Source organism: Falco peregrinus, chromosome 8 (assembly GCF_023634155.1).
Source record: "Falco peregrinus isolate bFalPer1 chromosome 8, bFalPer1.pri, whole genome shotgun sequence".
Lineage (NCBI taxonomy): Eukaryota > Metazoa > Chordata > Aves > Falconiformes > Falconidae > Falco > Falco peregrinus.
In genome coordinates, this window is record NC_073728.1 from 52732533 (window position 1) to 52876711 (window position 144179).

Sequence of the window (144179 nt, forward strand, 5' to 3'; positions counted from 1 at the left end):
CGAAACAGATATTAGTCTCTTTTGCAATAGCAAACTCTAAAGGTTTCTGAATAGCCAGATGAGAGCACAAGGGAAAATTTCCCCAATGTGCAGCAATGAGAATGCTTCTCATGTGAAAGATTCAGAGAAACAAAAGACAGCTGTGCAAAAAGCCCCCGCCAGGCATAGATACTGGGCTGGATGTGTATATTTGCAGTTTACCGAGCAAACCTTTTCTAACTAAGGAGCTTACAATACAGTGAGTCTACAGTTTGCCTTACTGCACCTTACCCTAACCTGGCATCCCTGTCTCTCTGTGTTTGCTTTTTCTCTGGGATGTGGGTGGAGATGGCTTAGCACACAGCTGTGCTGATTGCCACCCGGGTTGTGTCTGCTGTGGAAGTCACTTTGCTCAAGCAGAGTCACTGATGCTTAATTTATGTTTGGGGGGCTTGTTGCAGTCTGTTATTACACTACTGGGTTTAGACCGACTGTTTGGGGCCTAATAAGAAAATGAGTAACTGGGCCCATAATTCTTTAATGCTCTTAAAATCCTTGAAGATGGACATTTCCCCACCATGGAGAGATGTTCAGAATTGTAGAACCTAGGTTGCTGTTGCTTCCTCTGGTTACTGGCCTTGAGTGTTTTTATAGATAAGACAGAGTCCTCAGATGGAGAATATGCTGTCTACCAAGAAGCAGAGGTGAGTGGAGACATATGACATGTCAAACGGATGTGTAGCGTACGCGTCTTTTCATTTCCTTGTCTGGATTTTCTTTTCTGATAACCAGGCAGTGGAAAGAATGGAGATGTAGTTTTCTAGAGCTAAGGAAAGAGGTTTGTCTGAAACATTTTTAATTTTACTTTTACTTTTCTTTATGAATTATCCTTTCTTCTATGAACAAAAAAAGAATTTAACGCTTGCCTGTATGTAAGAACTTACATGGAGGTTGTTTCCAAAGGCCAGTGGTATAAGCATATACTTTTGTTTGCATTGTATACAGTTTTGTTTCAGCCAATGTATGCTCATGTGGCATAGAAAATTTTTTAATATTTAAAGTGAACTGTAAGTATGAATAAGAGTTCCTATATTATGGCTCTTATATTTCCTGGATAAGAGTAATAAAGGCCTGATTTCTGAAAACATCTGTATTTAGGACAGTACCTTCATGTGCATCCTCAAAACCACATATGTGCCAAGATATGTAGCTATTTCTTACAATGACCACTCTCACTTCTGCACTGGCCTGAAGCCTGCAGTCTTATGTCTGGAGCTATGTTTACCTGTCTGAAAAGACAGATGCACATAAACCATTTTTAAGATACATGGTGAAATTCACTGTCCATGTCTGGGCACTATATTGTAAGAGAAAGCTCAAGAACACCTCACTCAAAGTCATGAAAACCACAGATCTGGCTGCCCTTTCAGTCTGGTGTCTCCAAGTAGCACCTTGCCGTTTTGGATTTTGTAAAAGCTCTGTGCAAGTACCTCTTCCCAGTGTCTCCTCAGCTGATGGTGTGAACAGGACAAATGTAATTACTGTGCTGGAAGGTGGTAAAGATGCAGAAGCTACCTCTGCGTACGCTCGTGTAAAGTATAGTGGGCCCAAAAGTAGTAAGAATAAATCCCTGTAGTATTTGGGCATTCTGGCAGCAGTGATACTCATTGTAGCTAGCCAGATAATTTTAGTCTAGCTCTTTATTTAACTGAGCATGTAACATGGGAGACCTGAGCAAGCTCCTCATTCACAGAATGAAGCTCAACACAGCATCCAGAGCTGCTGTTTGCAAGTTGGAAACTTCCTTCTTGAATAATATCTGATAATCATCCTTGTCTGTATGACCTGTATGTCAGCATACGCTGAGAGCACATCTATTTTGAAACCAGTCTTAATAACAGCTGCAGCCCTGCAGAAGATTGTGCTGTCTGAACATGCCTCTGCACTGCTCAAGCTAAAGGAAAGTTCTGCACTGAAATCTAGTCTGTCCTCAGGAAAGAGTCTTATAATTAACCTATTATTGCAAGATTTTTGGATTTATTCCCCAAGGAAAGAGAATCTAGTCAAGACATGAAAAACATGTCAATCTAATATAATAATAGAATAGTGAATCCCTGTGGTCTAATGATGCATTAAATTTATGAAAAGCTCTTTTCTGTTTATCCAACACAAACCTGCACTCAAAAACATTATGTAGTTGTTAATCCATAATATATTTCTCTTGTCAGTTAAATGACAAGTCTGCAATGACCAGCTTTTTTTGAATGCAGCAGTTCTTTGGAGCTCTTTTTTTTTTCATTTCTAGCAACTTCTTTTCTTACTGCAAGTACTATTTCTCTACTATAAAGTGTTACAGTATACTTTTAGTCTGTGGTCTGTATCCTGCTAATCAATGTAATTGCCTGCCTTATTCTTCCCAATCTCCTTTCCCTTTTCCATTAGTCTTAACCACAAAATATTTTCTCTGAACTGATATGACTGAGGAGGAATTTCTATACAGTATCACCTAAGAATGAAAGAGCTTCCTAGCGTATAATTGCAAAGCAGATAAAGAAGTTTGTAGCTGAAATTTCTATAATACTCAGCTCAGTAATGTTTATCTCCCCAGCCAAACCTTCCCCAGAACAGCTCCTTCAAATGGATGCCACATCATCCATACAGGGCATCAAGAAGAAAAATTGCTGCAGCTTTCAGTTAGAAAATACAATAAGAGTTAAGGGATAATGGAGTGAAGTATTAGAGAAGGCTTGTGTTATTTAATGTCTTCTTGCCTTACAGGCAATGTAGAAATTAAAATATCAGGTGAAAACTTGGAAAGACATTTTCTTAGTTGTAGTACTTAGTAATGTCCACATCTGCATTGAAGTGCCACCACTGCCTTTTCTCACAGTCCTGACTTTCAGAAATAAGCTCCACCCTGTCTGAAATTTTGCCCTGAAGTCAAATTTTCAGAATTATCCAACCAGCTTTTGAAAATGAAGTATAGACCTTCTCTTTCTCTGATAGCTCTGAAAGTTGCTGCTTTGTATTGCCAGCTTTTAAAGTTGTTTTTACATATGCCTATGAGCAGGATTATTTTTCTTTTAATGTGGATCTATCATCTCCTTTAATGAACAGCACATGAGGCATGATTTTGTAAAAGTTTTTGTGCATATGCAGGAGAAACAAAATTCCTTCTGCAGCTCCTGAAGTCTGGGGCGCAGATCTGTAGCTGAGCCTGGCACTTGGCAGGAATGAGGCAACCTCAAAAGAGAAAAAGTTGTTTTCTTATTGCTGGCTTTCTGATCAACTTTCTTTTACAGTCACCAATATTTATTTTTTTTTTTTTTAATACAAGAATCTTCAAAAAAGACAGCATTTAAAAAGAATACTCATAAAGTAAGTGTCACAAATAATCCTTCCTTGTTAACAGCATTGGCAGGACTCTCTAATCCAGTCTGTCTCTACCATATAAAGTTTTCTTTAGTATTGGATGAGATTGAGCAATCACAGGGAAGATGCTGATCACATAGGCTACCTATGAAAATTCAAGAGGCCTTTCCCATTGTCAACATAAAGTGCAAGAGGAAAACACTTACCATCAGTGGGCTGTTGCAGCATCCCTTTTCCAATAAAAGGAAACATTTCCCAAATACTTTTTCTGGCTTAAAATTGAAGTACTTATGAAGAGAAGATAAGCTGAAAACAATTAGGAATAAAAATGCCAAACTCTACCAGCTGCATGCTGGGTTTTATAGTGTTATCTTCCCTTTGGTTTGTTTCTTGTTTAAGATATGTCTCAACAGGAAAGTTCACTTCTTGTATAAGAATGCCTACATAGTCCCACTATAGTATGATATATATAAAATAACAAAAAAATAAGCATAGGCCTGCCTGAGAGGGCTTGAGACAAGTACACGGTAGTTTATCTCTGATGTGCTGAACCATCCGAACATGTGGAAATCTGCACTTGGAAAGGGCCCTGTATCATTCCTTCTGTCTCTGCTGACCCAATATGCCTTTCAGCTCTTTTCCCAACAGAAGGAATATTTACTATCTGTTTCTCTCTAGTTTCCAAACATGTTCACCGTATCCACTGGATAACTTACGTTATGGATGCAGGCAAGAGCTACCTGTGAAAGCTTACCACAGTGTAGGCTAAATCATGAGCACACTGACTTTGCAGATGTTAAGGGCAGAAATGTAGCACTAGTCTTAAAAATGGTGACATTTTAATTCACTGATTAAATGCAGCAAGAAGAAAATAAATGAGGCTTTCAAAACATGAATGGTGGCCTTAGGTTTTAGGAGATATAATTGATGGCTGCTTGTTGTAATAAATACATCCCTGTTGTGTTCATTGCAGATGCAGAATCCTTATTCTGAGACAGGGTGGTCAATAGCTTTTCACAAACCGAGTATTTTTCAGGGTACGATAACAAAACCATTAAGTAGAATGTGTATCTTGTCCAAGAGTACCATGATGCACTCTTTTTAGTTAATAGGAGTTGGATATTTTAATCCATATGCAAATGGAAAAGAAAAAATTGTTTGGTGACTTTGTGCCTCACAATTGCTTGATGATGCAAGTTATCAAATTGCACCCCACACTCTACAGAAAGAGCATGTCAGTACTCCTTTTGTTGCAGAGAAATGTTTCAAGACCTTCCTGATGACAGTGTGAGTGACACCATTTTAATTTACAGCATCTTGTTCATTTCACTCATTCGTCAAACATCAGAAATATTTAAAACTTTCTCGGACATGCATTCTTCCATAACTTTATGGGAGAAGTGCAAAGGTTTTCACGCTTCAGTTATTGCTTCGCATTTCAGAAATTTTCATGCAGGCTTGTGAAATAATGTGACTACTGCACCTAACCTCCTGTGCTAACACCAGCTTACACATTTCTCATCTCACATCTTGGCGTAACTGGGTGTCTAGCTGACACGTTTCTGTATAGCTAAGTTACCTTTGCTATAAATAGGTAATAGTTTAGTCACATATATGTTGCTTGTCTTATTTTTTTTCCAAATGCAGAAGTTCAGGAATTGAGATACCTAGACGTGTTTTACCTTTTTTCCTGCTCCTGAGACCATAGTAGCTCCACTGGAAGGTCAAAGAGTGACAGAAGTTTGGACTGTGCAGAAGAGTGCCATTCCTAAAAGGAAGGACAGGATAGGTAAGGATTCATTTTCATTTCATTTAATGAATATATGTCTTTGGTTGTGGAAACCTTGAGGGGCATCTACACAAGGAGGCAGGGGACTTGTCCTAGGCTAGATTTTCCGATGTCTTCTCCCTGGAAAACCATGTGGGAGGTATAGATGTGAAAAAATGTGTCTGCCTATTGAGAGCTGCCCACAGTACATCCATCAATAATGAAACAGAAAGACAGAAGGAAAACAGTTTCTGGAAACTGAGGCTTTTTAGTTTGTTGATTAAGACTTCATGGGAATGATGGTAATAGCATTAATTGACTGCAACTTCACAAAAGACTGGAGGATGAGACACTAAAAGCTTATTCTGCCGTGACTATATAGCAATAGAGGGAAATTGTCACGGATATTTCTCTGGATGACTTACCTGAATAACTTCTCCAGGCTCCCTGGCACTTATTAGGTTTTATGGTTTTAAGGACATAGAGGGGCTCTGTTTGTCCCCTAGTTTGCAAGCGTGACAAGTGCTGAGCTGGGGCACAGCCACGTGCTTTCCTCGTATTTCTCCTCAGGTTGCACCTCGAGCAGTTACAGGGTAACTGAGCATAATCCAAATTTCCGCAGCCATAGCTGGTGCCTCTCTGGCATTTTTGACCTTATCCTGTGGAAAGTCTCAAAATCCCAGTCAGAAATAAAGCAGACCACTATAACTTGCTGAATGCTTTTAAAAGCAAGCATTTCTGAAGTGGCTTGCAAAGGGTAGCTTGGGCAATAGTTCTAATGTGCCGGCACTGGAATTAGCACTTGTAATCTGTATGCTGAAGTGGAATAGTTGGTAAATCCCAAACATAATGGTGTTGGAAATGTCTGCACCACCTTGCTCTTTCCCGTTCAGGATATATATATTGCAGTACTAAAGCTTCACTAGCTAGATGGAAGAAAACCAGTCATTTCAGTAAACATATGTTGAAAAAAATCCACACTTTGTGGGTTCTTTCAATGATATGTCTGTAAAAACATAAATCAAATGGGTGTGCACACATAAAATATTCTAGAATCACAGAAAAGGGATTTTATGAAGCTCTTTTAGAAAAAGTTGAGACAGATGTGTTAGATATATTGCCAGAGGAATGCACTATTTTTTATGGATTTTCTACCATACAGAAAGCACCTGGCATAACCCACCGAACTGTTAGTAAATTGGAACATTCTTGTAAGTAGTTGGCTGAATTATAGAAAACTGTCATTTTACAGAAGGACATATCTCTGAGTTCTTTCTTCTTTCCTGCTAGGTCATGTCCTAACACTGATGACAAGTTTAGGCTCCTTTTTATTCTTACTGAACTGAAATAATAACTGCTGTTTGCTTCTGCTATCTTTTCATTGGCAGCACTGAAATTCATATGTCAAGAAAGCCATTAGCTTGCTGCTTTGATTATACATCCAGCTGTAATTTCCCCCCCACCCCCCATATAACAGGTCCTTAGTTTTGCATGGTTTATGTTATGAAGTCTCTACACCTCCTGCAACACATTTAATTGCATGGTAGCACCAATCGGCCCCTCTCTTCATGGATATGGCACTGTTTATGACCACTGCCTTTCAAAGAAAGCCATGAGGAGAGGCTTGATCTCCAAACTAAATAAAACTAAGTCATTCTTTCATTGATTTTTACGCTTAGTTAGAGATGGGGTGGAGAGACAATGTCTTGAATGTCAAGCAGACTTGCCTAATTGTGATTTGTGAACTGCAGAAAGTTTCCTAGGGGAAGTTGTGGAAGACCTGCTACTATTTATGTGTAAAGCTGCCTTTAGTAATTTTATCTGCATTTATTTTTAGTAATATACCTGAAACTATTGCTTTCTCCCATTTGTAATGTCTAAGGAATTTCAGCCTACCTTGATGTATCTCAGATACAGAAAGAATTTGGCGCTCTGGTAGGTTGTATGTAACTCATGTATGTAGCTTTGTTACGTGCAATTTATATATATGTTACGTGGTTAAAGACATATGTAGTAGAGTGTGTCTCTGAGCCACCAAAGACTGCCACTCTTCCATCTTCTGTTCATATCTTAATTTATGATGTAGCTGACATCAGCTGGGAGCTTAACACCCAGAACAAGGTGGCAAAAGTGTCCAGACTTTAACTAGCAAACATGAGCTGCATCATTTCACTATAGCATTTTCATTGAGTGATCACTGTGCCTTTTTGGCAACTACCAACAGCTGAATTTCTGCCATTTTATTGTGAAATCTTTCAGCACCACAGATTAAAAATTATACTGTAAGGAAGTTCTGGTTATAAGATAGTTCAGGTTAAATACCATTTTCATTTCAGTCAAAGTACTCAATCATTTGGGCATTGCGGAGTGGTTAGTATGGATTACAGAGAGTCCTGTCTATGGATTAAACTACAAGTTTACTCAGTTCCGTGTGAAGTCATCCAGAGCTTTAGCTTGTGCGTGTTAATGTAGCACCTTCAAATTATTGATTTTCCTTAGTAAACAAGCACCAAGAGTGCTAAAATCCAGACACAAGGAAGCCTGTTTTCATGTCTGCTGTGCTTCCAGTCCTCTCTCATGTTAGTAGTTTAAGTCAGGTAACTTGTGGAGAAAAGGTTCCTGAGATCCAAATTGTCTAAAATCATTGGCTGTTATAGCTTGGAAGCTATAGAAGGCTTTCTTTCAGTTTCCCAAGCCACACTCCATACTTCTTATTGTGTCTAGGTGACTGTTTTTCCTAGCTGCTCAAACACAGTAAACCAGAATAAACTAAATGACACTACATCGACCTAAGAGACAGCTGCTTCCTGGCATCTTGACCCCAGGTCCTAAATGAAGCATTAATTTTCCTCTCCTGCCTATCAGCACAGTGCTCACAGTTCTTGAGGACCACCCAGGAACACAGCATAAAAGCAGAGTAAAGGAGAAGCTGATGCTCAGGTTTAGGTTCACCATATGTTCATCAGATCTCTATCCCTTTCCCATGCAGACCATCTTAGACTTACTGCATGTTGCCTACAGTTCATCTGCAGCCCAGGGTCCTGCTGCTTTCATTGATGTGCTGCTTTCATTGACGCTCAGCAAGCTCTGGAGATCGTGTTTTAAGTACACATGAAACCATTCTCACAACGGCAGCTGCTTTTTACGGCATTTCATCTTTCAATAGATGAATAGTTACTGCAAACGCAGTGAAGGCATCTAAAATTCAGGTATAAATGCTGGAATTCCATTCTGTGAGGCACAGCACAAGTAATGACAAGTTCTGTTAAAAACTCCTTTCACTTGCTTGTTGTGATATTTACCTTCCCTTGCATTTTCCCAGCAATTCATAGTTCCAAGATTCCTTACCAGGGCAACATGACATTAAGTCTAGATTCATTAGGTTTTGGGACTTAAGTTTGTATCAACAAAGCCAGTATTTCCAAGTTCCTGACAGGCACAAATTAGCCATTCTCAACATTGTAGAGGATTCCCAGGCACTGCTGAGCAACCTGAACTCTGAATTAAAGTGTTTTGAGCAGCTAGTGAGTAATAGTGCATGAACAACACTTACTGTTTGTTGCAGAAACAATGCACTGCAAATGTCTTAGTGAAATTCAGCACAGTATATTTTTCCCCTCCCAAGATGCAAACATGCACATATTTTTAAATATTATTAAGTTTTTTTTTTCCAAAGGAAGTCATTGCTTCCAGAAAAAGGTAGGCTTTTGGAAGAGGAAGATGAAAAGCAGAAACAAAGGACTCGCTGGCAATAAAGGTATAACTCATTTCAAAGGTTTAATGTATTTGAAATGTGATTATTAGACATGTGCAAACACCTACAGATATTCTCTATCTGCTTCAAATACAGCTGCTATTAAAGTTTAAACCAATTCTTCAGTGAATTAATCTAAATAACCATTGCATTTTATGTAATTTTTCTGTCTTTGCATTTCCCACAGTCTGAGTGAGGTGGGTTCAGTTCACATGTGTTGTTTAGTGAAACCCTGAAGCTGCACAAGGCCAGTGCCTTTTTCTTGTTTGTTTTTTTCACATCTCATGCCTCACCATTGGCAGGCAGCTTCCAGTCCTCAAACTCCTGCTGTCGGATTGAGATTTTACTGTGTTTACATTGAGCATAACAGCATATATGCCTGAGCTGCTGGAGCCCGAGTGTCCTGGGTGCTGGATTGCAATTGCAGTTGCAGATGCGTGAACAAGGCAGAAGACAAGTGTTCAATAATAGGATTAGTATTCGGAGATTTAATTCCTTTATCTCTCTAACCAATAAAACATCCATTGTTTTATTGCTGGCTGACATTTTCCATTCAAATCAAATTTCTAGGGAGACTTTGGAAAACTGTTACGGGAGTGTAAATGAGATTAAGCTGATGCTGCAGTTCTTTATTATCTGAGCTATTAAGATTCAACACCTGAACTGGTCCCTTTGTAAGTAAGTGTGAATAGAAAAAGTATTGTAAGAAAGTCAGGCATTTGAAGAAAAATGCCTGAATAGATTTGGTGGTGGGTTTTGACTGAGGAAAATGATACAGAATTTGTGATGGAAAAAAGCCATTGTTCACCTCTGTTAAATTGGCTTTATCTATATTTGCTGTTATAACACACAGAAAATAGATTTGGGATTTCCGCCCCCCCCCTGCCCCCCCGAGATAGAAATAGCTTTTTTCCATGTTGAAGATTTTGTTGTTATCTTTTATTCTATGCATTCTCTGCAGAAAGTGCTGAGTTCAAAGACTGAAGCTGCAATGGACTGAACAGGAGTATTGTTTGCTGCTTTATACCTCTGATAGCAAGACATGAAGTGAATTTTCTACCAGAATGGAATTGGTTTTCAATCCTTGTCATGCATTTATCTTTCAGCCTGACATCCCTGCTGCAAATGGCTTTGTCTGTGGACTCTGCTTTGTATCGTTGGCAGCGACTGGGAACTGAAAGTCCCTCCCAGACTCTACCAGAAACAACACCACTGCTGTCTTCTCTCAGTGACAAACCAAAACTCAACTTAAACAGATGGAGGATTGTGTTTCCTGACAATGGGAGACAGAGGAAAGACTGGAAACAAGCTTCTGTGTTCTATTCTGGAAACAAGATACAGACCACAAAATACACATGGGTCACTTTTTTGCCCCAAAATCTTTTTGAGCAGTTTCACAGGTAAAAAAAAAATTATTCAATGATACATGAGATATAAGAACTCTCTCTGAAACAGTGGTATCTGAGGGTGATGGAGAAGGACTGCTTCTGTAGTTGCCACATTAATAAAATTTAGGTGATGATTATTTGTAACCACATGTCACTCGATTCACACTGAAATGGAAATTTAAAGCAAGTAAACACTAAGTGTGCTTAACTGATGCTCTCTTGTTTGAATGCTGAAACAGTTTTCTATGTAAAAGTTTTTCTTTAAAAATTCCTCTGTTTCTGTGTTGTTTTAAGAATTTTGAAAGACATTCATTGGATATGTTGAGAGACCTATGAAAGTCTGCAGATTTCAGAGATTTATAGATTAATTTTGATACATTTTTAATGGCATGTAAGTGACTTTGTCTACTGACGTTAACAGTATACATGTATATGTAAGTGCTAGGTCAGGTTTCTTTCCAAGTGCTGGTTTGAAATTATGTACGCACCGAGCACAATGAATCATGTTGACAAGATGCCCAGGGAAATACCATTATGATAAAGGTAAATGAAATTTGTATATCCATCTCTAACTTTGAAATTTTCATTCTGTATATTGGATTTACACATTCATAATTTGACCTTCCGCCTGTGGAATCCTTCCTGGATTCCTGACAGGGACATTTCTATAATTCTGAACACGTGGTTTCTTACACCCATTCTGCTACATTGGTTTGTTTATTTAAGGTAATTTGGGGGGGTTGTTTGATTTTGTGCTTATTTTCAAGACTGAGGCAGTGGGGGATCATTAAAGAAGTTCTAACTCCTTAGAGATAAAGTATTTGTGGTATGTGGAAAAATGAAGGTAGCTGTAATATTATGAAAATATATCTCACAGGCTTTTCCAAAGAAAAAAATGGCATCTCAGTTAAGGAACTGATTAATTCATTCTGGGAAAGCAAGAGAAGGTTAGAGGAGTGACATGATTAATTTTCCTTTGATACAAAATGGATGTTCATTAAGAAAAAGACACATTCTGATTTCTGACTACTTATAATTTGTTTTCTACCTTTTCAGGCTGGGTAATCTCTATTTCTTCTTTCTGGTGGTTCTGAACTGGTTCCCACAAGTGGAAACCTTCCACAGGGAGATTACTATGCTGCCTCTGGTTGTGGTGCTGCTTGCCAGTATGATTAAGGATGCTATTGAAGACTATAGAAAATACCAATTTGACAAGACAATAAACTTCTCTAAAACTAGGGTATATGACAAGTAAGTAAACTAAAATAGTTTTTTTTTTCCCTGCATTTGATGTGGTAGGAACTGCTCATCTGATTTTGCAGTCCCTCACTGACACTTTGGAGTACAGTAAGTCTGGAAAACTGTTATAAAAGAGTTTTGTTCTGCCTTTAAAAATGCCTCAGTTATCTCACGTATGTTATCCTGATACCACTGAAATTTCATTTCATACCACAGCAGTGTATGCTGATATACAGGTTTTCATTCTAAGTTTCCAAACCAGCTTGCCAACACATGCAACACCCTCTCCAGGTAGCAGAAGGATCTGGAGGAAAAATGAAAGATATCCAAGTCTGGAAAGGATTACTGGGGCTCTTTAGCAACTGGAGCAATGTCTTTCAGATGTTTCACACTAAAACCATTAACACAAGAATTAATAATCTACTACATTCAAGTTGAAGCATAACCAGGAAATAAATTTTATAGGACCTCCAGTAAACACAAGTGATCAATAGAGCATGGTTTCACTTTGGAGATGGTACAACACCTGCAGTAAGCTGTGATGTTTGCTCAGTACTGACTCAGAAGGAAGAAATATTTTCACGTGCAACTCTTATTACGACATTTTGATTTCATCAGAGTTTCTTGTCCAAGTACTAACATGACTTGAGACTACTCAGCTTGTCACTGTGTAATGCAATAGATAGGAGTTTTCATTTTTAAAAGTTTAAATGTTTGGGTGTCTCTGTTTTCTCACCTGTCCTTAAGCCCAGGCCATAGAGAAAAAATTAGTATGGTTTGTACACATGTCATTAGCTCTCTTGGAAATTAGCCCTCATCTGTGCTGATGTGTCAGCAGCACAGAGACCAACGGGGAGGAAGAAATGAGAGGCTGGAAGAAGGGGTTCCTGGGTGAGAGAGGGTTGCTGCTGGTGTCCAGAAGCAGGGGGCCTGCCAGAGAAGGATAAGGCTGAGGGGCAATCGAGGTAAACTGCCCTGCAACCGCCGATATCTAATGCTCGCACCTAACCAGTCTAGGTTGGCTTGGTTTGGGGAAGTTGGGGTTGGTTGGTCATTTAATAATCCATGTTATGGTCATGAAAACAAATAGTATATAGAGGAAGTAAAACAGAGAAATACCATCTGTACTGAAGCTTACAGCAATCTTCTGCTGACTTCTGGGACACGGGGCTCTGCCCATTACCTTTGAACTTCTGGCAACGCCCAAGCTTACAAAGTGATTCTGAAACTTACAGAGTGAACCGTGAAAATCGAGCGGATGTTCTTAGCTTTGTTTCTGCTCTGCGTTAAAGCAGAGATATTTTGTGTGAGCGCAGTCGATGCCAGGGAAACACTCTGAATGGGGCCTCCAGGCATATGCTAACAGGAATAACAAACCATTCAGGATGCTTTTGTCATAGTGAGGTGCAGCCTCCCCAGCAGGCTCTAGGACCTGGTGCAGCTGAGTCAGGGTGATACCTGTTCCTAGCCAGGTGAAGACTGGCGTCGGAAGGAGAGGCAGCCCTGGGCTTCAGACGGCTTGACTCTTCTCTCTGCCACTTGGGAGTTTCTTTGGATTATTGAACTCTTCTAATTTTTTTGGTTTTCAACTTGAGGCTACTTTTTGAGAGGAAAACAAGATGTCAAGGAAAAGTGTTCCAGGCTGCTTCTCTAGGATGATATGGAAAAAACATTTTTTCAAGGAAACTTGCTGCCAATGTGGGACTCCAGATACTGAAATCCAAAATTACGAGCTAGAGAAGAGAGGAAAAGTAAAGAAAAGAAAGAAGAAAAATGAAAATAAACGAGTGATCATCTCAAATTTGCCCTTTGGAAATAAGAAGTCAAGGGAAAACCCAAACAGATACTATGACTCCAATAAAATTAAGACCACAAAGTATACCATCTTGACTTTCCTTCCTAAAAATATATATGAGCAGTTTCACCGCTTCGCCAATATTTATTTTGTGGCCATTACTCTGCTGAATTTTGTGCCAGTGGTGAATGCTTTCAAACCAGAAGTTTCTGTGATCCCAATTTGTGTTATAATGGCCATTACAGCCATTAAAGATGCTTGGGAGGACTTTCGGCGGTATAAATTAGACAAAGAAATCAATCATATGAGATGTTGCATTTACAGCAGGTGAGTTTCATACAGCTTTTCTTTTATTATCAAAAAAAGTTGGCTTGAGATCTTCTATCAATGGTAAGGCTTTTTGTTTTTAAAAAATAATAAATTACTGCTGGAAAATCACAGTGATTAAGTGAAACAGGAAAAAGTCATAGTGACTATATGTCACCTGGTATTTGCTCTGACAAAGGGAAAGGTATTTCTTTTTCTGTTTAAACCTGATTTTCAGACTGGAAAGGTAAGTTTGAGTGTCGTGGTATTGGTGTGGCTACCAGCCTCTTAAATGTGGACTGTAGTGAAAACAGGTGCTTAAACAGCTATGAGCACCTGGGCTCCTTAGGAATTTTCAGGAGGGCTTAATTCTATCAATATAAGGTAGCAGACAGCGAGATCTGTCATGGGACCTATTTACATTCTTAGATGCCAAGAAACCTCTTTAAAATGCAGCCCTTTGAACTGCAATTAGTTTTATATTCTACACCGTGGACTAGCTTTCAGCTGTATATTTTTTTACTTGGTCGTAGGTAAAATAGAACTGTAAAAATGCAGTTTAAAAATGGGAGACAGTAATATACGCCTCTGTTCAGTCATATCTAAATGAATTAAGTACACATGTCTATGCTCGCTTCTTCAAAACGTTTCATGACCTCTTGCTTTTAGGACTTCCAGAAGTTTGAAAATTTAGTTTTATGGTATCAAAACTGTTCTTTCAGAAAAGTAGAAAATTACTTCTCCCTGTTCAAATATCTCATCTGGGAGTCAGAAGTACAAAACTTTCCATCTCTGTGAATGTTGCCTGCCATCCCTCAAACTAATCAACAGTGGTTTAAATAATGTACGCTTTCACAGGCAAGATCTTGCAGAATTCTGGCTTTTATCACACAGTGCTTGTTTCTCTTGCATGTGTTTGTCAGGTTTTTACTTTTATATCCTGCTGGTTAAACAGGAAAACAATGGATTTGCTTGTCTGGGGGCTAAACTTACCCCCACATATCAATAATGACTTGTCAGAAACAAAATTGTACGGTTCCCCTTGCCAGCTTGTCTGAAAAACAGACATTTTACAAGTTTCTAAATACTGTTCATTTAAGATTTCTTCTCTTCCACCACCGTAAAGACTGTCAATAATTGTAGCTCTTTGGGTAGGGTGGCAAAATTGCCTTTTCTGCCTAGCTTCGAGATTGCAGTCTAGTTGGATTTTTCAGTGTTGCATTAGCCCATGAGGCAATGGGTTATTTGTTAACACCTGTTAAAACCACTGTGAAAGAGAGTAGGTGGTGCAGTAGGTACTAATGAATGAATCCACACAGGAATCTTATTTATTTCCTATTTATATAAATCAACCCTGTTAATTTATATCTGAAAGCTTTTTACTATGGGAATGTGAGAAGTTGAGAATACAACAAAACTTGTTTTGTGTAAAAGGAAAATGTCCATCATGGAATTACAGCATGTGTACAGATCCAGATTAAAGTTACAGCCTTGAGTACTTTCTTATGCAGAAACATGGCATGGGCCTGCCCTAAAATTGGTTATCCCATCCCATAAAAAATACTTTGGTCTATGAATAAATCTTTCCTAGAATCATGTCTTTCACCAAAGTCTTATGGCCCAAAAAGGTGATGTAAGGGAAAGGAAAATGAGACCTTCAGACTATGGCATTCATCCTGTCTGAAAAAACTGTGGGTAATTACAATTGCCATCAGATCAGTAGCTACAGCTTATATTATCATGAATAATTTTAATCAGGCTTCTGTAGTGCTTTGGGAAGCTGATATTTCTCGTTCTTCTTGCTAGCTGCAAAGACATCATTGAAGAGCATGATGTCTTCTAATTTTCTTCCTTATGAATCATCTGCTCTAGGTAATTTTTTAACATAGGTGAAAGTCTTTTTTAAGACACTGAAAACTGTGTTAATCTTGTGCAGAAAAAAAATCTTTTTTAAAGGAGTAATTGATCTTCCATCCTGAGATGAAAGTTTACTTAGATTTTAAGAGTTAATCTTGAAGAGTATATTGTCTTTATTTCAGATTTTAGTAACAGAACTCTGGTTCCTATTCCAAAAGAAGTATGAAGGCAGAACAATCATTTCCAAATGCTGAATTTCTCCAAAACTTTCTTGAATACTAGGGGAAATGCAGTAACTTGCCTTCTTTCAACATAGAGCAAGGGAAATTGAATTTCAATAGGCTGCCCTGTAAACACGTTTCTTCTAATTTTCTTTTCACAGAGATCAGCTGGAATGGGAAATCTAGTCTGCTAGTCAAATGAAGGAAAAGGCACTTCAAGCAGTGTATTTAAAGAACGTTTATTTGAGAAAATGGGAGAGAATTAATAGGCATGAAAGTGCCTTGGGGAGCTGCAATAACTTAGATCTAGTATTTGATTGTTGAGATTTTAATTTTTGAACCAAAACTTGGAATCATAATAATTGTATACAAGCTGTTGTGCTGTCAGAACAAACTGCACAACACTAAACGAAGAGAACAGAAAATTCAGTTGCAGATGGTACAGACCTTGTTAAATTTCCTCCTTTCTCTTGGTATTCCTTAACATATACTTCGTCTGATTTTAAATTTTCTAAGCAAGGGGGCTTTCATTACTAAAAAAAGTAATTCTCGAAGCATTTTCTGTGGTACTATGGTTTATTATCCCTTTTTAATTGCATTTAAATTCCTCAAGTCACCTGTTACCTGGTATCATGCAACCCTAGTTATTCTTTGTTCATAACATTTAATTACAAACGTCAAATACGTGTGATTTTTATCATGTTCATTTTGCTATGCCCAGACACCTTTTAGCTGAGAACTGTATATAGATTACTCATTCCACCTTTCGTATCAGTTAGTCCCTCCAAACCTACTGTGGCTACTTTTCTCTGAGCTCTCTCCAGTTTGTCATTAACTTACAAGAGGGGCCAGCACTGAATGTAACATACAAACTTCTACGTGAATGTCAACCCAACGGTTGTTAAAAGCTATTATTTGATTTTCTTGAAGTTCTACAAAGTTCAAGGAATTATTATATATGTAGTTAATATATGGCCTGGATCTGATATACCCCTAGGATTAAGCTATAATGGTCTGTAAATACTGCATAGCATCCAGACAGTTTTTTACATCAATTTTACACTTCTGGAAGATTTAACCTAATTTTTTCTCAGTGTTTCAATAGGTAGAAATGCAAGGACTATGCACAGTTCAAGATGGCACAGCAACACACTTGAACTGAATGCATGTGTCAAACAGCAGCAGTCATAAAACCACTAACGTGATTTCAGTTATTCACATTGCTTTAATTGTAAGCACCTAAACTTGGATATCATAGATGGTGACTCAGAGAAGCCTAGTTTATATGCTTTGAATCATCCTGTGGAGCTGTTGGATAACTAGGTAAGTCAGCAGGCATCCTAAATGAGATAGCCTGGTTATTTTTTCCACAGAAAGTTCCTCTGTGTTGCTTTCAGGACCTGAGGTTTTCAAGTAGTTCCTACAGCATCAATCTCCTCTTCCTCTGTAGGTCTGCTGATGGCTGTGATACAAAAAAATCAGGCTGGTCTTAGCTATGACTCTTTATCTGCTTAGTGTAAGGTTTTAGAAATTTTTATAAGATTTCTGCATCGGCACTAGCTCTGGGTTAGTCCTAGAGCAGTGATGTGGAAATAGGGAGAAAAGAAAGAACTCCTCTCTGTGTTGCACAAAGTCAGAATTGCCAACAGCTGAAAAGCTGGAAGCAGCTTAAGCTAGAATCACTGGTTTGAAAGAGAAAATATTTCAGTCGACTGAAGCTTTGTAACTTAGTATTGTAATTTCTCTCTATGACAGCAATGGAGATCATCTTGCCTACAGGTTACTGTATATATAGTATATATTTTCTTAAAATTAGGGAAGCTGGGTAATGAATGTGAAGGCGGTCTTTCTGTTTCAACCTCTTTCATACGCTCTGATCAGCTGGACCTTCTGAAGGGAGGAGAGATTGCACCTGCCCTGGATGCTCCCAATGTCTGGGAGAGCAGCTGGGGCTGGCCAGGGGCACAATGACCAAACGGAGGTCAGTGGCATCTGGAATTGAGCAGAGAAGGGTAGGGAGCGTGCTTGAAAGTAGGAATTGACCTATTGTCAAATCTCAGAAATGAAAGAAAAAAGACAGCTTTTCTCTGGACACCAGAAACATCATATGCTGCTCATTCAACCCAGGGTGAACCTGAAAGTTTGTAAAGTAGAAAGCGGGACGAGAGGAAAACACCATCCTACCAAGGGTGCAGTAAACAAGAAGAGATTCGTTGCCAATGCTTTCATTTAGAGTCTTGCTCAGCAGCACTGAGTTTTCACTTGTTGAAGAGCCTTTTTTTTCTGCTTTATTATTTTTGTTTCCTAACAAAGCATAACTTTAAAGACTGGGAGGCTGACGGAAGTTTTAGTGGGTTCATTTGAGGCACCAAAAAAGAGAGTCTAAAGCCTGTGGCCTGCTTGAAGTCCCACCACACTCTCTCAGGCTAAATTGCATTCAGTATTCTTGGGCATAGCAATATCAAGGCTTCTACACCTCAGCAGTGCCTTCTCTGAACGGTGTCTGAATTTCATCAGGTGGAGGCTGAAGAGGATCTCCTGGAGAAAGGGCTGCATATGGCTGAAGGTGCATTCCTGTGACAGCCACAAAGCATGAACTTTGATCAATTGAAATATGAATTCTTTCTTCTAAAAGTAGCAAGAATATATTACAATGACTGAAGGATTATTACGTGCTATGATATTATTGCAACACCCTATCCATCAGGAAAGATCTGCTGTAGCTCCCTTGCTTAATGTCAGACATGGTTGCATTGTTCTCTGCCTGGGACTGTCACCAACAGTGGGCATCCTCTGCTTGGCTGCTTTGTCATCCATAGAACTTTTGTGTGGGTTTCAGGTCCCATGGAATTTTTGTACTCCCTTTAGCTATGGATACCTGAATTATCAAGGGGTTTTGCTGAAAGCACAAACAGTACCTTCTGGTTGTGTGAGCCAGGGCATTCTTCAAACATCCAGTGAGCGGAGAAAATGGCCTTAACCAACAGTGCACTCAGGGTCACCTCACCACACACCTGCCTGAAACGAGTGCTACCAACATTGTGAAGAAATAATTAAAATGTGAGATCATCTTATGGTGAGCATGCTGATTGTGTGGCCAAGAAACATTGATGTGCTGAACTGACTAAATGCAAAAGAAAAATGTCAAGTTCCAATGCTCAGCTGGTCCAGGCAGCAGCACTTGCAAGTCAAAGAGCAGCAAGCTGGCAGGGCCTGTCAGTCGGTGCGCACGCTGCGCTGAGGATCCTTGGTCTCCATGGAAGAAAATCCATAAATACATTACTAATGCTACTACCGGTTTGTGTATTGCTTTATCAGAGTTTTCTTCAAGATCTATTACCTGCCAAGGCATTTAAAGCTGCTTCACAGAAGTGATGCAGTGGTTTAGCAGGCAGCAGCCGAAGCTAACGACTAAAGACAAAGGGCAAATAAATGAGAACCTATGGGTTTGGCTCAGAGACCTGCAGCATCGTGACCTCATGGCATTAAGTTCCATTCTAACTGGCTGAATTTTTAAAATGCCATTAAAACCCAGAGAGAAGCAGGTTTCTGCCATGTGATCTCAAGAGCTACACCATCATCTAAGGAGATGACTGTAGCAAAAAAAAAAGCTGATCTAGGCTGTGGCTTCCAGAAACTTGAGGAGATAATGGGAACCCTTAGAAACTAATGCTAATGATTAGCAGTGGCTAAGTAACTGGCCTTGGAGTTACCGGTTCACTTCAGCCGATGCCAGGCAGAATCATAGCAATCGCATTTTGTTGAAGGAAGTGTTAAAAATAAAAATCAGATTTTTTCTAAATGTAATAATCCGTAACTTACAAAACAAACCTAGTAAAGTCTAAGCAAATGTGTTCTCAAAATACTTTTTTATTTTATTTTATTTCTTCATTTGGTACAGGTTCTTATAAAATCGAGACAGAGATTTAAAAAGGCAAGTTGAAATCCAAAACCTTGTATATGGACGTAAAATAAATGTATAAAGTTCTGGTACTTACTTAAAGTTCATGTAAACTTGAATTGATTACAGAAACTGAATATAGGCTCCTTGTGTCATTGAGAGAATAACTTCCTTGTTAGGATGCTATAGCACATAAAAAGGTAGGGTCTGTTGCTGGCATTAAGGAATTTAGAAGGCCAAAATGGTATAATTAAAGATGTATTTTATCAGACCTGAGAAAAATTGCACTCTTGTTATTTTTAAAAGAAGCTCTTTGTTGTCTTAAAGTAGTATTCAAATGCTGAGAGAGTTTGGCTCTGTGGGGAGAGGCTAGAGCTGCCTGCCAGTGTGGGCTTGTCACAGGACTGGCCACTGCTAAATGAAATCATTGATGCCGCTGGGCTGATGTCCACATCACAAAACCAACCTTCCCGACTGCAACAGCACTGTAGCAAGGGTAACGTGGCAGAAGCAAGCGGTGGATTGGCAGGACCACACAGTACCTTCTCGTGCTTAGATAGTATCTCTAGCTCAGGAACACCGTCAGCAAGTTGTGCTGTACTCTGGCCCATGGCCAGTTTCAGAATCCGTTCCTTTCCAGTCTAGTGCCTTCCTCAAGTCCTAAATTTCCTCCTTTGTTGTCAGGTTTTCCAAGTTTGATGGCAATAGCTCCTAACTAGGACATCATGGCCATAAAGTGATCTTTGAAAACTTCTTGTGAGGTTTTTCCATATAAAAGCTGGGGCAATCTTTCATAGCATAAAAATGTGTGGGATTTCTATTTGTAAAACTAGATTGTAAAGGGTAAGTAGCTGTGTGGTTCTACCTGTTGCCTGTGTAGAACTGAGACTCTCAGAACATTAGCATTTTTTATAACGTAGGTGGTGCTTGAGGGGGGGCATTTTCGAATGTAACGTTCTAGCAAATTTACATATCATAAAGTACAAACATTTGGGTTTGTCTATTCGTAACACTGATATTTTACTTTTTTTAGTGTTATAACCTAGTGGCAATTGAGGGGGTGAAAGTCAGAGCAAACAACATCTTTACTTCAAGCTGCAAAGGATCCTGAGATGGAGCTTGCAGTAAATCAAGGCAATAAGACTCACTGAAATAATTGGTTGGTACGATACTTCTGGGTGATAAAGATTTCTGAAGATCTTTCCCTAAGACAATCTAGGACTCATAGACATGCTGTGGAGTGCATATGAAAAATGACTTTTATTTAATCCCCTCAGGGGAGCAGAACAATAATTTTTATTTGCTCCCCTTCACCATCCATTTTGACCCGGTTTCCCTTTGAGATTTATCTTTATTGAATCCAAGAATGTGAAATGAAATCCCTGACACAAAGTCAATAATTTATTCATGTTCCCCCACAATCTCCAACCACAGCAGGATTTTTTTTATGATCCTTTCTTCCCAGAAATGACTTCATAAAGCCTATTTAGTTCAGGCCTTCTGGTCAGATATGATGAGTCCAATAAGAAATTCTGGCAGACTTCAACTGTTCAAAGCTCAGCTGCCTCTTTTTGTCAGCACTGTTCTCTGATGGGCACTATCATGGTACCTATTACCCCAGGACAGCAAGGGAATACTTTTTAAGCATGCTGTTGATAAATTGACTGGTAAAGGAGAGAAGGTATTGAGAAACTTTTATCTTAGATCACATCTTTGACATGCCACAGCCCTGACGCCACATGCTCTGAGAATCAGATTTCCAGTTTTTCACCTACTGAAAATCACCACGTCTCATTTATTTTATTAGATAAACACATTTGCCCTTTTTGTATGTTTCTCATCACACCATCTTAGGTTTATGAAGCTCCTCTGTTTATTTAGCAACTGAAGCTTTTGCTATGAACCTTTACCACTGAAAAGAAAATGGGCAGTGTTCCCAGTTACAGGAGTTGCTAAAAGGAAGTTGCTTGAGTTGAAAAATCTCGTTAAGCAACTGGGCCAGCGCTGCTGTGGGGTGCACCAGGTTTCTTGTGAAGTACTTTTCTTCCTTTCATCCATTGGTAATTCTCTACAAAGTTGTAGAAAACCTTTGTACTGTAGGAAATTGTTCATTTTACAGCTGCAGCTGAACAGTTCTTTTAGGAAAAGAAAATGTGTTTCTTTGCCAAGTTCCATGCTCATTGGGAGAAAGGGGCAGTCTGTCCATCCAAACGCAGGTTTGGGCTCCTAGCAATTCCTGAACTGTAGTCCCTGGGCTAAGTAAGCCTTTTCCTCTGATCTGAAAGAGGTCATTTAGCTTTTCTGACTCACCATCCCCTCTGTAATTAGTGAATGGAAAGAACCTGAAGCTTTGTAATGTATGTTTTGTAGGGAAATATTGAAAAGCTATTACAACTCTGTGATTTCTGTGGCTTACTTTTGCTCACCTGGTTTCTTCAGGCTGATGTGGAAGACAGCCAGCTGGGCAAGGCACCTTCTATAGCATTTTACAAGCAAAAAAAGTCAGAAGTGTCTATAAACTTCAGAATTCTACAAGAACTGACATACAGAGAGGTAGGATTGCCCTGCAGAAGTCATACCAAACATTATATTTAAATTATACACAGCATCCAAATGTCTAGGAGAGCAAGACAAGCTACCTACTTGTTCTAATCTGCTTCTGTGCTCTCAATTTTATGTTTTAAACAAAGGAAGTTCTACCTAGAAAGTGTTTGACACGGGGAAGATTCACAGTTACTTAGTAGATTATCTGTGCTAACATTAATATTTACTTTGTAGAGCTATAAAAACTCAACATGCACCTGCTTAAGTATTTTTCAAAGAGAAATTTATGAGGATTTTTTTGAAATGCATAGCAACATCAAATTAACTTACAAAAAAACTCTGTCCTCTGTTGCTGAACAAAAGAAAAGAGGACATAGAGACAACTGGAGTCAGACAGAAAGAAGAATGAAAAATTCAAGAAGGAAAACGTAATGTAAGAAGGAAAACATTGCTACGATACCATTATTTAGTAAAAGCCTCACATCTAATGTTAAAGGGATTTAAATAGGTTGTGGGCTTTTCGTTTGAATAAAAGAATGGATACCACTGGGAAGTGAACAGAATTTAACTGGGTGCATGACCTTTGCAGGAAGGTGTTATTCCATGTTGGTTTACAGATAAGGCTATCAGCCCAGCACAAGGGCTCGCCCAGCAGCACCGTGGCACTGGGCTGTGCAGAGGGCTGGGAGCAGGCGAGCAGGGAGCTGCCTTTGCCTTGGCTCTGAAGCAGCGCTTGGCTGTGTACTCTGTACTGCAGTAAGACACTTTATTTGCCATACAGCTCCTCCCCTTCTCCTGATATTAACGCTTAATCAAAAGACAATATTCTTCAGGCAATAGATGAGGATGATTAAAAACTTAAGCAAAAATGAGTCTGAGTCATTACAAAAACCCTTTTTCTGTCTGTCTGGTAAAGTATCACAAGTATTTTCCCTCTTACAGAGCAAGGCATAGGATGATTCAATTATTCGTACTGAAAAGTTAATTTCCCCTTAAAGAGGTAGAGGAACCAGGCCATTGTTGCCCATGCAGTTTTTCCATTAACTAATTTTAAAGCTTATTGTGCAGTTTTCAGTTTGTTTAGATGATTAAGAGCAGTTGAAGGATCACATACTGAATATGTAATGTCAAAAAAAGTTTGCCATTTCCTGAAGCAATGAGCACTGGTTCGTTGATGAAATGGTAATTTATTTCCTCGCACACTATAGGCTCTTTTTCCTCTTGGTTTTTTTTTTTTTTCTTATTTAGAAACTCTTTGTTTCTTAGCCTAATTTTTCCATTAAACTTGGCCTCTAGTTGCATCTTTTCTGTTCTACCTTTTGAAGTTCTTTCAGTGTGCTAAGCTAAAGATTTGTAATAACCTTTTGAGAGTTACAAACTGGAAAGAACTGGAGCAAGTGTGGCTGAGATATCAGTTTGCTTATTTCAGGGTCTATATGCTCTTGCGGGAAAGTATCTGAGAAATAGTCACATAGTCAAAAACCAATATATTTTTTTTTATGAAATCCCTAAATTTCTTTAAAACACCCCTGTTAACCAGAACAGCTTTCTATATTTTGCGGTGGAGATTATAGGGTTAATGCTAGAATGAAAGAGAACTTTTATTTGTAGTTTCTTTTTACCCTACATGAAGTTTTTATTTGAATGTGATATACGGTGAAGTTGATACTATGAAAGCGTCTAAATCCTAAATTTCTAGTTGTTGCTCTGTGTCTTAAAAAAATACAGCAATGTGCCATCACCCTTCTGGTTTCCTTTTTTTTTGAAGCCACACTAAGCAGGAGGCCTGCCTTTCTAATGTCACTCCTCAGCCATGACATGTTTTTAATGCAACAGGGAAGAACACACTTATGTCGAGAAATGCTGGAAAGATGTCCGTGTGGGGGATTTTGTGCAGCTGCAGTGTAACGAGACCATCCCAGCTGACATCCTGCTGCTGTACTCCTCCGATCAGAACGGGATCTGTCACTTGGAAACTGCCAACCTCGACGGGGAGACCAACCTTAAACAACGACAGGTCGTGATGGGGTTCTCCAGCCAGGTAGGTCTGGCGGGAATGGAGCCCGCTGCTGGTCTGCGCCCGTTGGGACACAGCTCTAGCCATGAAGTGCACCAGTTCGGATGGGCTGATACAGCTATGAAAGCGTTTTGCTGTTGGAGCTACCACCCTGTACGGAAAGCAGCAGTTTGTCTGTAGAAGAATGAAGCTGAGTTAATTATCATTGATAATATACAGCTGTGGGTTGGCTTCAGGGCGGTGGGTTGGCTGATGTAGATAAGGTGCAGCTGTGGCTGGTTCTGTTAAGGGGTTGAGAGCCAATGAAGAGAGGCAGCCGAGGGAGAAGCAGAGAGTGCCCTGGATGAGGTAAGACGGCAGCAAAGGGACTGGTATGAAGAGTGTGTTGGTACGAGATGGTAAAGGACCTTGCTGCAGCTTGATAGTTTGGAGAGTGCTGCAACAATTGGATGTTAATTAACCCAGCTTCATTCTTCTACATTTGTCCTGAAGTATTTTTGTTATTCTGGCTCAGGGATGGCTGTATAAAAAGGAAGATTAGGTCAGACAGTAGCTGTTTGCAGCAAAGTGCATCAGCAGATGCTTCACCAGCACCACACAGTACCACCATTCAGGACAGCAGCAGGTTTGTCCTATGTGTAAGTCATCTGTACCCCACAGGTGATCACAGCACACAGCGCATCCCACAGCAAAGTCACTACTACTGAGTGAATTACTCCGGCACGGAAACTGGAAGAGAGCTCATGGCCCTCCTTCCAAAGTGGCCGCAGGCTTCCTTATGGATTTTGCTTCTCTGTTGCAGCTCAGGTGCCACTGCTGGTTCTCTAGGCAGATGGATGTATGGCAGTTCAGCTAGGAACTGCTCGAAGGCATGCTAAGTTGTAATGAAATAAGAAAATCTTTTATAGGAGTATAATAAGCAAGTGAATAGGAACTCAATGTACATTAAAATATGAAAAGTTCAATAAAAATAATGTTTAACATCAGCTTGATTGTCAGCAGAGGTTCAGTTTGAATGCTTAAAATCACTATTTTTTCCCCATAGGCTGTATCATTCCCTTTTTACAAATGCTTTACTGGTATATTCTGGTGACTCATGTTTGATAAGCATGAAGTAAACGAGAAAATATGGTTTAGGGAGAGTTGTACTTGTTACATTTTGAAATGTAACTTTTCAAATACATGAGGGCAGTTTTTCAAATAGCACAGAACAACTTTCAGGAGTTGCAGCATGTGACGAGGAACATTTTGTTCCATTGGAATCACTCCAGCAGCCAGGAAATCAAAAAACCTGGCAGACAGTTCTAGGAATCACATCCATTTATTTAGCCATCAGTAGCAGTGCCATTAGGAAAACCTTTTGGGGTTATTGGTGGGTGGGTTACAGTTGCCCGCAGGCAACCAGATTTATTAAATAAAAGAACATCGTTTCCATAGCCAGCTGTGGTCAGGTACTGTACCCAGAGTCACTTGCTCTTTGTCCAAATGGAAATCACTTTGCAAGCAGAATTAAGGGCTTTCTCATGTGTATGCCATACTATAAAACATAACTTTTCCAGTGCTTTCCAATGATGATTAGGAAAAGGGGCTTTCCCTGAAAATTTCTTAATATGTAGAGATTTAGCAAAAAAAAAATAAACTGGCTGCTTAAAAAGAAAAAATAAAAATACTGCATTTGTGTCCCACAGTCACAGTTTACACATTAGGTTTTGTATATTTGCTGTCAGAGGAAGACGGAGTGCTTTGCTATCACACAAAATGCAAACTTTTGCCTCAGTTGTTTATAATATGCAGAAGTCTTGCTTTAAATCAGAAAATCCCGACGTGCTGAATTATGCTCCAGACTGCCTATTCGTGGGGTTTTTTTCTTTAGACTTTGAGTTGTTATTTAAATAAACTATGCCTAGAAGTGTTTATACTTACGAAGTCTTGTTACACTGGCAGAGTGCAGTGCAGTTCTGACCGTGGTGATGGCCGTGCTCAGGAAGGTCAGAGCTTGAAGAGTCACCTATATTACCCTGTTATTTTAAGGTATTAGTGTCAACAGTTTGTTGGCTAAAAAAACCCAGTGTGCCAACTTCTTCCTTGTTCTTTGACCTTTGTTTAGTCCTGTGATTTATATGCTGCATAAAACTGATTCAGATTTAATTGTGTCTATAAAGTGCGACTCTTCAAGGAGGGAGGAAAATATGTATGAACTGGCCTTAGTTCTTTGGTTTAGGACGCGCTTAGGAATACCGAATTCACCTACCTGTAAAAGACTGAGAGGAATCAATATTATTTTTTTTTCCTTTTATGCCATTTTCTGACTTGAATTTTCAAATGTGAAATTCTTGTCATCAAAAGAAAAAAATTTTGAGAGAAGAATCATCCTTCTCTACTCCTTTCCAGCTAGAAGCCTATTAGTCATCTTTGTTTAGTAACGAGCCCTCCAAGTGCCTTTTGCATCTTCCTGTTCTCCTGTTGTACAAGTATTTCTAGCACAACCAAATACGTGCCGATTTTTCTGTTCAGTCCATGGAGTTGAACAAGATTCAGTGGAGATAAATGATATCTCTTAAAAGAGATTCTGAAAATATTCAGCCATGTGATTCAGAAGGTATACAAAATGCCCTTATATTCATCAAGCTTTTATATTTTCTCCAATATTTTTTTTTTAGATCAGACTTCCTACTTGCTTGTACCTAGATTATATTTATGTATTTTTTGTTCATTTCGGGGTGAGTTTTGTTTTGTTTGCTGTTAGTCTTGGGTTTAGTCTTATTTGAATGTGATGCATTTATTCAAATGTGTGGGCTCTTATTTTATGGTTATACCATCCTGGCCAGTGACATAACTCCCCTAACATATTTCAAAATCCTGATAAATCCTGAAATCATTTTCATTTGAGCTTGCTTTTGGTTGAAGGCTGTTTTTCTTTCATAAATAATTTGAACTATTTGTTACATTCACTTTAAATAAAGACATATGTTTTCACTAATTTGTATCTGTGATGTCTTGTCCAGTACACAGCATTTTCTTCATTTAATTTAACCAGTTGTTAATCCAAGAGAGGAAAATCTCAGATCTTCACTCGGCCCCTCTGAAGCTTTGCTTCAGGCTGAATGAGCTAAACTCCTTCTGCCTCTCCTTGGAGGGCAAGAGCTTCAGCCCCCTACTATCCTGGTAGCCTATATTGAGTTGCTCTTAGTGTTCAGCATGTTAAATACTCATTGGGTTTACCACTCATTCTCAATGTGTTTCCTCTTGCAGAATACTTTCTTCGAACCTGAATCTTTCCAAAACACCATCATCTGTGAAATGCCTAACAATGATCTCAATAAATTCAAAGGGTACATGTAAGTATCTGTTATCCATAAATGCATTTTGTAGCTGAACTTGAATATTTCTCTTGGAGAAAGTGGATGGAAGGAGCATATTTTGCAGAAATTGCTGGATGTCACTATTCCTGGATTCAGAAGTCAATGTAAAATGTAGACTGGAACCTGTGTTTTGATGCAAGGCAAAACCAAGGCTTGACATTGAATTTGTGGTTGTTTAATACAAATGGTTCTCAAAAGGCTTCAGCTCTTTTCAGAATTCAGACAAACTCATTTATGTTTGACCTGAGGGTTAGGCTAGGCTAGATTGTAAATCTAAATCCTTCCTAATGTTTAGAGATATTCAGCTGCATGGCTCTAGATTCTTCATATTTACGGCTACAGGGAAAAGGTAACCAGGATCTAATAAACAAATCAGATTTTCTTCTTACAGCTAGAAAAAGCAAGCAAGCCAGCAAAAATCATACCGAACCAATGTATTAGACTACTATAAAAAAGTGTTTGGTGATTTTTTTATCAGTGTAAACCTATGTATGTAAGGAAAAAGCCACATCCTCTGCTTTTTATGTTCTTTCTCCAATCGTATAATTCTGGCACAGGCATAACAGGGAAATCTATACTAGCAAATTCACCAGATCTAAGTCCATTCCCTTGCTATAAGGCAAATTTGTATAGCATGGCTCATGTCTGAAAATTCTCTTACACTCCAGTACAGGGCAGCTGTTTCCCAAGATCTCTTCATATTTCACTGGTCCATGCTGATTCCCATCCCACACCAGAGAATGGCGGGGAATACCTGCTGCCCCACACTGAATGCATGCCCCACGTTATACAAATAATCTAACTGTACGCATGCGCCAGCATCCCTGCCCATGCCCCAGCTCTGTTAACTTTATTAGTAGCTAAACTAGGAGTTAGCATCTCTGCAAGAACGCAGTGAGAGTGTTGTAGCTGGAGTAGCTGCAAGTGCCCAGATCCTCTGCCATGAGTAAACAGAGAGTTCTTGCCCATTAGCACTTATTGTGCTTAATCTGATTTTGAGAATTTCTGCCCTGTAAGAGTGATGCCTCTAATAGCAGTGCCATTTCCCCTCTACTGTGATATCTTAAAAGGGAAAATCACTGATCACTGGCTGTGGTTTCTGGCTTTGAGGACCACTGGGTATAATCTAAATTGGAGCAATCCTGCCAATTAGCCTGCTGTAATATGGCAGAAGAGCACTGAGATTATAGAAATGTAGGTGATATGTCACAAGAAAACATACACAAAAACACACCCTTAGGACCCAGGACTGAATCAAAATCTTAAAACGCCTACTGAAAGTCTCTAACAGAAATGCCTATTATCTCACCTGCTTGGTGGAATATGGAATTAGCTGCCTTTCTCTCCCTGCTTCAGGAGTAGATGCAAGATTTTGCCATTGAAAATTACCTACTACCAATGGAGTTTCTGTCTTTGGTCTGCTGGTTTTTGAGCTGTTTCGTAAACATGAAATACTTGAAGCATGTTACATTTTTTTCAAAGATCCCTTAATGAATTATTGAGGCTCTGTTGCCTTGCTGTAAAAGAGTAGCAGTGCTCTCTCTGCTAAGAAAGAACTTTATGACATCCATCTGACATGCCTGACCACAGAAGATTCTGCTCCAAGGGACGCAAGAAGGCTTCTGTTAAATAAGTTCACCAAGGCTGAATCTATATTCCCAGAAAAAAACAGGTTTCTGGCATTACTTTTTACAACTACCAGCTGTAGGTTGTTGGCACCTAAACCTTTGCACTTGCGTAGTTTGATGTCATGTAATCATGTGCAGCTGCACATAGACCAGGACTGTGCCTGGCCCTGAGATAGCACCTAACCTTGCCCTCCATTTAAGTGATACTGCAGTTTACTGGTGAATGAAATGCTAAATAGAAATTAGCAAAAGCTACATATTCTAGAAAAAAAAAGGTTTCTGATGCTGATATTTACATAACAGAACCAGATGGAGTGACAAGTGAAAAATCTCAGCTTTGGTAAAGATCTCGGGAGGAACCTACCAGAGTATATAATAAAAACTGTGAGCAAAAGTAGTTTTATGCTTTCATTTTCAGAGGCAACTAATGAATTGCCTGCCTCATGGAACACTGAGCTAATAATTTCCATTAAGTTTTCATTGGTCTGTTCTGCTGTGCGATGGGACGTCTTCAGCCAGAATGAAGTGTCTTCTATCCAGTGTGAGTGAGGAAACTGTTCGAGTGAACTGAAGTGTGCAGAGACAAGAAGCCCTTTGGTGGCTTGACAGAGAGACAGGCTCCTGCAGGGTGCAGGTGTATTCATCTGAACCTCTACCAGCAGGCAAACCCTGCTTAGCTTTCTAAAATAATTTCATCTGAACGAAGTCGCATAATGTATCTTGGCTTCTGAATCTGCCAGAGAAGGTGCCAAGTGAAAGCCAAACTTGCTTTTTACTGACATCATGAAACACACACCATGCAAGCGGTCGTTAAAAGAGATTCTTGAACTTCTCTGTAGCTTCTTACTGGAGTCTTTATTGAAGCTGAGGGAAATACAAGGAAAACAGGGTTTTCACAGTTGCTTGATTTTAACTTGAAAGAGACATGCACACAAAAATTTATTTTAATGCTGTATTAGAACAGCAAAAGGCATTATTTATTTTCTTTCTTCTAGGGAGCAGCCAAATCATGAACGGGTTGGTTTTAACATTGAAAGCCTCTTGCTTCGTGGATGTACAATCAGAAACACTGAGGCTGCAATAGGAATTGTTATATATGCAGGTAAGATGTACTTTCTATATCTAGGTAAACAAAGAATTTCTCTGTAAATATCTTTAAGTGTAGTCTAATATTGCACCACAATTTCACACTTTTTTTTAAGAACTTTTTTTTTAAGAACTGGTAGTGCATGGGAAAATGACATAACTTTTTTAAAGTAAAGGTATTACTTATCCATCTCCAAAACCAGTAAGTCCTGTGCTGGGTCTCTGGAAAGTGACACTATCCTTGTGTATGTCAAGTGTCGTGTTGTCTTTGTAATATCTTGCAAAAATATCCAGACAAGTGAAAAATTGCGAAGGTGAGTTTAACTCTCAGCTCTGCAGTTCTGATTGTAGTACTAATTCCATCTGGCATAAAATCTACATGGCTGCCCTTAGGGAGGTCTCGCGGGCTCCTCGGGGTAGAAACTGGTGCAGCTGAAGATATAACAAGCAAAAAAAAAATGAAAAAATATAAATCACAAAGCCAAGCTCTGCCAGTGCCAGCACACAGGAGGCAGTGAGAACAGCAGCTGGAGGTGACAGAAGGGGCAGCCGCAGCGCAGGTTTGTGCTGACATAGACATAGTGTGTCCATGCAACCGTGAATTTCATGCAGCAGAGGCATGAACTAAGCAAGACAGTGTCAGTGCCCAGATCAAATGCAGCAGTGCCAGGTTCAGCAGTGGGTCAGTTCAGCTTTATCTCAGCATCTTTTACTGTTGGAGTGCTACCACTGTTTCTGCTCAGTGAGAAAGATTTATCAATGGCTTTTCCAGCTTTGCCCTCTTTTGCTTCAGCTAGAGTGTATCAGCCAGCCTTTTTATTTGTAGATTAAATAAAAGTAAATTTAAATACAACAATTAATCCTGTTATTGGTTATTCTTATCTTTCCTGTAGAGTCATGTCACCTGTTTTATGTCTAATCAGCAGCAAGGGGTTCAGGGCTGATCCACCCAAAAGAAAAGAGAAGTCACCATCTTTGCAAAAGTCATTTAGTTTAGATTAATCTCCACAATCCAGGTTATTATACCTGACAACTGACTGGTTTATGTCACTACCGCAGAAGTAGACTCTAAATGTCTGTAGCTCCATATGTTTCCAAAGTAGCTTTCGCTTGGTGGGTCTTTCGTTGCCTGTCCCTCTGAATACCCCATGTAAGGATGGTGCACACTAGCCAGAGGAGAGCCAGAGCCAAACTCATCACTCATTTTTTTGAAGTAACTACTATATAAAAATCTCTGTAGGGATCATTCCCTGTGGAATTGGAGTAACTTGTCTTCCCTTCTCCTATTTTTTATTGGGAGATTTTTTAGGATTAGGATTCCTATTTTTCTTCTCTTTAGTCAGTATTTCCCAGTACGTTCCTTTGCCCACCAGCACAGATCCTAATGTGGATCTCTGTAATGCTGCTTAAGCTGCTAGTAGCAAAGGTTGGAGTTTTAAAGTTGTTCTCCAGATATGGTGTCTTCAATCTGAGTAAGTCTTCAACTCAGTTTCAAACTGACAACTTATTGTTAATGTCAGCATAAAAGTTCATTTTTTTATTCTAAAATTAGACTCACTTGAGATGGTATCAGCTTAAATTCTATGGTTCTTTGAAACTGATTATAGTCTGGCTTTTAATTACGGTCTGTGACCTTTTCTGAACAATAAAGATCAGTCACATAGTAAGATGGCACACTGTCCATTTTTGTAACTTTGTTACTCCTTGAACTTTGTAATGGAAGCCTTTGTCAGGAGTACAGCCATCACTTAATGGGATTGTTAGCCTGTGCAGGTCTCGTTTGACCCAAATATGATTATACTTTTCATGGCTACCCAAAAGTTTCTGCACAAAGCAATAGCACTAATGCACAAAAACCTCCTTCCCGAGCAACAGCCAGTGTAGTTTCCTCATGGTGACAGAGACAGCAGCAAGAATTAAATGCTTATATTAAAGTACCGGAATAAAGTTCTAGAGAAGTCCATCAGCATCTAGAAATAGAGAGACTGGTAGTAGTGGGGTGGTAGATGAGGTGCTGTGTTGCATAGTTTATTCCTCTTATTTCTGATATTCTATTTCTTGCGAGGGGATCTCTGTATGACAGATGCGTCCTTTTCCTGTTGGTCAGCTGAAGGGAATGATAGGCTGATATTTGGAAAGAAACCTCTTCCCATTTTCTTCCTGAAATAAATTCATCAACATTTCTTTAAGGGTTTTCTGGGAGGGATTAAAGGCCTTTTGTCTTGTTTTGTTTTCAACACAAAACATTCCATTAACCCTGACATGAAAGAAAAGTGAGGAACAAGGCTCCCACAGCTGCTGGAGGACCAAGCGTGGGCAGCAGTGCCCTCCTCTGCTGTGTAGCTCGGCCGTTAGAGCGTTTGTCCACCAAAGGGAAGGCATGGGGTTTGTTCTCAGTTCTGCCTGTATGGAGCAAACATACATCTCCTGCTTCACAAGTTGTACCCTGAGTACCTGACTCTGTGGAACGAGTGAGTACTTACATAGACATGAGTTGGAAAGGAAGGAGCGCTGGTAGTATAAACTGGTCCCACTGACATAGCTCCAGGTTGTGTAAATAATTACATATTCACTGGAATAGGAAGTCAGGAGTCCCAGCTCTTGGGTGAATGTCCTGAACATAAGGCTGGAGAGTAATTTTCTCTCTTGCTTTCCTCCTCAATTAATAACCTTTGATGTAAACCTGGAATGAATCCAGCAGGCATGATTGAATCACACCTAACTTTCAGCTTTTGGTTCAAATCACTCCCCTAGAGGAACCCAAAATGTAGCTTGGAAAACAGTCCCTCTCACACTCATCACGCACATACAAATGAAAACTAAATACAAGTCTGCAGGGTTTGTATTTTCAGGGAAAAGGACTGTAGAAATAAACAAAAGATTCCATTTCATATAGCAACAGATGGTACCCAGATATCCCAATTGTGGAGCCACAGTTTAGATAACATTAATAGAACAGAAAACCAATTTCTGCTTCTTGGCTTTTTACAGCACTTCTCTTTTTCCATCACAAATATACCAGCTCAATTCTAATTCAGCAAGTTTTAAGGGTTGGGGTTTCTTTATTTCTTGTCCTACCGTTTTCTTAGCACTTTACAACCACATAGCAAAAAACTTAGTAACATTACCGTCTTTCACTGCTGGATCTGACATGTTGGAGTTTATTTAAGTTAATACATGAAATGTGTTTAGTGGCTTTTAAATAGCTGCTGAAAAATACTCAAATGTAGGTTTCACAAATCTGTATAGCACCTAATCAAGTTGCTTGTAAAATACAGAAGTAAAATATTATTGTTCTTTTTCTTTTTATTCTCACATATTCAACAGATTTGGCTGTTCAATATTTATATAAACCTTTTGATCCTCCTGAATCTGCTGTCTTTGGGAGAGTAAAATGTATATGACAGCTGCAATCTGTAACGTACTAGAGGTCTGTAAACCTCTAGATTTAGTCTCTGATCTATTCTGCTATTCAATGAAATGAGAAGATGGGCAACAACATTACTAAATTAATCTAGAGTTAAAGTAACATTAGTCATGAGCATCCTGCTCTCATTTTTTGAGAGAAATACTTTAAATTAAAAAATCAAACTACAGAATATTACATAAACATGATGATATTTGTTTGTGTTTTGCAGGTCATGAAACTAAAGCCATGCTAAATAACAATGGTCCTCGTTACAAGCGCAGCAAGATAGAGCGACAGATGAATATGGATATTTTCTTATGTGTGGGCCTCCTGTTTGTGATGTGTCTTGTTGGAGCCGTAGGTATGAATCACCAACAAAAATCTTTTTCTGTTTCATTGCTTTTTTCTAAATGGTTGTTACAACTGATTTTATAGACATGAGTGAGATCAGATCTAGAGCTGAATGCTCTTGGGGTCTTTAGGCTCCTCAGCCTTTCCAATAGACAAGTTAAAATGGCAAATCTGAGCAATTCAATTGGAAGAAAACTCATCCATGGCCATAAATATTTCAGTTAAGATCCATCTCCACTGTCGTAAAATATGTGTAAAGCAAGCAAGTGAAAGCCATAGGGTTAATGCATCATAGGGATCGGTACTTGCCAACTGAAGTCTGCTTCCTGAGTAGATGTTTGCTCCTTGTGTCTAACAACAAAGGTAAAATGATGAAGCTTTACCTTCATTTCAGTAACACCTTCCCCTAATATGTTCAGGAGCATATGTTCAGAGCTAGCCAATCTACAACCCATTAGCTGCACATGGCTAATTCATCCAGTTTACAGCCTCCACAGCTATCTTCCTTCTGAAAAGCCCCTTTACAGCAGGCTGTGAGATGGATTAATTGTTTAGGTAGGAATAGCCTGCATTTTTCTGGGATCCTTGCGAGGAAGCACACTTGAATATAGTTAACTGGGGTTAGCGGATCGATTGCTAATCTCAAAAACATCATCTTCACTGCATGTAGGCACCTGCTTGCCTTCCAGCTCTGATTGCAATCTGTCCCAGGAAGGACAGGATTAATAGGATCTCATAATCCTGAGGAAAGGGCCAAATTTTAAGCCTGCTGACTTTTGAACGGGTCACGGCTTTAAAGAGATAACAGAGGCTCCCATAAGCGCTTTGTGTTCAAAGCCCCTTTTCTTTTTAATCGGTTCCATATTGGTAATAACTTGCTTAGTGCTACTGCTCTGATTTAGTTTTGTAGTGACAAAGTCAAACCCTGTGGCCCTGTCAAGTTTTCCTGAACCCGCTCTGGAGGCATACGTTGTGACACACCAGACAGCCATCAGTGTAATACCATTAGAAATCAGGTTCATCCAGAAAAGATGAACAGTTGAACGGACTTGATTGCTTTTTTAATTTTACTGCTTCATGTTGCAGTGGGCTTTTTTGGCATAGAAACAGGATTTCAGCTTGACAGCTGAGCTCTGTGTGATGGAGAGAGGGACTTTATTTTCATTGTTCCCTGGCTGCTGTCATGTAGATTTAGAGACTTGTCTTTGTCTGGTGTGTAGGGACCCTTGAGTAATAAAGTCCTTTAATTTTAGTTTAAAGTGGTCTCAAATGAAAAAAAATCAGCACTTAAAAAACAGTTTATCTGCTCAGGTTTAAAAAATATAAAATGTTTGTTGTCTTAAGTGAAACATAAACCAGTAACTAGCCTATTAGCTCAAAGTGTCCTGTAGCTCTACCATGAGCTACCATTTTTGCCTTGCAACCTTGCCTGAATGTAGAGTTCTAGGAAGAAATATCACTGCTGGATTGGTTATCAGGATTTTTCTTGCACCCAGTGAAAAACAGGAGTAAGAAGTGGCTTGTGGAGCATAGATGTCCTTACTCAGATGTGATTGTGGTCTCTAGCAGCCAGAAGATATTGCTGAAATAATTTGAATTCCTTTGGCAGTATTTTAGTAGGCTGGTGTTGCAAAACAACTGCTTGCTTAACTGATGCTAATAGAAGTTTTATCAGAGCTGGACACACAGAGTGGAATAAGAGAAGGTTTTGCATCTGGAGCGATGGTGCTGTGAGGGCGGCTGAATGGTTTGTCCTAGCTGTGCGTGAAGTTTCTGATGCTGTAAATCTAGTAACGTCCTTGAGCAAAGTTTGTTTCGGTAAGGGCTGTATGAAAGGTGGTAAAGTAATCATGATGGGATGTTGTTAAGTCCTGAGGCTTTATTGTAGCAGTGCAATGATATCTACTGATACATAAGACACGGGGGAAAAAGCAGTTCGGGGGTATGACTTAATTGAAGGGATTGTAAAAATGAGCTGCCCAGGCTGAATTATAGGGGGTTTGTCAACCCTAACAAAGACAGATTGAAATCAGGAATCGTCAGGAAGGATAAGAAAGATTTCAGTTTGTCTATATAAAAGTTATAAGGTTTCTCTCTAATAGAAAGAGGAAAGGGAGTCTTCATCACTGAGGATTTTTAAAGACAGGTCATAGAGATGGAGTCCTCCAGCAGCAAGACATGGAATGAGGAAAGGTCTACGCAGACCCCAGAGCCCTGGGGGACACCTGCTGAAGGGGAGGTGAATAAAAATATCCATGACCACTTGTTTTTTACTAGCATATCAATTACATGCACGTGCTATAGAGCTCTGCATATACTTTGCAATCTTCAATAGTTTTACAGCATTGCTTGAGGACTGTTGCTTTGGAAATGTTCTTGCTTTTTAATTATCATAGCAGTCCGTATCTGCACATTTCAGAAGCTTTGTTGATTACCTTACTGCTCAACGTATTTCAATATCATATGTCATTCCTACAGGGCATGGCATTTGGACTGGAAACTTTTCAGAGCATCCGCCTTATGATGTCCCAGATGAGAACGGCAATTTTCTGTCTCCCATTCTTGGTGGTTTCTACATGTTCTTGACAATGATAATCCTGTTGCAGGTAAAAGACAAAAACCTCTATTACCTCCAAGGAAGAAGCTATTCAAAACTGAGCATAATCGCTAATGGACAATTAATATCAACTAATAGCTGTGCAGTACCTTCTTAATCCTGTTTGAAAATATTGTTAGGAGTGTGTCAAATCATCCAAGTATGAAATAATGTATCTTCTCTTTCTTTTTTTTACCCCTTTCTAACTGCAGATTTTTCTTTCGTGCTGTTGAAACCCCACAAGGATATAGATAGGAAGGACATGTATCTTTAAATAACTCCAGAATCTCTAGCATATGCAACAAAGAGGATGTTTATATCCAAATGTCAGCTTTTTTTTTCCCTGCCTATGTCCAGAATTCCAAAATAAGAATGCCTCTTAACATCCCAGAAAAACAGTGAAACAGAAACTGTCATATTTGCCAGTGGGGAATAATAACTAGGTATGGTTCAGCTGGTTTAGGAAAGAAGCTAAATTAGAAGTAGGATGCTTGTATATCTGTGTCTGATTAAGCCTAATGGGGAGAGAATATTTTATGGGATGAGGGGAAAAAAATCACATTTACTTTTCAGATTTCTTGATGTAACTGCTGAGATTTAAGTGGACAGAATTTCTTTAATATGAATGAAACATAAAGATAACTTTCAGAGCTGCTCAGAGATTCCTTGGGGGATTATTCTTCATTACTGAAACAGAATATTTGTGCATCTTAAGAATTCATTATTATTTCAGGGCAGGGAAGCTAGTGGGTGGGAAGAGTTGCGTGCAAAGTAATTGATTGTGAAACTTTTTTACGTCAAGAGTTAGTCTGTGCTAGTGCAATCTTTCAGTTTCAGGAGGGTAAGAGCCAGCATGCTTCTTAGTTCAGAAAATATGCCTTGTATGAGCATCCTCTGAAAGACCCATCTTTGCATTTCATATTCCAGGGATTCTGTATTAAATTTGTCACTTGTTGTCTCTGTTTATCCTTTGCCATTGTGTGCAGGATTTTTTTTTCTCTCTTGAACCATTATTATTCAATCCTGCAATATGTCTCTAGGAAGGACCGTTTCTCTGGAGATCGTTAGGATACCTGTGCTAGGACGTTGCTGACAGAAGGCATTAAGGCTTGTTTCACTCCTCAATGAGAATTTAAACTCTCTTTCAGGTTTTAATCCCCATTTCTCTTTATGTGTCCATTGAGTTAGTCAAGTTGGGCCAAGTCTTCTTAATTCACAACGACATTGACCTGTATGATGAAGTGGCAGATTTGCCCATACAGTGCCGTGCTCTAAATATTACTGAAGATCTTGGACAAATCCAGTATATCTTCTCAGACAAAACTGGGACACTAACAGAAAACAAAATGGTATTCCGGCGCTGTACTGTTGATGGAATTGAGTTTTCTCATCAAGAAAATGGTGAGAGACCCTTTTCTACACTTGCTTTTCTCTCTGAGCAATTAGATGTTAATTTAAATATTACTGTTTAAATCTACCGAGCCCTCTGACTGAACGCAGAGCTTTGTGGGTTTGTCTCCACTTTGTGGGGGACTCCTGTTCCAGAGATTCAGAAAAGTGAAGGTGTTTCAAATGATTCAGAAGTCAGATGGGAAAGGTTTTCCAGTTCCCTCTGCAGGTATCTCAGGCTTTGCCCTGCGTTCAATACCCACTGAAGCGTGCAGAGAACATTTTCTCTTTTATTTCTAAATGAATGCCAGCCAACCATTTATAAGATCACAGACTGAGTTTAGATAGTAATTAAACACAGTGGGTCCAAAAGTAATTACCATAGTCTTCTGTGTGATATGAAAGGTAGAGCTACAGGTTTCTGTGAGCTGACCTGAGCTGCAGTCTCTCAGCACGGGGTGCTCCGAACCTGGTGGGCTGACTCAGGCCCATTCTTGGTCGCTACTTTCTCTCTCCACATAGTGCAAAGGATTTCATTAAGCTGGCAAGCAGCTTCTAAAAAGACGTTTGTGCTGTGTGACAGAAAGCATTAGCAAATTTGTGAATTACCATATTTCACTCCCCTGTTCCGGTCAACTGCAAAATGCAGCTAAAGAGACCGGCCATTACCAGAATTCCATAAAAGTGACTGATTGCTTTGAAAACACGTTTTTGTTTTCTTGCAATAATAAACATTGGAGAGTTGGAGTTGCCAGAAACTGAAGCGAATAGTGAAGTTTTTCTGGTGCTGGCTTTTGAGATGTTTTGGCTTTGGTTTGTTTCCATTTTTTAACCACCAAGGAATTCCTCCTGTGCAATGCAAAAACCAGACTAAGAGGTAAGGTTCCATGTTCTCCTTTCACAGCCAGGCGCCTGGAAACCCACAAAGAGTTGGATTTAGATGATGAGGACTTTGCAAAACTTCAACACTTCACTCTTCCTCCCATGAATATTGAGAGATCAGCCACCTATAAGCAGAGGACCATGAGACCTTTAAGGAGGTGCCAGAGTGCCAGGGCTCATTTTCAGGGGCATACAAGGAACAGATCTTTTGGCCGTCGTGACAGCAACCAGTCCCAAGTGGCATTCAGCAGCACCATTGTGAGTACGAACAGGCTGAGCTAGCACGTTTTAAGTTCTTCTTTCTGTTTTATTTTGTGATGGGAAGGCAAGAGGTGGACAGCAGAAATCCAAGCCCTGGTGAAGCTGAGAGAGAGAAGGGGGAGATGGAGCACTGGGGTCCTTGCTTGGGTGTGGGCTGCATTCGGGGGCTGCTGGGGAGGGTTTGGGGACCTGGCACCTCGAGTCAGACGGCAGCAGAAGGAGGGGGGCGGGGCACAACAGTGAGTTTTTGTGATGGTTGCTTGATAGGAGGAAAAGGCAATTTTGAATTTGGGGTCCAAGCATGTGTCAAAAGACAAATATTGCATTTTTCAAGGCGGGGGGGGAAGCAGGACTTCTCACAGAGATAATAGAAATTAAGCTAAAAGGGCTTATCAGGTTAAGGTGTTAAATCCTGAAAGATGCTGAAGAACTTTGTCTTCCTTCAGTAGCTGGGTGGCCTCTGCATCACCTGGAGTGCTGACTTGGAGGTACATGTTCACTTCTTTGCAGTTCAAGGAAAATCTTAGACTGCTGAATTTTAGAACTGAAACTTCCCAAAATCTGACATGACCTAATTGAAGTCAGACTGTTCTTTTCTTGAAAGTTTTTCAAGAGGTATTTCAGACAAGGCTTTTATGGACTCTAGGATAAGTCGAACATTTTCAAAATTAGAATTCTGATTGAAATTAAATGCCTGAAAAACCTTACCAAATCTTGATTTAAATATATATATATATATATAAAATAAATACAGAGTTCTCTGAACTTTATTTTCTGCAGTTTTTCTTCTTGGCACAATTTTTGACTTGCTCACATTTTTTTGGAGGATGTAAATTTAAGTTTGTTATAAGGCCCTACTTGCTTCATTCAGTTCCTCTGTCAAGTAGTGGTATCTGTCAGTACTGCTTCTGCTCTTGGAATATGTGGGTTTGGTCAGTTGTTATCCTAGTATTTTCCAGCCCAGACCTCATGGGATGTTGAGAACCTCTCCGTGGGTTCTTGAGAACCCATGGGTCATGAATTTTGAGAACGTCTTACGGGTCGTGACTTTTGAAGTGTGGAAAAGGAATTTCTTGCCAGTACATTTCCCCAGTTATGTTTTTTACTGCCAGGCCTCTTCATTTTCTTCTATAAATAAACTGCCGTGTTTGTGGGTTTTTTTCCCCCACCGTAAAAGCAACATCAAACATCTCCTTTGTAGAGGAAAATTAAGCTGCCTTAGCTGCTAATAGGTATCACTCTATCTGGATAAGTTGTTTAACCTGTATGACAAATATGAAGATGTAGTAAAAATGGAGACACCTAGATATTGCCCAGAGCCTGTCCGGTATGTTGATATCCTTCAAATGATGCATAGTAGTATCTTTCTTTACCAGCTAAGCCAATTCCCTATTAATAAAACTTTCTGTGTCTCTATGGCTCCCGCCCCTGGGAACTTCCATCACTTCGGATGCATTTGTACTCTGCTACAAATCTGGACCATCTTGAGTATTCCAGTCATGCAGATAGTATCATGGGCCTGAATGTGTCTCAATAGTCAAAGTTCCTTAAGAAAAATCTATCTTTGAACAATGTGTGAGAAAAGACACAATGACTGCTATCTAACTTAATTAGTTTAAGACTTGCGGGGCACTTCTAGATGAATGGCTGTGCTAAAATAGAAGCATTGAGGTATTCAGTGGCAGGCAATAATTGTTGAGCACAGTATTCTCCACAAAATTGTGAGACTACACTTCTTCAGATCAACAAAATGCAAGAGGAAGAAAAAAAACAACCTGCTTTATGTAAATGTAAAGTCCAAAGGCCAGTACCTGGCATTGTACAATTTGTTGTTATTGGCTTTTTTCTTAGTAAGAGTCACTTTTCCAAGGGTTGATGTGCCAGCCGCATGAAAACTATTTGTGAAAACTGGTAGCCTGAGGTAACAGTAAAATTGAAGAACTTTGCACTGCTGAGAAGACACAGTGGTTTTTGGGTAAGGGTTAGCACAGCATCTGCTATGAGCACCTGCATGTCGGAACTGTTGCCAAGAAAAGCATTTTAAAGTAAGGGGTTAACTTAATAGTATCCTACAAAATGTAGAGTTTAATTGGAAAGTAACTGTGCCAAACAAAAGAGAACCATTTACAAACGTCAAATTTATATGTGAATAGCTTTTAAAGGGAAATTATCTATGCAGTGATCACAAAATTTACTTGCTCTCACTCAGTCTTGCAGGAATCCATGATAAGCAGGTTGCATATGGTATTTTAAGTGCATTTCTACAGTGGTAACTGATTGTGCCTGTGAATCAGCATGTTTGAACTTTGTCTCAGTATTCTGAGCAGATCTGCAATTAGGAAGCTCTGCAGCTATAGAATGTATTTCAGCCCGCCTGTTAGGGAGAGTGTTCTCTGCTTGACAAGTTTTGATGTTTTGCTGAAATCCAAGAAGCTCTTATCAATTAACATGTTCATTTCAGTGTGTCTCTGAGATAGAGATGAGGATGATGGGGTTTTCATGGCATTTGATAAAGTTAATTAAACCGGAGCCTGCAGATCCTAGAAGAATAACTACATTTATTCCTTGCCTTTTCTGAAGTAAAAGTAAAACGGGTATGACGCAGAGCCCGACTCCTGTGGTTTTGCTCTTTCCAGTATTTTTGTCTACAGTCTTCACGGTCCATGGCAGTTTGTGGAGCCTCGTTACATACAATTTATGCACTTCATCAGAAATGATGCATCCTATGTCCACTTGCAGCTTCAAAAAAAGCAATGGCAAGGTCCATCCAGTGGGAAGGAACTTGACAAAGTCTTAAACAACTGAAAAGTAAATTCCTAGCTTATTGTCAGCAACCACACTTATTGCTGCTCTTACTAAACATAAACACAAAGCGACAGAGATCTACCTGTTAACAGTTACACTTGCAAAATTAGAGACTGAGCTGAACAGAACTGTCTGACCACAAATTCAAGCTATTCTGAAAACTTACAGTTGAGAATTGCTGCCAAGTCTACAAGTGTTTATATTGATACCATAAAAACGTGCAATGTCTGTGTACACCTTAGGGTTTATGTGGAATGGAAAGGAAAGGAGAATGGTGTAGTCATTGCTTCAGAAATCTCCTAGGATGTCTGAGAGAGAGAAACACAGTGACTGATGTATTCATTTCATAAACATTTATGAGAAATCTGGAGGTAGACAGACATCCCAGAATTACAGAAAGGTTGAGAGGGAAAGGGACCTCCAGAGGTCACCTGGTCCAACCGCCCTGCTCACCAGCAGCCAGTTGCCCAGGATCAGGTTCAGATGATTTTTTAATATCTCCAAGGATGGAAGCTTCATAGCCTCTCTGGGCAACCTGGGCCAGTGCTCGGCCACTCTCGCAGTAAGAGTTTCCTGATGTTCAGATGGAACTTCCTGTGTTTCAGTTTGTGCCTGTTGTCGCTTGTCCTGTCACTGGGCACCACTGAAAGAGCCTGGTCCATCCTTTTAGCATGTCCCTTCAGGTACTTATATAAATTTATGACATTCTCCTTCAACCTTCTCTTCTCTGAGCTGAACAGTTGTGGCGCCCTCAGCCTTCCCTCATATGAGAGATGCTCCAGTACCTTGATCATATTTGTGACCCTTTTTTGGACTCCTCCTTTGGTACCGGGAAGACCAGAACTGAGCGCAGTACTGCAGGTGTGGTCTCACCAGTGCTGAGTAGAGGGGTAGGTTCACCTCCCTTGACCTTCTGGCAATGCTTTGTCTAATGCAGCCCAAGGATACCATTAGCCCTCAGCTGCAAGGGCACGCTGCTGGCTCATGTTCAACTCAGTGTCCACCAGGACCCCCAGGTCCTTTTCTACCAAGCTGCTTTCAAGCTGGGTAGTCCTCAGCATGTATCGGTGTTTGGAGTTATTCTTCCCCGGTGCAGGACTTTGTACTTCTCCTTGTCGAACTTCATAAGGTTTCTGTCAGCCCATTTCTCCAGCTTGTTGAGGTCCCTCTGGACAGCGCCAACCCTCTGATGTGTCAGGCACTCCTCTAATGTTAAACAGGACTGGACCCAGTACTGATACTTGGGTTACACCACTTGTCACTGGCCTCCAACTAGACTTTGTGCTGCCGATCACCACCCCCTGGGTCTGGCCATTCAGCCAGTTTTCAGTCCACCTCACTGCCTGCTTACCCAGCCCGAACATCAACAGCTTGGTTATGAGGGTCTTATCGGGACACTTTCAAAGCCCATACTGAAGTCCAGGTAGAAAATATCCACTGGTCATGGACATGTCCATATCTAAAGTATCTAATGCAACTGGAAAAAGAATGGAGTTACCTGTTCTGTCACAGCTTCTGTGGAAACAGAAACTGATTTTCATCCTGCCTGTCTTGCTCTCCAGAGAGACAGCCTTAGCCCAGCTAGAGGACACAATCTCATTTTAGAACCTCAAAGGTGTCATTGGCCAACTCACTGGTTTCTTTGTCTAACTCAGAAGGAGCCAATGCCAGTATACTTTATTATTCTGCTTCCTTATGGCTGCTGCAGCTTCTCAGAGGGAAAAATAAAATCATGTATTATAAAAAAACAGAGCTATGGTTGACAGAAGGACTTAAGGGAAATCAAAATGAGTATGAAAAATATGATAAGCAAATTTGGAACAAGACAGAGAATAAACATTTACTTTGTCTATCTTTAAGAGTTCTTATCATGACAGCACATTTCCTTCTGGATTTAATAATTCCAATAGCACTTTTCTATTATAATTTTGTGAAGATTTCAGTTATCCTACTGTCATTAGGTTTTAGTGCCATCAAGAAGAAATGCTATCAAATTAATGAAGAAATCTTAAAAACTGAATGACACTAACCATTTTATAACATCAGCATTTTCACTAACAACATTGCTAACATTGAAAAGGTGGTAAATTTAACTGATCATCATCATTAGTGCTGTTTAATTTTCTTTTTGTTTGGTTTTGTATATGTTCAGGTTGCTCAATGAGCAGACTTGTTTCTCTGAATTTTTTTGATCTCCTGAAATTCCATAAAACGTGAAAAAGTGAGAAAAAACTTTTCTGATAAATATGGATTTTTTTATTCTTTTGTTTTTAAAACTTGTCTCTGAGGCCACAATTGACGTGACAATTTTCTGTTTTTTCAGAGGAAACTTTTGAGTCCAGAAAGTTTCTGCTGCAGTGGAATATCCATTAGTGCATTGTCATTTTTGTCATGAACTAGTGTCAGATGATCTTAAAGGTCTTTTCCAACTTAAACAATTCTCTTATTCTGTGGAAAGAAATTGGGTAGGATGATGATGGATAGGAGAGGCTGAGATCCGTGTGTAATAATTTGTGGTTCATGGGATTCATTCTAATTGTGCCGGTGCATGAGGAAATTATATCAATAGTTGGGCAAATGGTGAGTGTCTAATCTTTCGTGTTTTGGCTTTATCATAATTCCCAACATAACTGTTTTGACAACTGTGTGTGCACATGTGTTCCTCGTCAGAACTGTCCAGTTGAGCTGTTTGGGATTGTTACACGTACAAAGCACAGTACTGGCAGCAGACACCGGTACCCACAGGAACTGTCTGCTGCAGTGCAATATTGTGAAAGCATTTCTAAAGAACGACAGCTTTAACTTTTCAGCCTCTGAGTTTAAGAGACCTGAGAAGATAAGCAGAAAATCCAGCTTATTCTCAGTATGTATCAGTTTGCTAAAGAGAGGACTGCACCTATACTTCAAACATTTCCCCATACGTGAAATAAAAAGGCATGAAAAGGCTGAACCAGAGAAGCCAGAGCCTCGACAGCAGAGAAACTGCAAAACCTTGTTCTGTCTTCGGACTGCTGAAAAATGAGCAGTAGATTTATTTGCAATTATGAGGATGATTTAAGTACTGCTATTCACTTTAGCAAGCAGGAGTTACAATGCAACATATTCAGCTCAGCACAACAGAGCCGTGAAGGTGGATGCTTGACTTCTGCTGCATATTTAGGGAACTTAGGAGAACTGTGCCAGGTTGGAGGAGGAGAGGGCAATAGCTGAGATGAACTAGAAAGCAGCTAAATCACTCTTACAGTGCCATAAAGAAGGTATTGAAATGTGTTGGCTCACAGGAAGGTGTCTTTTAAATTTGAGAGTTCTTATTAAATATCGCCCTGAATTAAATCCAAACCAGGCTTTCCTAACAAGAAATTTCCATTAAAAGTAATACTCCCATAGCCCTACATCAAATTAAACTGTAGGTAAGTGACATCGTTAAGTAGTTTGGCTTGCAAATTTAGGCTTGATTAGAAAGAGTGTGGTAGTAAAATTACAATAACATTTCAGGAACAAATGAGGTATGTATGTATTTATTTATTTATTGTAAAAACTGAGGAAGAATAGTTTGAGACAGCTTCTCTTTCTGAGTGCAGAGCAGAATGACTCGGGGAAAAAAACATGATACTGCTGTAACTAAGCCTTAAGTACAATACATTCTCTGTTGAAATAACCATCAGCTCCCACACTGAAATGGGAGAGCCCAAATCCAGTTCCATCTAAAATGCCCTTTAATTCAGTAGTCAGCAGTTTCAAAGTTGGGGGACAGAGTATAGATTATTCTTGATTTCTGGTAGATCTCCAAAGAAATATAATTCTGAAATCATCTTCTGTTTCAAGATGCATCTCTTTCTAATTATCTAGTCAGGCAGCTTTTAGAAATTTCTCTTTTTTCCCTCGATTTTAAGTACAAAAGGTATTTACCTTACATAATTCTAGGTGTAAATTCAGCAAAAGGCAAGAAGTTGCTAACAAGTTGAGAGTTCTTCCTTGAGGACAAGGGTAAATGGGAATAATGCTCATGAAGTCATTTCTTTTCCAGGAAAAGGATGTGACTCCCGATAGCAGGCTGCTAAGACGAGTGAGAGAAGCTGCACTCCAGACTGAAAACCTTTCTCCGTTTATACATATGAAGACTTCCACGTCCTTTACTGACTTTTTTCTCGCCCTTGCCATCTGCAACACGGTCCTGGTCTCCACAGCTACCGAGCCAAGACAAAGGGTAATCTAAGTCTATGAGGAAAACTGATTATGCTTCCACTTAGCAACATAGAGCAGCGTTTGGTGAAACCTGAAATGGTGAAAAATAGTTTGTTTGGGAGTTCTCCTCTAGCTCTTTTACCTTTTGTGCAATATCTGCTGTTTTCCTGTCTGTGTATATCCTTTTTAAGGATATTCTAAGCTATTCTGAGAATAGCTATGGCTACCACAGTGTTTACATTTTTTTCTTTTCGAGTTTATATATACTGTAAGAAATATGTTGAACAAACTGTGTTTTCTCTGACCTCCCAGGCCATTGACGGAACTACAAGAGGCTTGTTTCCATCTCTGGTTCAGAGGTAGAGATACAAATCAGCATCAAATTTGGGTGCCAACTTACCTATGACTCCTGTACTGAATTCCCCTACCACAGTCAAACAGGGAAAAATAAAAAATTGCTTTTCTAGTTATATTCATTTAGATACAGAAAAACACACTGAAATTTTGAAAAGTAGCTAGTAGCTCACATTTATTTATTTTTAACCATGGGTTTTCTCATATTTCCAGGTCACAATCCCACTACCAATAAAACAGTCGGGAATCACCCTGGAGAAGATTCATCAGATATTTCAACGGCTAAAATTAGCAAGCCTTAGTCAGTCTTTTTCATCATCTCAGTCTAGTTCAGACCTAGGCGCTAGCTTCAGTGCGAAGAACGCTGAGGAACATCTGGCTGCCTTGGGTTGCTGTGACAATGATGACAACTGCTGTGCCAGCGGCAGAGGCAGCGAGCTACAGGGCAAAGGCAGCACAGATACTGGGAGCGCTTCCTTGGATGAGGTTTTTCAATCTATGACTAGCAGTTCTTTGCCGACAGACTTTTGTTATGAGGCTGAGAGCCCAGACGAGGCAGCGCTTGTCTACGCTGCCCAGGCATATAGTTTTACTTTAGTGTCCCGAACTCCCGAACAGGTGACCGTACGATTGCCACAAGGCACGCTCCTGACTTTCGATATTCTCTACACTTTGGGATTTGATTCAGTGAGGAAAAGGATGTCTGTAGTGGTGAGACACCCTCTAACCAAGGAGATTGTTGTCTACACAAAAGGAGCTGACTCTGTTATAATGGACTTGCTGGAAGACTCTGCCAAAGGTAGTTAGTCATTGAGCTATTTCTGATATGTCTCCTGCAAAGAAGCGCAAGAAGTTTGCGGTGGTCTTTTCTGCACGAAATAGCATATCTAGGCATTAGAAGTATAAAAAGGAGAGTGAGTTTTCTCTAGTGTTACCCTTGCAGATCAGAACTAAGGTATTTATTTAACCTGGGTAGTGTTTAGAATACGGAATGGGCTTATTAAAATTCACTGACAGCACTAATCCATGTGGATTGTGTACCCTGCAATAATACTGTCATAAAGGCTGGACCACAGTATTTCAGCTTGTCAGCAAGAGTACTATAACTTTAACAAACAAACAAAAAAAAAAAAACTCCAAGTAATGTTAACTTAAAGGAAACAAGGACTTTTAACAAGCTTTCAGTTTATGCACAGCCTTTGAACTTTTAAAGGAATTTTTATTATACAGGAATCCAGTTTTATCTAATGCCCACTCTTTTTTTAACCTTAGACCATTAGGTCTGCAATGATCTGTGCTTAAAATACAGAATCTTTTCCCTGCATTTCACAGATGACATTTATGCAGAGAAGAGAATGAAAAGAATAAAAGAAAAAACACAGAAGCATCTGGACTGCTATGCCCGTGATGGCCTAAGAACTCTGTGCATAGCTAAGAAGGTAGGAGGGCATTAGCCTAATATTGTTTACAGCTGTGCTCTGTACATGTCAATAGATTTATTAGAAACATGTAATGGTTATAATTCTTTCTGCCTCAGAGAACAAGCCAGACAGAGCACATCTTTTTGTCCCTCTATTTGATTACTCTGCAGTCTCTTTTCCCCTTCTTTTCCTCAGTGCGAGCAGATGATGGATTTTTGTTCAGCCTCAAAACATTCATTTCTGTTTCTCTTATGGTAACTCTAGCTGACCTTCTCTAGAGTGATTCCATGCAAGAAATAAAAAAAACACACAGAGGAGCCAACCTTCTTCTGTTTTGCTTGGCATTCAGCTTTCAAAAATCTTGTCCTCAGCCTGGTTTAGTACATCTTAGCATGATACTTTAATACAGAAGTTGTCTATGGGCAACAAATAGATCATATTGAAGCTCTGGAGAAATGCAGAGCAACCTTCAGGAATGGCGTGTTTGAAGTCAGAGTCCCAGCTAAGGGCTGTGTGGTCAAGAGTTTCTCTAGGTCGTGGTTTTAAGTTCAGCTACAGGCCATTTATACAAACAGGAAGGCACGTCTATTTTTCTCATTATTACTAGTTGTTGCAGTCTTCTCTTGGAAAAGTTTGTGTTACTTTAAAATGACACACTACTTTACTAGCCTGGATAGGAGTTAAGTCTCTGTGATCCAGAATGTTAGGATTCTTCTCTTATTTAAATTTAAAAATGAGCTCTGTTTAAACTGTGTTATGCAGGTCTTGAATGAAGATGAGTTTCAAAAATGGGCCAATTTTCGTCGGGAGGCAGAAGCTGCAATTGACAACAGAGATGAGCTGTTAATGGAGACAACGCAGCATCTGGAGACCAAACTCACCTTGCTGGGTAGCTAAAAATAAGAATTGTCATTGCATGAAGTATCACTTGCTCTCCTGTGATATTCTTGGCAATCAGACAACAGCTTATACTAATTTATATCAAAAGTCTTCCTTTGAGGTTTGGAAATCTCAGGGCTAGGGTATACAGTCCAATGACAGTGTTTAAGCAAGTTCTCATGCATTTTGAATAGCAGTAACTTTAAAAAAGTAAAAGTAAAAAAAAAAAAAAGTAAAAAGTAACTTTTAAAAAAGTGTGCTGAAACTGTCATGTGGCCGGAGCAAAGAATGTGTACCTCAGCTGTTACTGTGGCTCAGCTAACATGGTCGATAATGACGTTCCCATAATTCCATCATGTGTCTGTGTCCTTAGACAGACCTATAAAATACTGTAAATTAACGTCACATTTGAGCACAAATTCCAAGGGCATTTTGTTAATTAAACTGTATTATAAAAAATGGTAACTTGAACACACAAGCACTTTTGCTAGTGAATTCCTGCTCTTGTTGTATTGTCATGTTTGCTTGCTGCACTTTGTTAAAGGATATTTCACGTTAAAAGTTCCGTGCATTGGCACTTGTGCATCATCCATCACTGTCATATCTAGCAACACTATTCTGTTAAACTATGGAACACTGCAGAGCTTTCTTTTCTATCTTGTTTCCAAACATTTTGTTCCTTAGGAATTTGATTTTCAGAGTTGTCTCAGTCTCATCTTTCTGTGAATAAAATCTATGCCCATACTTCGTTATCCTGAATTTCTGTGATTGCAAACTATTAGCATTATGGCTTCTCATAATCTCTGCACTGATTTAAAAATTAGAGTAATAACAGTATATGCCATAAGCAGAACCACATAAAAGGTAATGTAGATCTGTCAAAATCTGTTATCTTTGCCAGCTCTTAAGGGTCTGTGTGCTTTCATACTTTATTTCACAAAAAGTGTTCTTTTAGCTTAAATCAATACCTATTTTTAATGTATCACAGCTACAGCATCTTCAAGCTGACCTCTAGTGGAAGAGGTAAGGAGCATTGCAACGTTCAGAGGGTGATTTACCATCAGGATGAGTGTTGGCATCTGCTTCAAAGTTTGCACATTTTCAAAAAGAAAACTTGCTGTACCCTTTCTTCTCCCTTTGATGGGTGAAGTGTCTAACTTGACAACAGGGATAGCATTCATTAAATAGTCACAGTCCATCTTTTCTGGTTGTTTTAAAGGGTCTTAATGCAGTATTTTAAAAATGCGTATGGTATAATTCCTCTGCCAGTACATTGCAATTTTGGATTATTAAGAAGCAATGTAAGGTATCGTTCTAGCTATGAGTAAAATGAAGAGCTAGAACTTGATTGCTGACATATTCAGATCTTAATCCTAATGCAGATCTTGTGCCTGTGTGTTTATTTGCTGGGCAATGCCTTGGCTCAGCTCTTGATAAGTTCAGGGTCACAACTGGGAGTCAAAATTCTGAAAAAAGAAAATAGCAACATGACTTCCAAAAGGAAAGAAAACTCATGCGCTACTCCTTTTCCTGTTTCCCCAGGAGCAACAGGGATTGAAGATCGCCTGCAGGATGGAGTGCCTGACACTATTGCTGCACTTCGAGAAGCCGGGATACAAGTCTGGGTGCTGACAGGAGACAAGCAGGAAACAGCAGTTAACATTGCATATTCCTGTAAACTCCTGAACCAGAGAGACACCGTCTTCACCATTAACACCGAAAATAAGGTGAGTACAGAGAGAAGCACAGAATTTGCAATTTCTCCTTTCTTCGTGTCTTGCAGCTTGACATTGTTTTGCTTTAGGCTGCGTTCAACACAAAACAACCAACGAAAAACCCACGTAGCAACGTTAGGCCAGGAACTCTTTAGACCACATATATCAGGATGAATTAAAACACAAGACAGTTATATAGAGTTTTGTTCAATTAAAATACAATGATTTTTCCAAATGAAAATATTCTTTCAAAAAATTACCTGAATAGTGAGCTTTAGAAAGAAGGTAATATGCAGTTTAAGTGCCTGATTCCTTAATAATATTGATATCTAGCTTTTCACCTTGCAATGGAAATTTCAGTTAGAATGAGATTTTAAACCTAGTTGATATCTGTAGAAAGACATTTGGAAAGTGCTGTATGAGTCCGTCTGGAAAAATTATGCAGGTGTAGATTTAATTGAATTAAGAACTTCCTAGTTGCATGTCCCCTAATAGGATTAGACTTAATTATTTATTAGTGAACAATTTAATCCAGTATCTTTTTGTGTAAGCAGCATTTTACCTTCTTGGAAACCTAAATATAGTTCTTGTGAGCCAGTTAAAAACGCAGTCACTTTCTTGACATTCCGTGGTGGTGCACGTAGTTGTGGATGTGTACAGATATTCCCTGAATTTCCGTGGGCAATAGAAGGTCAGGCAGTAGGCAAAGCAAACTTACTCCAAAATGAGGATAATCACTTCAAGGGCGTGTCTGTCAGCTCCTGTGACTCACTAAAATACAGGGAACAATCTGTGGTGCAATCTATGGCTATTCCTGAAACCATCTGTACAGAGAGAAAATAGAGTCCTACCTTTCAAAGAGGGTAAGTGCCATTAAGGATGGTGAAAATAAAAGGCTTCAGAAAAGCAACCTTGGCTTTTGCAGGTTGTGAAGCAACATAAGCAGGGTACCAGGAAAACCACGCCTCGCTTTCAGGACACAGAATGGCCACCACTGTGCACAGCCTAGGATTTGCCCCTCCGGGCATCCTGGTGGGACAGATGGCTTTCTGAGGTGGATTTAGGGAAAAGCAAGTTCAGGCATCATGGTGAAACCAGACCTGTTTGCTAAGGAGAAGTCAGCCCTGATCATTTCTAAAGCCCAGAAGTAGGGTCCAAAATGCCAGCTGTGATGCCCTTTGTCATTTTCTTGCTAGTGAGCTCTTCCTTCCTGAGCAGCCCTGGATGCCCCCGCGGTGCCCCAGGCTGCAGCCACTGCCCCTTCCCAGCGTGCTGCCCTGTCCCTTTCATCAGGCGTACGCTGGTGACCCCTGCTCAGCCATACCAGCAGTTATCATGAGACAAGCCCTGCCCGGGATGGACAGGAGGATGAGGTGGGGATGCAGGTTCTTCCTGTGAGTGGGCAAGGCACTGATCTCAGTTGCCTCGGTTTTTCTCCCCATAGAAGAGGGTTTACTGATACAAGCTTGCCTTTCCCTATAAAGCTATCGTGAGGATTAATTAAGCATAGTTAAAGTACAGACTGTTTTTCTTGTGATAGGCAATTTGTATAGAGCAGTTAGATGGCCTACTTTCTAGCTGCTTTTGTCTGCAGTTAGTAGTTCTCCAAACAAGAATAAAATCCTATGCAAATGTCTGTCTCTTTTAATGTCATGGAAATAGGGAAACACGCAAAGATGATATGGAATTTGGCATGGAATACATTCCTTGCTTCAATGTGTAATTTCATTTGATACGCATATCTGCTTTAACGGAAGGCAGAATGAATACATTTAGGATGGAAATTAGAAGACGGTTTCTGTCAGAGAAGTGATGCTGCAGGCAGGACCACCCCAGCTCCAGGAAACACAGGCACATGCACTCACCTATAGCACCCTATACGGCCCTCCATAGGCCCAGGTGCCAGCTGCGCATGTATGGGCGCTTGTGTGAACACGTGTGGTCCAGGGGGCACTGGAGTCGCTCCACAATAAGATTTAGTTCCCTCCCTTTCAAAATGCAGCCGAGGACACTGGTTCTGGCAGTCTCCCAATGGCAGCAGTTGGGGTGAAAAAAATAATGCATACAAAGCATTTAACCCATTAATTTTGCCAAAGTTAACCCTTGAACTGCCTTCAGTGGGAAGGGACTCGGTTTGCCCCCTGAGTCCAACAGCTCGTTCAGACACTGAAAATTAAGTATCTTCCAGGCAGAAGCAGAACAAAGAGAGTTTGGAGGATTCATTTACAAAGGCAAGCCAAGGCAAACCAAGAATTTCCGCTACGATTTTTGGTTTGTTCACAGAAAGCCGATGCTTCTTCAACACTTTTTAGAGGTTTTGAGTGTGCAGTCTAGATGCAGCTTTTTATTAGATATCAGAGGTACATTTGATTCCAGAACCTCCCACTTCAGTGTAATTTAAATCTTGCAAACATCCTACACATGTACCTTATGCAACATAAAGTGAAAATAACATTTTAGAACTGAATCATCACTCAATAAAGCTGACAGAAAAGGTAGAAAAGGGAGTGATTAGCTCCTCAGGTATTCAGTGTCATGCCACAGAAGGAGGACTTTTAGCATTAACAGGAAGCAAAACAACTTTTAGATCATTCTGGGGTTTATCTGGTAGTGGTGTGCCAGTTTAGGAGACCTGTATGGGAGAGGTAAAAGTGCACCCCTTAAATCTGTTTGTGTTTGATACTAAGTCACTTCTGGTTGTTTGCATCGAAGAGGTGAATTCGGTCCAAAAGGAAGCAGGTTTGATAAGAGAGAAAGACAGGGGCTGAGTTTGAGGCACATTGCTGGGCAATACAAAGTTTTATTTCTTTAGTTCCAGTGACACACACCTGATTTGTGACCTAGAAAAAGCCAAACTGTAAAAGTTACTGGGTGATTTTGAAAATCTGAATGTCTTGTTTCTCTACTGCAGTTTATTTCTGAGGGAAGAAAATGCTGTAGTATCTCACATCATTCATATCAGAACCAGATTTTTTTTAATCTCCTTTAGAATAGAAAGCAATTTTTTTTCTAAATTTCTGAACTCTCAGCATCACAAATTACAAATATGTCCTCCTGATGTGAAGATTATTTTCTTTTCTTTTCTTTTAAAATCATTCCTTACTACAGCTAACTAGCTGATAAGATGTGCAGTGTTTTCACCAAAGGATTTGATGACGCCATTGGCATAATCTCCAGTCTGATGATTTAGTGTGTTTCTCAGTCAGTTTTCCCTAATGTTTATCTGATAGGCTTATAACCCACCGGCACGATCATACAAACACAGACTTTGTAAGGTGCTGTGCTGTAAAGGGAGATGGAGATAACTATTTCTAGAACCACTTCTGTTTTCTCACAGGAAACTTGCGAATCTCTCTTGAATTTAACCTTGGAAGAGGTGAGGAAGAATTACGAGGCTGAAAAACCACAGAGGAAACTTTTTGGCATTATCCCAGCATCTTTCTCAGCCCAGGAGGCCCCCAGCCCTGAGTTTGGACTGGTAGTTGACGGACGGACGCTGAACGTCATCTTCCAGGGGGGGCTGGAGAAGAAGTTCCTGGCGCTGACGAAGCACTGCCGCTCGGTGCTGTGCTGCCGGTCCACCCCGCTGCAGAAGAGCATGGTGGTCAAGCTCGTCCGGAGGCAGCTCGGAGTGATGACCCTGTCGATAGGTACCCCCACCCTGAACCGCACTGTTCTGAAACAGGTCCTTTCTTTATGAGTCATGGAAATGCGTGGACTATATTGTACAATATATTGTATAATCTTCCTGATCAAAAAACATATGGAAGTCCTTTCTTCAGCTTTCACTGAGCAAATCTGGCACCCAACATTTAAACAAAATGAAGGCACCCAACACTCAGAACCCCCCAGCAGTCCCTTTCATGCACACCAGTACAAGCATGTATACACATTCCCTCCAGAATCCCCGTGCTTTGGGCATGGAAAGCAGTCAACACTAGTCACTGGTTTGTCTTTCCAAAAAGGCCTTTTACTGTCAGACTTTCCCAACTGGTGAAAATGGAGGTATCCCCAGAGTGGTATTAAGCACTGAGTTGTTTGGTTTTTACCTCCAAATAATGTGAAATGCTCTGAGTTTCCTGCTCTACTTTTGGCAGGTGATCCCCCTGAAATCCTTGCAGAATTGATTTTTATGACTTAAAACTAAAAAATACACCTCCGTGGGCCAAACAGAAAAGGAAGTGTCTGATGTATTTTAAAATTTCTTGCTTTGCCTTGGAGTTCAAAACATAAGCTTTCAGCCTCCTGCTTCATTTATTTTGCTTTACCAGCTAACCTAATTCACAGTCTCTGCATTGCAGGCAGCAACCATGGCTGTTCTTTCCATGGACATTTGTTTATGTATGTAATATATTGCTGCAAGTTGAAATGAGCAGAATAACTCCTGAAACGGGCTTGTTACGTTGTCAGCTGCAATCAAATGTATCATATAATTTGGAGAGTTCAGTGAAGTAGGGCACTGCAAAGCATGTTGCTGAGCATATGGAGTTCACCAAGCAGAAATATACAAAACAAGGCAGACGTAGATGGTGTCAGGGTGTCTGTGCCACCACCCAGCTGGTCCCAATGTCGACCTTAGCCCTGGTGGATCTAGATCTCCTGTAAAGGAGAATGTTCCAACCAAGATCAGAGCCTAGAGTTCATGATTGCTTGATGCTCAGCATCAGTTACCTTAGTTAAGATGCAATGTAGAATATCATTAGCAAGGCTAGGGGTTCTTTTCCTTGTACTGATACAGGCATTTTGTATTAAGCACCCTTTCTTGCACCTTTCTCATTCCCTCCCGTCTTCCCATTCCAGGTGATGGTGCAAATGATGTAAGTATGATTCAAGCAGCTGATGTTGGAATTGGAATATCTGGCCAAGAAGGCATGCAGGTATCCCTTCAATTTATTTCCTTTCCTCTTTCGTCATGCAGTCTCTTGCTGCTTCGTAAGTTAAAAATGCAAGTTGGTATCATTACTGTCATAAATTAAAATTCAGTTTATAATTATGGGTCCAGCCAAAAAAGTGTTTTGAGCCAACAATTAGCATGCATGGGCAAACGTGTGTTTGCTCATAAGCCTGGAAAATTAGCAGATGCCTGTCCAGTGTTAGGTTGGCACCTGGTTTCTGAATCATCTCTGCTACAGCATTTCCGGGTTTTGTTGATTCTCTTTCAAGTGTTTTCAGCCCCAAATCCTTTCCCACACATCTCCCTTCCTCATTCTCCTAAGATGGAGAGTTTTGCAGAGATAGAAAGTTCCAGCTGTTTTCCCAAGGTGTGTATTTTTGCTAGAGTATTCAATAATAGAAATAATTTCAATGTTCGTGTTCAAATTTCATCATATTGGGTGGGGAAAAGATATATTGTAAATTTACTTCTATGCTTTTTACCAAAGGCTGTGATGGCTAGTGACTTTGCAATATCCCGATTTAAGCATCTCAAAAAACTGCTTCTTGTCCATGGACATTGGTGTTATGCTCGCCTGGCAAAGATGGTGATTTACTTTTTCTACAAAAATGTGGTAAGATTATTAAAATTCTGTAAGTTTTCATCCTAGCAAGGGTTAAATCCAGGGCTTGGGGGTGGGGTGTGTGTGTGTGTTCGTTTTGGTGTTTGCAAGCTATATTGTCTTAGTTTTTATGAAGCTACATCCCTGTTTCTTCACTTTGCAAGTTTATAGTATGCTACCCCCTTCCTAGTAATGTGCTGCATAAAGCATTCTAGAAAATATGGGTTCTAAATATATTTTGAAATAGCATTATTCCAGAGGGAAAAGGACTCGAGGCTTAGTAACTTTTATATGGTAGTTCAAGAAACTTTATTAATAATACCCATGAGCCTCAAAATAAAATTTGCATAAGGAAGAGCAGATTATTAGTGCTACAATGTAGAAGATGACTCTGCACTAAGAATTGGTTGCCTGTGAAACCTCTGAATTTTTGCATTTAATTTGATAGGAACCACTTGCAAGTAATGATGCAGTCATATCTGGCATTTTTATTAAAAATTTAATGTATATGCAAATGAGCTGTGCATTGAAGAATAATGTAAAGTGGAAAAAGCTGATAGTAATACAGTTTCTACAAGACTGTGCAAACAAGTCCATTTGACATGAAATACACTCTGAGCATGAAAGACTACTTAGAATTGAAAGTATCTGCATTTTTTGTAATAATTTTGAATAAAAATTACTTCTTATCACTGTTAAAGTTTGTAGTGGAAATGGAAACTTTTTTTTTTCCTTGATTGGGCATCCTTTTAGAGTTCAAAGGATATTTATTTGCAATGCGAAGTAGTTCTCCAGACTGAGATGATGCTGCTCTATTATCTCCCCAGCACCATTAGGGAGCAGGAGGCCTTTGATTCCGCACAGACAACTGGTTTGTAAAAGGATTTTAAAATCTGGTGCTCAGAGCTGTGAACAGCTTACTTCATTATTGTCTGCTATTTTCTTAAAGAAACCTAATGGCTTTGAAAAAGCTGTATCACAGTGGATCGGTGTGAAGTAGACCTTTAAGGTACACTGCTTTATGGAATAAAGTGCAGAGCTGTCTCCTGATGGTACCTTTAACCAAAATAGTGCATCCTTGGGAGACTCTGTCAATAACCAATGTACTACCTAAACCTCACAGGTGGAACTATGTAAGACATAGACCATCTGTACATTGCAAAATAAAAGGTTGAGATCACCTGTAACAGTAAGGAGCAGGCGTGGGGAAAGGAAGGGGATGTAAAGGAGAGGCCACAGGAAAGGTGCAGCTTCACGGTTCCCAGAACCCAAAGAAAAATGAAATCACCTCAGCCTGAAGGATGTGCTGCTGCACGTGTGGGGAGCCACAGCTCAGCTCCTAACAGGATGTACTGTTTGTATCTGCTTCACAGAGCTACGTCAACCTGCTCTTCTGGTACCAGTTCTTCTGCGGGTTCTCAGGCAGCACTATGATAGATTACTGGCAGATGATTTTTTTCAACCTCTTCTTCACCTCCGTGCCCCCTCTTCTCTTTGGAGTCCTGGATAGAGATGTTTCTGCAGAAACACTTCTAGGTTTGCCCGAGTTGTACAAGAATGGACAAAATTCAGAGGTATGTCTTGATTGCTTGATAAGCCAAAGGACCACAAGTTTTTTGGTTTTGTGAGGAGGGAAGGAAGAGAAGAATTCAGACTTCCTTGGAATCAAATGATCCACTTATGGTTTCTAGTTTACTGACATACACTAAAAGAAGGTATAATTGTAGCTGTCAGAAGAACTGGTGAACATGTGTTTGAAGTTTTTCCTTGGAAGTGAGGCTGGGTGCTTGGTCATGGTTGGAAGATGTAAATGGGAAAGTTTATTCTGCCATTAAATAAATGGAGCGATCCTGTCTGGTACCGATGTGCTGCGTTATAGTAAGTGATGTGCTAGTGAATCTGTCCTGTGTTTGGCGTTTCTGGTCTGAAGAAGAGATGAGGGAGCAAATATGTGTGTGTACGTATATATGTACATGCCATATATCGAGAAAATTTCTCAGTGAAGACATTGGGAGAAATAAATAAAACACGATGAGAAATGTAATGAATGAGGGTAAAATAATTTAGATGGTCCCTGCCTAAACTTTGCTCAGATCTGGTGCTTCGCAGTCTCAACCTACTGACAAAGCAAAGTTTATTGAAAAGACTACAGCAAAAACCGACAAGAAAACACAAACCCTTAAATCAATAAACAGCCCGACATTTTTTTTTCTACTCTCAGGTTCAGAAATACATAAAGGATTTTGTCACAGTTTGGTGTCTAGACTGTTCCAGGCATGAACTCATTCATTTATTTGCTTCTTTTACTTTGACTAGTCATTATTGGTAATCTTCAGAAAATACGCCTGGATTATGTTATGTTTTTATCTCAGTTTGCCTGTCAGGTTTAGCAAACCAGTCTGACCTCTGTATGTTTGCGAGGAGCACACATATACAGACGTACATACCTGGTTTGGCACAGACATACAGTACAGTAGCAGTTATTCCTAAATTCCTAAATTTTGAATAGGAAACTATGAAAATGTTTGTGAGTAAAAATTTAAGTGGCCTTAGTTTTAAATCACAAAATTGCAAGGTATTAAGGAATTCTTCTCTCTCCTCCTTTTTTCCTAATACCTACTTTTATTATCCTGGATTGTGATTTTTAGCACTGATGAACACCGCTGATTCTTATCATGTTTAATGTTGTTTTGAAAAACTCAGGCAAGGGAGTGCAGAATTTGAGGGTTCTCTGTAGGACTTTCCATCTGTTTTCTTAGGAGCTCTTAGACCTCACATATATGCAAATATATATGTTCCTTACCATTTTGAAGAGGTCATTGTTGTTGCTTCAACATTTTGTCTGCATTGAAACAAGAGGAGCCCAGCCTTCTCCCACTCCACTGGAGCTGTGGACGCATGGGTCACTAGATAAGTTTAAATATGACAAGTAGTCAAATTAAAATGGCACTAAATAGATGTTTCAGTGGAACCTTAACAGAAAGGATTTTTGACCAATTTTATAGCTCTAGGAAGAGCTTTGTTTGAAAAAGAATTTGATAGATGGGGTCTTCTGGGGAGGGTTGGGGCATTCAAGACATTTGGCTTTTAAGACCCTTAGTTGGCTGGTTAGTCTTCCTAAGGTCTGTCTGTAGTTAACACAGAGGAAAAGCCTGTTCAGAGATAAGCCCTCAGTCTGTAGCAGCTGCTCAGGAGGCATTTACTCATGAAGGGAGACCAGCTAACTATAATGGTAGTCTGAATGGAAGAGAAACAGACAGCAATTACGTCTGCAGGACAGACTAGAGATGCGCGTCCCCTTACAATGACTGTTATCTATGAACTCCTGCAGATATACAAGCTGTCAACTTTTGTTATTACAATGTTGGATGCCTTCTATCAGAGCCTCGTTTGCTTCTTTGTCCCCTATATGGTAAGTAACCAGGGTCATTAATACTCTCATTCTCCTATCTTCCTGAAAAAAAACAGAAAAAATCACTTCTGAAAAGTCAGGGTTCATCACAGTCTATCTGCCTGTTTTCTAGACATACGAGGATTCTGACATAGATGTGTTTTCCTTTGGAAACCCCATCAATACCATCTCCCTCCTGACCATTCTCTTGCACCAGGCTCTAGAAATGAAAACATGGGTATGTGTTTGACCTGTCCTGTTCACGTGACTTTTTCTTTTGTGAACATAGCATACTGCGTAGGCATGACATTGTCTTTCAGGGTCATTTACCTGAATTCTGGGTCACAAAAAGTAACAGATGCACTGAGATTTCAGAGGTGCTAGGGTTATTAGCCTCAGGATAACACCTTCCTGTGAGTGACAACAGAATTTGCTTCTACTGTGCCCTTGGACAGGACAGTACACAATTTTTACGTACTTCTATCTATGCGGATGTGTTTCTTAAAGAACTGTATTCGCTGTCACTGTTGTTTTGTAAGTTAATTTCCAGGTATTTCTCCTACTGCACTATTCAGTAACATGGACTACTTACTGGATATGTTCTTTCCAACCTGTCTTTGTATCCTCCTGTCTTATACCCAAAGCCAGGGTCTCAAAAGCATCAGTCATTTCATGCAATCCTGCTTACAGACCCTGTTCCAGTTGGCGGCGATGATGGGCAGTGTGGTGTTTTACCTCATCTTCTCTCTGATCTACAACGCCGCCTGCGTGGTCTGCAACCCTCCCACCAACCCCTACTGGATCATGGAGAAACAGCTTTCAGACCCCACCTTCTATTTACTGTGTCTTATCACCCCGGCCATCGCACTCTTGCCAAGGTTTGAATGCTGCACCCTTTTCCTTTCGATTTTCATTTTGTGGATTTATAGGCATTTGAGTGACATAACAATAATGATGTGTATAGATATGTGATGTGTCATGCACATGTGTTACACAGGGATCAGTGATAAGCGTGGAAATCAGATGCCCGGGTTCAACTTTCCAGTTCATGAACCATTAATTTATTCAGTTATATAACCCTAGATAAGTCACTACAGATCTACTGCTTTTGTTTTCCCATCAAGAAAATCTTTCTTTCTGCGGTGCTTCAAAGTTTACCAGTACAAATCTGCTACATAATTGCTCACTATCGTAAACACAATGTTGTTTAGCTGATGAAGATAAGAAAGCAAGTCTTTGAAATATATGCTTTGAGAGTTACAAAATGTATTCTCTTTGATGAAGTACATTACAGTGTACTTACATTATTGTACAGTGTACGTTACATTATTCAACCGAATTTAAGAACATGTTTCTACATGAAACAGTTTTCTGCATCTGGAATTTTAGTTTTGCTCGGTGCAACAAATCAGGTATGTTAAAGGTAACCGAGGCTGAAGAGTATTTGGAGAGGGATAATTATTCTGATAGGCTGCCAAAAAAAAGAAAACGGTTTGAAAAAAATCATGATTATGTTCCCATGTATTATATAGTAACCGTACTACTTTTGGTGCTTAATACCTTAATCATTCTGTAAGCAGATAGGGTTTGTCTGAGTTGCACCACTTAAAATCTTTATTTGTGCTTGGACAATGAAAGAAATGGTTTTGACTGTCTTGTTAGTCTCCTCATCCTAATTGTCATGAAGTAGCACAGCACACTGGTATTGCAAGAATGAGGAAAAATATTTTTAGTATCTGATTTTGTATGTGCTTTAAGGCATTAGAATTTGAGCCTTTGTTTAAAAAGGGACCTTCAAGACTAGATACTATTTTTCTTCAAATTATTTTTATTATTTCCACATGCGAGTTGAGACGCTCTTGTGATTTCATGTTACATTATATAACTTCAGGTCAGGCTAAACAACACGTAGCTCAGTAAGGTCTCATGTCTTCTAGGCAGGGCATCCTTCTCCACCCTGTTTTACTCCTCTGTGGTCTTTGTTTTCCGATCAGCCCTCATTCACAGTGTCAGTTTTGACCCTGAGTTTTCTACTGAGGGGTACATCGAATGTGGTTAAAGAACTTGTATCTCCATCTTGGGAATTCGGCAAGGTTAAGATAGTTGTTGCCTCAGCAGGATGCTGAACTTAAAGATTTGTATCTTATAATCTTCAGAGTTGGAGGACTGCTGTTCCTCCGTGTAGGTACCCCAGATTATTTTCTGCAGAGTCCTCAGTTCACAGAATATCCACCCCCTAGTTTCCGCTGCAACTTAGCTGTGCCGGCAAATCACAGCAGTGGTGAAACCACCCTTTGTTAAAATGCACTGAATTTTAAGTTTCAGTTGGTTCATCTCACCACACTGTCTGCTCCCGATCTCCTTCAGAAACCAGTTGGAGCCTTAAGATTCCCATTTATTTCTAGAGGTTTTGCTAAATCCTTGCTCTTCTCGACTCTTCCTTTTGCTACTGCCTTCTGTGCTAGCTGGTGTGTCTGAGATGCTGCAGGCACTCGGGGGGACCTGCCTGCACCCTGCCTATGGGCAGGCTGTTCTCGAAGCACCAGCTGTACTTTGCGGTGCATCTTCTGTGCATCTGCATCTCAAACCTGCCGCTGAACCTTGTTTTGGGATGCAAACTACACAGCATGAGGTACTAAAACCTCATGCTGAGTCTGAGTCTGAGAGGAAGAGATCTGAATTTCGTGTCCGTTCAGTGGCAAGGGAAGGCACCGTGTCTCTTGGAGGGTTTCACCATACGAACCAGCTGTGGAAGGCAGGTTGTGGTCTGCTGGGAAGCCCTGCAGCACCCCGATGGGTAACCAAGTCTCACACTCTGCAGGTCTCAAGGCAAGGGCAGGAGCAAATAAAAGCAGTTCACAGGATGGGAGATAGTTCTCTTTCCCTGCTCTGGCCTCCTGTCTGACCAACCTGCAACTTGCACAGAAGATTCAGAGGACAAGATGATCCACACCAGCTAGACACAGGTTGACCTGGGCTCTCTGTAGTTATGCGTCGATGCCAAGCTGTAACCAGCAGTTGCACAATTCCCAGACCTGAGATGCTACAGGATTGACCAGCCTGAGCACAGGTGCAGCAAATATGTATTTATCCACTCTTACTCGTGCAGATAGGTCTGAAATCCATTGCCTTAGACTCCCCTTCTGTACATAGTCTAGTTTGTTAAGCTTTTTAATCTTGTCATACTTATTTATGCATACATTTAGCAGCAGGATGTGAAGACAGGAGCTTTCTTAATGCAATTTCAAAAAGTCCCCACGTTTGTTTTAAAATGCATATTGAGGCCATCTATGTAAAGGTCAAATCATATAGAAAGATGCTTTGAAAGAGACTTTGGTTTTCAGACAAAACTAACATGACGAGAGAGGACGTGTGCTCTCTCACTGCACACAGTATATAGTTACATAAGTTCTCTGTCCTACAAAGGGCAGGTAGGACACATTTTCCTTTGCTGGTTCCTGAGCAAATCCACAAGCTGAGGTTTTTAAATTTCTAGGTTTATAACCATCAAAATAAGATCCCTGCTTTAGCCTGTTTTGGCAGTATAAATATAACCTCAGTCTTCTCAAATATTGCATCTCTTGGTGAGCTTCTGTGTCTTTCTTGCACTGTTCATCCATCAAGTGGTTGTATTATCGTTTATTCAGTATTTATATACATGTTGTTGACTCTGCCGGTCAAGATAAGTGTGTAGTTAAATGTTGCTTTAAGACCCAGGAGTCAGCTTTCATCTACCAGGTATAAGGTGTCTACCAGATGCCTGTAGATCAAGAAAATTAGCAACTGGATTTGTGTTATGTGATGCAGATTATGGAAATAATCCACTGGTAAGAATCCATTCTCTTCCTCTTTCATCAGGTTCTTTATTCTTGCTCTACGAGAAACTTACGGAGCATCTCTGATTCTGAAAGCACAGCAACTAGATAAACTCCCTAAAGACAAAAAGGATCTTGAAATCCAGAAATTGAGATCAAGAAAACAAACTACTTCTGGTGCACCTGTAGCATCACCTGCATCTAATGATGACCTTGACCAAAATAGCAGCCATTTATGTGTGCCGCCGTTTTTACATGCAGCAGCAGCAGCTGTGTCTCCTAGGGACACAGGTCAGGTACTTGCTGCCTCTGAGGTGAATCCTCTCAGGAAGTGGACACCTGAAGAAGGCTACTATTTTTTTAATAAGTGGGCAGAGGAAGAAACTACTGCAACAAGCTCTTCAGCAGGACCTTTCTCCAGCCATTACCCTCTTGTACCCAGCAGGGGAACAGCTCCTGGACAGGACCGTGGCAAACTGATTAAAGATAACACTAACAATTTTAATCATGGAAGCCATCGACGATCTGTGAGTGCAGTGACCCTCTGAAGAAACATTCAGAGATGGGATCCACAGGCTGTGGGGAGAAGGATACCATAGGGAAAATCAAATGTCTATTTCTACTTAACCACGATGCTGACTGCAAAAGGAGAGAGGGGCATCTGGAGTAGTGCAGTAACATCTCTAATATGCAGTTTTTCCTAAGTGCATATACAGTTTGGGTTTGTCATGACATGACTTCTTGATCTTCCTGGTTTTGTCTCATTAGAGGAATGTTACAAGAGCATCACACAGTTGCTGAGAAATGTACAATTACTTTCTTTCATCAGGAATATTTTTCTTTCATGGTAATAGAGAATAATTGTACTGGTGATGTTTCAATGTTATTATGCTATTGAGGTAATAGAAAGAGAATCCGTTCTATATTAAGGCAAGTCTTAGAGCAACACATCCCACTCTAGCTTTTACTATCAAAGTCTTAAAAAGACCTTACTAACTTAAAAATCACAGTTCTGCCTGGGAAAAAATGTTACCTCCTGATCCTAAAGGAATTTGCAGAATAACAGCATTGGAAAGAGACTAGAGAATGTTCCAGTTTTTAACATATGGACTTTATACATATAGCAACAGCAGGTCTATTGTCTGTTTTCCCTGAACAGTAAGCTCAGTATTTTTATGCAGGCAGTGCTTTGACCTGATGCTGTTAAGAAGAGGACAAATGAGTTTATGAAGTAGAAGAATGCAAACACTGAACTACAAGAACTGACAGGATAACTCAGGGATAAGTGGAGTCTACTTCTTCATACCTACAAAAACAGACAGATATAACAAGTCAAATGCAAGGATTTATGTTCTAGAATTCTAAAGTTGTCCTTGCTTTTTCATCTAGAAATTCCCTTTTTTCCTTCCATTCTTTAGATTATTATGTAGTGTCACTGCATTCAATCAAGTATAAATCATGCTCCTCCCCACAGCTGGTTACATTCAGTAGGTGATGGAGATCTCAATAATGGAGATTTTGACAAGCAATATATGAAGGTCACTAATCACATTGCAAAATACACAGTGTAGAATGACCAAAATATGCATAATACCTTCATCCTTTTCTGTATCTCAGGGCAAAAAGATGCAGGAAAAAAAAAAAAAAATGTCACCATCATCACTACCTATTGCAATGCAATGAAAGGTGACTTTGGTATTTCTTATAGAAATGTTGACTAGTTAACACCACTTCCCAAGTTTTTCTTCACAATGTGGGGTGAAATCTTAACTATATTTTAGATTCCAGTCAGCTGTACTTTAGTGAATCTGTCACTGGTTCTGATTTAAGTAGGTTTTTAGCCTTTTTTATACATGCTATATTAATTTAGCTGTTTAATTTGGCTATTTACTACCTATCACAATGTGTGATCTGTTTAATAACCTATTTAGCACATATTAATTCAACCTCTGTGTTATAATAATTACTGTAAGTAGAGTCTTCAAGATGTTACTTTAAAGCAACTCAGGCAAAACTCAGTAGCATATCTACCACTGGGATTTCTGGTGGGCAGAGCAAAAGCATACCTAGAACTGCAATTGTTAAAGTATTAATTGTCAGCTGTAAAACAATTCAGAAAGATAATTTTTGCATGATGTACAAAATGAAGGGAATTAAGCATAGCTGAGATTATTGTTAATGGAGTGTGAGATTGCTCAGTTGTTTACTCACGAGCTGGGAATGGACATTAGGTGACAGGACCAGATCAAGCCTTTATGATTCACAGCCACGTTTTTACATTAAACGGTCCATTTCCTTTGAACTTAAAGATGCCAATTTCTTATAAATTTTATTACAAAATGTGAAGTGTTTTTATAGTAATAAATGTAATGTGGTCATGACTTGCTGTGCTGTTGTGAGGAGCGAAGCAGAGGCAGAAGAGCACTTTTCCTACTGTCATCCATGAGTGACAAACCCACATTTTCGGAGGCCACTCCTCTATCTAGTGGTCTATGCTGTAGGGATGCTTATCATAAAAACTAAATAACAATTTATCTAAAGGGGGGATAGGGGTGGGGAGTGGGACTGAGCATATATGGAAAAGGGCCAGACAGGTTATATGTTTAAGCAAATCTGGAAGATCTGTAACATCTCTGGATTTAAAGTCAAAAATTAATTTCATGTTTTCTCATCACAACTTCTGCAAAACTGTTCTGCCACACATTTTGCCCTGACAGTTGGGCTGAGGTTCAGAAATGACATATAGTTAAGGGAGGGTCCTTTTAAGAAGGGGAATGAAGGAAGGATTGCTTATTATCTCAGCAAAATAGTCCCTAAAAGCTCTATAGTGATGGAGTCCCTGCTATTGTCAGGGGATGAAAGAAGTGGAAGGCAGTCCCTCTCTAAGTAGCTTCTAGGCTGTAACTAAAAATAGTTACTTCAGTTAAAAGAAAGAAAGAATCCAAATTTGCATGGCTGTCTTAAATAATTCTACAGCTAGACTTACAATCTGTTAATTCTGTGTGTGGTAGATGATAACAAAATGGTCCAATAGATCCATTTACCTGGAGAATTTGCAACATAGAGGAAAAGCATCCCTGATCCTTGAGGAAAGAGAAAGCTGAAACAACCAGAAACAAAAGGCAGCATCAGGCAAGACCTGGCCTCTGCATCCCAGCTGGCTCCCCAGCTTTACAAAGCTCTCCCCTGACACTCCTCCTCCTGGGTGATAATGCCACCAGCCCTCCCCCAGAGCAGATGCTGCCATAGTTCAGGACCTACATTCACTGCTAAACAGTGTGATCTTTCCTATGCTCCTGGGTGAGCAGTGGTTGTGAACTATCTCCTGTTCAAAAGATGGTGAGCAGGCAGTTTCCTTTGATCATGAGGTAAATTAGATGAGACTGTCAATCCCTTTGGGAAGCAGGACCTAGAGGTAAATGTTTTCCAATGAAAGCAAACCTACAGCAAGAAAGCAAGCCTTCCGATGCATTCATTTGCAAGAGGGGAAACGTGTTTACTAAATGGGTTATTTAGACCTGTCTGGATTTCCAAGCTAGCTTTTTTATTTCAAGACATATTTAATAATACCATCAAGATACAAGTTCCGTTAGTTCTAACGCGAATGCTTCACAACAGAACAGGCATCTCACTTTTTAATGTATTGTCTGGTGATATTCAACATTTCGTACATTTGGACTATAAAACACTGAAATGAATGTATTTTTGTGGAATTGATGCATATTTTCTATTTTAGTCTATGTTGTTATTATAATAATGATACTGCATAAGTGACGGTGCTTTGAGCTATACAGAGCTATACCTACATGACAAACTGAAGGTGGCATCTCATATAGAGGTGAGCAGGAGCTGACTTACCAGGTCTGCTGGCTGAGTAACAGATGCAATCCCAGGCCGCTTGCAATGGTCAATAAAGAGCCATCCATCATGTTCTCAACAGAGGTAAGTTGTTCGAGTGTTTTTTTAATATAAGGCGAGGGAAATGCATACACATGTCTGCGCTTTATTGGTGTCTTCCAGCACAGCAAGTTGGAGATGTGGTCTTAGACAGTTACAGCTGAATATCGGCTAGATATCAGCAACAACTAAACAACAGTCTAAAATCCAGAAATATTCAGGTGGGATAGAGAGAGGAATGCAGTTTGTTCTCTTTTCTTATATATCTCAGAAACACAAAACCAAGTTTCAAACTCTTTAGCCATAGGTGTGCATCGTGATCCTGCACAGAAACCACTTTTCCCAAGGACGAATTTTGTGTGTTTTGCCACTTCGTTGGCTGATGCTGCAATGTTTAATTCATTTGTTTGATTGCAGTTTGAGGTGGTGAGTGCAGAGCTATTTACTTTAGGAGTAAGGTAACTGTAGGCAGGATGTGGCATGATTAGGTACTTGTAAGTGGCACTGATGAGTAAAAATATAAACGTGGAGACAAGAGCCTCTTGAAGATAATGATCACAGGGGGTGGGATTTAGAGAGCTGACCAAATAACACTGAAGATCTATAAAGTACTTTTGACATAGCTGGTGATTGGAACTCGCTGCAATTATTGGTACATGAGACAACTGTGAACAGAACTTGCTGCCCAGCTCTTTAATACACCTGATTTTTTTTCAGCTACATAATCAAGGTTGAGATTGAATAGAGTCTGAATCATTATTTTCCAAAAATACCAGAGGGGTAGCTGTCTGTTGTCAGAAGGCACTGAAGGCGATGATTATTTATCCACCATCCCCAGTGCACCTGCTGAAGCATGCTCCCACCACCAGGCACCCTTCGCAGTTGCTTTCCACGTTACTGCCCAAAGAACTTGGCTGGTTCTTGTGTTCTTCAGCAGGAGAGCAGAGCTCTATAAATGATCATCACTATAACTAAAAGGTCGAGTTTTGGCTCCAGGGAAACCCAATTTTGACCTTGACTTCACAGAAACCATGTCATTAGCTGCTGCTTTGCCGTTGCCATCAGTCCAGCCCCACAAAGCTGAGCCAAGAGCTGGGGAGGGGGCACGGTGTCAGGCATCATCAGTGCCACCCTGGGGGCCAGTTCTCTGTCACAGCTTATTGCCCTCATCATGAGGGTGGCAGAACAGCCACATAACCTCTTCAGCTGCTTCAGATAACCCTGACAAACTTGTCAGAGCTCTGGGTTATGCTTTCTTTCCGAGGTGCAGACCTTGTTCCCCGTTCTGCCTGCAGTCCCTCAGCGCGCACAGCCGCCTCTCCAGCTGAACGTGCTGCGTCTGATGCTGAAAAACCTTGGAATGAAGAAAACTGCTAAGAGACTTTTTGTACTTTTAGCAGCAAGATATTTATTTTCTGCGCAGGGGAGGAGGTGGTTCGCCCCACAGAAACTCGCTCTGCCGTACAGGTGTGAGACAGGCTAATTTATACATTTGACATACATGATTGCAACATCATCTCATATATTATTCATGTAATTACAACATCTCATTGCATATGAATGATGGGCAGAGTCTAAGTGGGGCCTGGGTGGAGTTTAGGCTGAGTCTTCTCTTGACATCAATTTTTAGAGGGTTGTGCCAGCCTTCGGCCTCGCTCAAGTGGTCTTCCTCAGAGTTGCACTTTTCAACTTTCTTTCATAAGTGACCCTGACAGGATCTTGTACATGATTTTTGGCTTGTTATCATTTTCTTCTATTGATGTATCAAACTCCTCCTAATTTATGATTTCTAGTACCTGATACAGCGATTTCCAGCAATGGCTTAGGCCTGGGTACAGTGAGCAAGATGAGGGCAATTCAGCGCTACGTGCTATGGTTCCTCAGGAACCAAGCTGAGAAATCTTGTAAGGCAGGACAGAACTACCACCTGAGACTTTTCTCAGGTGGATCTTTAGGTTTTTAGGCCTTTTTCCTTTTCACTTAGAGAGCTGCTGTGCTCGTGGTACCATGCGCTGCTCCGGGGGGGCAGCAGGTAATCTAAGCTTCCAGGGCATTGTACCTTGCGTGAGACGGTAGGCATCCAAAGAACCTCAAATGGAAAGAATGTTTAATTCCCAAACACTGGAAAATATTTAAAATAACTAGCCAATACCTTGGAAGGTGAGCCAAAACAGATCTGGGGCCTTCCTTTTTTATGCAGGTATTCCTCCCTGGTTTACTAATATTCTTCGATTTAACCTCAAACGGATAATTTAGGGAACTCCTGGACATTTATTGTTTTTATTCAAAAAATAACAAATGTTAATCAGTAAGTTGCAGGCAAGTCAACAGAGCTCATTTAAAATCAGGTGAACTCAACTTAGATTTTATTAAAGGCTATCTTGTTTTGTTAATACTTTAATTCTAAAGACTTTTTTCCAGGAAGAACAAACATCTATATGTGCTCAATCTGAACGGTTCTTCTTTCACAACGTTTAGGCAGCTCATGGCCAGTAATGTCTTGATCTAAATCAAGATTTGAAGAGGAGAGCCGAACCCTCATTCTGTTACTGCGTATGTGGGTTAGGGCAGGAGATGGACTAATAAGACCAGGAGTACACCATAATGGTAAAGGAAGAACATGAACCTGTCCAAGGCCTTCCGGAGATTTCCGAACAAAATTCTTTAATTTCTTTCAAGCATTGTTCAGAGGGCTTGAAGTGTCTATCTAACATGTTTTATGAGTAAAGTATGCATCCATGCACATTCTCAGTTAAGTGCAGAGGACTGTGAAGAATGGCCCCACACTTGTAGTAAGCTAAAATGATTTTGGTTTTAATCTTATTTTGAGCGGAGGTAATGCTGTAAAGATTCAAATATGATTTCTCAAAAATTGCGAACGTATATAAATTATGGGAATCTGTTCTTAAGATCCTTTGCTCCTTTTCATAATCTTCAATTTCACAGTAAGGAGGGAATATAGTCCAGAGACATCAAAGAGCCAGAATTGTGCTTGCAGCTATTAGTTCTCAGCTAAAAAAAACCCCAAAGCTAAAATTTGCAACCCACAGGAATCTAACTCTCCAGCATCTTTCAATAAAGGAGTCCAAGCACACACCAAATAAATACTTTAAAACCTAATACTGATTTTGAAGGCAGCTTATTTAAAAGGAATATTCTGGCACCACATGTGCATTTGACTTGCTTTCATTTAAAATTCAGACCGGTTTGCAGTTTCTTGAGATTACTCCAGATAACTGTTTATTTGTGATAGATCATACTTTCACAGAAATGTAAGAAGTAGGAAGGAGTTACAGACAATCCACATCAGCTATTTGTCCATCCAAGTCTTTATTTAAAAAAAAAACAAAACAAAAAACAAACAAAAAAACCCCTCCAACAACACCACAAACAAACAACCCTGTGAGAAATTATAGTAGCACTACAGTGGGGCTTGCTTGAAAAGGACCTGCTTGCTGGAATTTTGAAATTCATCCACTATCCATCATTGGAATAAAGCTTTTCTTTACTTCTACTGTATAGAAATATATCACAATAATGGTAGGGATCCAAAGCAAGCTCATATGCTGTGATAAATGACAAGACTGCCATGGTGTTCAAATCATTATCAGAATCCATTTCATACCTCATCTGTTGTTATAAGCATAAAATGTGCAAATGTTCTCCACTGCTGTAAATGTCAGCATACTGGGGGCAAATGCTTTGATTTTCTATCAGCAAATAATGTTAAATCATATAGTGTTTAATCATGCCTAGTGAGAGTGACGAACTTTAAAGGATGAATTTCTCTCAAATCATTCCATCTTCAGTTCTCCTGGAAATGGACATCATCATTTATAAAATCCTGGCGATAACTTCCTCAGCCTGGAGGCTTCGTGATGGTTCAAGGCTGATGCTAGGGCACTAAAATGCAAAACCATTTAGATATCAAACTTATTTTGATCGAGGCAAGCAAGTATTTGAGCGTAGAATTTGAAAGTTAACTTTGAAAATGAGAACCCTGACATAAATAATTTTGGCATCTTTTAGGACGGTGAAGTTATTTGCATTTACAGAATAGTCTACGTTACCTGCTATGACACAACCTCAAAACTGTTAATTTCTAAATAAAGCAGTTGCATTTACCAGGCCAGATTGTAAGTGGTTGGAGGGTAGTAGTGCTCCACTGGAGTAACTGGAGGTCTGAGACTTTATGTCTGCGGAGAATCCGACCTCAACTCTCCACCCACTCTTTCTGAAGGGAAAGGTGAAGGTAAAGGTATGGATGCAATACATGGAGGAGACTTTTACAGTAGGCAAGAATATAAATCTTCAAATCCCAAAGACATAGTGAAAGGTAATACTGCTAGTATCTTAGCAACCACAGAAACTAAAAGACAGGCTGTACAGGGATATCAGCTATAGCCCACCTCTAAGAGCTCTCTCTGGTTTATATTTATTATGTATTTCTGAAGCTGGCTTTTTAATCACAGCAGTTTAAAATACAGAATTCATTGTCAGAGGGCTTCATCATTTTTTGTTTCTGCTGAGGGGAGCTGTGTTTTTATATTTGGATCAGTAATCATTCATTTATTAGAGCAATTTCATTAGCACATACCGGACTTGAAGTGCAGGTTGGAGGAGGCAGTAGAATTCTCTTGTGAAAGGAGGGGTGGGTTCTGTGCTGCAGGCAGCATCCCACCACCCTCTGGGGTCAATGCCAAAGCCTCTGCTGCATTCAGTGGCACAGAGGAAGGTCCTGTATGTACTAAGAAACAGGAAACTCTTAGATATTTGCACTTTTTTAATAACTAAATTGGTTTCATCACTTTCACTACAGTCTTGATTTTCTGGATTTCTGTATCACCCCAGTATACAGAAATATTTTTTTTTGTTCTAAATCAACTGAAATAGAAACATGAATTTAATAGCAATCATGTGGCTTATGGCAAAACTTTTATCATGATGCAAAATTAATATGAGGTCGGTCCATTTTCAAAATATTGACTTTCCATACAATGCTTTTGGTATAAAAATGCAGAAATCTTGAAGCAAAATGGAATTTGTGGAGTGACTCAAATAATAGGATAACAGGTGCATAGAAATGTTGGTATGTTAAAGCTTCATATTCACTTTGCTGCTCTTTTATTGTAAGAGTTTCAGCACCTATTGCTTGCTATTATTCCTATCATCATTAACCTTCATGATAATGACCACAAACATCAAAAGTTTGAAAACTATTTTGTTGAAAAAGCATGTCCTTAGATATGGTCTATTTGTTACATATAATAAAGTTTTATTCTCATACTGGAAAGTTACAATCACCTAAAAAGAGGCAGAAAATAGGTTAAAGTGCAAATCAGTTGCATTTGAAAAAGGCAGATAGTCAAAGTCAATGGTTTACAGGAAAATCTCTGTTTTGCAATTTATTTAGATAAGCTGTTCAGTGATAAATGAAAATCCTTTTAAAGATGATAAGGGATAGGAAATTACTCAGAATCCCCTAAATGCTTGCATTCAAGAAATATTTTGTCTGCTTAATATTGTTTATCTAGGTCTAATCAATTGTATGTCACCATCAAAAAGATTGTTTCAGCTCACAAAAGGCAAAGCTGAAAATTTATTGTAAAAATACTGTTATTACCTTGGCTATAGTTCTTCCTTTGTTAAGTCACTAATCGTTCAACTCTCCGAAATAATCAGGTATTTGGGAAGAGGAAAGTGAACAGTTCACCTGGATTTCTGAGAAAGAAACTGCACATAAGTGGTTTTAAACAACTTTCACTAAGATTTTAAGCTCTATCAACTGAAACTATCTTCCTGTCACCAACAGTACCGTCTCATAGGTATTGTTATTTACTGAACATCCACCCTTCTCCAGGTCTTCTGGGGCTTTTTGTTTTGTTACCCGACTTGGAAATGACTCAAGGGCATATTTCAATTAGTATCTTGAGGTTAAGAAGTCACTTGCTGGCTACGCAGGCTTTCCTGAGCCAGCCCCTAGGGACACTCCTCCCTCAGCACAGGGGTCCCAGGGTCAGAAAGACTCAGGTGCCTGTAGCAAAATGGGAAACATGCTGCTAAAATGGAAAGAAACCAGAATTTAGGAACTATGTATTTTTGTAGACCTAATGATGCCACAGGTGGTTTAATAGCCTCTCCCTCTGCAACACCATTCTTAAAGAAAAGCAAAATACATAAATACCCTAAACTGACCAGGGTGAGGCTGGTCATCAGCCGAGGTCCCCCAGGGGGTCTGGCCCTGGGCAGCTCTCCCGTGGGAAGATGAACCTGTCACCTCAGGGTTCATCAGCTGCGGGTGCCACTCAGTGATGCTGACAAAGCTAAATACCTTCCAGAAGGTGGGGAGCCGTCTCTCTGTGGGTGTTCTCCCAGGCTGTAAGTGAAAATAACGATCCTTTGGCCAGCCTGGGAGAAGCGATATGAGGATAAGCATGCTGTAACTCATCACTTGGCTGGGATGCCGGCAGAAGTGGGGCAGTCGGAGAGGGCAGGAGATGCTTGCACCAAATGCAGAGCGAGCCCAGATCAGATTCATCAGGAGAAATCCCTGCTATTATGCGGGGGTTCCTTGCAGCCTTCTGAGAACAAACAGCAATTAAGAGAAATCTGAAAGGATTCGTAAAGTGCAAGTTCTAAACGTTATTAATTTCAGCAGTTAACACCTTGGAAAATAAAGTAGAAGTAGCCTCTTGTGAAACTACAAATATTTGTCATCACTGCTTCATGCCCTGCCAGTCTAGCAGCTGACATCCATGGCATTCCAATTCCTTTAAGTCTTGCCAGTCAATATTAACGAGACACTAAATACTCAGATTGCACCTTTCCCAGTAAATTGACTAGTTTATTGTCTTCGCAGTCTTTTGAAGAGCAATAAGCACCAGCTTTGAACAACTTCTTGGAGAAGATTTCGTGATTATAGCCTTTGAATCCATTCTGGGAGGCGGCTGACAGCTGTCCTTTCTGGTTTGGAAACAATCTAACAGATGATGCTTGTCGGAGTAAAAGCTTATGCGATGCAATAGCAGATGATACCTCGATCCCTTTATTTGAACTGCAAAGACTGGCAGGAGAGATAAGTGCTGTGTTAATACCTGGAGACCCGTTAATAGCAGAGAGTGAGCTGCTCAGTATTACCTAAGATGTTCTTAATATAGAAGACAAAAGTTTTCATTTTAAATAATTCTCCTGGGTTTCCACTCAGTGCAAGAGGCAGGTAAGCAAGAGGTGTCATTCAGACTAACGAGCTGATTTGGCACTCCTGCAGATGCTCCTCTCTCTTCCTGGGAACCTGTGAAGAGTCCTGTTTGTCAGGTATTAAGTAGCAAGCATTTGGGGTGAGAATATCAGCCCTGTCATGCAGGGTACTAATGGTCTTTTTCTTCTAGCATTGGCTACAAAAGGAGATACCCAATAATTGAGGGCTGGAATTGTAAAATAATGAGAAATATTCCCCATCCCTTTTGGTATTATCCAGGTTCCTTTATTTTTTTCCCTTTTTTTTTTTTCCTCCAGCAAGAATGATTTTCTGCAGACTTCCGCTACACCTGCAAACACAGATTTTTACCTGCTTATCTATGCTGGGAACAATCCCAAGCTCTCCAGAAAGGGAATTCTCATCAGGCAGCCAGATGAGCAGCAGTGGTGTTACAAAGGGTTTCATCTTGGTCAGAAGTTAAGTGGGTTTTTACTTTTATATATACAACATATATTTTTTTTTATATGATGAATGGATGGAAGAAAAATAGATTCATAAGAAGGTTTGATATTCCCAAACAAATGTGAGATTTTTTTGCACAGTTTCTGTGGACTCTCACTCGGCCTCAACTTTCTCTGCGAACGTCCTTCCCAGCTGCTTCCTGAGCTGGGACCTGCCAGAGGGGAGGGAAAATGAAGCAGAAGCTTCACAGGTGAGCCCACAGGGGCCATAAACAAGGGTTTCCTGTTTGTGAGCGTAGGTGCATCCCAGAGGGAAAGAGGCTACCGAGTTTTGCACCTTGCTCTACATTTTGACAGATTTCCGTTTCTGGGTCACTGTTCCTCGCACAGATGCAGCCCAGCTTTACGTAAGCTTTGTGAAACGAGGTCTCTCCTCATTAATTTTTCACTTGCAATCCCCATCCATTTCCTTTGCCTTCTGATTCTTCTGCTTGGATGTTTTCCTTCTGCTTCTTGTTTCTGAAGGAGGTACCTAGACTTGAAAAGCAGGAACAGAGCCGAGCTGAGGTAATTAGCAGCTGCTTTAAGCTATTGTTTACCCTGCACAGGAACACATCTCCAATGGATGCCAATTTGGATCACAAAAATGTTGCCAGAGAGAGCCAGGCCAAAGCCTTGAAAGCCCATTGACAGCCCCTTTTCAGACTCACAATTTTGCTGCAGATGAGCCCCACTGAGCGGCGTTTCCCAGCTCCATAGGTTCCTGCCTGCAGGAAAATTGTTAGAAACACATTTCTCACAAATCCCACGTAAGTGGAAACCCTTGTGAACACCAAGTCAGTGTAGCAATGTTCCTATTTCAGAACAGTTCAGAACAGGGAGGGAAATGTTTAAGAAAAAACAAAACAGAAGGACGACAAATATGTGAATAAAAGGGTGTTTGCTCTTTTCATCCTTCCATGCCATAAAACTCTAATACTAATACATTATGGTTCTGGGAAGAAGCCAGAAAAAAAGTATGCTTGTTCTGAATTAGGATCCATATTGTCAGCACCGACTTCTTGTCCTGGGTTCACAAGCAGGTATGTACACACACACATTCCTGTTCTGTGTGCAGGACCTTGGCTCCAGCTCCACTGCACATGTGGGGTTTTAACCAGCCTCCCTGAACCTGCAGGAGCATTACAGAGACAACGCACCCTCCAGGTAGCTGTACTCCATTTCAGTGCAGGCAGGAGAACAAGGAATTAGCTACATCTTTGATAAATGCAATTCAGGTTAGAAGCTGTGATTTTATTTTTTTTTCTGGATCCGTCTATGAATATTGTTGCTCATGCAAATATGTGAATTTGCTCTGGTTTCCATGAAGACAACACTGAAAGATTTGCATTGCCTTTATGAACCAGTTTCTTTATGAACTAAATAATAACTGGTGAAAAATATAATTTGAGCTTGCTCGCATTTCGTAACAAACCTATAGTGATTTGCAGGGGAAAAAAAAAAAAAAGCCTCTATCAAAATGAAAGCAGGATGTTTGGTTGAAGTCACTGCACCAATATTACAAGCTCTCATTTGTTCATCAAACTGAGGTATGACAGTGTCACCTAGCAACTTTTGAAGGGCATTCAGAACTGACGGTGCTGAACTCTATAGAAAAGCCTATAAATAAATTAATTTACAAATTAATACTTTTTGTGAGTGTCAAAAGCATTGCATTTGACATTAAAAAATTAACACTGTACAGGAGGAAAGGGACCAAAAAATAATTTTCATCCTGGTAGTTAGGTAGTGGGAGGATTTAAACTGAGTAATCATGAAATACTGTAACCCTGGGGATCAAGGGTGTGCATTTCCAGTATCCCTGCTTTGAATTATATACATTCATACCCATAAGATTTATATACAGATATATGTATGCATGTATTTATGTATATTATTTTAGATAAGTTGTATGTTTTTCCAGGTACTTATGTTAACAAAGAATTACCTGTTAAGTTTTGCCCATACTATTAAATACCTCCTAGTATGTATAACTCCTTATTCTTCAGTGAGTTCATAACCTCCTCTGCTCCGCCAGCCCACCTGAAGATTGAGGCACGGAGCATCACGGCGGTCTGTAGTGCTGAAACCTAGTGACTTCCCATGGAATAACTGCTGCCAGACCTGCCTGGATGGAGCAGATAACTCCCTGTATATGGAAGAGCTTAGCCAAAATTAACAGGCGTGATGGTCAGAAAAACTTAGGCTGATTTCGGTCTAGGAATTAAAATTAGGAAAAAGTAGAATTAATAAAAGCTAAATTAGGCCTAATAATTTGTAAGGGGGAGTCTTGAGTAGTCCAGCATCAGAGAGGCAGGGTCTAGGCTCTCCTCTGCACAGCTGAGAAGACAGAGTGTTCCTTGTGGCAATTTTCTAGGTTGGATTTGAATTATTAAAAGCTTTCACAGAAGAAAAAAAAATTTAGACAGGGAACTTTCCCAAGAATTATCAGACATGTAATGCATCAGTGCGTTTACTAAAAGTAAAGGCAATAGAAGCTGCAAATATTCTCGAAAAAGCAACAAGTGGGTACATACTGCATTGCATTGTCTGGCTATTTGTGATATCTTCTCTTTATCTACACGGCCTCTGTGGGTGAATTAGCTGGGCCCTGCACGTGTGCCTACCGCTGCAGTCACCGGTTGCCTCCAAGTTTACGCTTCCAGCCGTTCCTCACCCTCCAGGTCACCAAAGGGGCTTCACCAAGGCAGGAAAGAGCAGGTGCTAATGGGATCTGCCTGCAGGCTTGTCTGAACAAGCTGATCCAAAATAGAGCTGAGAAGCCTAACAGTGCTTTGAATCAAATCTGAGCCTGGAAAAGAGGAATCTGTTTGAGTGATTAAAACCCAGAAACTTAAAACTGAGAATCAGCAGGCTGGGTACATGGCTGCTCAACTGTGGCACAGCTCCTCTGGGCTCAACGGCACCCATCATTTCTACCCAGTGTGGGCACAAGTGATACCTTTGCTGCCTTTTTTTTTTCTTTTTTAACAAGCATATCCCCATTGGATAGAGGGGCACGCAACTCCAGCATGCTCCCTTCCCTGGCATGGTGCTGGTTAGGCAACGGAGAGAGGGAAGTTAGCCGGGGTGCAGCCGGCTGTCTACCTGCACGCCAAAAGCCATGCAAGCCTCAGAGATTTATTTTGGTTAGATTTCATTTCTTGATCCCGTGTAATACCTTCTTTGTACATCTAAAGGCTGGGGCAGCAGTCACTGACTATTTGGCACCAACCAACTTCTTTTCCATACATTGATAAACACAGGTCCCAGTCACACACATTTTTCCCTTCCCACTTAAGTGCAAGAGAAAAATGCTCCCAATTTCCTGGACAAAGTTGTCAGCAGCAGCAGCCAGAAAGTCTGGCCATGAAGGACACACGTCAAACCTTATTAAAATAACGTGGCGAGGCTTTCTTCTGCTTCTGGGAGGACTCTGGTTTCTTCAGCCTCCAAGAAATCCGATGGCAGCTGGATGACCTAACAGCCTGGCTGGCAGTCAGGTCCAGGCTGCTCAGCCGGGGAGCCGATGGGCAGGAACGGGTGGTTGCCTCTGGTGCCTACTGACCCAGGACAAACAGGCATTTTGTTAAACATCATTGGCACGGCTAGTGCTCTTTCAGCAGCCTGAAATACATTTCAGATTTCGTGATTTCCACTCCAGCATTCAGATGCTTATGGCACTGGGCTCATCCTGCTGATGCAAGGATGAGAGCATCTCACCTGTGTCCCGCTCTGCACACCCCCAGGGACCCCCAGACCAGAAGAAATAGGAGCAAGAAAAAGAAAGGACAGGCTGAGGACCTGATTCCTTAGCAGGAGATCAACATGCCGTGTTTTGCAGCATAGTCAGTGGGGACGGGGTGCTCCAATGTGCCCCGGGAGGCAAGCATGGGCTGTGCTGAATGCTGGGAGAGTGATCCCAAGCTTGCAGCAGGACTTCTTCAGAGCAAGCTGCCTCCAGCAGCAGTTTGAGGAATCACAAAAAAAGCCCCTGACCCCTCACTCCCAGGGGCAGCGTGGCTCTGTGCACATCTGTAAGCCCACCAGGCTGCCCCACAGTTCCTCCCCACTGCAGGAAGGGCCAGCAGGATCAGACTGGCAGGGCAGAAGATTTTACTCCCAGATTCACTCCACAAGTGAGGACGCAGATTATTCCTTGAGTGTTGTATCATTTCCATTTCTATCTTTGTCAATCTTTCTTACCACAGCTGAGCGATGAGCAGGGCCGAGGTGCCGCATCCAGCACAGAGCTGCAGGTGCGCAGGGCTCGCAGCAGGCAGGCGCTCCCGTGTGCTAAGGGTGGCAGGGTCTGCGGGGTTCTAGCACAAGACAAAAGCACTATTACTACCACAGTTGTTAAATATGGTATTTTTTTTCCCTTAAGAACATATCAGACCACAAGGTCTGATACCCATGCATACACATCTATTTATGCTGCAAACTTCCCATAGCCTCATGAAACAAAAATTTTACTGAGCATTTTTTCTCTTCCACTGGCTATTTAACAAATGTATATAATGACTGACAGTAATTAAAAACTGTCTAATTCTGGCATTGCTGCAGGCGGTCAGAAAATTTCCTTCTCCACAGACTAGGATGAAACCAAACCAGATCAGAGAGGCAATTCACGTTCATCACACCGCGTTCCCTCTCCTCCATTGTCCTCAGCTCCCTTCCAGACAGGGGATATTTTTCATGACAGAGAATGAGCAACTCCTTTTGTCCTAAGGCCACCGACCAATGCAGACCGCAGCACAAAGAACTGAGTAGCAGAAGCCTTGCTGCCTCAAAACAGAGTGCAATAAAAGGTAAAGTGATCATTCCCCCGCAATGATAGCGGTTCCCCATGGGCGTCGTGGTGTCTCTGTTATCTTTCCGTGCTCTCTGTAGGCGGGAGCAGCCTGGGACTGAGCAGAAGGCACCAGAACAAGGTGGTTTGTGACAGGCGGCAGCCCCTTGGGATCGCCAAGAGCACACCATGGGATCCAGCAAAAGAAACAGCGAAAAACGTAGTTTGCTTTTTGGTTTCTTTTCTGACAAACTAATTAATCCCTGAGGGAATCTATCAGTATGGTGTCTGAGGTGGTTTTCCAGAGTTTTTGGTTCCACCTTCCATCTGTAATAGAAACAATCTCTGCCTTTTTTTTTTTTAAAGTGAGCTTTCCGTTTCTCACTTCACCCCTCCTTTTGCTGACACAATAAAAGACAGTTTTCTATTTTTTTTATCATTAAATTTCTCCACAGAAGGGGTGTTGAAGTTAAGCTGTAACCCTAATGGAAGTTGGGATTTCGTCATCAGAGGTCGGTCCCCATTTGGGAGACAAACGGCTTCATTTCGGAGGAAAATACTTTGATTTGTCATATAAATACTTTGCAACCCATAGCCTGATGAGGTGATAAGCTTTAATTTAATATTTTCTCTTGTGGTTATGTCATAGCACCAGGTATTTGTCTTTCATTTCATCGATAGAAGAAAAGTGGCAAGTGTGCACAGAAAATACAGCACTGATAAGATGATTGCTGGGGGGTGGGAAACAAGCAGGAACACCCCGGAACGTGCCCAGCTGGCTGCACGGTGAGGTACCCCCGTGAGGTGCTGTGCACCCGCCCTGCTGTGATGGAGATGTCTGGAAGGCAACAAAAGCCCAACACACCTTCGTCTCAGGCTCTGTGTGCATAATGGCCATGGAAAATCTGTTTCCATTCTAAATGGCTAAAAATTCTTTGTATTAATCAAATCAATGCAAATTATGTAATTTAGATGACTGGCAGCTGTAATGGGCTGTATGAAGATACTCTGCCAGCTTAAGTAGAAGTGGGAACGCAATCAACTCCCAGAGCTGAGAAACAGCTCGCAGCTGAGGTTAAAAGCACACAGACGAGGCAAAGCCCCGGTGAGTATCTCCAGACTAAAAGTGGTGGTGGGGTTAATGGGTCTTTCCAAAAGTGACCTGCTATTGATGTGTCGCCACTTCTGCTCGCTAAAAGCAGGGCTGTACTTGTAGGCGTCTAAGCGGCTCAGATCAATTTACAATCCCCGATAAACTTGGCTGCAGTGGTGGAAAAGGCTGTTCCCTTGTACCCCAGCTACATCCATCACCTAAGGTTAAGCATACATGGTCTGATGGGTCCTACCTGCAAGCTTACTCACAGTGTGTCTACTACCACGCTGACATTGTGTTTCCATCCGGAGTTACCGATGCCAGGCTGGCGCTGCAATCAGGTAACACACTGGCAGAGGACAGTTGCCGGTGAAATTTCCCAGGGAAGGAGTTTCTCCTCGCAGCTATTCCTGCTCTTACACCTGCTCCTGTTTGATCCACCTCAGGGCAAAGACACACAGGCTGATTTAAGCTGCTAGTGACAACAATTGAGATCATCCTTTGACTTTGACTTGAGATGGGCTACACTCCTTAGGCTATTTATAACCCATGCAGAGGTATTCCTCTACTTAATCAGTCTCCTGAGGGTGTGAGTCACACCACGGCTGGGTCAAGCTCCTACCAGACACCAGAGGATGAGCAGCTACTCTGGCTCCCGTGTCTCTCCACCTTCCTGCCCATGCACCTTAAGGCATGGGACTAAAAGGTCTTCTGGAAGCACCACACCTCCCAGGAGGGTGCAACCACCACTGGGGTTTAACACCAGGATGGATGGAAGTGGGGGGAACAATTTAAGGCATTGGCTGAGGTGGGAGATGAGGGAAGAGGGACTGAGTGCAACACCAGCTCAAAAGAAGGATTAATAGAGCTGTATGCTGTGAGCAATCCTTTCTGTCCTTGCAGCGAGGACTCCCACTGCCTTCTGCGTTAGGTAACTTCTGGGGATAAAAGGCTGTGGGAAAACAGTATTTTATGCCAGAGAAGAATTACTTCTTTAGCCACTGTCCTCACCATGTACCGTAAGGTGTAGAGTTGAAGTCTGTTCCCTGTGCCACTCAGGACAGTGACTGTGATCCCCTGAAGTCTTGTTTCACGCATATCTTGTCGATTTGAGGACCACCCACAGGACACATCTCCAATTCAAACATCCCAACGTTGAGTTCAACTGATTTGTCAGCCTGTATTTTATAGAACTCACATATGGATTCTATAGCAAAAGGACTGCCCCCCCAGCTCACACCACAGCACAGTTTCCCTGGGGTTCTGTAATAGAACAAGAAAACACTTTAAAGACAAAAAATTATATTGAATTCTCTTACTCCAAATTAGATTAGCATTTTAATGTTGTTTAATTAGTTAGTTGCAGGGGTTTTGTATGCCAGTTTATAATGTTGGGAAGTGTATTTTACAACATTGCACATACAAATAATAAATTGTGCAACACAGATGTTGCCACTAATTGTAATATTTTAAGTGAAGAGGAAAACAGTCTGCTTAGCTTTTAATTAGGTTTATTCCAAGCAGACACAAAAATTAAAATTTACTTGTCTTTTAAGTAAATACCATCTGCAATATATTTCTATACCACAATCTAGTGCAAAGCGTATCTGCAGCCTGCTATGCTCCTGCACGATCTTGTTTATGGTAGAAGGCCTGTCGGTCCAGCAGAGGTAAATCGGTGGCAATGGTCGTATTACACAAAGCAAACCCCCAGCTTGCTCCAGCTCACCTCTCAGGCACGACTCGGGCTAGAGGTGCCCTTGGCCTGATGGCAGGAGTGCGCAGTAAATGTCTGCCCATAAGCCCTGTCTGTCTGTCACTTGGCACTGTGGGACAGGCAGTGAGACTGGCACGCTGTGGGCCACTGAGGGAACTATATAATGACTTGCTGAGCCACACACATGCAAGCTGGATCATTATGTGAGCGGCATGAAAGCAGTAAACACTGCAGGGAGCCAGCCAAAAGCACCCATTGCCTCTTTCAGGCTAGCGTCCTTCAACATGCTGCACAACCACAGAGTTTCTTCCTTTTGTAAAAAAGATACATCCAAGTGACGTAACCCCTAATTTATTTTCCCATTCCCATTTTTCTCTTCCAAAGCTCAGAAAATGCCAATGTAAATGCCTAACGCCGGAGGAACCAGGCCACATTTGTCTCTGTTTGCTGATGTACAGTTTGCATAGACAAGTTTACTTCCAGCAGCAGGGTTACAAAAGACATAAAGTAAGAGGCTTAGTTCCACGTCAGACCGTTGCGAGTTAGTCACGCCCCGGGACCGGCGGCTGGCAGACAGGCATCACGGCTGGCAAGGGGGTGAGCCAGCTCCCGGGCACTCCTGGCATCAGGTCTACCCATTACCAGGCGCCTTTAAGCTCAGCCCAAGGGCAGAAAAGCCAGATAGGCTCTGTGTGCGCGTGCATGCACAGCAGCTCAACAGCCCCTTCACTGGAGCAGTTTAAGCCCCTCGGAAACATCTAGTCCAAAAGACATTGCTGCAGTACGACCTGCTGCAGCTCTGCAGGCTGTTTCTGCACTGATGCAATTCCCCCTCGCCCTCCCCAGCCAGGCGGTGACACCCTTCTGGGTGACTGGGAGCTGGACTTGTCAAAAGAAAAACTGCTGCAAAGGAGCCTCCCCAGCTGCCCCTCTCCTTTGCAACGCCACAGGAAACCAAAACGCAACAAAATCACCTGCCACCACTGCTGCTTAATGGGGAATTTTACATCTAAACCCTCATACCCTCTGTTCCTTCCAGACTGAGTTAAAACGTACCCCAAGCCAAAAAGGCTAAAGCCGTGCCTGAAGGCACCTTCAGCTGGTGACAGACGGGTGGGCTCCGTGTTCCTGCACGTGAAGGTTGGTCACTACGGAGAAGGGAGGCACGGGGCTGCCACCATCTCCACTTGCTGCAGCTGTAGTATTGGTTCATCTCTAAAGCCAGCAGAACCAAATTCTGGAAATATATAAAAACAAACATTTATTTCAGCTTTTTCTCTCTTCTCCTTAGTTCTTGGGGAAGGAGAGGGGGGAATAGGAGGAAATTATTAACTAAAGGGCTTCTTGTGCTCTCACACAGACTAAATCGTTTTAATCAGCTGCCGCTGAAATCTTGGGAGAGGTTGCAAGGTTTGGGAGCACTGAGCACAGGTGGACATGTCTCCTCCCCTGGTTCCCTCACCTCCAAGCCGTGGGTGACCATGTGCCCAGCCCCAGCAGCTGCACTGGCCCCAGCACTGCTGCGAGGTCCCACATGTGGGGCCATGCGCTCTGCTGGTGAGGTTCAACCTGGGGACCCAGCCTTCGGTGTCACCCACCAGTGAGGTCCAGCCCCAGGACCTGGGGACTCAGCCTTCGGTGCCACCCACCAGCAAGGTCCAGCCCAGGGACCTGGGCACCCAGCCTTCAGTGTCACCCACCGGTGAGGTCCAGCCCAGGGACCCAGCCTTCAGTTTCACCCACCCAGCATCAGCTTCTCTTGGAGGTCAGCCCCCCTGAATTGCCACACGGCGACCTGCATGCAAAATAAATAGCTTACAGATGCTTTCTTTTTAAGAAATCTCATGGTATTCGAGGCAGCCTTACTTTTCTCACCTTATTAATTTTGCTCCGGTTAAATGCAAGCTGATAAAATAGAAACTGCTGTAAGACCCAGAGAAAATTAGGTTATGTAACCTATTTTTTATTTATTTAGCATGATATCAAAGTTGTTTCTTATCACTCTTCAGGTACATTGTGCTCAGGAATAAATTAAACTGTCTATTCAACAAAGAGGAGCTGCTTTTTCTACTCCTAATTTTCTCTCTTTTTCTCAGTTCTCACTCTATTATTAGGGGAAAAAAATAACAAGCTTAGCTGAAGCCAGAGGAGCCCTTCCAGCTTTGCGCATTCACACCATGCGATTACCTCGCATAATCCAAGTGGTCCATCTATCGGTCTCTGGCCGATACGACAAGCATCAAAGTCAAAAGTACAATGATGTTTTTCTTTACATAATTACTTGCTGATGTTGACAAATGGAGTGACAGCTGTGCCCTTTTTAGGGCAAGATTTGCGCAGAAATCAAAGTCACGTAAATAATTTCCCTGGGTGTTTTTTGCCGCTCTCTTGCTCCTCGCTGCCGCCTGCCCACCGCCCCGGCCATGTGCCCACCGCCCCGGCCATGTGCCCAGCTCCGGGGAGCAGCGGTGCTGGCTGGAGCTGCAGATGGACCCCGCTCCCCCAGGTGCCAAACCCCGCTCCCGACGCATCCCGCCATGTCTCGAATTGCTTCCACTGCAAGGCCAATTTGGTTTTCTGATAAATCGTGATGGGAAGGGCCAGCAGGGACCTCTGCACCCTGAACCTGAGATGGAGGAGCAAGGGGAGGGTAGCTAGAGACAGAGCCACCTCTTGGGAAACACAGTGGGGCTGCAGGGTGCAGAGCCCTACGGTCCCCTCCAGATTCACGTCTTGCAGCACCAAGCGCAGCCCACGCAGGGCGAGCAGCGTCCAGCCATCTCTGGCTGCCATTTGCAGGCAGAGCTCAGCGTTCCCGCAGGGCTGGGTCTCTGCTGGAAGCATCCAGCAAGGCAAAACAGGCTTCAGCAGGGAGCAGGGCTCAGGGTATGGCCAAGGGGCCACCGGCTGCCCTCCCTGCCCTGCTTCCTCTGGTCCCACCACTCCCTGGAGCCAGCACAGGCTGGTGCACAAGAATGCTGTCGGTGCCCCACCACACACAAAAAGCACAAAAGTACAAAAAAAGAAACCTAAGAAAATTCACCTCTGCTCCTTAAAGAGTTCACCGTCAGCAGGACAGCTCTTCCAAAGGTGTGTGTTTCTGGCAATGGCAGAGGCATGGGTGAAGGTGACTTGTTCAAGGTCACCAACCCAGCAGTTACCAGTGGCTGCCACCACTACAAATTCAATGCAACATCTACCTCTTCTGGAGTCATCTTATTGCTCCGCTTCACCCAGAGGGCAGCGGCATCTCGAGTCACCCACGCAGGCAGCTGGAGGACCGGGGGGCTCCATAGGGGCAGGTTGCTAAGTCGTACTATTCCCTGACCGGAGAAGGATGTGCGATGCTCACAGTTTATGCAACACCTGGGAGTAGAGCAAAGCATGTAAATCAGAGAGAGAAGGGGCAGCAGGGTGCGCGCACATGGACGCGTGGCGGGGTTCTCTCCCAGTGCACGCTGTGAAGGGCAGGACTGCATAAGCAGGTCTATCCCGTGACATCGCAGTGCAAACACCTAAGTGTTAAAGTAAGTAATCAGAACCTGACCCAGCAAATAGATAAGCAATTCCAAAAGCACCAAGGTTCAGCTCCTGTGCTAACACTTTAACTGTCTACGTTAATCTCAATTAGGCAGAAAAGTCTATACCTATTAAAATTGCCAGCTTTCTATTTTATGTGTGTAAGGGCAAGAAAGAAGCCAAGTAAATGTGTGGGTGACACTGCTGAGGGAAAGTACAAGGTACACCAGGACAAAAACCTTTTTCTCTCCTTTTTTTTTTTTAAAAAAAAAAGTCTATTATGAGGGCTATAGCAGGGCTCCTGAGTATGACAAGACCCCACCTGCCACTGCGTGCCATGGTGCCATCCCAGAAGCACCAGAGACAGCAGAAGGTGCCATGAAGGTCTCACCAACCTGCCACCTCCAGGACATCATTCCAGTGTTAAGCTGGAGGAGAGGTGGTATCTGATGGTGAGAGCAGGGGAATTAAGAGAAACTGAGGCCCGGGGGGCTGGGGTAAAAGGCAAGCGGCAAAATAAAACCAAATTGCTAAGGAAGGAAAGGAGGAATGGGAGAAGCCAGCTGCTTCTCAGCACAAGATAAACTTCACCCAGTGTACAGCAGTAAAACATTACAGGACAGAATATTTTCTATGTGTATTTGTGGGTGTTTAAAATTTCTAGCTTTGGTGCATCACTGCAGCTAGAAACGGCACTAACAGGTAGTGATTTTTTTCATCTCATTTTCAGTATGAATTTCTTGTCCTGCTTCTTCTGCTTCACACCTGCTGGCCTGAAAACAGCAGTTCACCAGTTCAGATTTCACTACCAGCTTTGGTAGTTCTCACATTTATGCTTATATAAAGGCTAAGAAAGACTTCAGTTCTTCTGTTTAAATCAAAAATAAAATCAATCCTTTTCTTTCTTTCTTTTTTTTTTTTTTTACAAATGACAACAAAACTGTGAACACAGGTAGGAAAATAATTGATGCATTCTAAGAAACTGTCAGGTGTGAAAAATGTTGAAGGCTCAACAACCCTATTAATGCTATGAGAAGGTGTTAGACAGCAGATTTATGTAGCAGCACCAACACAGCACAAGATATATACGACAGAAATCAAGACAACAAAATTCTGTGCAACTACTCCGCATTTTTTTGCTTCTAGAAGCAGCGCTGCAAGATCTGAAACCCAGCAGCTGGCAGAAGGACATGGGGCAGGTCCACCCAGACAGAGCCTCTTATCAGCAGTAAGTACCTCCTGGGCATTCCCATGGGGTTTTCAGGAGCATAAATGCAGATGGCAATAAAAGGGCAGAGCTGTCTTTTCCCCCTTCCTCCATGTTTCTGTTGCTAGTTCACTTGCCCAGGAAGCAGAGGAGATACAGGTTTAAATGGTTTCCCCACTTGAGGAGCTTGCCCTCCCCTGCCTTAGGCCCTCCGTCCTGCCCATGAGCTGCTCTAGGCACCAGGACACCAAAGGCACAGTCAGTGCCCTTCTCCCCTGTTACCAGCCATCCCTTTGCATCATCCCAAAGACGGGTGGATCCCTATAGCCATGCTCCTTTGGGAGTTTGAACACGAATACTCCAAAAAAAGTCTAGTCCTATTTGCTTTCCAGTATTTGTAACCAGGCTTAAAGAGCTGGGGGCACTTTTCAAAGACTATGTGACTTCGGTGCCCCTGGAGGGGCTGGTTTCAGTCAGTACCTCTTTCCCTTTCTCCTTCCCTCAGCGCTGTGTCCTTTAGCTAAACCGCATGGTATCCTGCTCTGATCAGGTCCAGGAAAAAGACCCCCTTTTTCTACCCAGCTGTGGATAAACCCACTGAAGAGTATCTGCTGTGTTTGTCTAGAGATAAAGCACCACGAGAGAAAAACAAACTTCTCTAAAATAACCTCAGGTTTCTTTCTTTTAATCAAAAACAAAACAAAACCTCTGAAATGCATCAATTTCCCAACAGAAATGGAAAGGTTCTGACATCCAACAATACTGCCTTTGCATTTCACTGTTCTGCTGGCATTTCAGAGATTTAAAATGAAAAATTGGCTTTCAAAGAGTAGGATCTTCTTGATTAGAAAAACTTGTTGAAAATGTAATGAAAAGATCTGAACAACTTCATTAGTCTTCATTAAATAAAATAAATGTTATTTCTATTCCCTTCACATATAATCATATATTACAACTATTAATATTGCAGAGATGTTTCTTTTGTCCCAGAATTTAATGTATAAGGCTGCAAACCTCCTCGCATGAAAAAAAACTTACGATCACTGGAATGACGTGCAGTTCATCTTTTTTACGTTCATTAATTTTCTGTAAATAGAGCACAGTCGCTTTGCATTGTTTGCACTAATGGAGAGCTCAGAGCAGTTTACCCTGTTACTACTTACCATTTATTTGGGTGATAATTTTAAAAAGCTTTTAAATTAAAATGATAAAGATGGTTAGGGGGAAAGATACAGCCTTGCAGAATGTTTCAAGTATGATAGATTATCCCAGAAAAAAAGACGGTTCTCATTTGAGAGACGTGCCAGGGCTGGCTGCACATCTCAAGCAATTTTTCAAGCCCCCCACCTCGTGTTCGGCATCTTGCCCAAAGCCATTTTGGAGCATAATGGCCCCAGCCTCCTGCTCGTCCCCCCCGCCGGGGGCTCAGCCTCACCCAGCCAGCCCCTGGGGCACCTGCCAGCGCGCAGGGGTGGCCGTGCCCTGTGCCTGGGTGTGCGGGGTGACCCACCAGGGCTCTGCTCTGCTCCGCGGCTTGGGGAGGCAGGCAGCCGCCAGCGGGGGCCTGGGGACACCTCCGGCTGAACCCACCACAGCCTTCGGCCTCGCCGGGTCCCCGGCCACCCTTCAGAGCCGGAGTCAAGGCAGGAGGAGTTGGCACAGGGTGTAACTCCTGGCACACTTGGTCCCATATTTGCACCCCCTGTGCATGCTGTCCGATACACGCGCTCTCATCACAAGAAATACCCGGGTGTGTGATGGGGACATCGAGGGAAGGAGGGACCCCTGGTCCCTTGGCTGCTGCCCTTCTGCAGTGCTCAACCAGACACCTTCCAACCCTAGATTTAATTAATTTTTTCCCCTGGATTTAAGAACTATGAAACAACAACTAATGCTTCAGAAATTCCAGCTCTAGTGGCATTCCCCTTGCTCCTCAGAGACCTCCAGCCCCCATTGCAACGGGGCACCATGAGCCAGGGCCCCCCCAGCCCCAGCAGCAGCCAGCATGCTGCCATGGAGGCCATAGGCAATGGCTGACACCCAGAAATCTTGTGTTTCACTCCAAGCTGTTAAAAGAAGAGAAGTAGCTTCACAGCGAGCATCACTTTTGGTCCGAACAAAGATGGCTCAGACCCACTGCCCCAGCAGCATTCCCAGCAGAGAGCACCTTCTGCTGCAGGGTGAACACAGAGCTGCTGGGGCTCACCTGGTATACCCAAAACCACATTTATTCCCACTGTCAGCCTTTTGTGCTCTGCTTACCGAGTCCTCCTGGGTCTGCGCACTGTTTGCATCAGGTGTCCCGATGCCCACCGGACCCCTTCAGCTGCGCAGTGCTGGCAGCAGAAGAGCAACTGCGACACCGGCCATGTGGTTGCTTCTCTGGGGAGCTGCTCCTCAGCTGAGGGTTTATAGAAATTCAGACTGAAAAAAAAGGGAGACTTCTATATTTCTGGCATTAACGGGTGGTTTGTGTTGCTATCTAGACGTGCCCACCGTATCAGCCCAGACACTTTTTGAAAAGGGAAGCTGGCTTAAAATAGTGGAAGTAGAGACAACACAAGTCTCTACGGCACACCGCAAGGCATGTCTTGCCACGGGCAGGAGCAAAGCCGTTGTTCTAACAGGTTGATCTAACCTAGATTAGAAATACTTTTTTGTTTGTTTGTTTGGAGCTGTGTGTGACAGATGGTACCGGTTTGATACGTTAACTCTCTAACTAGCATCTCCCTCTGTTCCTACAAGGGCTTCGGTTTCCTGCCAGAGAGATTTGGGGTGGGTAGGAAAACCTGGCCAGCTCTGGGGAATTATTTAATTTCCTCCCACTAATCTGGTTAGGGACTCTGAGACAAGGAAGATGAGGAAAGGCAGAGGTAACTAGAAGAGTTGCCCACAGAGGCAGCTTATCTGTTTCTGCTGAATACAGAGGGAGCCTAAAAGCCTGGCTGTCTAACTTAGAAACAGAATTTGTGGATCTAAAAAGAAAAAGAAGAAAAAGGAGCCAATACTCCTATCCTCCCCCCTGACCAGTCCTTCCAAGCCCTCCTCATGTATAATAAGCATCAGAAAACGAGCTGCATGTGTTAGCACCTCTTTGCTACTAAAATGAACCCAGGTGCCTCCAGTCAAGGTGCAGAGCTCAGCACCTGAACCCACCAGCCACCGTCAGGCTCACAGCCTCCTCACCTCAGGCCCGCAGTGCAGGGCTGCACTGATGGCCACCCTGCAGAGGAAAGTAGCTCCAAAACACTGTTGCATCTAACTGGGCTGTTATGCATCACTCAATATACTTTACATATTCATTTTTCCAAGCCTTTCCTGCCCATTAACTAGGACAGCTTACGGTCAGCCAGATCACTCATCTAAATTTACATCAGCTATCCATCAGCATTTGTTATCTTATTACCATGCTTATATTATTATTGCAGCTTAGCTTGGCAATTACTTACTAACCAAAAAAAACAATTCCAGCAGAAAACCCAAACAAGTCTCATTTAACAAAATATCTTTTGTTTTCCTTTTTTTCCCTGCTAATACATGCAAGACTGCTGTAATTTCCTCTGGGTAATAGGCTTGCTTTGACTAAGCTTCTCAGGTCTGTGTTTCCCTGTTTGCATTTTTGCAAAAATTAATAACTAACATTTAAAAAAAAAAAAATAAGCCAGTTAGTAGAGTGTTCCCTTGTCATCTCTAGATGCTGGGAGAAGAGGTAGGCTCTCCCTAATCTGAACCAACACCAAACACCATGCAGTCAGCTGAGGAAAATCCTTTATACTCACGTTAGTTGTGGGCCATTCTAGCATCTGGATGCTGAGAATGCTTCCACGCATTATGTAGCCAGTGAGGCACTGCTATAAACCTAATGTAAATTTAATATACAGTCATTATGCAAACCAGTATTCTGCAAGCTGGGCAGAGACAGAGGGGTTGGTCTCCATTCCCCATTTTTTCAGAAAACACCCAAGACTGCCCTCAGACTAAGAGCAGGTCAGAGTTTATTATCCAATGTTTCTAAATCCAGCCCCTTTCACTCCTCATCTCAGCACATTTAATAGTGTATTTCCATAGTAAAAAATGCAGACGGTATTTCCCAGCAGTAAGACAGTAAGAAAGAATTGCATATGATTTGGTATCAGTTGTAAATTGAGTTCATCATAAAGCACCTAGGGGTCGGTTTTGCTCGCAGTATTAGATTTGGGGAATGGCATATGGCATATCAAGTGATTAAGGCTCTAAACAGTACATTTAAGGACTGCTCATAATGAAGTTCTTGAGAATTTTGCAATTAATGGGAGAACTGGGTCTTCTGTAACCTATTTAAGTAGAAGACATCATGCGTCATGATGAGCTCCCCAGCATACAAGCTGTCTGGGCATTTGTGTCCCCTTGGAAGCCCTCAGCCCTTCGAACAGCGCTGGGCCTTTCCCGGCGGAGCTCGGATGCCAGGGCACAGGCAGGCGCACGGATGGCCAGATGCTCTGAATTAAGCAGGGTGATCCCCCCCCATGCCCACCTCCTGCCGCCCAGCAGCCCCCCAGGGCGTTTGTTTGCTTTACGCAATGAGCATTTGTCATTCCGGCATATGTGTGCTTTTTAAAAATTTGTGCCAACGAGCCCCACTCTCACGATGTCCTACTCTCTTTCTTTCCACAGGCAATTTATAAATCCCTGAAAATAAGGAATTTTAATGGGAGTGCTGATTCAACCTGAACTTGCTGTACCAGCACAGAGTGCATTGAAAGGATAAAATAAAAGGACTTTACAAACTCCAGCTCTGTGTGCCTGATGGTTTTCTCTAGGGAACAACCTGGCAAGTTATCTGACAATACCCATCCAGAGAAGCTTTCGGCTTGCCTGTGTGCTGTGCATGCCAATGAGGCCGGGGATAAACAAGCCATGCAGCAAAGTGGTGTATTATTTATGCATCGTCACATCCATCTATATAGAAAATTGGCCCTAAATTAAAAAAGCAGGTATCAATACCGCCTGTGTGCTGGCTCCCGGGGAGAAGCTTGAGGGAAGAAGGAGAAATTTCAGTAATAAGGGCTCTTTTCCTCCTATCGATGTAAACAAACAACCTGTGCCACTGGAGTAATTTTTATGCTAGCAAATACCCTGACGTGTTTCACGGAAATCAATCTGCGGATAGAAAAATTGCCTAAGATAACAAAAATTCAGCAACTCCCCAACTCAAGCCCAGGCCTGGCTGCATGTTTGGGGCTGGGGGTGAAGGGTGAGAAGAGCAATGAGTCAACACTCTGAATTTTTTAGAGCACAGTTCATGAAACTATATCTTCCGAGCCCTGAATACCACGCTGGTTACAGCTTAGTTCGATTAAATTCAAGGACAGGAGAAATTGCAGGAAGGAAAGCATGTGGAATTGGATGCAAGCTGCAGGAATACGTGTTCAGAGAAAACTTCTGCAGCAGAGTGAACTGGGAGGGGACCACTTGTACGGAAACCAAATGACTTGGCAGGTAATTTTCCACCCTCCTCCTGTGGTTGCTTATTCTCATTGCAGCACAGCCAGGCCAGGGCATGGCAGCCTGGAAAGAAATGTCACCCTCGTCTCCGTCACCTCCAGGAGCTTCATGCCATGCAGTGACTGTGATATAGAGGACAGAATTATAGTTTCACTGTAAAACCAGGCAGTGAATGAAGCAACAGGTTGTCTGTGTTGATAGTAATTTGTGTGGCTGCTCTGCATCTCGGCCAGTGGGTCTAGTAAAAGCAAGTAAAGGAGCCAGCTAGCCTTAATTTGAACATGCAGAAAAATTGAAGCTTTGCTCCGATTTTCACCCAAAGCTTCTGACATACCTGTAGCAGGAGATACTGTCCTTACTCACGCTGTCTCCTTTCCTGTTCTCCCACTTTCTGAGCATATAGGGCTACAGGCATGCCAGCTCCTGCGGTATGGGTCTGGGCTCCAATCACTCTGTAGCTCAGTCAAATGCAAATCTCCATATTTCCCTTTAGCTGCTCTTTAACTTTCCTCCCTGCCTCAAAAATCACAGCAAAGCCAAACCTCCACCATGCAGAAACTAATGGTTATGAATGACCCTGAGATCACTCCGAGATGGAGCCGCTACAGGGTGGCCATGCCGCATGATGCTCGTGGTGCCAGAAAGAGCCATGAAGATCCCAAGACTCCATTCCCCAAGTCCAAACACCCCTGCAATCCCACGGACCCTTTATAAACACTGATCTTACCGCTACTGGTGTCCACGAACCATCCCGAGCAGCTGTTCTATACATGGTATAAAGCTCAGGTGGGGTATTCCCCGGGGTCTGGCATAACAAAGCCAACACTGCTGGAAAGACCTGGAAGAGAGCAGAGTGGTATGAAACAGAGCTAAAGAGACTGTCTTCTCTGACCGAGAGGTGATGGTGCCTCTGGAGAGCCAGGTCAGGAAACATTTTGCTTAGTCATTCACCACTTCCAGCTCTGTAAAACTGGGGTTTCGGATCACACACATCCTTATGAGGTTCTCAGTTATGACATGACGAAAGGCAAAGCTGGTGCTATTCCAGCAGTGTCAGAATCCCTGTGAGAACTCCTGCCCACCAGGACCCTTTTATTAACCAAGCTGGTCAGAAACCAGATATACTGGGAGTGCAGAGGGGGAGAAGATGTTGAGTTAAAGAGAAATTATTAAAACTTTCTTTTCAAACCTGTTTTTTGTACTGATTATGAATGAAGATTAAAGTGGATTTTGTTCTGTTGATTGAAAAGTGGGATGATGGGTGAAAGTCATAGCGGAAAGGTTGTGAGATTTTTATAGAGGTGCTTAGATATGATTGATTCATATCACTGAGATTTAGAAGGCTAAAGAAAATCCATACAAAGGATAGGAAGGGTTTTTCAGATCTCAAACACCATCAAGGCCACAAATGCTCTACTGCTTTTTGAACATGAAAAACCCACACATTGAAAGGAGCCTTTGGACTCCAGCATTTTTAGCTAAACTATTATTACTATAGATTTTAGATTTCCCCTCACAGCATCTGTCCCTCATTCCATCCTCCTTTTCACTATAACTTAAGAAAAGCAAGAAACAAAGAGACTCACAGCCTGCCACTCACTGCCCTTTGTAACATCTTCTGAGTATATTTAGGAAGAAAGAAAGAAAGAGTTTTTTGATAGTCAGGAAAATCTAGAAAACACAGTCCCTGCAGTTACACAGTCGTGGTCCTTAGGCCAGGTTTGTGCCAAGGACGGACCGGTTCCCGGCAGTCTATCAGCAACCAGGTACAAATCCCAACCAGATCCAGTTCAGGCTTACTTACAACTTTACCTTTTCTCATGTGAGCACCTTTCACTTTTGTCCCAGTATATATATCAAGAAACCAGAGTTTTCATTGGGCAGTGGTGTCCCCAGCACCCTGACTCTCGTACCCATGTACACCAGGAACCCATTCAGCAAAACCCAGGCTGCAGCACCGCGGCTGAGTGCAGGCGAAAGCAAACTTTAGCCCCCACTGCCTGTGGGTTTGCTGGGCACGGCTGTGCCATGGCTGCCTGTTCTTTTGATAAAGTTTTGCAGCCAAACAAGTTTCAGGATCAATTTGACTTTCTGCAAGTCTGCTATTCGGTCAGTCTTCCTGCCTCTCCCTGTGCCCTCTGCGGGTATGAGTCCACTTTCAACTTTGGAGAACAAAAAAACAAATGTGTTTCATAATACGTTTCTCTGGGACTGGATTCACAAACTAGTTACACAGTCCCTCAGCAGTTCAAAAGCTATTTGTACCTAAAATGTAGCAATTAAACCCAATTTACAGCACAGCACAATTCTTGGATGGGTGACATTAGCTGGATGGGTCTTGCTCTAGCTGTTAAGCTGTACTCTGAAACTGTGTTCAAGCTGAGCTAAGCAATGTCATCTCTGTCTGCAGGTGTCATTTCTAGTCGTGACCCTTGAGTTTACCTTGGCTGAGATGCTTGGGATCGCTGGCCACAGAAAGCCACCAACTAATCCGTCGTACTGATTTCTCTGACGGTTCAACACAGCCACCTCTGAGGATCTCAAAGCATCTCACGGGCTTAGCTGAGGGGACAGTAACGCAGAACCTGTCGGCCAACAGGCAATACCACAGGCATTCGCTTGCTACTTTTGATCCTCTCTGCAAAGCAGCTCCCCTCAGATGACCCCTAACTCTCCTGCTGTTCACTTTCTTTAAACTACATCTCTCAACATCAATAAAAAAATGGTGACAAATGAGCGTTACAAAGCTAACTAGTCCAGCAAATGCCTGAGAACATGTTGATTCCCTTAGTCTGTACTAATAAAATTAAAACCTAAGAGGGTTTCATCCTTTCCAGAACATTTAGACTGCATTCCTTTCCCCATTACCTCCTCTAAGATAGAAGGTGGATGATACACCATTTGGGTGACAGGGAACCCGAAGGGGTTGGTTTTCTGCTGCTGGTAGTCTGGCAATCGCTGCAGCCCCACGGGGAGAGCTCTCCTCTTCCCACATCTCCGGAGAAGTGCCCACAGCGCAGAGTCCTGGTCCCCCCTCCATCGCAGTGCTGCAGGAGCTTGGCGGGGGGGGGGCACGGCCCCTTCACAGGTAGGCAGCCCACCTGAAAAGGAATCACAGCAGCCTCCACAAGCTTCTGGAGGGTCTGGGGAGGAGCCCCCTCAAGTCCCAGAGGTGCTTGTCCCCTACCCATGCCCCAGGGACACCCACAGGCTTGCGGCAGTTGTCAGCCTCCCCCAGCAGCTCCGGATCTTTCACTCCAGTACTTACAAGCGCTATCTACCAGCTCTGACTATTTAAAGCGATCAGAGATTTACATCAGGAGACTTTAAATATAGAAGTAATTTTGTGTAAACTCTTGCCTTTATTGCAGCAAGGAGAAGGGAGGGAAAAGCCTTTCTTTTTTTAGACTTGGCAGGAAACAAGCAGTTAAATAAGTGAATACTATAAAATGAAAATCTTAAAGTGATTACAAATATGAAAGGAGTGAATACCAAATGGAAACAGCCGTTTAATCAAGATAAAGTACAGAAATCCAGCAATTGGCCTCTTTCCATGATCCTGTAGTGCTGTGCAGAGGAGGCGGCTTACTGTAGCATTACCAATCTCAGTCGCTTGGCTGCTGACTGCCAATACCCCAAAGTCTTCCACCCTTTGCAGCTTTTCACATGCAAAATGCCTTCCTTTATGGATCACCCTTGATGTGAAGTGGCTTTAATTATTCAAGAACTGAAAGAAAGATGAAAAAGTAATTGCATTTTAATTGCTGTAATAATGGCAGGAAGCTGCACTGTGACTTAAATACTGAAAGGTGAAGATTAAGACTGTCTGTTAAGATGCTTTTCCTTCAAACACAGCTTCTTTGTATTTTGTTCCAGTCTTCCCTCACCCCATAAACAGTCACACTAGTGTACATCAGGTTTATTCCTAAACTCCTGAGATGGTTTGGTCTGTTAGACAGCGATATCTACAAATTGGAGCTTTTTACCATAAGCAATTTTAAGGTTGAGGGATTTTCTCGTAATGTACCAATACCAGACTTCTCAGCCTGAGATATTTGCTTACCCCAAGTGTCTACAGGCTGGGCAATAACGGCCCTTCAGAGGTGGGTGACGGTGGAGGGGGGCTGCAGCGATGATGCTCTATGGTGGGGAAGTTACCTTGTCTAAGGGGCAGCCCCCACCGCCTGGCAGTGTGGCTCTGGTGGCCCCTGCCACGGGGAAGCTTGAGTTGGTTTTCCTTCCTATGTGTAATCGGCACAGAAAATCCCCAGGATTTTGGAATGGGAGGGGAGGACATTAAAGGGGATTTGTTTTCTCCTCGCTGCACTTTACGTGTCCGTTATGCTAAAGCATAAGTGGGAACAAATCCCATCAGCCAGCCGCAGTGGTGGGAAGTGACCCTGCCAGGCAGCCTTTGGCAAAGGAAGCTTCAAGACTTGACCTAGGGTGACATTAACAAAACTTTGGAAATTAGTGTGAAAGTCACTGTTTGATCCTCATGTATCACCTCTGAATGCCTCAGCTGACAGTTTTTCCTTCTGCACGAGGAAGTTTTCTGCTTTTGTTGCCATCTCTGTCACAACAGGAGCTTTAATTCCTCACACCAGCTTCCTACCACAAACCAGAGCGCTCTCTCCTGTACACAGGGTCTCCTGTGACTACACCACCCGGCAGTATCAAGTCAGACAGAATAAGCTCAGGAAAGGAAAAGATGTGAGTGGAATACAGAGCGAGGCTATTGACTTGGCGTGCCAAGCCACGGGCTGGAGTTGACTCCAGATGTGAGCTGAACAATAACAAAAACCTTACACTTCATCACCTTTTAAAGTACATGGAGGGATGTCTAAACAATTGCTTTCAGTGAATGATTTCAGGCAGTCATTAGCCTCATACAGAGACAATAACACACATAAATACACAGGCAAGTGTATTGTCAGAAGAAAAAAGTTATCAAAACAATTTATAAGAAACAATATAATGTATGGGGGGAAGGGAACTTCATTCTCTCTCCCCTCCTCCTTCCTGCTATTCCTCTTCTTTCTTTCAGTGACTATGACGCTCAGCACAAGTTCAGTGTGGATGGAGGTTATGCAGCATCGCCATAAGTAGTCCAAAGAGAAGCCTTGAGGTTATAAAGATGTTATTATTGGGGTAATTTATTTTTGCTGGAAGAATCATCAATTCAAATTGAAAATCAAAATGGAAGCAAATTCCTCCACTTATTAACTTTTAGATCATTTAGATCATGCTCATTTAGATCAAAGTGAAAATAAGCCAGGCATGGGCTATGCCTCAGCAGACCTCTGCTCTGTGAACATTAGACTTCTACAGGTTGGACAAAGCCAGCTCCCGCCAGGAACAAAACAAGCAGGGGACTGTCAGTGACAAAATGGTCCCCCGCCAGCTGTCCAGGAGACTTCTGGCCCTGGTGATGCTGTTACCCTGGCGGGCTGAGCTGATCCCTCGGTGCAAAACTGCAATGCAAGGAAAAGCAACACAAAAGGCTGCTCTGGGATGAGATGAAGCTCACTGAGAAAAGATTTTGCTAAGCTAAAAGCAAGAGTAAAGTAAATATTATAGACATTCTTCAGCCCCATGTAATGGGAATACCACCATAGTTAAGGCTGAATTGCAATTTGCATTCAAAAGTAGGAAGAAATTGCTCCAGTTCACATTTCAATGAATGAAATTCATCTGATGAATTAGCATATGTTGCTGTGAGACAATTTCCAGTTTCAGAGGAAGCCAAATTTTGTGCACAAGGCTTTAAAAATAAAATGTTTTCTGGTTTTTGAAGAAATACTCTCAAATGGTCCTTCCTTAAAATGCTGCCTCTCTTCCCCAAACACCACTGGGGAGTCCCACCCAAGGGAACCTCCAGATTTCTGTTGCAATATGGAAATTTTGTGCAACCTCTTAACTCTTTTCTGAGCAGGGGAAAGGCCAATGGAGCTGTCTGTGGGCATGTCAACAGGAATGTGCAGTTGCCCTGAGGGAAGGGGCTGGTGTGGGGCTGGGCCAGGAGAAGACAGCGCAGCAGCAGCGCAGTGTGAGCTGAAGCCCACCATGGACAAAGGGGAAAGCCATCAAATCCAGAGATTCCACACGGCTTCTCCCCAGGAAACCTGATGCCTCTGCAAGGCACTGATGCTTTATGCATAAGCATCCCATAATGCTATTTATCACTGGCTGTACCTCCAAACTCCTCAGTAAGGAGCCAACCAGCACAGCACCTTGGCAGGTTGGGATGCTGTGAGCTGCTCCACACTGCCAGGACCCACAGCTGGTCCCCTCCCTCCTACCCTGCTGCAGCTTCATGCTCTGCTCCTTGAAGGATAATTTTGGGACACTTCATAGGGTTTCAATCTCCCTATTAATTGGACACATCAGATCTGAATATAGCACTCAACAGACCGCAAGGAAACACAGGAGATGGTGCCAATGGCCACATAATCTTGAAATTCCAACCCATGCCTCTGCTCCTACATCAAATTTAGCACCCCCACAAGAAACACCTCTGCCACTGATTTAAAGATGTACAGGCAAGACTTTCTCCCTCTGCATGCAGCTTAGACCCTATGGCTGGCCAGACCCTCTCTGCTGGGCTGCAAGGATAAAGGTAAAACTCACTCATGCGCTATGAGAGCCCCTGGATTATTTTTTATAACACACATAAATGACAAATCACCTGTAGTAATTGCAACATTCTCAGGGTCACCTCAGAAAAGGGTGCTGGCATGATCTGGCATGGCTGCAAAACAGGACTTAGTCTCACAAAAACAAGCTTTCTCACAAGGTACTTGTGCTTCCTGCTCCTTCAAATACACATAAAATAAATACCTTATTGTTACCATTAAAAATTCAGCACCTATATTGTTTAAGCCATCAAACCTATTATGAACAAAGTGCTAACATATTTTAAAGTAATGAACCAAGTACAGTATCTAACAGCGAGGCCATTGCATTGTTCTTGGCAAGTGCAGTAGAAGGATGAAATTATATTTGTGACAAGGGACATCACTCGATTTGAATATCAGCTCTATTAAACAGAAAATAGCAAATGCATCAGCTCTACAACACCTCTGATAGCACGCTGAGGAAAATATTTGGTAGGGTCAGTAGGTAAAAACTGAGCAGAAAAATTCTCCTTATTGCTGCCTTCACAGGAGGGTCCAGAAGTAATACGCATTTACGGGGAAATTTAACTGAGTCTATGGAAATTTATTCCGTGAGAATTTTCCTTTCTTCCATGGTAGTTGTTTGGGTTTTCTTTTCAGATTATGAAAATGATTATTTAGAGGGGAAAACAGCATCATACAAATGCCACCATGCAAACAGTAACTTTTGGAGGAGTAAAACATTATCATCAGACAAGATGGCAATTTGATTTACAAGTAAGCAGACAAGAAAATGGGACAGCAAGAGAATAAAGACTAGCTCTCACGGGGTGCAGCCACCTGTAGCGTTGACCTGGGCTGGTTGTGCAGCCACAGCACAGCCCCCTGCTGCGCCCACCAGCTGGTGCACAGCCTCTGCCCCTCGCGGAGGACACCGTGGTCCCCAGCAGGTTAACCACAGCAGATAGGAAAACAGCCCCAGCTTCCCCCTGGCGAAAGCTTTCTTGAGGCTGTACAAAGCCCACTCCGCTAAAGGATAGTTCAAAGGGTTTTATGTTACACCAGTACTCCCTAAATTCAGCTCAATCATCTTAAGAGAAGTATATGTCCCTTTCTAGAGCCCTCTTCACCTCAACATGTTCCCACTTCTAAGGCAGAGACCCTTCAAAGCCCCGTATCTCAGTCTTTGCTGGTGACCCTACCCTACAGCTCACAAACCAGCCTGAGGCCGTATTACAGCCAGTCCACAGGCAATTTCAGTAAAGGCATAAGGGAGAACCCATCTACAGAAAGCATCATCCAGCTGTCAGTGGCCTCATTAAGCACAGGGCACCTCAGTCCCCAGACGCACAGGGAGAAGCACGTGGGCCATTAGCAAAGCCAGGGCTGCCCGGGACACAGCACAGGCTGCTGCGGGGCTTACGGCAGGATGAGCCTCACTGTCTTGGCAAGGGAAGAGGCAGAGAGCAGGGAGGTTAATTAGTTCATACGTTTAATTAATTTGCCATTCCTAATAGATGTTACAGATACAGTCCTGAAGTCTTGCTTATCTGACAGGGTAAATTTATTACATGTCAAATGGGCAGCATACGCTTTCCCAACCAGCTGTGCCCACGTGCGCACTGACAGAGTTCCTGTGAGCTGTGTCTAACTGGGAGAAGTTATTTTGGTCTCTAAGGCTCATCCACTCCTTTTCGGAGTGACCATTAATCCAGCCTCAGACAGGCTCCTTTACACCGGACCGCGATGTGCTCTGTGTGCCTGCGCAAGCTGCTTTGCCCACGGGCATGCACACTGCTGGGGTTTCTTGTTATTGCTAGAAACAGTCATGTTTGAGTCTGCACCTTTTCTTCCTTCCTGCTCCCTCTTTTGCAAAGGAGGGAAGGAGTTGTTCATCGCCTGCGGGGAGACCTGACCTCGGGCAGAGCCGCTGGGGGGGCAGGAGCTGATTCAGAGATCCCCCCAGGTCCTGCCAGCATCCCTGCCCACCGCGGGCTGCCAACGCCAGCGCTACGACTGCCACAGTCAGCCCACATCTCCGCTGTTTCTGCTCTGATTGCCGTCCTCCCAAAGCACACACACTTGCTTAGTTTAAAGCATGAGAGGCATCTCACTGAACATAAAGAGATGCACATGGATTTGAAATTAATCTTTCGGACAAATGCCTGAACGAGCAGGCTTCTGCTCCACAGTCAGCACAGCCTGAGGAAGCAGGCTCTGATACCCCCTAAGCTGTCACACCCCCCATCAGAGCTGTACCACAAAAGAGGATAGTTTAGCCCCAGAAATTAGCAGCTCACCTGCAGAAATGTCTGCCACACTTCCCAGTGGCTGAGGTACCATGGTTGCTTACAGGTAAGCCAGTGGTGCCCTGGGTTTGTATCTTAGAACTAGGCAGCTGCCCCCTTCGCATCACTGAGAGAGGTCAGAAAGCCGATGTCAAGCAAGAATGGCATTTCTGTTTCTTCCCTGCTGCATGAGGGGGAAAGGGGGGAGAAAGAAGAGGTGAGAGAATCCGACCTGAGTGTTTCCAACAATTAATAGCAAATCTGAGCAGCACACACAGAGGGCTCTGTGGCATCCATGCAGAGGAGCTTGTTTGAGCCAGAAAGCTGGCCTCCGAGACTGTTGAATCAGTAGGGAATATTGATGTGATTAACAATGATTTGATTTAGAAATCAATGCAAAGGAGATTGTTTGCTTGCTTTGTCCAATTTAGTCCATGAAATACTGGCCTCAATACAGGGAGAAATTCAGCCGAAGCAGGAAGGGGATTTTGAGGAGGGGTGGAATGGGGTGTGTTTGTTATTTTATCAGACATCCGTCTGGATTCTAGCTGGTGAAAACTTGAGCATTCAATCAAATGTTTTATGTGTGTCTATAATAATCTGAACAAAGGAACAGCTGACAGCTCATGATCATTTAAAGATAGAGCAACTCCTATTTAGCAATCTTGTGACTGCATTTTCTGTATCTACGTGCAAGGCTTCCTAATCGTTATGTGGGGTTTGTTGCAGTTTGGCTGCAAATGAAACACTATGAATTTACAGGAAACCCAACACAAACAAAAAAAGTCTTTAAGAGGAATATTAAGAAGCTATTCTCCTGGGTTGCAGAGTGAAGAGGCTGAATATGCACAGCTATTAAAGGTTGCCAGGTATAAGTTGTTGAGCTTATATTCTATCCCTAGGAGGAGTGATAATTCATCACAGATCATTTGTATTAGAAAGGAGACAAGCATTTTTTAAACTTCAGTCACATGAAATTGTCTCTTCTGCTTTAACTCCAGAGAGCTGCTTCTGCCAATAATTCCTGAGAGCACTGCAAGAACTTCTGGGTGAAATTTTTGTGGTGTAGGCTGAGAAGCAAACTAGTAAGTAATTGATAAATGGTCTCTCCTAACATTAATGTGTTTTTTGAAATATGTGAAAAGCTCAGTGATGAAATCCCAGACCCCATCTGAGGGTCTCACTCTGCCACATTAATTTTGCTGAGTAGCCACTTGCTCTATAAAAATCAACACAAGGAAGAGCAGTAAATGACACACCAGAGCTGAAAGCTTGTCATCTTAGTATTACCCTTGGGAAATTTATCCTCCTTAAAATCAGCAGCTTTGTCAGTTATGATGTAATTATTTCATCACTCACTGTGGGAAATTGTGGGTTTGTCCCCCTCCCCCCATCCAACAGGTTACTCAGATTCACATGAAGTGCTTGGTCTCTCCACTTAATTACTTTAAGGCTGCAAGGCTCTCCCTGGCTTGAATCAAGATTAGATGTCCAGCACTCAGTCAATTACGAGCAAGGGCAGTGGATGAAACACAACAGCGAGACAGCCCTGGCTTTTGCACAGGCCCTTCCCCCGGCCGGCGATGGGCACCGGCTGAGGGATGGCAGGACACGGCAGGACATGGGCTGCACCGGCAGCTCTGCCCACAGCAGCACAGCTGGCTGTGGCTCCCCGCCGCCCTCAGCACCTCCAAGGCTGAGCCTCTGTGGGTGCAAATGGAGGTATCAGAGGCTGCGTGAGTTCTGCTGAGAACTGGCTCGCTCAGCAGTGCAGAAAGGAGCGGGCTGCCTACATGGCTTACAGGAGTCACCAGTTTTGGATACCCTCTGTTGAGACTGCTCACAGATAGCCCTGGTCAGACCTCACCCCCTTGCCTTTGCCATCCTTAGGACCAGCTTCTCAACCAGCTCTTCCCCTTAAAGACTAAAACTTCAACCTCCTCAGAAAGTCCACACCGTTCTGATCCAGTCCTTGACCTGCTAGGAACAAAGTACCTCTGTTGGACACAGGAAACCACATTTACAATGTTACCACCACTATTTCAGCATGTCCATGTAGGCCTGGACACCTCTGACATAAAAGTCCCACTGACTGAAGATACCTCACAGTATCACAGACCGGTTGGGGTTGGAAGGGACCTCTGGAGGTCAACTAGTCCAACCAACCCCCTGCTCAAGCAGGGTCACCTAGGGCAGGCTGCACAGTCTCATCCAGGTGGGTTTTGGATGTCTCTGGTGAAAGAGACCCCACAGCCTCCCTGGGCAGCCTGTTCCTGTGCTCTGTCACCCTCAAGGTAAAGAAGTTCTTCCTCATACTCAGAAGGAACTTTTTGTGTTTCAGTTTGTGCCCGTTGCCCCTGGTCCTGTCACTGGGCACCACTGAAAAGAGCCTGGCCCTGTCCTCCTGGCACTCGCCCTGAAGATATTTGTAGCCCTTGGTAAGATCCTCTCTCAGTCTGCTCTTCTCCAGGCTACACAGGCCCAGCTCTCCCAGCCTTTCCCCACAAGGGAGATGCTCCAGTCCCCTGATCATCTTGTAGCCTCTGCTGGCCCCTCTCCAGCAGTTCCCTGTCTCTGGAACTGGGGAGCCCAGCACTGGACACAGCACTCCAGACGTGGCCTCACCAGGGCAGAGCAGAGGGGGAGGATCGCCTCCCTGCCCCTGCCGGCCTCGCTGCTCCTAACGACCCCGGGACACCACTGGCCTTGGCCACCCGGGCACATGGCTGGGTCACGGGCAACTGGCTGCCCACCAGACCTCCCAGGCCACCCCCAGCCTGTGCTGGTGCCTGGGGCTGTTCCTCCCTGGGTGCAGGACCCTACACCTGCCCTTATTGAACATTAGGTTCCTCTCCACCCAGCTCCCCAGCCTGCCCAGGTCTCGCTGAATGGCAGCACAGCCTCCTGGGGTATCAGCCGCTCCTCCCAGTCTGTATCAGCCACAAACGTGCTGAGGGGACACTCCGTCCCTCCATCCAGGTCACCGATGAATAAGTTGGAGGATGGGACCCAGCAGGGACCCCTGGGGAACACCGCGAGCTAGAGGCCTCCAGCCAGGCTGCGCGCCACTGGTCACAGCTCTCTGAGCTCTGCCATTCGGCCAGCCCTCAGCCCACCTCACTGTCCCCTCATCTCACCCACATGTCCTGATTTTATGTATGAGGCTGTTACGGGAGACCCTGCCAAAAGCCTTGCTGAGGTCAGGGTAGACAACATCCACCACTCTCCCCTCACCTACCCGGCCACTCATTCCATCACTGAAGGCTGTCAGGTTGGTCAGGCATGATTTCCCCCTAGTGAATCCATGTTGACATTCCTGATGACCTTCTTTTCCTCCACATGCTTCAAGACGACCTCCAGGATGAGCTGTTCCATCACCTTTGCAGGGATGGAGGTGAGGCTGACTGGCCTGTAGTTGCCCTCAGTGCCTTTAAGCAGTGGGACCACTGCAGCTCTGCTCTCTGCCAGGACACGTTTCCCCTTCAAACAGCTCAGGGAAGTTGAAATAGCTACAGACCAAAGGAGATGCCAAAATATCAGCTTATAGAAGATGCTCTGCTGCTTAGAACAGATTAACACATTTTACATACAAAAGCACTGAATGGAAACATTGAGTTACTCTATATTTGGACATTGGACAATACCAACATAATCCAAAGAAAAGTCAGAGAACAATCTTGCAGTGGAAAATGCTATCAGCAGTGATGCTGAGCCCCGACTGCAGCAGTTAGCAAGTTAAAATGATTACAGCAGTTTGGGCTGTGATCGCCTTAGACCTTAGAGGTTTTTTACTAACCTTTTTTCTGCAACTAAATTCTTCACACAGTACACAATTTGAGTAGTGATTCAATTCACTGCAGTCTCCTCCATTGAGTCATTAGTGAAGCAACTCTTAAACAAAGGTTAAGCATTTTAAACAAATGGCTCTACCTTTTGAGATGGGATGCAAAGCCCAGCTGGTCACAACTAGACATTCAGACAAAAGGGACTTCAGTTCTCACAGGTGAGATCCATCCACAACCATTGATGCATTTTTATCTCAGCAATTCAATCCTACCCTTCAGCCTCTTTGTGCAACTGTTCAGTGAGGCTCTTTATCTCTCTGTCACATATTTGTAATATTTATTCACATTAAAAAAGACCTAGTTGATTTGGACAGCAGCCATAGCTTTTCACAGCCAAAAAATACCCCTACCATTAAAATTACTAACTAATCAGAGCAGTTCTGCAGCACTGGCAGCAGAGGAGACTGTTCTCTCTCCTGTGTGTGGAGAAGGAGCTTATTTGGTGCTTCTGTGCATTGTGGAAAGGCGGCTCTACCCACGGGAGGGCAGTGCCGGGTGAATTGTTTCTATTTCTGTAATATACTCTCCTAGCAAAGCACCTGAAGAGCTGCCTTTTTCCTTTTTTATTTCATCAGTGTGGCTGGAGAGTGACAGACACACAGTGCCAGCCCTGACAGCACTCCACACCTCCATGGTGACGGGCTTCCAGCCTCCACGTCCAGTCTGAGCCAGCTAAAAGCTTTCTTTTGCTGCAATAGTGCCCCCAAAGATCTGCTGCCATAAGGATGCTCCACTCTGGGTCTGGGTTCAGACTACAGCCCTGGAGGCAATCGGCTCTGCAGCTCGGTATTAAGTTCAGCAGCTATCTAGGCTTCTACAATGGCCCAGTTGTGCTTAACTCCAATACCATTCAAACCTAATACCACCACTGCATGTAATGCAATAGCCGAGCCATATACAAACTTCGTGCGTGTGTGAGATAAACACTACACAGGCTCTTGGCTTGCCTATTAAGGAGTTTGCCCTGTTGTTCTTACCGACATCAGCACTGCTGACAAAAAGCAAGCAATGCATTTTAATAAAGCTGGAGAGCTGTGTTTGGCTTCCCAAGTAGCTCTGCAGGCAGCTTGATGAAAGGGCCCTACACGCTGCTGCAAACTGGGCTTTTCCAGGGAAGGGGGAAGGAGATGAAGCAAATGTTTCTGAGGTTCAGATGAGCAATCTTCTGTGCAAACAGACAATCCCTGAAGCAAAGGCAACCACAGAGCTGTTTTGATTAAACAAGACTGGGATCACTGAATCTCTTCCCCTGTAGAGGCCAGGAAAGGAATGGGACAAATTCCCACTGCCAGTCAGTGGAAGTAATGGTTTTGAGAACACACCCTTACTGACTTTACCCCTTGTTCCAATACCACCTGTAAATTCTTTGCTAAAATTAATATTCTTAAAGCAAAACCATAGAATCCTAGAATGGGTTGGGTTGGAAGGGACCTTAAAGACCATCCAGTTCCACCCCCCTGCCACGGGCAGGGACACCTTCCACCAGGGCAGGTTGCTCCCAGCCTCGTCCAGCCTGGCCTTGAGCATCCCAGGGATGGGGCATCCACAGCTGCTCTGGGCAACCTGCTCCAGGGCCTCACCGCCCTCACAGCAAAGAATTTCTTCCTAGTACCTAACCTAAATCTCCCCTCTTTCAGTTTAAAGCCATTTGCCTTGTCCTGTCCCTACAGGCCCTTGTACAAAGCCCCTCTCCAGCTTCCTTGTAGCCCCTTCAGGCACTGGCAGGCCGCTGTAAGGTCTCCCTGGATCCTTCTCTTCTCCAGGCTGAACAACCCCAACTCTCTCAGCCTGTCTGCACAGGAGAGGTGCTCCGGTCCTCTGAGCATCCTCCTGGCCTCCTCTGGACTTGCGCCAACAGGTCCATGTCCTTGTGCTGGGGGCCCCAGAGCTGGATGCAGCACTTCAGGTGGGGTCTCACCAAAGCTGAGCAGAGGGGCAGAATCATCTCACTCACCCTGCTGGCCATGCTGCTTTTGATGTGGCCCAACATTCAGTTGGCTTTCTGGGATACAAATGCACACTGTTGGGCCATGTTGAGCTTCTTGTCAACTAACACCCCCAAGTCCTTCTCCTCAGGGCTGCTCTGAAACCATTCTCCACCCAGCCTGTATTCATGCTTGGGATCACCCTGACACAGGTGCGGGACTTTGCACTTGGCATTATCGAACTGTATGAGGTTCACACAGACCCACCTCTCAAGCCTGTCAGGGTCCCCCTAGATGACACCCCTCCCTTCCAGCACCAACTGCACCACGCAGCTTGGCAAACTTGCTGAGCGTGCGCCCGATCCCAGTGCCTGCATCGTCAGCAAAGCTGTTGAAGAGTGCTGGCCCCAATCCCAGCCCCTGAGGAACGGTACACCGTCTCTTTCACAGCTCCTACCTATAGAATTAACTAGCAAGGGTCCATTGTTTTCCCTCCGAAATGCTCCACAGACGCTCGGCGCTCTGTTTCACTAGGTGCCCACACACCCGTTTGCGCCCCTTTCCCTCCCCCTCCCCTTCGGGAGCTGCGCACCTTACTGGCTTTGAAAAAGCGGAGCGCATTAACACCCCCTCCTCCAGGCTACGCAGGTCTCGCTTCCAGCGCCCAGGTTTGCTGGGCCGGCACCGTGCGGTGCTGCGCGGCGTTGACGGTGGTGCTGCTCTGCTGTGCGCGCTGCTGCTGTGCGCTGCGCGGGGTGCTGCTGCGCGTGCCGCTGCCGCCGCCCCGCGCCCGGCCGGGAGCTCGGTGCCGGGTGCCGCGCGGTGCCGCCGTTCGCCGTTACGTTTGTGCCCTCTAATGGGCAAAGGGAGCATCGCAGTCCCCGGCTCCCCGCTGCCCCGCCGTCCGCTCCCCCGCTGCACCCCCTGCCCTGCTCTCCACTCCCCCGCTGCACCTGCTGCATCCCCTGCTCCGCTCCCCCGCCGCCCACTGCACCCCCTGCCCCACTGCCCACTCCCCCGCTGCAGCCCCTGCCCCACTGCACTGTGCCCCGCTCCCCCACCGCCCCGCTGCCCGCAGGCATCTTCTCATCATAAAAAGTGACTGAGAAAATTCCCATTAAAATGAAAACTATACAAAGGTGGATCACCAGCTGCAAGTTAACTTATAGAGGGCATAAAACCTGCTGAAGGAAATTATCCCAGCATCATTCCCTGTCTTTGGCCTTCTAATTGTGTTCACTTGCTCCAGCCGCTGAAAGAAACCAATCTAACTTTAAACCAACAAACAAGAAAAATTTAAGAAGGTGTACTATAGTTTGTAACACAGTTTCTTGACTGCCTCTGTGCAAACTGAAGATAGTATTTTTTTCTTAAGTCAGATAGATTTGGCTCATGGTACAACTGCCTCAGTACAATGTCCCAAAGTAGACTGTGTTAAGGCTATTTTAATCCACAGTTTGGCATTGATCCTGCCATACCTGCAGCATACGGATGGCAATGCAGTGAAGCCCTGTGTGCCTGTGCGCTGCATGTAGCACTTCCCAGAAAAAGGCAGAATCCCTCAGGGCTGACCAAATTATTCTCTGCTTAAGATCCAGTGGGAGAGGGGATGGACATGACCGGATGACGTCTCTGCAGCCCTCTACTTCCAGCCTCTTTCATGCTGTGCTGGTTTATAAATGACCTGGCTGGTACTCAGCAAAGGACAGGCACACCTCAGCTCTCCTCATTCCTGCATGTTCACCTCCACACCAAAGGCATGCAGGGCTGTGTGAATCCTTTGATATGTGGTTGTACTGCGACAGGGAAATTTTACAACATAAAACTGCTAAAGCCTAGATCCAGCCCTGAACCCAAGCCCTGCCTCTCCTTGATATCTATTAATGACTTCCAGCACGTTGCATGGTCTAGATGAGAGGATTCCTTAAGATCCCACCCAACCTTATTTTCTTTGATCCTCCTAACTTCTTAACGAACCAGAAACTTCCCACTCCAATACAGATACAATTCCAGCCCCTTTGGCAGCTTTTCTAAACTCCATTAGAGCCTCACAACCCTGAACAAAGTCTGGTTGGTTTAGTGCAGTCAATGGACTGGAAAGTTTCATCATCTAATTTAATATCTTTTGCAGTAGTGCAATTCCCCTTCTAGAGCCCTGCCTATCTAGTGGGCATACATTCTTCTGTGTCCTGGTCCTGTCTTCTCTGACGAGAGCACTAGATGTGGCATATGGATTAGACACTGGATGTCCATTGTGCCGGCAGTAGGTTGGAGACAATGTCAGCCATCTGACCTGCAGAATGGGAGGGCTTACAGGGTGCTGAACGTTTCACATCCCTTGCATGTTTTCTTTTAGATGTACTGGTAAGAAAAGTGAAAGTGATCAAGCCAACTCTTTTTTCCTACAGATTAGAATAAAGGAACACAAAAATCTTCTTTGAATACCTTGATGACAACTCTTCAGCTGGCTCATTATAACCTATTATGAGTCATTTCCAAAAATGAACATTTCACCATATGGGTCGGGAATAATCCTGTGGGTATGGACAAAAAGTGCCAACGCTTAGTTATACAAACTTGTGCTAGCTAAGAAATACACCTGTCCACACCTCAAGCATCTTCCAGTGCAAACCAGTAGCTTCAGACCTGCCCAGGCAAAAGCAGCCCCAAGAGAGATGGGGCGGTCATGCACCTACAGCGACTGGAGGACAAAAATCCCATCACTAGGAGCAGACTTCCCCACTGCAGCACTAGGAGTTTCCAGCAAAAGCCCTTGCTGTTACAGCTGTAATTACATAAATCCCTTCGATACATCTGTGTCAAAACCATTGATCAACAAACAGTATTAATTAGACCTAATCCACACTTCAGAGGCACCAGAAGATATCATCACGGCTCAAGGGGGTTTAGGGCAGTAGAGTGTCTGTCTCAGCAAGGCTTCCTTAATTTTATCCTCACAATTTTGAAGGTGTGCATGCACAGAGAGAAAGAAGAGGGAAGAAAACAAAAGAAAAAGAGCAGCTTTGCAAATTTAACCCTTCCAAGGTGCAGCTACCCCACCTCAGTTGTCTGTGACTATTATGACTGTACCTAGACAAACAAAGTACACCCTGAAAGTTTGTGCCTTTGAGAAGAAACATTGAAATATCATGGAGATATTAAATAATCTAACTGCAAGCACATCTACTTATTTCTTTCAGAGCAGACAGACACCTGGCAACCACATGGGCAAAGGGCTAAATAAACCACCTGGGTTATTTACTGTGGGAAAGCAAAGTCTGAGATCCCTGGCAATGCTCCAGCCCCACCAGCCTGATCCCAACACAACTGGTCACCCCGTCCCTCCACTGTGCCACTACAAAACCAGCCATCTGCTAGAGACAGCAGGAGGCCAGGTGCAGACAGGAGGAACAGGCATTTGGGAAGTGCCCCAGGTCTTAGGCTCTGTAGAGTTAAAGCAGACAGAGGAATCTTAAAAAAAAAAAAAAAAACACACCACCCACCAAACTCAGAAAAAGAGCTAAGCAACAGCTCTCACAACAAAAATACCGTTCCAAAATTAATGAGATTTTGATAACCCACCTTTAAAAATGGAATACTTCCATTTTAAAATGTACAAAGACTAAAAACTTCATAAATATCCTATTAAGAAACTTCTGCTGCTGTTTTAGCGTTTCAATTGAAATACAGTGCATGAAGGTTGCCATAGCTACAAGCAAATTTTTAAATAACTGTTTTTCATCAGAGCAGCTGCAGTATCACGCAGAAACGAGGGTGAAGTGGGGAAGCTGGAAGCAGGCCGACCAACTTCAAGCTCCTAATCAAGTGACTCCAAGATTTTCGCAAACACCACTTACAGACTTTTAATACACTTTCTGCTTTTTAAAGAAAATATTGCCTTTTATTATTTGGCAGCACCCCAGCAAATGCTGTCAGCAGTGTGTGAGATCTCAGTCAAGAGAAGAGCTTTGTTTTCATGCTGGAAAAGATAAAAATTTCCACTGCTAAGCCCCTACCATGGTGCAAGTGCCCAGGCACTGAAGGATGTGCTGCAGCCTTGGGTCCACTCTGAAGGGCTTTCTGTGTGAACAGGTTGCTTGGCAGCAATACGCCTAAAAATGCCACAAAAGCCACGGATTTCTGTATCCAGGAAAAACTCTTCCTTGCCTGAATTTGCACAGGAAAACACAGAAAAGAGGAAATGTGAAAAACAAGTGAAGTTGTAAAATTTTAGCAGCAGGCTTTTGAAGTGGGGCTGTGATTTAGGTGGTGCTGCCTCCGCAGGGGTTCGGTGATCCGTGGGCACGGGGAGGCATTGTCCTTTACTGAAAGATCTCTCCCTGGCAGGAATAGGCAGAGTAACTTTCTGTGCAACAGTGCAAGCAGAAAATGAACATTTCTGCACTACGGGCATCTGTTCAGAGGAGGGTTAGGCTACAGGCAACACTGATAGCCTCCTTTATACTCAAGCTTTCCAACCAGTGATATTAACTATGGCAACATTCCTAGAAAACTTCAAATAGATTAATTTTGTGTCCTCAGCCAAGTATGTCCCTGTGTCTCAGTCTATAAAATGAGAATAAATAAAGAATAAAATTTCTCACAGGAACACCAAGAGGTTTAAGTCCAGCACAACAGTAATTGAATTGCTAACTATAGAAAGTAGCAATGCTTGGCTGGGTACATGTGGGTTTTTTTTCAAAACAACAAATCCATGATCATTATTTAGTACACTATTGTAAATCTGAAATAATCATCCCAGTGATTATTTTTTTTAAACAAACTGGTTCCTTTTTAATGACCTGCTTCTAAGAGGTGCCTCCACAGCACAGTGGGAGTGCTGCCTCGCACTTGGGTGGCAATGCATGAAGGCTCGCGGTGCTCTGCCATCACCTGCTCAGCAGTGGAGTTCACAGGCAAGCAACAGGCATTAATCCATACAGACAAATCTTCTGGCAACATATTTCTATTTCAAATCTGATGTTAAAATTTCCTTTGCATCTTAAATGAAACAGTTTCCTGTACATTTGTTTGTTCCAAAAGCAATAGTTTTTTCAACAGCTAGTAGACAACGAAGTTTTCGCAGGCTAAAAGAGAAAGGAAAACAAAGAGAAGAGGAGTCAGAGAAGACTTTTTAAAAAATCTAGAAAAATGAAAGTAAAAAAAAACCCTATCTTGGCAGATTCTTCTAGCAAATGCCATTCTTTGACTAATTCCAAATATTCAAGGAAGTGTTCGAGGCCAGGCTGGATGGGGCTTTGAGCAAACTCCCCTGGTGGAAGGTGTCCCTGATCATGGCGGGAGGTTGGAACTAGGTTATCTTTAAGGTCCCTTCCAACCCAAACCATTCTGCAATCCAGTGATTCTATGAACCATAAATGCTGAAGCAATGCAAGTCCTATCTTTAGTACAGAGGGAAAGAAAAAGGAAAAAAAAGAGAAAAAGAAAGAAAAAAAAAAAAAGAAGAAAGAAAAAGAGGAAAAGTCCCTCATTTTATAAACTAGATCCTCAGTGGCAGCCAGAAACATCTGAGTGCCCCAGTGAGATAATGGCATACCCTGCTTCAGCTGGCTTTGCCCAACACTCCTCTCCAGGTCAAGAGTGAGTGGTCAGAAAATGCAAAATAAGGATGACTACCAGAAAGACAACCTAGAAAACACCTTTTGTAACAACTTTAACCTAATGTTAATTTTAAAAGTGTCTCTTTGCCAGTGCAAAAATAGGCTAGTACAGCAGAGTAAGGGAAGGATGCCAGTGAGCAGAGATTTCTGCACTTGAGTGCATGTATCCTGTCAAAGGGACAGGCCTTCTAGGACACCTTTAGGTATTAACTTTTCTGACATAGAGGTTTTTTTAAAGTAAAGAAACAGAAGATAAAAAAAGCACAACCTGCTGTATGGCTGGGATGCCAGAAAAACAGATTGCGAGTCACTGAAAACTAGAGACCTTACTCAGCATATTGCAACTCCATAGCTTTTAAGCCCTGCTGTTTCTTTTCCAAGGCAGATGAGAGGCTTGTCAAAGCTGTGGTTTCCATATATACACATGCACACTCACGCTCACGTTAAACTGCTATTTCTCTCAACTGTGCAGACATCAGGATTACTGAACCTGACATAAACCCATCATTTTCCTGGAAGCAAAAAGGCATGCTAGCCAAAAAGATGAGCCACAGTCAGCAACAGCTCTGTTGTCTTGGGGTACCAAAGGGCAGCAAGAACAGAGCAATCTCTAGAGGAGTGTTCAATGCACAGCCACTCATTTGAAAAGCCCTAAGATCATTTGCTGAGAATAAATGCCTGTCTGCAGCGTGCATTAAGGCCTCTCATCAGCATTCACTGGACAAGGCACACACAGTATGAAGAAATGCAGAGGCTTAAGGAGAAGATGATAGGTCAGAGGCAGCAAAAGGGAGCAGTGCTTAATGCCATAGGGTACTTTTCTCACCTTACCTGCAATGCAAAATATGCAAACACCTACAGACCTGTTTCTGCTGCAGCAGCTCCCCTCTCTCTGTCTGCCTCTGTCCACTCCCCTCTTTGTCTTCCTTCACCATTTGTTTCCATTCTGCTTTTGAAGTAGTGCACAAGCCCCTCCAGCACTCATGAGGTTTGTTTTTTTCCCCACCAGATTCAAGCACTATCTTGACACAAAGAGAAAAGACTCCTGGGGGATGAGCTACAAATAAAAAAAAATAATTTAAATAAAAAGGAAAGAAAAAGAAATAAGCAACAATCCCACAATATAGAGGGGAGAAAAGCCAAAAAAGAAAAAAACCACAAGGAAGAGGCCCCGAGAGAGGCATCAAGGACCAAGGAGCGGGGACAGAATATCAGCCAAGGGAGGGGGAGGCAGCAAACTGCACAAACAGCAGCAGTGGGTGATACTGGGGCATGCTCGTACCAGAAGGAGTGTGTAGGTGTTTGTCCTCATTTGTTTGTTGTGAATAGTAAGCAGAAAGCCACAAGTGAAGAGCAACAAGCATGCAACAGAATTCTGGGCTGCTTCTCCATTTTAGGTGTTTGGACTCTCAGCCTATTCATCTACAAAATGTAGGTAGACTTACTGGTCTGCCAGAGCTATGTCAGGGGGATTCAGCCCATTGATTTACTCAGAACAAAATAAACAGAGTTAGATCTGTGAATAAGCACCAGAAGGTGGCACAGATCAGCTTGAGAAAGATATAGAGAGGGTATGACTTTTCAGCAAATGCTTTACTTGCCCAAAAATCAAGTTTCAAATCTACAGCAGCACTAACAAATATAGCTGAATTCATCTGAATGATTCTGCCAAGAAAAAGTACAACAAAAAATCATTCCAAAACGAAACATTTAGAGGACCAGTTTAAACAGATCGGTTTTGTAAGTCAAGGAACAGGAGAAGATGAGGAAATCCTTCAGAAGAGATGCAGTCATCAGAGTTGTGATGCTTTCACTTCTGGTGCTTGTGCACAAAGCTGGTGAATTCAGTAAGGAGTTGTATCAATCAATACACATGACGCATCTGTCAGAGCATCAGGACATGAGTCACCAAGTTCATTTACCTTCAGCGCTGTGACACTGCACTACTTCTGTGTGCTGAGAGGCACGTATCCCTGTGCAGGCTGGCTGGGGTGAGCTGCAGGCTGAGGCATCCTGAGGACTGCCCTGGTTACAGTGAAGTAGAATAAACCCATAGACTGCAGGGAAGCATAATTAGACAGACAGAAGGTACATTGGTTTGAAGCCTCATGCTAAAAATACTTGCTGTTCTGCTGGAAAGACACAGCACTGTCAATAGGACAGCCTGGGACGTGAAAACTTTTCTAGTTTAAAGATCCCAAGAATATCCAATATCCAAAAAGAAGATGCCTTGTCATCCAGGGCAAGCAAGGTTCAAAAGTAACTACAGCAGCCTGTAGCAAAGGAACGGTCAGTCACTGCGGGGCTGAAAGGCAGGCTTGCTTCTGCTTTCAGAATAGCTCTGTGCCTAATGGTTTTAACCTGTTCCCTCTCACCCAGCAGCAATTGTAGAGCACACAAACCACCTAGGCAGCTCTGAGAGAAAAAAGGCTTGAGAAGAACAAGACTCTGGGATCAACTCTTTCCTTCACCGTTTTTCACATGAACAGCTATAGTCAGAACATAAACATGCTCAGGATGCAAATACCAACTACTTCTTTACACATGGGCTATGCAACCGTTTTCCTGCATGCAAGCCCAGCATTCACGGAGAGCTGGAGCTCAAGAGCTAGACAGAAGTTTCATGACTTTCACCTAGACACAGGCAGCCCGTGGCACTTGGGGAGGTTCGGCGGTGTGCAGATGTAGCTACCAGCTATTCGGTAGCGATATCCCAATTGCAGTTCACCAGAGGTGTCATAATCTGCTGTGTGAATTTGTAGGGCATGAGGAACCACTCTGGGGGTACACGTGCATGGTTCTGGCTCACCACGGGAACCCCCTCACCCTTCCTGAGAGTACGATCGCAGGCACAACCCATTATCAGGGTAACAACAGCCCTGTATCTGCTCCCTCATGTACCCCTCCATGTTTTAACTACTTAAGCTTAATTTAAGGTAACATCAAAAGGGCTATTATTAGTTCACAGTTTACTGTAGACTTTTGAGGAGGGGGAAAAAAAAAAAAAAAGAAGAATTACTTACACCACATTTTGAGGGCTGCCCTCTGAGATGGGACTGCAAAGGCCTCTGTTCCAAAGACCATCTTGATTTCATCAGTGGCTTTGTGTGGTTACCACCATACACACATCATCTTCTCTGCTGCATTGCTGCCTGGAGGCTGGGCTTCGTAGTGGCAGAAGTGGATGAAGTTTCGCACCTTCAGCCGTTTAATATCCACCAAGCTGCCTGCATTATACATCCTGTAAAACTGCTCTGTTGCTCTCTCTTCTTTTGCAGATTTTGCTAACTCTGACCTCAAATTCCATTTCCTCTTTCTGACAGGGATGACAGAGGAAATGAAAAAATTAAACTTTAATATCATCCTTTGCTTTGTGCATTTCTCCCTTCTGTTTAATGGATATTCCCCCAGCAACAGCTGGTAGAACCGGTGAGCTCTTCCAAGAACTACAATTTCTAGACTGGTGAGCATGATACATTTCAGACAGCCACAAAGAAACTCTTCAGTAACTCTAGAATAAAAATTTATATGAAAAGCACATCAGTATGAAGGTACATCTGTATCCACAGGCAACAGTGACTATATCTGATTATTTTTAGTGTAAATACATTTTCAGAATAAAAGGCACATAACAGTTTTAAGCTACTTAGCTGAACATGCTGCTCCTGCACCTGTGGGATTTTAATATTTCTGTGCTTTTAAGAGCACTGCAGCACAGGGATAAGATCAGTGTATGGTCTACTTTACTGAGCTGGAAAAATGTAATTTAGGAAGGTGCTATTGCAGGAAAGAAGTGGAAAGCTCATTGTTAATAGTAACTATTTACATGTATAAAGAACACAAATATTTTCCTGATGCCCGAATGAAAAAATTTAACATAGATTCTCCAAGAAAAAAAAAAAAAAAAAAAATCAGCCTGTGACTTGAATGAATCCCCCTATAAAGAGATGCTTGTGCTGCTGAGCCTTCAAACAGCACACACGCTGCCATCACTGATTACACTAGATGCTCCCTAATCCAAACACTTTGGGAGCACATTACCATCTTCAGGAAAACAAATCTGTGTTTATGTAAGGGTGCTGGTGGCTGGTGCAAATGTATATTCTTTATAGTCACAACTGAAATTTATTTTTTCTGAAAACAGGTATTTGGCCTAAGTAAAAGAAACAGTAACTGTACAGCAGCAGTACCGGACAGAGGAGGTTACAGCAGATTATCCGCTGGCAAACTTGGCATTCAGACCAGGGAGGTCCAGAGTTTCAGTGGTCTAGTGCAGGTCATCATAGCTGCTGTTAGGTGCACTGCACCACTCTGCAATATTTGGGGACCATCATTCAGTCAGCAATATCTCATGGCTTTATATGTAACCTTGATAAAACCAAGAGGAAAGAACAGAGTGAATTAAACAGTGAGAGCAACACAGAGCCTATCAGCTAAGAAAAGATTCTATCACTATATAGCTATTTAACATGAGAGAGCCTGGCCTTTGCAATGAAGCCTTCCTGTTAAAATGATTCACATCAGTTATTCTTTCTCTCCTGCTTGCTGCTATCACCATCCCGAAGAATCAGCGAATGATCAAGTGCTTCTTTGATCTCCTGTGTATGTGAAGACAGAAATATCCAAGCTGAAGAACTGAGCCCCATGGGTCTGACAGCGGATTCAATTACAACCCATGGAATTCAGTTCTCAAAGCTGAGAATAAACGGCATTCATTTTAAGGCTGTCCTGTCGCACAGTAGTAGCTCATACTCCTGCTTGCTCTCTCCAGTGCCTGGCCTTCTTCCAGGTGCTGTAAAACAGAAGCGTGAAACCTTCACTGCAGCCAAAGCAACTCTACCCAGACTGTAGGTCAGATGCAGAATAATGGTTCCAGGACATATATATTGAAAAATAGGCTACTTTATATTTCCTTCTGGCACCAGAAGTGGCCACACACAAAGACAGAATGTGTCCTAACACATGGCAGAATTCTTCGTAATAAAAACCAAAATTTATGCCCTAGCAGTAGAACAGTAAAACATTTTGCACTTTTCTGGAAGCCTCTGAGAATTTCAAAGAGGTAACTTATAAATTTCATTCCCCTTTTTTTTTTAATACAACGACACAGATACAGAGCTAAAATCTTCCAGACTCACGCAGCAATCTTTGTTAATAAACTAATCCATGCAGAAGCTCAAGAGAAGGAAATGTAGTGCTGGTACAGCCCCGGAGTCTGGGTGGCAAAAAAGCAAGCAGAAGCCTTCAGTATTCTAGTTGCACGGTTGTGCCCTGACACAACTTTGTCAGATGTGACAGCTTCATCCAGGGTGACAATCTCACCCAAAGGCAGGAGTTCTGGACTACAGATAAATACTGTTCAAACGGCACTGGAGATCAAAGCTGACATCCCAGACAGAAAACACCTCGTCACTTCTGACAAACCTAAGTCACAAGATTCATTAAACTTCATACCCCAAACTCGAATTTTTGAGGAAAAATAGATTAGATAAGAAGTTGGATGATGCATTCATCTGTACATTAGATGTTATGTCTGCATAGTACCATGTATAAACAGTGTTGGTTTAGTTAGAATAATTTCAGATTTATTTGGAATATTTTAAACATTTCTTTATGTTCCAGTGAGATGAGACATCACAAAAAAAACCATTTGGGTTTCAGTAAAAATAAATATTTGGTCTGCAATAAAATATTTGGAGGTCAAGGGGATTTCAGATTAAAACTTTTAGCCTTAAGAACTTTAAATTTACTTAACAGGATGATTTAAAGAGAATTAATTATTTTGGTTTAGTATTGCTTTTCTTAAATTATAAATAAGTATAAATTTTTTGAAATAAAAATGTTGAATGACAATTAAAAAGCATCAAGGAGTTTCTGGCTTTTCCCTGAGCAAGTAATTTGCTTTAAAGCTGAAAAATATTTCCTATTTTTTTACTAGAAAATGTCCAACTTATTCCAACCAAAAATTTGCCCAGCCCTGGCAGGAATTCAAAGTTCCCCCACTAAAGCTCACTGGTGGAGCTGAATATAGGGGTACCGGTGACTGTGCGGCCAGCACTGCATGGATATGAAAACCTTATTGTCTGTACAGCCTGTCCTAGAGCAATTACTATCTGGTTTTCTAGATAATTTAATTTACCTAGGAATCCACTCTTAAATTTATCTCTAAACCCATCATCTCAGATAAACAACAAATATCTAAGAAAATTGCCATGAATGATTTTTGATAACACCCGGTATCACTTTTTCAGCTACATCAGCGAGACATGCAGCCCAACCAGCAGAGGCTCAGCGCAGAGCGTGTTGTTTGGCAGCATATCCAACGGCGTGCCGGCGCCTTTATGGCTGTAATTGTTTTCTTAGGCTGTTGAACCAGTCAACCAAACCGCTGAAATTAAAATGATGCTTCTTTAACTATTTCTCTTGCTGGGGGGGAAACCTGTGAACAAACATTTTTGCAAAGTAACTTGTCTTGTGCTACCTACAGCCCGGTTCAGTGCCACCAACCTGTCAGCGGATTCTGTGAGACTTCTATTACAAGAAAGAAAAAACAAATTAACAAAAGTAACATCTTGTTAAGGCCCTCAAATAAGATCCAATTTTATATGCAGCTGTGAAATAGGATGCCATAGCAATAAATTTTGTTTGTCTAATTTTTCTGATTGGTCACTGGAGTACTGCTTGCTAAGACGTTGTTGATGTTAAGGAAGACATTCACCAGCGGCGCAGCCCTTCTGTGATAATCACTCTTCCAATCTCAAGCAGGAAAAAAAAAAAACCCAAACGATCACCAATGAAAACATATGGTAAAACAGAGGAAAAGAATAAAGGACAGAAGTGCACAGCCCTTGGGACAGTCCCCCCTACCTGTAGTACCCGGGAGGAGCTGGCACTGCTGGGGCACCCGTGTGGCCAGCACACAGCTGGGGTCACCTAACTTTGGCACTTGTTTGTATTGCGCAATCAGGCAGGCTAATGGCAAGGAAAAATATTAAACGCCCCTCCATGAAACACCATAACCGGACCTGCAGTAGCTCTAACTAGCTAGCCCGGGCACTGCTGGTGGCTTTGGCACGGCAGCCACCACCCAGGCCAGAAGGGCAGCTGAGCACTGTGGCGCAGCGTGGGGTGCTCCCCAACCCGCGCTCACGGGCAGCTAAACCCAGCTCTCGCACCCCCGGGAGCGCCCACAGAGCTGCCACCTGCCAGGGAGGGAGCATGGAAGCGGGCATCCCCAAGGCAGGGATGCAGGTGGATTTGCTTTCAGGTTATTATTGCAGACCTGGGAGCCTGCGGCACCCGCTGTGGCAGGCAGCTCTGCCCCCTCCCAAAGCTCGGGGTGGCCCTGCCCCAGTCTCCCTGTGAGGACAGCCTAAGCTGAGCACCCTACCAGCACAGCCAGCGTGTCACTGAAATCCCTAAAGGGCAGGTATGGACTGGTGCATCCTCAGAATTCCACAGTCACTTTTAAGTTAAGTTGACTTTACAGGTTTTTTAACCAAGCAGGAGAAAAGGTCAAACTCACTCTCTCTCGATTTGCCTGCTGAGCTTAATAGTGTCGCAGCTCGTTAGTTCTCTCTGATCTTAAAAAAACACGATGCCAGTTTCAGCTACAGTCTGCTTTGACCCTTTATCAACTTCACATCAGCTATCCTCTATCCTTCCGGTGTCATTCCTGGAGTGCCCCCCTCCCTCTGAGAACTCATTTACTCAAAGATTAAATTTGTGCATTTGCAAACAAGAAGATAGCCCATAAAATTACATTGTTCTGCCTTTGCAAGAGCAGTGAGGAGGTGAGTCTTTTCAACAGGCCATAAATCTACTTTTTGAAAAAACATTATTTTTTCCTATTCCAGCAAGGTCACTTAGCACCTCATAGCTTGGAGGAATTAACTATTCCTACAGGACAGATACTTAATAGGCAATCATCATATACAGTTTTACTGCTACACCAAAAGGCAAACCTTTTCAGAGTGATTAAGTAATGTTAAGTGCCTGAAGACTATTCTTCCATAAGTTTGCTTTTGAATTAAATATGTTTTAACAGGAAAAGAACATAAAGATCTTAAAGCCATCAAGTTAATGGAATGGAATTCTCTCCATTTTCCTTATCGTCCCCTACTTTTATTCTCTGTGTTGCCATTACCACCTTTCTTTTTAATACAGCATCTACATTCGTCTGAACATACAGCCGAACGGTGAGATTTTAATGCTTCTTAACCAGTCAATGATCTACTGCAGCTTCACATGAAATCCAGATACTATTCAAATGAGCTCATCATGGGTGGTAATTAACTAGCACCGATGGGGAACTTGAAATAAAATATGAATATGGTCACATTTCATTAGGAGCATAATGTATCTTCTTCACCCTTATTTAGTTAAATACATTTTCCCCACAGCTAGTGGAAAAATACATATCTCACAGCCAAAATGACATCTGGTTACTTGAAACAAGAGGGCAAAATGGAAGATGAAGTCATTCTAGGATCTTGAGATTAAAAAAGAAAGGAAAACTCGCAGCCAGAAAAGGACCACAGCGACACCAGAGGCAGTCATACACTCAAGCTCAGCAGAAGCTTTCAGGTTAAAACTGGCCGGCTGTGTTGCAGGGTGTGAGAGCGGAGGGTTTCGGCAGCGGGGCGGTGGGCTGCGTGCTCTGCAGAGCGGCGGGGTACTTTGTTTGCTGGGCAGATCTCATTCATCCCCTGGGACACCACCACCAGGTGCAGCTGCACATCGGCCTCACACTCACCTGCCTGTTTGCTGGTAAGGGCACTGGGCAGTGAGAAACTTCTGCTCGGCGTGATGAACCCCATCTCAACATTTAAAACATAGACCATCAACCTTTAAGACCCTTACCCGGCCTTTTAGGTCTTCTCCATTTAAAAATTCCCCATTTCTTTGACTTTCCCTCTTTCCTGCATTTCTTGAACTTTCCCCCAGAGGAAGCATCCCCATGCTGGCAGCCTCCCTTGCTCTCCAGAGTAACTCGTATTTCTTCCCTGACACACCTAAGCTTTGCTCTTTAGCTAAAGTTTACCAGTATCAAACAGTTCACCTCAGACGCAGATATATCGGTGCTAAGCAAACCCTACTTCAGGATTACACCCCAGGTTCTCACCACATCAGTGAAGACCATCGGCAATGTCAGATGAGGAACTGCCTGTAGGTATTCCTTCTCCTGAACCCTTCAAGATGACAAGTGCATCAGGCCCATAATGCCTCCAGCCCAGCAACTACACAGAAACTTTCATTTTCCCCCCCACCCAAAAAAAAAAAAAAAAAAACCCACAAAAGTTTTTTTAAAAAAACTTGGCTAGTTTTTGTTAAAAAAAAAAAATAGATCTCATGATGAATCAGTATTAGCTCAAGCACATATTCTGGGCTTGGCAGAAGCAAGTGCATTTGTTCCCAATATGCTTTCTGAAACTCCCAGTTATTTCCTGGATGCATTTTTAATTTCAAGCTGTAGTTATAGTTCTACTGCCAATGTCTATGTCACAAGCAACAAACATTTAATTTCCTCTCCTGTAGAATTATTCCACTCTGCTTATCTGGAGGTTCAATTCTGTTGTCTCCATTTTAATCACATTTTCCAACAACACAGTACTTTGTGCAACAGACCATTTTCCTTCAAGAAAGATAAAAATGATTGCATATTCCATTTCATTTGTTGACCTAAAACTTACTGATGTTTTTTGCAATTTTTACTAATTTAAAGAAAAATACAAGGCAAAATACATACCAGGCATAAATCACTAAGAAAAACATACATTTACACCTAGTCAACCATCTATATATATTACATCTGGTTAAAACAGTAATATGGAAAAGTACCCAATGAAAATGTTATTTCATATTTTTAAAAAGTTCTGGTCATCAGCAATAATAATAAAGACTTTAATACTAAGTATTATTTTTAGTAATCTCTATAGCATATGTAGCATACACTTACAGTATAGTTACAATATAGTGTAGCTGCAGTTATACTCACAGTAAGCTATAATAGGTCACAGCCCTGGAAACAATTTCAGCAAAATTTTTGTATTGAAAAATACAAATATTTATAGGATCCATATTTTTTTTTTTTATGTATGTTCTCAGATGACAGGATGAAACACAGTGTAGAGGAACATAAACAGTCTAAACCACATATTTTGCTCATTCACACAACTGTATTAACAGTGCCCAGATGTAAGAAACAGGAGGGATAGCTGGAAAGGCAATTTTCAGCATGCTAATAAGGGTAATGAGAACTGAGAAGTTAAAAGCCCTTGCAACTCTGTGAAACTCCATCTCTATCTGTTCTTTGTGATTTAGCAATACATTTTTACTCTAAACAAACAAGAAGTTCCATACCGGCTGACTAATAATGAGGATGAAGGAAAAGGTCTACCTCTTTGTATATGGAGCTGCCTCCAGACCCAGAAATATTCCCTCCCTTGGTCAGGATACCTGATCGCCGTACCCACGGCAGATGCTGGAGGTGACACCCATGCTGTCTCCAGGTCTGTGAAAGGGCAGGCAGGGTGGCAGGATGAACTGTTCATCTGAACCAGCTCCTGATAAACGGTGGTGGAACAGAGTGAGCTCAAAACGACTGGTCAATCCATGTTTCAGATGTGATCTAAACACCTAAAAACATAAGAGGAGGGAAAAGTAGCTACAGGAGAATAGACAGCCATTTCTTGTTCCCTTCTAATTTCCACATTTTTAGTAATTCAAAAGAACTGGCGATGTTTCAACTGCTGAAAGTCCACAGATATTTACATTACTTGTCACTCATAACTACTATACTATATATTACTAACCCAAAATGATTAGGCTCTGCATAAGCAGTTAAAAAACTAACAGGCAAACATCAATTAATCACCTTTTTGTAGCCCTCCCGTTATTTAAAAAAGGATAGTGACCATCACCCAGCAAGGAGTTTATTTGGAAAAGCACACTGTAATAAGTAACTGTAATGTTAGTAAATTCATTAGAAGCTAGAGATATTTTTTTTTTCTTCAAATAGGCTCAATATATAGATACTGGAAATACAGAAGATTACTGCACTTATATTGTAACTACGCTGTAGTTATTGAAAATAAAGTAGTCTATGAAAAACAAAAACTTTCTATACATACATGGTTTGTTTCAATATCCATTTGCTGAAATAAACCAGTGTGATATTAGAATAATGAAACAGCTCCAGTACTGTGGAAAACTGCCCACAGTTAATTCAGACAAAAGTATACGACAGTTAATAAAATAGTCTGGGAGGAATGAACTGTGACCCAGTTAAGGCACCCTAACCCCTGCAGGCTATCCGGGCAGCTCCACAGCCTGTGGGCTGTGGACCACTGCTTGTGGGCTGTGGACCACTGCTGTCAGACACCAGGAACTGGTTCATGAACAATCCCCTTTAGAAGATAAAAAATGCACATCTATGCCCACACTGCTGGCAGCGATGCACGAGCGCTGGCAGCCAGAGTTGGGAGCCAGTTTCTGGATGCTGCCAGGGACTGCCTGCAGGTACCGACGGCTCCTTTTCAGGCACGTGAAACGGTCCAAGATTTTTGTTTCAAAGGGGCTCCATCAGAGAAGGCTGAGAAACGCTGACACAGCCAGCCTGCGGGGGCCTGACGCTGCCTTCCTCTGGGATACACTCGCCTTCTAGTCACGATTTTAAGTCTTGTTCCCCTTGAGCTCACTGGATCTGATTTTAAAGAAAATAAATTTATGCACTATTTAGATTCAACATAATCACATCAAGAATATTTAGTCAAGTGTGCTGACTACAACTAATGATTACAGTGAAAAGTGAGGACATTCCTTGATGCATGCACAGACTTCTAACGAAAGACATAACGTAAGACGGACGTGGATATCCAGTATCCACTAAAGGATTAAATGTAGCTTTGAATCAATTTTTTCAGGCTTCTCCTTAACGAATCCCCCCAAGGTCACAGGTAGTCATTGACAGAGCTGGAACCTCTGTCTTGCAGAAGAGTCCCCACGCAAGTTCAGGCCCTTGTCCTGCCATCACAGCAATCCTCAAATTCCTGCTCCCTCCAGGGGCTCCAGGTCCTGCTAACCCAACAATAAAACTGTTTTAAGCACCCATGAAGCCCCGTCCCCAAAGCAAATTGAGATGGCATACAGATACTTGAAAAGCTGCAGGAGAGTAGCTTCAGCTACTTGCTCAAGAAACTAGGAAACTGGTTCAAAAAATCCACATAAAACCTATTTCAGTAATGAAGACTGAGTTTTTTCCCTTCTTTTTTTAATTATGAGAAAAGAAGGATAATGTATCTTGACCAACAAAAAGACATAAAAGTATACATTTTTATCATCAAAATTTTCTTCTCTATTTCCCACAGAAAATAAAACCTCAGCATTCTCCCTGATGACCATAAAACATACCTGGTCTCGATAATGGTCTGCACCAAAGCTATGGCTATTAGCAATTTTTTCATCCACTAGCCAAAAAAAGAAGTAAAATGAGGTAAAAGAAAAATGTTACTTGTCTGAACCCGGAATGTTTTGGGTTTTTTTGGTTTTTTCATTATTTTCTGAAGACAAAACACATTGAAAAATGAAACAAAGAATTTTATTTCTTTTTTGCTACTACTACTATTATTGAATGAGAGCGATTAAGAAAATGAGAACAGTATTTTTATAGAAAAAAATGAGGTTTAATTCTGAAAATGTTAAAATATCTTTATCTTTTATTATTTACCTGATACTATTTGCTGCACTCAGTTGAGCTTTATAAATTTCAGTTGATTCAAAACTGTTTTTCAGCAAGCAAACTAGTCAGAAAAAGAAAAGAACAACTGCCTGTCTCTAATCAGGCTAATAGATGTAAGGATGGGAGCTGCCTTATCCTGCAGACTCCAGAAACCTATCTCTGCACCTTTCCAACACAACCGGGAATTTGTTGGAACTTCTACCAAGGAAAACTGTGGCGCTTCCTCCATCCCTTTTTTCCATAGTGGGAAAAAAAAAAAAAAAAGAAAAAAGAAAAAAAAAGCTTTCAATGCCTAGATAAGCTCAGAACACATAGAGGAAAAAAATAAATAAACCATCTTCAAAAAAGTAAAGCATCAATGTGAAAGAGAAACAAGTACAGCCACTCAAACCCCTCGGCTGCTATCACGCATTGTACTTTCAAAATCAGTGGCTTTTGATGGAGAGAGAGAAAAAAAAAAATACATCCATTAACTCACATCCTCTCCCTGTTTAAATAACTATTTAAGTGGGTTAAGATACAGATTTAAAAGAAAAAAATACATAAATCATAATGCAAGGAAAATATTAATGCACATAATGTTACCACCACCCCTTGTTTCTGAATCGCGGTTGGATTCAGAATAAAGTCACAACGGTGCTGGAATGACAATAACAAAAAATTCTTGCCGAGTGAAGAGAAGCATTAGAAAATGCGCAGATTCCCTGACACAACAGTATTTAAAAGTCATTCTAAATTTCTCATCACTTTAACATAACTACAACTCAAAATTACTTCAAACACTTGATCTTGATTCTGCTGCTGTTTTCAAAATGTAAATCCATCAAAGCTGACAGCATTACTCTGGTTTAAAGCTGGAGAAACTGAAGAAGAATTTGGCATTTTGGTTCAATCTTTCATGTGCAATTTACCTTTCATGTATACAAAGCATACTGGCTCTCAGACAGAGGATAAGCATGTAATAAATCAGCTTACTTTTTTTTCAGCTCTTACTCACAGTGGAATCCCCAAATTCATTTTATTTTATCTTTTTCCCACTCTTCAGCTTTTTCTCTTTCATTTTCCTTCCTCCTCTTCAATCACCACAGGTTTGCATTTCTCATTTTCTGTTTTACATGACTCCGCTTTGTTCTCTACAGTGGAAAGACAGACGGGCAAAAAGAAAGGCAGACAGAGACAGACAACAGGGAGAGACACAGCCAGTCCAAGGTAACAATCTCAGACACCCACATTCTGGAGGGTCTGTTTCTCTCTCAAAAATATTTTAACTTTATAAAGGGAAGGGAATCAAAACCCATTTGCATACGGGTTCATTCCATCTATTCAGCTCATATGTTTATAGCTCTGGAAAGTCCCTTTCTGATTCCCTGGCTGATAAGGAGCCAGGGAGGTAACGCAGCAGCAGGGAGAGGTGAGAACTGTTTTGCTGACCTTGCAAGTGGGGCTTAAATGAAGCGCTCCATTCACCTTGCTTGGAGGACCCAACCGGGAGATTTGGGTGCTTTTTATCCTGGAGATTTCAAGGCTCAGAGCATGCATGTAGAGCTAAAGACTCAAGGCAGAGAAACCCCCACGCCTGTGCAGGAGGAAGCTCTGGTCAGGCGCTCAGTACTTCAGCTTCCTGTCTGTACACTCCGCGGTCTAATCTGGGGAAATCCTGAAAACATTATCAGATGCCTGATAAACTCTTTAGCTTTCAAGTACATAGTGATTCAGTTTCGGTCAAAACCTCATTTGAATACGGTTTTAAAATCTAAATAAAAAGCAAGACCCTCATGGAGAAGAGATGAGACTTGTAGTCTGACATCGCTGGCATCCGAAATAATGTGGCTGATGTTTAAAAACTGGCATAAACAAATCTACTCTTCCATACCTGTATCAAGATGCTCAGTGCGTGTAATTCGAGCTTATTAAAAAGAGGTGGAATTATATGCCTGGTTAATTAAATGCCTTTATTTATCCACAAACAAATACCGCAGCAGAAGCAACAGCACAGATGGCTTACTCCGTCCCGACGTTGTTCACGATTGACTTGAGGCAGATTGTTTCTGGGAGGGAGGGATTGCCTGAGACTCTGGTGCCCACTCGCCCTGCAGGCTTCGCGGCAAAGCTGGCAAGCGTGGCAATCCTTGTTTTGTTCAGCGTAGACACTTGTTTACTGGGCATTAGACAGATGTTTCCAAACCCATTTCGCAGCTGCTCATTGCAGGCTAACAGCAGGCTTTACACTTTGATCTGTGCATTTAGCCCTGGAAGAGTAAACCTCCACCACCGCAATCTGAATCGCCAACATTTTCCAGTTCAGATGGGTACTGAACCGGGACTCACTCACAGGCAATCACTCCCACTCCACCAGTCACCTCAGTCAGGCCAGGGAGCTTTTCTAGGATACACTCCAGGAGGTTCTCCTTCACACACAACTTCTGCAGACCTTGGAGAAACTCACTCCATCTATGAGCCTGGACGCAACTAGGAACATTTTCCCAGGTATTGCCAGTCTGCAGGCAGTCAGGGCTTAATCCACCTTCTGCTCCCAGAGCATAAAACATATCAAATGCTTTTGATGAGAGCTCTGATGTTTTCTGCTGCACTCACCCTAAGGTTTACCACAAAAACAAGCTCATGTATGGGCCAGCTACCTTAGAGAAGTGAAAAAGCAATAAAATTTATTGTTAATAACCACATTCCTCCGAGTCAGTACAAAGGCTCAGGTTGTCCATACTCAGGGCAAAAGTACGTACCATCTTTTGTTTCATCCCAAGATCTGGTTTACAGATCTCCAACTAGGCTAATACATAAAATCTATTTCACAAGAGCAGAGTTTTCAAACACAAACCCACTCATTTTAATACCCATGTTAAAATATGTAACAACAACAGTAATTAACATTGGAAGGCAGATCCATTGACGCCGAGTCCAAACCCAGATGGGAAATAATCCTAAAGTTCTTAAAGCATCTGGAACTGAGATTTTGCTTTTCAGCAGCATGAGAGATCTGGTGTTGGCTAACAAAATACCAGGTGCTGCCCTCGTCCAAGTTTGGGCACGGAGAAGCAAAGGCCCTTGTGGGACTTATCAATAAGGATGCTTAAATGTATTTGCATGAGTCATTGCACAGGAAGAGAGAGATGGTGATATTTGAGAGTGGGATTCAGCTGTATTTGCAGTGCTCACTGGTACAACTTTCAAAATGCATCCTTGCCCTAGCCCCAGGTCTAAAAACCTCTTTGTAAAAGACAACTAAATTAATCTGTTCCCTGCTGACCAATACATCCTTGCTGGCTATTTAAGTAAAGATTATTCAAGTTTCCTGGGTCCCAAAAGGTAGGTTTCATTATGTGCATGTGTCACAGCTGGATAAGCTAAAGCAGAAAGTAGCTAAACACAACCTGAGTCCCATGGCAAGAGAATCTTATTCCTCAGTCCACATCTTCCAAGCAAAAGCAGAAAAAACACCAGTAAAGCTGATCATTTACACAGGCCTTTAGAAAGGCAAGATGACAGGACAGGTTCTCCACTTTGCTTTGTGAAACAAAAGCAAAGACTAAGGGGGGGGGGGGGGGGGGGGTGGCAGAAAGCTTATACACAGAGACAGATTAGGGAAGAGACAGACAATAGTGTGCGCTGCTCTTGACAGCCGACATCAGTCAGGATGGTTATTATCGTCTCAGCATCTCATCTGGAAAGTTTTGACTAACTGAATTTGGGTTTTGACAGGAAGTCTAGATCTTACCCTAATTCAGTGGCTGGAATTTCTCGAGGTAATATTATGTTAGGCCAAACGAGATCGCACTACAGCCCTGAGTGCAGCACTATCAGGAACACAACGCGTGGTCATGCAGTGCTTTCTAAAGGCACTAAATCACAGTCTAGGTGCTGTTATCATCACCACCAGGTAGTTCCAGCTTCTCTGCTTTATTTATTGCTGTTCACTGTGTTCTGTATAAATATAAAGGGCTGACTTCCTTCTTTCACTGGGGAGGAAGGTCCTCCCAGAAGGGAAGATCTCTCCCAAGCTAGTTAAAATTTTTACAGCAGTATAAAATATGCAGCCATAGGAGATAAATCAGGGCTTGTATATAAAATATCCTTCACAAAAATATAGCCATCAGAAAAACACAGTACACATATAGTCACTTCTTGCATGATTTCATAAATCTTCTGTCCCTGCTTATAATATTTCTTTGTGACAGACAGTGAGATAATAACATGAGTTACGAATTCCAAGAGGAGCTGGAGCTCAGTCCCATGGAAAACTACAGCAAAATCCACATGACTTTCGAAGAAACTGCAATTTGTCCCTCAAAACTGTTAAGAGCAAACTTTCATTTGGCTTCCCTTGAGAGATAAGCTCTGTAGATCTTTTTCTACAATGTAGAGCCTTATACAAAGATTTTATTTTTTTTTTTACTTTTGTGCATCTAGTCAGGTTTCTTTAAGCTGAACTGACTTACAAATTTTATGAGCTCTCCCACTGATTTCTGTCTCATTGCTTTAATACCCAATACAACTGATCCAAAAGAGATTGGGCTGACAGAGAAACCTAGGCAATTATTAAATCACGCCCCTTTCATAGATGACTTGGCACATTTACAAAGGCTACAGTCATATCACAAGCCAAGTAGGATCTGATGAACCACTTCTTATTTGGCACTGTAATGGGCCTACAAATTAGGACACTGTGCTCCCACCTCTTACACCAGCAGTGAAGAGTCATGCCAGGCATGCTTGGGTAGCAGAGTAGGCAGGGGATGGTAGTAACAGCACTTGCGTGTGCTCCTGATGACCTGACCAGCCTCCAGAAGCCACAGCACTCTGCTCATGGACAGGGCTCACAAAATGGGGAGGAACATGCCAACACAGGAGAGCTGCAGCTACCCCTCCGTGACATGTTTTTTCTACACTGGGAACCATTCCCAGTACAAAATGCCTGCAGAGATTCATACAGAGGCATTAAACTTCTCCCCAGAGCCTGTTCGTGTATGTGAGTGCATGTACATGCTCATATTTCTTACCCTAAAGAAAAACTTTTGCTCCATAGTTGCACAGAGAGCTGGAATGTTACCAGAACAGCCTGCAACCCCTGCAGCTTTGCTCAGTGACCCTCACAACAGCCAGATCATCTGTCCTACTGCCTTAAAACCGTGCCAGCTATCCCATACAGGTTTATAATTCTCTTGATTATTTTGCTGTGACTGGCTTTAACACCCATGAAAGCAAGACTATGAGAGCTGGCACAACGCAGTCAGACCCCAAACCACAGTGCACCCACAGACCTGCCGCCGCACCTCAGCCCTGGCCTGCAGCACCTCTGTGCCTCACTGCTGCCTCTGATAAGCCCTGGGCTTGCGTGCACCCTGTGCTTGTGGCAAAGGACTCTCACTAAGGCGAATGCACCATTTCAACAGGTAAAAAAAAAAAAAAAAAAAAAAAAAAAAAATCTTGCTGCTGCCCCGTCATCCAGCTTTTGTGAAACGATCCAAAGCAGTACCAAAGCAGTATCACGCAGCACAGCGCAGTTTCCATAACAAGCTTCACAGATAGCTCCACTAGGTGCTTTGTAGTCAGAAGTTAAAGCAAACAGGAAGGTTTCGAAGGCTTACAAAGGCAGGAAGTGAGTCAGCCCTGAGCAGGAGGGACAGCAAACAGCAACCCCTTCCACTGCAGACACCCAGCCACGGACACAGGCGTCCAGAACCAGAGCGAATGAACCTGAGAGCAGAGCGCACCAGCAGGACAGGAACAGAGAAGAGAAGAAACCCTTCTCCTCAACCACAGCCCAAAGCAGGGAAGCTTCTCTCCACGCAGAGGACTGTCTTCTAATCAGTTTTCCTTCTCCTTGCAGAGGCAGCCTAACCACCAAGCCACCAGCTTGTCCCCTCCCTGCCCAGGCACACTGAAGCCTCCTGCACAGTTCTGCTCAGGAGAAGCAGAGTCCTCCAGAATAACTCAGATGGGATTGGTATTTCAAGTCCCCTAAAGTGTCTTGAAATCCGAACACTGACCTCTCATGCACTCAGATGAGTGCTGTGCTATTGGAAATAGAAACGCCAACACCTCCTCCTCAGTTGCCATCCTACTCTGCCCACGTCCCACATGAGAAGAAATTGCTCTGAAGACACTGTCACATCAGCCTCCACAGAACAAGGAGGCCAAGGAACATCTTAGCAGGGCTTAGGCATAAAAGAGACCCTAGCTACATGTCTAGAAACAGATGCTTATTGGAGAATTCATTTGGAGTAAACAGAAGCCATCGGTGCTACCGCAGCTCAGCAGCATTATGGCAGGAGTGCTGAGGATCTGCATTTTGGGGATAGGTACAAAAGAGGCCCAGGTCCTTTTGTAGGTATACCTCCAGGCACGCAAATTACATCTAAAAATAGAACCTGGGTTCTGAAGTCACACAGACAGCTTTGAAAATTATACTCACACAGTATTTGAAAGTATTGCCCATCACACAAAAATGATGCATTCCCAGTTGCAGTACCAGGAAATAACACTCAGCCCTTAAGCCTGGACAGTCACACAAGCACCCAGGCCCTAGATTGGTGACAAGTTCCCACCAACTTTTCCCAGCAACTAAAGAGAGCAAAATAGCTGACGAATTCACTGTTTCACAGGTAGTGCATCAGGTTCCTAATATGTTGGCCTCTGTTTCAAGCATACTGTTGAAGCTATTAGGAGGACAAATCATTTTTTGCTCTCTGTATTAGTCAGAAAAATAGGATGCTAGTTCCAACTGAAGAAAAAAAAAAATAATCTGGAGAAGGACAAACAGAACTGGCAGAGTTCTAGCACTCAGAAAAAGCCCTTGCCCGTCTGCTTCTTCTAAGAATAATCTTCTATAAAGCAGCAAACCACTGTAGCAAAAGACTTAAGAGTCACAGCATGGTCACATACACCAGGTTGGGAAACCAGGACACAACCGAAGTAGAATATGAGCCTCCTTGAGGCAGCTAGATTTCAATGCAAAGCATTTCCAGATGCTTCCTAGTTTCAAAAGAAACTCAGAATAACGTGTGGGAAGGTGGGCACAGAAGAACAAAACACTTCAGAGGAAGGTTTACTAACACTGAAAGAAGTTGTTGAGAACTTATCTGAAAAAAAAAAAAAAAGGCTGGGGCAAGACTAGGTGGAAGGTAAAAAGCAAAATCCAGTATCTGGTTGCAACTTGCAAGTTTTGAACATTTGCCAGTGGAATAATTATTCTTAGAAAAGTGCTGTGCTGTTGGAATCAATTTCCCACAGGAATGTTTCCATTTAAAATTTGATTTTTTTCTTCTCACACATGCTTTGATAGGTCAGCACACTTCTGGAAGCAGGGGACATTGCATTTACAAAATTAAGTTTCATTCCGAAGTTTTACAGAGTAAGATTTTGTAAGTCAACTTTGGAATTCAAAGTCTTGGTTTCATAAGAATAGGACAATTTAACTGACAATTTAAAATACCTAAAAAGAATTTATAAGCTACTTCACAAAATCCAGGAGATTAAACATAATAGGCTCTTCTCCAAGCAAAGGATCATGCAGCTGCCAAAAACAGCTTTCAAGGGTTGTGTATTTTTTAAGAACGTGGTGATGGACAAGGACGAGGCAATACCTAAACAGCCTGAGGAAGAGAACCGTACAGACAAAAGTTTCAAACTGAAAACACATTCATAGCAAAGAAACTGTCACTTACTGTTTGCTGTTGATGAACAAACTCAGTAGATTCCCCAAAAATACACAGAATCCATCAGAGAGAATCACAGCTTATTTCTCCTGCCTGGAGTTTCTACAACCAGTAGGTACAGAAAAGCCCAGTTCTCACTAATTAGATTTTTGAAAAGAGGTCGCTACCGTGCTGAATGAAATGCAAAACACTCTGAACTAATAAATTCTGACAGCACTTTGCATCTGATTAAGGAACAAGATGATAGGTTAGCTAAACATGATGCTAGTTTATTAATTCCTGAAGCTGGAATGGTTTTGTTCAGCCAGCTTACAGAAAACTGAAGCCAATCAATAACTGATTCAAGCTTGGTTTTGTTGGGTTTGTTTCCCCATTCCAAAACTGAGTCATAGAGACTTTGCAGAACCTGCACTGGAATGACAGCCTGAGAAGATATTCTTGTTGAGGAAACTGTTCCGCTGAAAGCTGATTTCCCCCGACGGGGACATCCCAGCAGTGGGTGTTTGTGCCCACATCCACCTGCCCCGCACCGCAGCCTGGCCCTCTCCAGCCAGAGGATCCACCAGCGCCGGAGCAGCCCTGTTATTGCTGCCTGCGGAAGCATTTGGTGCTGCTCCTCCAACCCCAGGGACCTGCCTGCACGGCCTTGCATGCCTGCCCGGGCTGCTTCGGAAGGGAGGCCGGCCATGCTCGCCCACGGGCTGGGAGCTGCACCTTGCCTGGGGAGCAGCCGAGCCTGCGGGGCTCACGTCGCGCCTGCCCTGCAGCATGCCAGGGACACCCTCGCTGCGGGGACAGGCACATGCTGGCCTCGTGCCTTTGTGTATCCACTGGGAGTTTGCCAGAGAGGGAGGAACAGGGTGACTGGCACATCAGGTCCCCGGGAGCGCTGCTGGCTCTCCCCTGCGCTCCCGCTGGGGCACGGCTCGGTCCTCGCCACCTCCCCAGGCATGCGCCCACACTGCAGCTGCAAAAATACACGGTGGGGATCATGAACGCTGCCAGGGATTTTTGCCCAAACCCGCAAACATCCAGTATCCCAGCTGGCTGTTTATAGATTAACAGCAGCCTCTTGCTTGGATGTTAGAGGAAATTCCAGCGGCAGGAGCGAGACAAGCGACAGAAGCGTTACAAGGCACCTGCCGTTCCTGCCCAGCAATCACGCTGTCACAGTTCCCAAGAAAACGCGGTTGTTCGGTTTGTAAAGAACGGGTCAGCCTCGGCCCGCTGGGAGGACCGGTGCCTGTAACTCAGGACCAGGGATGTCTGGGATCGCCGTCACACGCACCCACCGCTGCGGCCACAGGGAGCCGGGCCACGGGGCCCCGGGCCGCCCTGCGTGGAGCTCCGGCGCGGCTAGCACAGCCCCGGCCCGGCGGCAGGGCGCCCCCCAGCGGCTCAGCCCGGCCGGCACCGCCACCGCTCCCCGCAGCCCTCTCGCAGCGCCGTGCTGCCGCACCTCGGGCGCCGTTACCGGCGTCTCTGGCCCCTTCCGCAGCCATCCTGCGGGATCGCTCACAGCAGGGCCCGACGCCCTCTGCCACCGGTGCAATACCTTACGCCCAAGTAGCCCAAACCGTGCCATCAGCCTTTTCTCCTCATCCCGCAGAGCTCCCACCCCGACCTTGCCCCGCTCACTCGGGCTCCGGCGGCCGGGCCCTGCGAGCAGCGGCGCAGCAAGCTCAGTGCCGGGCGCCTGCGACCCCGGGCTCAACGCACAGACCCATGGCACTACAGGAATTATGAACAATTACCCTTGCAGTAAGTACACACAGATGTGTCCATATTTAAATACATACTAACTTCTACACTCACATAGGAAGAGGGGACTTGCGGCACGCTAAGCCCACAGACCGTGTGAGGCGCCGGCTCCCCCAGAGGCAGCCGTCCGGCAGGAGGGGGCTGCCCTCCAGAGAGGCAGCCTTGTCCTTCGTGCCCCACAGCACAGGGCTGCCCGCACCCAAGGGATCAGGTCTGTCTCTCCCACCAGCTGCAGGAGGTCCCACCTGGTGGCTGTGGTGAGGACAGGCCAGTTCTCCCAGTCCCACTGCCTCCCAGGTGTGGTACAGCCCCTCACCATTAGCCTGGAGATATCCAATTCTGCCTCCACAGCACACAGCCCACCCCGGGGGCTTGCCCACCACACATGCAGTACCAAACCTGAGAATTTGGACTAGTTTGCAACCTGCAGCAGGCAACGGGGACAAAGGCACCAGGAAAAAGACAGCTCCCACCAGTACTGCCTGGCTACACCTGCTCCGCACAGCCTTTGTATGCCAGTTTGGTTTTTGAGACACGCCAGTTTCACTGCGTGGTGAGGGAAGGGCCAGGACTAAAGGCAGGATTCACACAGCAGCACTAGAGCACAACCCAGGAGAATCCAAAATCCCACCCAGGTGCAGCACACCTTGTGGGTACCAACAACACTAAGGCCACAGTCCCAGAAGAATCACCCTGGAGCTGTGTTCCCACCAGCACAGCCACCCAGACGCCCCGTGGCAGCCCCCAGCTTCTCCCAGCTCCAGGTGCTGCCGGGAAGCCTGACCAGGAGCCATGCCCTGTGCCCGCAGCGACCTCCCCAGCAGGTGCCCAGGGGCACAAAGGCCAGGCTGCAGGCTCCACAGCAAGGGAGAAGAGCCAGAGGACCGCGGGGTGTAAGCCATGAGGCTCAGCAGGTCTAGAGAGAGGCAGAAGGGAGCTTGGGTGTGTCCACATCAGCTGCAATTAGACCTTCCTGATGGCAGCACTGCTGAAATTCCTGACTTTTTACTCAGTGCTCTCTGGAAGTTTTGCTGGCAGAAATTTTGTCTGAATTGAGAAAGAGCAGAGAATGCGGGATCTGGCCTCTCCTAAACACTGGAGCAGATCCCACAGGATTGTTGAGCACCCACATAAAAGTAGGTCTCAGCTAAGGCCACAGAGCTGTAAGAGGCTGGATTTACAGCATGCACCCCAAAGGTCACTTTTAATTATGCTGGTATTTTACCTCTGGACTGCTGGGCAGAAGAAATGAGGTCACGTTTACCTTCAGAGCTGTCCCAAACATGCTTTTATTTCTTTTCTGCAAGACTTTTTCTTAAGATCTTTTACCTGAATGTAAAAGGTTCTTTCCTAAATGTTGAAATAGCTCAAAAAACAGCTGTTGGTCAGGGATTTTCTCCAGCAGTCTGCTTCCTGTGGAAAATACTCAACCCCAAAATTCTACAGTTCATAGCTGAAGAGAGAGTGCCATCTAAACTGGCGACTGCTGCCAGAACATGCCTCAGTGGAATGGCAAGGTAATAAAGGTTTTTCTGCGTTCAGAAATCAGTGTTTTCTGGGACATTGTTGGCCGTTTTAAGAGCTATGAAACTTACTGCAGTGGTTTCGGCTGGGATACGGTTAAACTTTCTTCACAGTAGCTAGCATGGGGCTACGCTTTGGGTTTGTGCTGAAACCAGCGTTGATAATAGAGGAATGTTTTTGTTACTGCTGAGCAGCACTTACACAGAGCCCAGGCCTTCGCTGCTGCTCACAACACCCCGCCACGGGCAGGGAGTGAGCACACAGCTCTGTGGGGCTTGGTTGCCAGCTGGGGTTAAACCACTACAGTCCTTTTTGGCACCCAGCGTGGGGCTCAAAGGGTTCAAGATAACAGATCTGACTGAAACATGCTAGATTGAATTTATAGCTGTTAAGCTATTAAAGGGCAGGCTCCTGTGCTCACCATGGGGCTTGCTTGCCTCACTGTCTTAAAGTCTAGTGCTCATTAGTGGCTGCCTTCTGCTTTTGATGCTTGCTGTACTGCTGCACTGCTTATCTTACTCTGCTGCACCTGGACACACGGTGACAGCAATGGCAATGCATCTGGGCTGGCAGATGGCCAGGGCATCACTACTGTTTTGCTGCTGCTGTACTAGACAGGCCAGAACTCCAGTGTGAACTCAACACAAAGGGACTGTTACCTGCAGATGAGTCCACACAGCAGTTATACCTCTGAAGGGACTGTGGCCCAAGCACAAGTCCACGCTGGAGAAGGTACACGTTGAAGCATCTGTGGCTGTGGATAAGCCCATGCTGCAGCAGGTACACCTTGAAGCATCAGTGGCTGTGCATGAGGTCATGTTGGAGCACCTCAAAGTGTGTGGCCATGCATCATAAGCCCACACAGAGCAGGTACACCCCTGGAGGCACTGCAGCCAAGGGTAAGGCCATGTGGGAGCAGGTTTCTTTCAGAAGGGCCTGTGGCTGTGGGCAACACCAAACTGGAGCTAGAAGCTGAATTTAAGATGAGAGAAGCGTCACCAAGAATGATATGTCTTTGCACACATCTTGTCGATCACCCTGCATCGTTCTGGTTATTCTTTGAATACTCAGTGTTCCATGCAAAAAAGCTTTCTTTCCCCTCCCCTCTTTCAAATCCCTTTGTGTATAGCTACAGCAAGCGTTACACCATCTCAAAGGAAGCACCTCTAATTCTGCTTTAAGTAACTGAAAAATGATACATGTAAAAGAATCTCCATCACTAAAACAGAACCTCTGTCTTACCTGATCTTAAAGGCCCTCAGCAACTCTTAAGACAAGTTTAGCATCTGTTAGTGATATCCTCGCAGACCAGATCTTAGATCTTCTTCGGTGCTATGTCAATCATCATTACTTGTCACAGTAAGATCAAAGTCTGATCTTGTTCCTTGTTTAAACTTTTCCAAAGTTAGTATTTGGGATGGGCTCGTGTCCCTTCAGACTGTGGTATCATACACATAAAGGACATACCTGATATAAGCCCTTATGCAAAGAATTCAGGTCTGCAGCAAAAATACTGACTCAGAGCAGTTTTCAAAGCAAATATATGCATTATAGACTCAAGCTCTCCCCTCTTTCAGTCTTTACATGTTCTTGCTATGCATAATCATCTCAATTTTGTCCCTTAACTAATAGAAAGAGGAATCGCTTCTACTGGAACCTGTAGCAATTCACTTAAACTGGTTCTGTGATACAGAGGGACTTACAAGATCCTTTTACTGCTTGCCTACATATTTTGAGCAGAAGTGCTCAATGGAAGCTGGGCTTCCAGCCTAAGCCACTGAAAATTAACATCTGAAGGTCTCCGAGGACTCCACCTTCCGTACAACTTATGGAAATAATTTGGCTAGCACAAAAACACCAACATGCTACCCAGAGCTAGAAGTATGTCTTCAGCTCCAGGAACCCCCCTCCAACTTCATTAACTGGGAGAGATTACCTCACCTGTTAGAAAAGCACAAAACACACACCCCACTAAGTTGTTTGCACACTCCTTTTTCATCCTGGTATTCTTCAAGAAATTCTGCAAGAAAACACATATTAAGACCATGTTATAACTTTTCTCTCTAATTTTGTAGATCATTCAAGCACAGCGGGTCACAATGCTTTTAACTTCTCCCAAATTGCAGAGGTAAATTTATCAATTATGCTTTTCTTACATGCTTTGCAAAGTTTATGTTAAAACACATGCCTGCAGTCAGATCCTAAACAAACCAGTCACTAAACATATATTGTGTATATAAACTGTATAGAAACCTCATTATAGACATGTTGATCTCATCAGCGCCTGTATCTCTTGGAGCACAGTGAGTACTACTTCGGGGCTAGTTAGAGGGACATTATTACATTTCTATACAGTACTTCACTAACACTAATAAAACTACAGCGAAACTAAAAGTTACAAGATTCACGGCTTTGCTAATCCTAGAGAGACCAATTGCCTCCAGGCTTCTAATTTCTGTTCTTTTTAAACAACGAAAGATAAAAATGCCCTTGGCTGATATACTATTCCCTGCAGTCACAGGGTAAAGGCATACTGAATTCCTTAGCGCTGACTCTTATACTCCATTTCACATTAACGAAGCAATGAAACCCATTACAGATGCCTGCACTGTGCATGATGCACCAAAAGCAAACATCAACACACCACAGCTGTCAGGTTGCAGGAGTGAGAAGCCATAATACATGCTGTTACCATGGTGCCACCCGCTGCCAGAACATTACAAATAGGATGAATTATCTGATGTGCACTGAAGTAATTTTACTCAGCCTGCTAAGACATTATTTTTATATGAATCTCCAAGTTCTCCTTACAGAAATTCAGGTAAGGATTTTAAGTGATTCTCACAGCCAGAACGCTGTCAAAGATGCTTTACAGAGTGATAACCAACTAAACAGGTACCTCTGCTCTGTGGACTTGGTTACAATCCTGATTTCCCAACTGAGGTACATGTTACACTGGCCTATTAAGGCTCATTCAAACTGAGAACATGCCACCAAGCAAGCATTTGTTTTCATCACAGCCATGCATTTAAAGTCCCAAACATCTCAGGTCTTTGTGGAAAGCATGAAATGATCAAGCAAGTAAACGAAAACATTGCAGGCAGTTTTAAACAGGACTTCTGTTGTGCAGGGTAGTGCTCAGACACCATTTTGAACTCAAGTTGCACCTATTCCTGACAATACCCCAACAGAAAATGAAACTTTATAAGTATAAAAAGTCATGTATGCTGTATCAACATTAAAACAGCTCAGAAGTTGATTTTTCAGTCACCAGTAGAAGTCAGTGTTAACACTTACTGGAAGGGCATGAAGCAGCGCCAAATTGCCAGCCTCCAGGCTCCCTGCACCACAGGAAGCCAGCCTTCATGGGCTGACACCAGCTGGTTTTGCAGCCCTGAGGCGAAGAGTTTACATTTTCTAAATAGTAGACTATGCTTTTGTGACTGGGATCTCCTCGAGTCACTGCAGGCAGGAAACTGAATCTACAGACCGAGTCTCAACACAGCTTTGTTCTCACAAGTCACAGGAACATGCATTTCCCTTTAACCCCAGCCAGCTGAGCTGAACAGTACATGAAACAAAATAAAAGCCAGCTGAAGCAAATGGATCTTTCTGATGAACATTTACAAAACAAAGCATTTTAAAAGCGAAAACTTGGACCTGCATCAACCAGAAATCCCAATAAGAACAGAAAGCCCCAGATGGGGTACACCACTGCAGGAAGCAAGAGTATTCCCAGTCACCTAATATTTGGTGCTAAGAATTAACATCTAACCAAAACCGATGTTAATTTCACCATTTGTCTGTTATAGAGACTTCTTAATTCTAGGTTTGGTCATGGATGTGTCTGAAATTGGACATTAGCCTTTATTTATTTTTAACCTTTTAAACCAAAAGGATCATGGCCAACAGTTTAAAAAGCTAGTTAGTTTTTAAACACTAAATATTAATCAGCTATGGTATTAGTATAAAGAAAACTGATTTTTGCATTGTGTTGCTGAATACGGGTTTTTATCCCATACAAAGGATTCCTAGCAACACTCCTGTTTTGGTTCAGAGATGGGCTACATGATGTAACATACCCTTTTGATCTCAGCTATTTACAGATAAAATCTTGAAAACCTAGCCTGCTGCTTACCTTAACTGTGACTGACTTATGTTTCTTGCCAGCAGCTATAAGAGACAATATTTGTAGAAAATCAGATGAAAGAGCTGGAAAAGGATCCTACAAAGAATGCTCCTCTACATCCAAAGCACCCTTTCATAATTTTACAGAAAAAAGAAAACTGAGTGTGCATGAAGGAGGAGATACAAAACCTATGACTGCTTTTTACCTTTGACTTTGAAAGGATTTAATAATTTAAGTGAAAGAAGATTACACTAGTGAACTCATCTAGTTTATTCTAGCATTACTTTATGTTCTACACTTCAGCAGCATTCATTCTCACACAGACAGACCAGCAATATCCCCAAAACTCTGACTCACACTGTGCTTCCTGCACATCCATTCCACTGTCCCCACAAATAACAACTTTCTGGGCTCCAAGGAAGTCTATCAGTACCAAGAGGCCTGTCTGAATCATTTAATTATCACCTTTACAAACATTACACAAATGCTTATCCAATTTAGTATGAAGTCCTACAACCAGCAAGCATGTTTTAAATGTTTTGACATGCATACATGTATACATACATGCAGACATGGCACAAAAATCTTATTTCTGGAGGTTTGAATAATACATCTAGGTGCTTGATCACACTGAATGTTTTAAATCAACCAAAATATTTATTTTTACCATGATAAACTTCCATAACACATACAACACAAGTGTATCTCTCCAGCTGAGATGTCTGTACATATAAAGTAACAACCTACATTTATGTTGACTTAATTGTCATAGCCTTACGGTACCTCATACCACGTTACCTGGTGGTAAATCATGCCAATGATCATTTTTACTTGTGTGGCTGCATAACAACAGGCCACGTGATGGCACTGTGTAACTAGTTTCACTACCTTAGTCACAGGGTTTTTTTCTGTAAAATTGGGCTTGGACTGTTTTCTCACAGCTCACTTGAGCTCATAAAAGCAAAAAGTCAAAGGAAGATTCATTTTGTCACTTTCTTTTATGGTTACTACAGCTTAACTCCTGCAACTGGTAGACTATACCCATCAAGCTTTGATCTCAATTGAGATGGCCAAGCTATTTCAGAATCAAAAATCATTAAAACACAATTAAAGATCAGCCAAAACCTGAAATCTCTATACAGTTTCCTTAAAAGTATCTTTTTTCTTTCTGTTTAGTTTGATGTTTCTCTGAATTCCTTGAAGTTTCAAACCAAAGACAAGAAACTGTAAAGACCCACTATTGTATAATTCATTACAATTTAATATTTCAACTGATAGTGACAAGTTTGAGCAAGAAACAGAATGACTGTTCTCACTTCATCAGATGCCTGATAATTCAGAAACAGCAACAGCAAATTTCTAGTCCTAACAGACTTAAGGCCAATATTTGCAACAGGCAGTTCCCAAAAGGCCCATCTACCTCCTGATGAGTAAAAAGCATTAAGGAAATGAAATGCCTTGAGGAAACATCCACAGCTAGGAAACAGTGAAAATAGGTATTCTCCCCTCTGCCAGTTACCCCTTTCCAACACTAAAAAAAAGCCTTCATTACTTACATTATCACAGCAGCAGCACAAATACATTCCCTTCAGCACTTGCAAACTAGAGAACTTTTTAGAAAACAAGGGTTCCTTCACTGTCTGCATTTTTAGGTTACACATTCACATCTCATCTTCACGTGCAGTCAGACTGTAGCCATTGTATGCCTCCAAGAAGCAGAACTGTGGGATGCAGTACCAAGCCACACCAAGTTAACCCCATTCCTTAGAGCATTTTCATCTTTCAGTCAACTTGCACTCATTACAGTGTATTTCTTGTTACTTCAGACACTACTGTAAGCATGAGCTGAAAAGCTGGTATTGCCAGATGCTTGCAGTTATAGTGCCACAGTGTACTACTAATAGTAAACCTGACACAGCCATTCCTCCTGTTCAGAACTCACAGAAGAGCACCAAATCCACTTCAGCACAGCACTGTGATTCATGGTAAGGGCGAGCAACAAGCTGAGGGCAGCCCAGGCTGCTGTAATCTGGGTAAATCAGAGTGCTGCCCAAGAGCTATAAAAGCAGTTTAAGTGAAGGCTGACCACCTCTACAACTGACTTATGTGATGAAGAATAACTGGAGTTGAGGCCATTACAACACAAAAGAAAGATTTTTAAACCTGTGCGTTTATAATTTGAAGGATGGTGTTCCACCAGCCTTCCCTTACAGAGCACAGACAGTACCCAGCAATGAGAGCCACATAATGCTGTCACAATTAAAATTAGTCTACAGCTGCATAAGAATCCAACATAGACAATCCTAGACAACCACTCTAAAGAGCAAACAAGTTCAAGAAAGTAAAAGTGGCAGAACAGTACTAGCTTTAGTACTTGATTTACACCAGATAAACCAATTAGTATGTTTAATGGATGAAGTTATGTAAATAGTGAGATCAGAGGGGCCCCTTAATCCACCATGACCACACAGTCAAATCAGCAGGTACCAACTCCTGGATACGGCTCACAACAGCATATTACAGTCTTGCTTAGAAGCTTACCCAGGCTCTGCTTTAACTGTCAGCCTCCTTTCCAAAGCACTATTTTACTACCTGCATCTCGGGTCTACTGAAAACCAGTAAAAAGTCCAGTATCACACATGTTAGGTTAGCCTTTATTAAAATACAGAGCTACATGAAATTCAAACTTAATAGAAGCTTCAGAATATGAATTAAAGGTCATAATTTGGAGGTGGCATGTCAATGATCTCATCCAGGGTAGCAAGAAAGTCAGCAGTTGATTGTAGCAAGTCTGAAATAGAAATGGAGCAAGTTAGTTTCTCATGAAACCCAGAATTCATACTCCCTAACATAACCTAGGTCCCAGTGGATTAGCATAAGCCTCTCGAATGACTAAGGGAAATATTGTTCAATTGCACCTAACTGATCAGTTAGCAACACACTGTAAAAGATTCTCAGCAACATCACTTTGAGACTACCTGCTGGTTTTAGCTGGGATGGCATTAAATTTCTTCATAGTAGCTGGTATGGGGCCATGCTTTGGATTTGTGCCAAGAAGAATTGATAATTTGGGGATGAACCTGTTATTGCCCAGCAGTGCTTACACAGAGTCAAGTCCTTTTCTACTTGTCATACCACCCCAACAGTGAGGAGGCTGGGGAGACAAGAAGTTGGGAGGGGACACAGCTGGGACAGCTGATCCCACCTGACCAAAGGGACATTGCAGACCATATAACATCATGCTTAGCATATAAAGCTGGGGGAAGGAAGGAGGGGATGTTCAGAGCAACTGCATTTGTCTTCCCAAGTAACCATTACACATGATGGAACCTGCTTTCCTGGGAATGGCCAAACACCTGCCTCCCAATGGGAAGTGGTGAATGAATTCCTTGTTTGGCTTTGCTTTACTTAAACTGTCTTTATCAAACCCACAGGTTTTCTCACTTTTACTTTTCTAATCCTGTCCCCCATCCCACAGGGGGGAG

The 144179-nt window shown here is 42.6% G+C and overlaps 2 protein-coding genes and 3 long non-coding RNA genes across 13 annotated transcripts in view; 1 reads left to right on the forward strand and 4 right to left on the reverse strand.

Annotated features, from left to right (window-relative positions):
• Positions 1-5002: 5002 nt before the first annotated feature.
• Positions 5003-65546, forward strand: ATP10B (ATPase phospholipid transporting 10B (putative)). The gene is made up of 23 exons (XM_027778743.2): positions 5003-5140; positions 9980-10273; positions 11318-11512; positions 23961-24165; positions 27394-27479; positions 30127-30233; positions 33856-33987; positions 36456-36583; positions 37722-37974; positions 38867-39102; positions 45938-46117; positions 46663-47248; positions 47782-47888; positions 48633-48759; positions 50292-50476; positions 53802-54114; positions 55265-55341; positions 55846-55971; positions 57333-57533; positions 59291-59371; positions 59484-59588; positions 60041-60228; positions 63209-65546. The coding sequence occupies exons 2-23, from the start codon at positions 9999-10001 to the stop codon at positions 63711-63713; spliced, it is 4398 nt and encodes a 1465-aa protein (XP_027634544.2). The 5' UTR covers positions 5003-5140; positions 9980-9998; the 3' UTR covers positions 63714-65546.
• A 4686-nt stretch (positions 65547-70232) lies between these two features.
• LOC114010568 (uncharacterized) lies at positions 70233-76970 on the reverse strand. The gene is made up of 3 exons (XR_003552047.2): positions 72686-76970; positions 71660-71809; positions 70233-70965 (listed from the first exon to the last, which is right to left on the reverse strand). It is a non-coding gene; the product is annotated as an uncharacterized LOC114010568 (long non-coding RNA).
• A 7-nt stretch (positions 76971-76977) lies between these two features.
• Positions 76978-93595, reverse strand: LOC114010562 (uncharacterized). 8 transcript variants are annotated; one of them, XR_008748576.1, is made up of 7 exons: positions 93300-93595; positions 89351-89512; positions 85563-85728; positions 85406-85462; positions 84063-84157; positions 80915-83599; positions 76978-79082 (listed from the first exon to the last, which is right to left on the reverse strand). It is a non-coding gene; the product is annotated as an uncharacterized LOC114010562 (long non-coding RNA). The 8 variants fall into 8 exon arrangements; XR_003552033.2 differs by having other exon boundaries at positions 85406-85728; XR_008748575.1 differs by having other exon boundaries at positions 80915-85462.
• A 1853-nt stretch (positions 93596-95448) lies between these two features.
• LOC114010573 (uncharacterized) lies at positions 95449-127169 on the reverse strand. 2 transcript variants are annotated; one of them, XR_008748528.1, is made up of 9 exons: positions 127039-127169; positions 126605-126740; positions 124737-124946; positions 123327-123506; positions 111264-117660; positions 104716-104986; positions 101490-103454; positions 96065-96299; positions 95449-95673 (listed from the first exon to the last, which is right to left on the reverse strand). It is a non-coding gene; the product is annotated as an uncharacterized LOC114010573 (long non-coding RNA). The 2 variants fall into 2 exon arrangements; XR_008748527.1 differs by lacking the exons at positions 95449-95673; positions 96065-96299; positions 101490-103454; positions 104716-104986 and having other exon boundaries at positions 111097-117660.
• Positions 127170-143331: 16162 nt separating this feature from the next.
• Positions 143332-144179, reverse strand: part of PTTG1 (PTTG1 regulator of sister chromatid separation, securin) — a 4451-nt gene continuing 3603 nt past the window's right edge. The window contains exon 6 of the mRNA XM_013294656.3: positions 143332-143485. Within this exon, the coding sequence (XP_013150110.2) occupies positions 143406-143485 (80 nt within the window). The 3' untranslated portion in view covers positions 143332-143405. The remainder of the gene's footprint in view (positions 143486-144179) is intronic.

Bases quoted from the DNA above. Each gene is read 5' to 3' on its own strand.
- ATP10B (XM_027778743.2), top strand. From the start codon at position 9,999: ATGGCTTTGTCTGTGGACTCTGCTTTGTATCGTTGGCAGCGACTGGGA. The intron at 30,234-33,855 runs GTAAGATGTACT...TGTGTTTTGCAG, and splicing joins AGGAATTGTTATATATGCAG to GTCATGAAACTAAAGCCATG. The intron at 50,477-53,801 runs GTGAGTACAGAG...GTTTTCTCACAG, and splicing joins CCATTAACACCGAAAATAAG to GAAACTTGCGAATCTCTCTT.